The sequence below is a fragment of the Bombina bombina genome, chromosome 4, assembly GCF_027579735.1.
Source record: "Bombina bombina isolate aBomBom1 chromosome 4, aBomBom1.pri, whole genome shotgun sequence".
Taxonomy (NCBI): Eukaryota; Metazoa; Chordata; class Amphibia; order Anura; family Bombinatoridae; genus Bombina; species Bombina bombina.
Genome location: NC_069502.1, coordinates 1,107,508,941 through 1,107,632,984, shown reverse-complemented (window position 1 = coordinate 1,107,632,984; position 124,044 = coordinate 1,107,508,941). Strand labels below are relative to the sequence as shown.

The following is a 124,044-nucleotide window of genomic DNA, read 5'->3' as shown; positions in this document are numbered from 1 at the left end:
ATGTGTGCCATTCTAATGGTTTAGAATGCCATAGAAAATTAGTTCAAAGCCAGGTGTAAAACTTTAGTTACAATTACTATATCAGTTATATATTTTACAGATTTGATAAATAACAAGAATAGTAACAAAGTAACCTGTATAGGCATACCTCGTTTTATTGCGCCTTGCTTTATTGTGCTTTGCAGATATTGCTCTTTTTACAAATTGAAGGTTTGTGGCAGCCCTATTTCAAGCAAGTCTTTCAGTGCCATTTTTCCAACATATATACACATATAAACACATAAATATACATGAATACACATATATACACATATAAACACATAAATATACATGAATACACATATATACACATATAAACACATAAATATACATGAATACACATATATACACATATAAACACATAAATATACATGAATACACATATATACACATATAAACACATAAATATACATGAATACACATATATACACAAACACATAAATATACATGAATACATATATATACACATATAAACACATAAATATACATGAATACACATATATACACATAAATATACATGAATACACATATATACACATATAAACACATAAATATACATGAATACACATATATACACATATAAACACATAAATATACATGAATACACATATATACACATATAAACACATAAATATACATGAATACACATATATACACATATAAACACATAAATATACATGAATACACATATATACACATATAAACACATAAATATACATGAATACACATATATACACAAACACATAAATATACATGAATACATATATATACACATATAAACACATAAATATACATGAATACACATATATACACATAAATATATATGAATACACATATATACACATATAAACACATAAATATACATGAATACACATATATATACACATATAAACACATAAATATACATGAATACACATATATACACATATAAACACATAAATATACATGAATACACATATATACACACATATAAACACATAAATATACATGAATACACATATATACACATATAAACACATAAATATACATGAATACACATATATACACATATAAATATACATGAATACACATATATACACATATAAACACATAAATATACATGAATACACATATATACACATATAAACACATAAATATACATGAATACACATATATACACATATAAACACATAAATATACATGAATACACATATATACACATATAAACACATACATATACATGAATACACATATATACACATATAAACACATAAATATACATGAATACACATATATACACATATAAACACATAAATATACATGAATACACATATATACACATATAAACACATAAATATACATGAATACACATATATACACATATAAACACATAAATATACATGAATACACATATATACACATATAAACACATAAATATACATGAATACACATATATACACATATAAACACATAAATATACATGAATACACATATATACACAAACACATAAATATACATGAATACATATATATACACATATAAACACATAAATATACATGAATACACATATATACACATAAATATACATGAATACACATATATACACATATAAACACATAAATATACATGAATACACATATATACACATATAAACACATAAATATACATGAATACACATATATACACATATAAACACATAAATATACATGAATACACATATATACACATATAAACACATAAATATACATGAATACACATATATACACATATAAACACATAAATATACATGAATACATATATATACACAAACACATAAATATACATGAATACACATATATACACATATAAACACATAAATATACATGAATACACATATATACACATATAAACACATAAATATACATGAATACACATATATACACATATAAACACATAAATATACATGAATACACATATATACACATATAAACACATAAATATACATGAATACACATATATACACATATAAACACATAAATATACATGAATACACATATATACACATATAAACACATAAATATACATGAATACACATATATACACATATAAACACATAAATATACATGAATACACATATATACACATATAAACACATAAATATACATGAATACACATATATACACATATAAACACATAAATATACATGAATACACATATATAACAACACCAGCAAAAAGATTATGACTCACTGAAGGCTCAGACCATAGCTAGAATTTTTTTTAGCAATAAAGTATTTTTTTAAAATAATGTATGTACATTGCTTTTTAGAATTAATGCTAATGCACACTTAATTTACTATAGTAGAGTGTAAATATAACTTTTATATATAAAAAAATAGTGTGACTCACTTTATTACTATATTTGCTTTATTGCGGTGATCTTTATTGATAAAAAAATATATATTAATAAATACATAATTAAATAGCCTGTGAATATTTTTTAAAGAGTTGTCACACACTACAAAAATATTCTATCCAGGGCATTTGTCTATAATAATTTTACATATTTGCTCCTTTTTTTTTAGGTAATGCGTTTATAATCAATTACATTGTACTTTCACAGGATTATATTCCATAATGAGCTATCAAAGCTTTCACCTGGTATATTATATCCTTTTATTCAGCAACAATGTACAATGTATGTACAAAATTGCCTTGCTCTAAGATACAAATATTGTTCCTTTTATTAAGTCTGATGCTCAGTAACATATCCCGCCGGTGTTTCCCTCTATTATACTACTATCTAGTACAATGTTTCCTAGCGTGTGAAAGCACAAATCCAGTAACCAGTAAAATGAGGATTATTGTTGAAGCTTAGCTGGGGGACAGAGACTCTCACAAATGGGATAAAGAAGCTTAGAGGCATTAGATGACGTCTTGCAAAAAAAGGTTTATCATCTGAAACTTTCTGACAGATTCTTCTTTTGCAGAACAGGGTGACCGGATGTAGATGTAGTTGTGGGTCTTTTTTTTGCCAATTAACTTTAATGACTGTGCTATTAAATATTATAAGATACTTACTTGCTGTAAATTGAGGTTTTGGTGACCAGTATGGAAGAAACACACCTATCAGAGTCAATTTTGAATGACTGAATGTTGAAATGACATTGATTATCATTAATTTTTAGAATATAAGCACGTATTACTGAAATTAATATCGTCCGAAAATGGCAATGATGAAAGTAAAATTTAATATGAAGAAAAGGGTCAAGCTAGCCCAAGGGCTATGGCTCATGAACTGGTGCTGTGTGCTAGCAGGCATTGTCCTCTTCAGCATGGGAATTTTTCTTAAAATAGAATTGAGGAAAAGAAGTGAAGTGATGGATAATGCTGAGAGCCATTTTGTGCCGAATTCCTTAATATTGATTGGGGCCATGGCTTGTGCTCTCAATGGCTTGGCAGGTAAAATCTGTTACGACTCCCTAGACCCAGCTAAATTTGCAAAGTGGAAACCTATGCTAAAACCTTACTTGATCTTCTGTGTGCTCTTCAATATCTTTATGCTGTTCATTTCTGTGGTGTGTTTTGTTACAAGAGGGTCACTGGAGAGCACGTTGGCCCAGGGTTTGAAGAATGGCATGCGTTATTACAAGGACACAGATACTCCTGGGAGATGTTTTATGAAGAAAACAATTGATCTACTTCAGATTGAGTTCAAGTGCTGTGGGAACAATGGATACCGAGATTGGTTTGAGCTGCAGTGGGTTAGCAACCGGTACCTGGACTTTAGCTCCAAGGATGTGAAAGAGTAAGTCAATTGAAATATAACATTGTAATATAATCACAGACTCAAGATACAATACTATCTTATACAAGGTGATTCAATTTGTTACAGAGCTAAGACTAAAATCTATATAGAAAGTTACTGCCTTATTTGACAAGAGAATACCTTATGGTATATCAAGGCAAAAAATAAAAATATGTGTGTGTGTATATATATATAGACCTGAGTCTGTACTTTGTATAGATAATTCTATGTTAAAGGGACATTATACACTTTATTTTTCTTTGCATAAAGGTTTTGTAGATGATTCATTTATATAGCCCATCTGGGTGTGTTTTTGTAAAAAAATATAGTTTTGCTTACTTTTAACTAACATTGTGCTGATTTTCAGGCTCCTAACCAAACCCCAAAGTTTTAGATGTATACTGATGTATACCGACTTCAGACTGCTTCTTTTTGTATAATGGGTCTTTTCATATGCAGGGGAGGGGGGAAGTTCTTCAATCAGCCCCTTTCAGTGGGTGTCTCATGCTTATCTCATTAACAGTGTTAAATTGGGAGCTTCTAAGTACGTTTTTAAAAGGTTTTACACTGGATTTTTATATCGGTATCTGTACAGATAATTGTGTAATATAAATGTGATTATATACCTTGCTGTGCTGTAAATGAAGCTGATATATATAAATCAGATGTTATTATCATAAAGAAAGTGGTGGTTCTATCATGAATATAGACAGCCCTAAACTGTATATAGATTGATTGGTGTGTCATGTGTAACAATGATGGAATATTGCATATTAAAGTCATGATATATAATTTGTATAGGAAACTATACAATACATAGAGGGGATGTAAGATTTCACATTGATATTCAATACATATAAATGATCCCATAACTTATGTAAATGGATCATATCACTCTGAACAAGTATGTAATATATATATATATAAAATAAAATATTCATATTTATATGTGTGTATGTGTATAATATTACAAAGAAGAGATACTATAGTATACAATTATGGATAACTTTAGAATGTATACAAGAGATACTAGACCATACATAGAGGAGATGATATACTGTACATAAAAAGGAACCTTTGCCAGCTGTAATGTATAGTCAAGACTGAATTGGCCTACCAGGATACCAGGAGAAATCCCAGTGGACTGCAGCAGCTGGGGCTGACTAGCTACAAGTTAAGGGGGTGGTCTTGCTGTAATACCTCTACTCCTCTTAAGGTCATAAAGTATTTCCTTGTAACTTTTATTTCCTAGACGCAGCCCTCTTTTGAATGGTTTCCAGTGCCTAGTCAAGTCAAACTGTGAAACAGAGTGACACACTGTTTTGAGTGCCTGCTCCAGATCACACTATGGATAATCATTTTCACCCAGTAAAAAGTATTAATGGATTCAATTGGGTTGTAGGGTGCCTATATAACAACAATCTTTCTTTTTTTTAAATAAACATTTTTTTAATACAAATGAATATCCCTTGGCGCAGGAGCTGACGGAGGGGAGCCATTATTTCACTGTAGCGGTGTATAAACTTTAAGAAATAATTGGTCATGCCCAGAAACCTTTGTATTCCATATTTGTCTTCTGGGGCAGGCATTTGGTGTATGGCCTTAGTTTTGTCTGCGTCAGGCTTGACACCTTTATCTGTGAGAAGGTGGCCTACAAATGGCACCTCAGAGACCCTGAAGTAACATTTAGTCTGGTTAAGCTGCATATTGATGGCTCTGACATGGTCTAGTATGTATTTAAGTCGGTCATGTTCCTCAATGGAAGAGCCCCAAATCAGGATGTCAACCACAACTATTTCACATGGCTGTCCAGCAAAGAGCTGTTCCATGCATCTCTGAAAAACATCACTTCCATTCGAAATCCCATATGGCATCCATAAGAACCTGTACTTTCCGAACGGGGTCATGAAGGTTGTGAGTTTTCATGATTCCTCAACCAGAGGGATTTGCCAGAATCCACATTCTGCATCTAAAATGATAAAGACCTTTGCTCATGGCATATAAGCTCTTCCTTGCTCTACAGTCTTTAATAGATTATAAGGCCTCAGGAGAGCCTTATTAAGGTGCACAGGGTCAATGCATATGCGTACCATAACATCCTTCTTAATAACAGCAGCCATGGCAGACATACAAGGGGTAGACTTCTCCACTGGAAGAATGATGCCCAATCTGGTCATCCTTTTCAGCTCTTGAACCACTTTGTCTTTCATGGTCAGCTGCATCCTTCTGGGTGCACACACTGTACAATGCACCAATTCATCCAGGTACATATGATATGTGACTGTAAGCTTACCAACAGTGTCAGTGCGGAACAGTTCCTCATAATCAGTTATTTTAGGAGCTTGTGATTGTACAGCATGTACCTCTGGACTTTGTTGGATGAGATTTAATGTCATGCTGTCTGGTAAACCTAACAGGCTTTTAACATTTCTATCTACTATGTGGAATAGTAACTTGCCTGAAAGAGTCAGTGTAATAGCACCCAGTGTCTGATTTGTTTGACCGCCTTAAGCTATCAGATTTACTTTATTTGACTGGTCTATTTTAGCATTGGGTCAATGCACTGCAATGTGTATAAGGACATGATGTTGCATTTAGCACCAGTGTTTATTTTCAGGTTGACCAGCTTGTTCCAGGTTGTTGAAAGGGATGGTGAATATTTCTCCTCTATTTGCATATAGGTCCACACTTTCACAATGGAAATAATCTTGATGATCATCACTTTCCACTTCATTTATTCTGTGCTTGTATTGTCTTTTAGTTCCACTAGATAGCACCAGCCACTCACCTGTACTTTGAGGCTTAGATTTACAGCACTTTGCAAAATGATTCCACTTGTTGCAGAAGTTACATTGTTTGTTAAAAGCCGGGCATTTATTGCGCTCAGTAGCATGCTCACCACCACAGTTGCTGCATTAACTTTTGTTCTGCTGTACATGAAGAGGGCAAGGCACAGTGGGATATGCCATTGTGCAAACAAACGCTAGCACACTCCCCCTACTCCACCTCATTACCTCCAACCGACCGCCTATACCTAAGTTAGAGCTAACCTACACTCCCCCTGCACCGCCCAGCTAACTGCCCCTGACCGCCTACACCTACGTCACGCCTAACTTACACCCCCTGAAACACCAAGTCCCTAATACCGCCTATATTGACATAATGTGTAAACAAAACTCCCCTGTAACGCCCATCTAACTGCCTACTGTAAAAAAATAACTAAGTATAATAAACTATACTATAAGTAATAAACCTTTATATAACTATATAGCTATGTCGCTAAAGTTATCATCAGTGTTTAAATAATGTGTCATAGAGATGCACTAAAACGCCGGTGACACCGTCAAAACCTGCTCAGACTATCCGGACTTCTCATACTCAATGCCGGACCAGAATTGAGCCTCAGATCACCGCCGGAGAACAGGCAAAACCTGTTTGGCCTATCTGGGATTCTGGAACTCAGTACTGGACCGGAATTGAGCCCCAGACCAGCGGCAGTGCCAGACCAAAAACCTCCATGGCCGGTGGTCTGTGGCTCAATTCCAGTCCAGCATTGAGTTCCAGGAGCCCGTAGGCCAAGAAGGTTTTGGCCAGTCCTCCGGCGGTCAGTGTCTGGGGCTCAATTCCAGTCGCCGGCGTTTTAGTGCATCTCTGTAACAAATCAGTAAATCCCTATAGGCTTATTTGAATCAGCCAATAGAAATAACTTTTTTTTTAAATTTAAAGGGACATGAAACCCAAATGTTTTCTTTCATGATTCAGAGAGAGAATACAATTTTAACCCCTTTAGTGCTAATGATGGCTCTGAGCCGTCACAGAGTTTCCCACTCTGGTGCTAATGACGGCTCAGAGCCGTCACTAGCACTCTCCCACCTTGTGGGAGATCTGGGGGTTCCCACCTGCTCCTACCCCAGCGATCAGGCCTGCATAGGGACAGGCATCACCTGGGCAGGCATCACCAGGGCTTCACGTTATGCATGGTGATGTCACACGCATTAACGGGATGACGTCACTGCACAACTTTATTTATACTTAACAATGTTAAGTATTTGTAATGCAGCGTAATTTTGTTAAGGTATTCGTGAGACTTTGGAACACAACTGCAGATATAATATTGGGAGTTGGCAAATAATACTTTCTGTGTTGGGTATATCCCTTTAAGTGATCACCTTGTTATTTGGTTACAGGAGAGAAATTTGAGTCCTGTAATATTTTAGGAGAACTTGAGGTGGAAACTTGAGAGTAATGGGTTAATATGCCAGTATCTGATGAGGAACTGAATCCTATAAAGTAAGTACTGCTTTAAGTCTTTAAGTTGTTTAAAGTGGTTGCAGTGTAATAGTACTGACAAATGTCACTTAACTGCAGCTTTAACTGTACTCGATAGAGCTCTGCAGGTTTGAGGATGGTTACCTGGAGGTGTGGTTCAGGGCTCCAATCGGTTGCAAGATAACACTGCAGAGTTAGGCGATTCCTGAGGCCAGGCCGGGAGCGCTTGTAAGTTGCGCGTCTGACGAAACTGAAGGGGTGTGTGTGTGAGCACCAATCAGGTGCGAGAAAAGTCGGCAGCTCGGATCTGTGAAAATCCTTAACCGGAGGTTTTGTTAGTTGCGGCTGTGACCGCGGTCGATGCAGCTTAGAGTGCGGATGACTGGAATCAGTTGTATGCTGCAAGGTAGGAGTTCTGTAGAGAATGTCCGGATCTTACTGTAGTTAGGCAGTAACAAGTCTTTTACAGCAGGTAACAAGGTGGCAAGGTGGAAATAACCCCCTGCTGAGGCAGGTTATAAAAGCATATAACTTTGTGAGTAAATAGTTGGTATAATCCTTGGCGAAGCAAGATGAGTCAAACGGTGATAAGAACAAGAGAGACACTGCAGTCTTGCTACACATCAAAATTAATTGACAACTAAGCAGGGTGCATTGTGGGAACTTATAGAGTTGTCTTAAAGAGACATAGCATAGCAGAGACATAACATAGCAGAGGAAATCCCTGACAGTATTGGAGCAGGGGGCATGCTGCTTAGAAGCCTGTATCTCAGGCATCTAAGCAGCTACAGACCCCCAAGACCCACCATTGGAAAGGTAATAGCCTAAACCTTTCCAACAGTGTAAGTCTTGGGGATCTGGAAAAAAAAAGTTAAAAAAATGTTGTTCAAAAAATAAAAAAATTAAAAAAAAAATTAAAAAATCTTAGTACCCAGGTGGGAAAGTGCTTAGCACTCAAAGGGTTAAGCAACTTTCTAATTTACTTCTATTATCTAATTTGTTTAATTCTCTTGGTATCATTTGTTGAAGGAGCAGCAATGCACTAATGGTTTCTAACTGAACACATGGGTGAGCCAATCACAATCAATATATATATGCAGCCACCAATCAACAGCTAGAACCTAGGTTCTCTGCTGCTCCTAAACTTGCCTAGATAAACTTTTCAGCAAAGGATAACAAGAACATTTTTGGGTTTCATGTCCCTTTAAATTCTAATCATCCTTCTCTATTGGATGTTTAGAATTCAAATGCGGAGGTTATTGGCTAAGAGGTGTAAACGTCCCCTCATTAAAAAAAACTGAGCTGTGCTGTGGACAGCCGTAAACACTTAGGTTACCGCTGAAGCCGCGGCGAAATAAACATACCTATTGTTCAGGTTTTTTTAAACTGATAAATGAAGGTCGCCTTTATTTTTAGTGATGATAAATCCTAGCATTTTAAACGCTAGAATTGACCATTACTTTAAAGAATTAAAACAGCTAATTGATATTCCTAAACTCTCAAGACACTATCTGCTTCAGAACTTTTTGTGTCTCAAAGTTGTCAGTGTTCATTATCACTTCTTCAATAAGGCACTGGGAAGCTAGAAGTAACGTAAACCCTTGATTTCAGATCACAGATAGATTGCTTTATTTAAGTAAAAACTTAATCTCAAAACCAGATAAAAATATGTTGTTATGCATGCACTGGTATTTCTTGGCTCACCTAGCAGTACTCACCAGTACAGGGGCTCTAGGGGGGTATGAACAGAATTAATCTTTTCCATTTTATCACCCTACAAATGACTCCTCTTACTGGCTTCTTGATTCTTAGTTCTGATTGTTACAGGATGGACAGGATAAAGTCCCTTTGGTTATCAGGCACTTTGTTGTTGTTATTCTCATCTATCATGGTAGGACCCACCTTTGAATGGTCCCAAAACTTTAGCCATTAAATGATGGGCTGTCAGGATCTATGTGGATGATTTAGTTATATGGATGATTTGCAGGCTTCCTCATCAGCCTGTGGGTTTCCAAAGGACATTGCCTACTTTCTCCTGGTGAAAGGTCACGGCATGTAGATGCATGCAGAGTGTACATCAGGCCACAGGAATTATTAAAAGAACTGTGTACCCAAAATTTTTCTCCCCTTTAATTTTTCCCAACTATCCATTTTACCTGCTACTATCCATTTTACCTGCTGCAGTGTATACAATTTTTTTTTCAAATACCGAATTTACATTTATTTAGGCATTTGCAATAGTTTTTTTTGCCTGTGGTATCCTTACCTATACGCAAAGTTTCTTTATTTATGTATTGACTATAGAAAAGCTGTGCAAACATAGCCAGGAGGAGAAATTACACTCCTAGTGGGGGGTTAAGAGAGATAAGTAATACAATTTTAATTTTCAATTGATCTCTCTAAATATAGGACTTTGATATACAGACCAATAATATAAAGAAGCATGTGTGCTTACAGAAAGTGATAAAATGAAGAGATCTGATTTCCAAGCGAGCTCAACACATTTTTTTTTTTTATTATTTTATTAAAGGGACACTGAACCCACATTTTTTCTTTTGTGATTCAGATAGAGCATGCAATTTTAAGCCACTTTCTAATTTAATCCTATTATCAATTTTTCTTCATTCTCTTGCTACCTTTATTTAAAAAAGAAGACATCTAAGCTTTTTTCTTAGTTTAGAACTCTGGACAGCACTTTTTTTATTGGTGGATGAATTTATCCACCAATCAGCAAGGAACAAAAATGGGCCGGCATCTAAACTTACATTCTTGCATTTCAAATAAAGATACCAAGAGAATAAAGAAAATGTGATAATAGGAGTAAATTAGAAAGTTGCTTAAAATTTCATGCTCTATCTGAATCGCTAAAGAAACATTTTGAGTTTAGTGTCCCTTTAAACAATTTCAAATAATACAAACAGTGTACAAAAAATGATATATATAATCATTATGGATACAGCATGAACACACAACACTAAAGCAATATTTGGCTCAACACATTTTAATGGGTTTTGGTTTTAAATATCAAAACCAGCTATTCATATGCAAAAATAAACCTCAAACAATTTCTCATACGTTTTATACTCTCCGGCTGGTATAACTAGCCATTGGAAACATTAAGAGAAAAACTATTTTACAGTACACTTTCCCTTTAAGCATATCAATTGTTTGGCCAATTTCTATTTCCTCAGTTGATAGGCGTGGATGCTTTTTCTCTGATCTGGGGTTCAAATTTTTTTTCCCCTCTCCCTCCATTTCTGAATGTTCTACATTAAGGACCAATATTTCATCCCAATCCACAGAAGTTGATACTGGTGGCTTGATTGCTGAATGGTGAAAGATGCTGCAACTACACATTACAACTCCAGAAATTCAAAATTTACTTCAATGGATGATTCAGATCGATGTTTCTGCAAATAATATAAAGTTATGTGATCTTATGGTTTAGTTACATGATGGATATCTGCAATGTTTGATTTCTAGCACTCTAATAGTCTATTTCAGACATTTTAGCATTGAAATAAGATCATACCCCTCCTACAAGGAGATCAATTAAACCATCTTTGGATTTCACTTTGGTACTTGATGTAATAAAGAAAGTAAAGTCCAGCACAGAGCACAATCCAAAATGGAACAGGGTAATCCTTAGAGTGACTGCCACACTCGACAATAGTAATCCAAAAAGAAGAAAGGATGACTCCTCTGTGGTTAAAATCCAAAATGTATTAATAATACAGGATCAGACAAAAAGACCACAACGTTTCGGGGTTAGTACCCCTTAGTCATGTGATATCACATGACTAAGGGGTACTAACCCCGAAACGTTGTGGTCTTTTTGTCTGATCCTGTATTATTAATACATTTTGGATTTTAACCACAGAGGAGTCATCCTTTCTTCTTTTTGGATTACTTTGGTACTTGATGTCCTCCTAGAAGGACCCTCTGAACATATAAGGAAAGTCTCCTTTTGTTCTTCATAAGGACAAAGTAGTTGCAAACTGTTCCAGGATTTTTGTCCAAGGTTTTTTCACGTGGAAGCATTTGTGAAACGCGACCGCCTCAGGGGATCTTTTTGTTATTTTAACTGCTCAACTGTTGTTGAATTTAAAAATCATAAAAATATTTATTTAACACTGCTACCGTAATTGTTCTTCGCCGCCTGGGGTTACTTCTTAAGGGGAGGTCGGTTTTTGCTCGCACGGCACCAACTTAGTGCCGCTAGTATAAGCACTATTATAATCCTGATTACTTTAGATAATAGCCTCCAGATCTAGTTAGGCATCTTACTTTATATATATATATTCTATTGTAATAGACTCTCTATTGGCAATATATGCTCCCCACTCCTGGTATCCTAGGAATGATATACTATTACTATTACTAACAGTTCCAGGATTTCTGTACAAGGTTTTTCAGACTCTCATGCTTCAAAAAAATATAGGTCTTAATTTTCCAAAAAAATAAACAAAGTTTCCTAAGTGTTTCCTCAGATATGAACATAATGTGTCTCCTTGGAGTAAAGTTGTGTCTCCTCTTGTGTACCTTGTTTTATAAATTAGCCATTTGTGAAAAGAAGGCTGCTGAAAAACATTGTGGGCTGATTAGATTTTTTTATATATCCTACATTTTGAATAGTAAACACTGTGGTAGAATGCATTAGAAAAAGTAAATAAGTATTCTCCATTCCACTAGAGCATACTGAGGTAGGCTCTGGTGGGTGCATGTGTTTTCAGCACTACATAGCAGCTGTGTTTGTAATAAGGTTTAAAACAATGTGATATAAATTGGGATTAAAGTGACAGTCAAGTCCAAAAAAAACTTTTACTTTTATCACCAATTTTGCTTTGTTCTCTTGGTATTCTTAGTTGAAAGCTAAACCTAGGAGGTTCATATGCTAATTTCTTAGACCTTGAAGACCGCCTCTAATCTAAATGCATTTTAACAGTTTTTCATCACTAGAAGTCGTTAGTTCATGTGTTTCGTATAGATAACATTGAGCTCATGCACGTGAATGTACAGAGGAGTGAAAAGGGTAATTACAGAGGTAAAACGTGTATTATTATAACTGTGTTGGTTATGCAAAACTGGGGAATGGGAAATAAAGGGATTATCTTTTTAAACAACAAAAATGCTGGTGTTGACTGTCCCTTTAAGACATACTTGATGAGCTTAGATGTTAAAGGGACAGGAAACTGATATTTTTTTCTTTCATGATTCAGACAGAGCACGTGATTTGAAACAACTTTCCAAATGACTTCTGTTATCTAATTTGTTTTGTTCTCTTGATATCATTTGTTGAATATGATACCTAGGTAGGCTTAGGAGCTTCTGATTGATTGGATGCTTTATTGGCTCATCCAGTAGTGCATTACTCCTTCTTCAACTAAGGATAACAAGAGATTGAAACAACTTAGATAATAGAAGTAAACTGGAAAGTAGTTTAAAATGATATGCTCTATCTGAATCAATAATGAACATTTTTGGATCTCATATCCCTTTAAGGTAAACATGCAAGTACAAGGAGCAAATTATGTCAAAGAAAGTCATATTAAATATAAGACTTATGACAACAATACCTATGGCCCACGTTACTTTTACTGGTTCACAAAAATGTTTTCATTTCTTTTATATAAGAAGGATCAAAGAACGTTTTATTCTTTATCTCAAAGTAGCAGACGCACTGCAGTATTTTTACCCTTCTATCGTTCCCATTTAAAAAACAGAACATTAAATTTACCACAGTGGCTACCATTATTGGTTTTACCATTATTGGCTGATAGTAACAAACAGAGCAGTACGCATGCAGTGTTGATCTTTTCAAGGTCATACTTGTAATATATAGAGACATTAAATGTAGCTACCCCTCAAGGGACTTAAAAAACTGGACAATTGTCCAGTGCTTTTGTATAAATTTTACTGGACAGCTTGCCAAATCCAATACACTGGACTATCATTTTAAAAACTGGACACCTGGCAACCCTAAGTATATGTGTCCCAGCAGTGCTGCCACTAGAAATTTTGAGGGCCCTTACTTAACCATTGATCAGGCCCCCCCCCCTCTTTGACATGTGCAATTTTTGACCAAGTGACTAAAACGTATATGCACTTTATTCTTAAGTGTAGTCAAACTTGGAAATGTTGTAAAGGTAGTAAAACAGAAACACACACACACACACTCATACACTGAAACACACACACACACACATAAGGATTCACATATAGACACTCTAGCAGAAACGCAAAGAAACACACTCAGACCCAGACACCCAAACAGACACTCAGCACTTGTTTACATTGACCTGACAAGTAATGAGGTAGACTACAGTTTTGTCAAAAAGGGAGATTTACAAAACCAAATATGGAGTTCTGATTATCTTTTTGTCAAGGAAGATGCCAACTAAATGATGACAACAGCGTGTAGTGGCTGAAAGGAAGGACCCTGAACTGCCTAAACCAGGGGTGTCCAAACTTTGCTCTCCAGAGGTTTTGGAACTACATTTCCGATGATGCTCAGCCAGCATTTTATCTAGCTGAGCATCATGGGAAATGTAGTTCCAAAACCTTTGGAGAGCAAAGTTTGGACACCCCTGGCCTAAACAATAATTTAAAGGTTAAATAGTGGATTGGTGACTTCAGGAAAGGTCTCATTAGTCTCAAAGTCTGTAGAAAGATGTGAATAATCAGAAGTAAGGTCAAAATGTCCTAAAAAGGAACAGACAATGGACACACACACACACTCAAACACAAACTAGCACATACACCCAAGGAAACACCGACAGAGACAGCCTCAGAAAACACACAGGCATACACACACAGAGAGACAACCACATAAAACACACAAATACATACACACACACACACCCTCACTGAGACATCTACAGAAAACACACAAAGACATACACACACTGTCACAGAGACACCCACAGAAAATGCACAGACATACACACACCCTCACAGAGACACCCATAGAAAACACCCACCCTCACAGAGACATCCACAGAAAACACAGAGACATACACACCCACACTCACAGAGGCATCCAGAGAAAATACACAAAGACATACATATATACACCCTCACAGAGACACCCATAGAAAAAGCACAAAGACAAACGCACACACCCTCACAAACATCCACAGAAAATGCACAAAGACATACACACCCACCCTCACAGAGAGACCCACAGAAAAAAAATACATACACACTCATAGAGACACAAACAAAAGCACAAAGGCATAAACACAGACACCCACAGAAACACTCACAGGAGGTAATATTTCTGCACATTGCATCCCCTAAATCAACAGTGTGTGACATGCATGATAAAAAAAATTGCAGAAATTAAGAGATCACTTTTTAAAGAATCATATTTGTAAATATGCATACAAAAATAATTCTGTGAATTCAAAATTGTACACTAATGATCTGGGTAGATGGCTAGCTAAAGAAAAGTACTTTTACAAGGTTGACATATGTTTGTTTTTGTTTCCCCATTTTCCCCAACCAAGAGCACCTCTTCAAATATAGTGTACAAATGTTCCCATCTGTCAGCTGTACTTATGAATTTTGAAAATGCTGTACTCTATATGGTCTTGGTGGAACCATAAGCTGTGGTACTCATACCATTAGATCTGGTTAAATGCAGGATTTAGGTTTGTATGCATTTCAAAATTAAGTGAGCTGTAGTGTAAACTGAACAGTTTTAAGCTAACCTGTATCATTTCAAACACTGAGTAATCTTAGTCTGAGAGTATAACATTTTATGCAGATGTAAAAATCATAGATAAAATGCCTCCTTGCATCTGGAAAGTCCTTGCATAAAGGGGCAGTAAACTGGAATGTAATTTTTATTTATATATATATATATATATATATATATATATATATATATATATATATATATATATATATATATATATATATATATATATTAATTAAAAAAACTCATATCTGCCAAAAGGGCACATTGAAACATTTCTGCATGGCTTTAAATATAGAATTTCTACAGCATTGTGAAATAATCATAAATACACTGCTGCTAAAAAATGTGTTTTTGTGGATCCCTGGCCCCACCATACAACTACTATCACACTGAAGTTACAATCTGAAATTGCACAAAGAAATAAAAAACATTTACTAAGTAAGTCCTACCTTCTTTGCAAATGAAAGTGATCTGCCGTCTGACTCAGGCACATACTGTACAAAGTGCCAAGTCTGTCTCACACTGTGCATAGTTGTTTAGTGCACACTCAGAAATACTGTCAAATGCTAATACTTTACTCCTTGTAATAACATTTCCCATGCTTAATTAGCATTCTGCAGTAGTACCCACTGGTGGCTGCTAAAAAAATAATAACATTTTTTTTTAGTTGTTCTTGCCTCATGGGGTCCCCCTGGCCCATTGCCCCCCCCCCTGGCCCATTGGGCCCTTGACAGGAGTCACCCCTGTCACCCCCTGATGGCGGCCCTGTGTCCCAGACACCGGGAAAGGCAGCTACAAGTACTGTCTGACTCTTTACACAGGTTTATATACTTATTCGTATGGTCAGACCCTGATAGATAGAAAGATAGATATATAGATAGATATAATTCCACTCCTACCACTTTTTTTTAACAGCAGCAAAGAATAAGATGCCTCATTAATGTTAATCTGGTCTGAGTTAACACTTTATGTACAGAGTTCTCCTACTCACACACACTGAAATAGTTTGTTAAAAGTTTTGCCAACAGCACAAATAGAGAAATATACATTTTGCATATACACCCAATTTGGTTTGTTAGACTTTTTTATTTTTTGTAATTTTAGAATAATTTAAACTTATTTTTTTTATTTTTAAAGTAACGTTAGTTTTTTATTTTAATTGTAAATTAATGTTTTTTTAATTTAGGTAATTGGGGCTAATTTAGGGAGTGTTAGGTTAGGGGGCTTAGTCATTAAAATAGGTTCATTGTGTTGTGGGAGTTTAGGGGTTAATAGATTTATTAAGTTAATTGTGATGTGAGTTAATGGCGGTTTAGGGGTTAATAGATTTATTAGGTTAATTGCAATGTGGGGGTTTGGCAGTTTAGAGGTTAATAGATTTATTAGGTTAATTGCGATGTGGGTTAATGGCAGATTAGGGGTTAATAGTTTTATTAGTTTAATTGTGATGTGGGTGAATGGCGGTTTAGGGGTTAATACATATATTAGGGAGATTGCGATGTGGGTGAATGGCGGATTAGGGGTTAATAGTTTAATTAGGCATATTGCGTTGGGGGGGGTTGTCGGTTTATTTTTTTATTTTCTTAGGTGCCGGCAGTTTCTAAAGTGCCGTAAGTCACTGGCGACTCCAGAAATTTGTATTTACACACATTTCTGGACATCGCTAGTTTATCCGACTTACGGCACTTTATGAACTGCCGGCGGGGTTTATGTGATTCCCCGATGTGCAAGGGGAAATTACGGGCGATGCAGGTTTCAGCAGTTACGGCAACGCTGAAGCCTGTGTCGCATATGTAATCTCGACCCTAGACCCTAGACGTGATGAAGACGACTTGCTGAAGTTCAAACTGAGAATCAGAATGGGGAAGGAAGGGGATTTAAGTGACTTTGAACGTGGCATCTTAAAATCTATATATTTCTACAAAAAAATTTTTTTTAATTACATTTTCTAATCTGTTGTTGTAAAATTAACATGATGTGGGTAAGGAGCTTTATTCATTTCACACTTGCCCTTGCCTGCAGTGACGAGTGAAGGATGAAAGGCTTTTTTATATTTGAGTAGTAACTTAAATGGATAGGACAGTCAAAATTAAACTTTCTATGACTCAGATAGTGAATGCTATTTTAAGATGCTTTTAATTTCACTTCTGCTATCAAATTTGCTTTGTTCTCTTGCTATCCTTCAGTGAAAAGAATATGTATATATGCAGCTAGCTGGTGATTGGTAGCAACACTCATATGTCTCTTGACATTGGCTAGTTCCTAGTTGTGGATTGCTGCTATGGAGCTGACTATGTTTTCTTTCTTATAGGTAATAAGAGTCCACGATCCATTACTCCTGGGAATTACCTCTCCTGCCACTAGGAGGAGGCAAACATTCCCAAACCTCAGAGCTCTATTTAAACCCTCCCACCTCTATAGTGATCAGTCTTGTCTTTGCCTCTGCTAGAGGTAGGTGAAGAATGAAGATGTGCAAGATTGTTCGTTATTTTATTTTATGGTTTCCTGGTAAGGACCCTGGAGTTCCCCTCTTCAGTACTGACTTAGTCATGAGAGACATATTTGGAGTGCTAGGCATTAAGCTTATCTTGATCTTTTTTATTTAAAAGGATAAAGATATTCTTTTCTGACTTTTTTTGTGGATTTCCCTCTCCTCTGAGCTCTGTATTTACCATGGATCACACTGATTCTCTGCAAGTTGGGTCTAATTCAGATTTGGAAGCTATTTCAGATAAGCATTTTTCTATCATTTATAAATGTGTCTTATGCAAACAGGCTGAGTTTCTCCCTCTTGCTCAATTGTGTAATGCTTGTCATCAAAAATGTATGCATAGTGACCAATGTATTGCATCTTTGGCTTCTAAATAGATTGTCTCTCATTCTGTCTGTTCTTTACAGGAACAATTGGAACCCCCTTCTTATCTAAAAGAGTACATCAAGTCCACTATCACAGATCTGATAGCTGCCTTCCTCCCACCATGTAAAAGAAAAAGGTGAGTGTCTGATTTGCCTTCTACTAGTGCTGGTATTTCTGAATCTCATTGTGAATCAGTTAGTTCTGAGTGTTATCTGATGATCAGGAAATTTATCAGGCTGTTAATACTAATTCATCTACCTCTGTGTTTTTATTCAAGACTGAGTTAATCAGCTCTTTGCTTAAAGAAGTATTGCTTGCTTTGGATGTGTCAGATGATACCTCTGCTTGGGAGACTTCTAAGGATCAGCTAGATACTTATTTTAAATATCAGGATGATTTTTTATCTGTTCCTATGGCTGTCTCTAAAACTTGGGCTAAGGATTGGTATAAGCCTTTAAGTATTTTTAGTCCTCCCAGATTTAAGAAAATGTAACCTAAAATGTAACCTTTTCAGTCTGCTAAGTATGGGCACTTTGATAATGTTTCTAATGTGGATGATGCTATTTCTGCCTTAGCTATACAAAAAAAAACTACTCTTCCTATTGAAAATAGTTTTTGTTTTCTGCCTCTTTTACAAATCAAATGTTGTCATTTCTTCAGCTTCATGGTTAAAATATGCTTTTGCCAAAAAGTTCTTTAATTCCTTGGGAAAATGTGACTTTTCTGAGATTTCAAATAGATTCAGTATCCTTGAGATTGTCTCTAACAGAGTCAAGGATTTCAAAGTTAACATCTGCTTGCATGGAAGTAATAGGTTTGCTAGTGGCAAGATCAGATTTGGTGCCTCTTTTTTGGCTTTATATGAGGTTCTTCATCTTTGCATGCTAAATCATTGGAACAGGGATCACTCCCAGTTATCAGAAATTATCTTCCTGAGTTCTCTTTTAAGGCAATCTCTCTCATGGTGGTTAGTTCCCAAGCACATTTCTCAGGGAGCAAGCTTTGCTCATCCTCTGTTGACTGTAATTTTGACAGATGCATGTTTGTCTGGCTGGGCTGCAGTATGGGGTTTTGCTCAACTAGTTTGGGCACCCTGGGAGGCCAGGTTGACCATAAATATTGTGGAACTTTTTTGCCCCAGTTAAAAATAAAATACTTCCTTAAATTTCAGTCAGCCAATGATACAGCTGTGGCTTTTATCAGTCAGCAGGGGGGGAACCAGGCGTTCCTTGGTGATGAAGGAAGTTCAGAGAATTCTGGGTTGAGCAGAGATCCATCATTGTCTTATATCTGCTATTCATGTTCCAAGAGTGGACAATTGGGAAGCAAATATTTTCAGTCATCAATCAATCCAGGTGAATGGTCTCTTCATCCATATGTATTCAGTCAGATTTTAAATCTTTCGGCCCACCAGAGATAGACCTCATGGCTTGCAGGTTAAACAAAAAACGTCCTCAGTATTTCTCCAGGTCCAGGCATCCAAGGGCTCTGGAGACTATGCTCTATAAAATGCTTTGGTCGTTTCGGTTAGCTTATGTGTTTCCTCCTGTGGTTCTGTTATCCAGAGTAATAGCCAAGATCAGGCAAGATAATGCATCAGTAATTCTAATTGATCCAAAATGGGCTAGAAGATTTTGGTTTGCAGATCTGGTTCAGATGTCCAGTTATCAGCTCTGGCCTCTTCCTTTAAGAAAAGATCTTCTGTCTCAAGGTCATGTTTTCCATTGAGATCTAAAATCTCTGAGCTTGATGGCTTGGAGATTGAACGGGTAGTTCTTTGTTAGAGAGGTTTTTCTGAGTCTGTTGTTAAAGGGACAGTCTACACCAGAATTTTTATTGTTTAAAAAGATAGATAATCCCTTTATTACCCATTCCCAAGTTTCGCATAACCAACATGTTTATATTAATGTGCTTATTACCTCTGTGATAACCTTGTATCTTAGCCTTTGCAGACTGCCCCCTTTTGCTTTTGACAGACATGCAGTTTAGCCAACCAGTGCAGACTCCTAAATATCTCCACAAGAGTGAGCACGTTATCTATATTACACATGTGACACATAAAATATATGTGCACAATTGTGTTTTATGCAATTTTCATGTTTCATATTGAAAGATGTTTGTTTAATTGTATTTGTATTATATGGTGCTTGTAATAATTTTCTATGAAAATGCAACTCTCTGTTGTGAGAGTATAGGACTCCTATTTTGTAATAATTTACTATGAGAATGCAACTCTCTGTTGTGAGAGCATGGGACTCTTATTTTGACATGGACTTATGATTGTGGGAGATCATGGGTGGAGCAATGAGACCTTTTTTTTTTACCTCATAACCATTGAGGATTCTGTGAAGTACACACCCATTCTCCTTATTTCCTGTTTTAACAGGTAACATTTAATCTGCTTACTGGCCTCCTGAATGGGGTCTGTAACAGATTCTTTGGGGCTCATCCGGGATCGGCTCTTGATTGAACGCCGGTTCGCAAAATTATGATCTTCAGGACCAACAAAGTATGAATGCAGTGGCTGTATTCAAGAAACATTGTTTGTGAAAGGAGTGGCCTGGCTGGCTGGTGACAGTGATGTGAGGGATAGTGAGAAGGTTCGTTATGTCGGATAAAGTACGGAAAAGTCTGGTGTGGGACATCAGAAAGAAACTTCTTGCCTTTTCCGCTGATGAACTGTTTCAGATTACCCAGAGCATATGTCCAGTACCGGACAGGGACATTTCAGAACTAGATGCTGGAGACCAAGAGGGCTGTTATGAATATATTAACGCCTTCATGTATAGTACTGACTTATTAGAATCAGAGGACAGAGGTATGGCTAAACTGTTGAATTTGGGAGACATTGTTGACTCTGTTGAACATGTTCGTACTATGCTGCATCTGTTCATCAACATAATGAGAGTAATGTTGGTGTACAAACTTCAAGCACAACACATACATCCATTACTACTGATCATATCTTTACTACAGACACTGTTCATGCAACATCATCTGCAGCAATAGCTGACAAAGGGATTTGTGTAGTAAATGTAAACCCAGATACTAAACAGAATGTAACCCATCATTATCTTGCAGCATCCTTACAAAACCCCACATTGACACAACCCTTGACAACAGTATCACAACAAACGCACAACCATAATAATACACAGTTTAGCAACCATCCTGAATGGTCCATGCAGTTGCCGTCAGAGAAGGTAGTCTCCCTAAGGGACCTCTCCTATCTCCAGCGTGGCGAGTTTAAAATACAAGGAGGACAAATTGGCGACTACACATCAGACATCACATACACTAGTTTATGCAGGCAAATTGAAGATGGAATCAAAGAAAATTTTAGTGATACTGAATTAGTCAGGGGGACTTTACGGATAATAAAAGCAGGCAGTTTCAAGGACATGTTGATGAATAAGGAAGACATGACACTTGAGGAACTCAAAGGGTTTCTTAGGTCACATCTAGGAGACAAAAATAGCACAGAGTTATTCCAGGAATTAATGTGTGCAAAACAAAATGAGAGTGAAACGCCTCAGCAGTTCCTGTATCAAGTAATAGGTCTCAAACAGAAAATCATCTTTGCTGCAAAACAGGCTGACACTGAAGTGAGATACAGCTCGGCAACTATTCAGGATGTTTTCCTTCACACCATTTACCAGGGCCTAGGACACAAATATAAAGATATTCGTAGTGAGTTAAAACCCCTACTCTCCAACCACAACATCACAGATGAGGAAATACTGAGAAATGTAACAAAAATCACCAGCGATGAGAATGAGAGGGTCCAAAGGCTGGATCCTGTAACTCGTACTAAGCCAAACATTGCAAGTTGTACCCAGCTTAAAAGTGAACCTATGGGAGATGTGAAATAAACCCATGAGCAAGAAAACAAAAATGATCCAATCAAAGAACTAACAGCTCGAATTGATGCACTTGCCAGTATGGTAGATTCTATGAGAAATTCATCACAACAAGCACAGCTTGGGTATACCTGTCAGCGTGGTGCTACAGAAAGGGACAAAACACTGTGGTTGCTTAAAGTGTGTTGAAACTGGTCTGCAAAACTGTACTCACTGCTTTCAGTGTGGTAAAGAGGGGCACCTGGCTAGGGGATGCCTCCAGAAACGCAACCTGCAGGGAAACGGGAAACGGTCACTGCAACGGGACGACCAGTGACCAAGCCCTCCTTTTCCCAAAGTTCAAATGATGAAAGTCCAGAGGTTGAATCTGGTCCTGTGAAAAGCAAAAACACAAAAACATTTCATTGTATGACATTCAAAACTTCCAATGATAAGAAAGAACATTATCAAACTTCCATTCTCTCTGCCCCTAGGACAAAGAATGAGGCTATTGTCAACCTAATAGGAAGGAAGGCTTTGACTTAGTGTAACCTCAACGGTCTTGCAGTAAGTGCTCTGCTTGACACTGGAGCTCAAGTCAGTATCATTGATCGTGCTTGGAAAGATAAATATTTACCGGCTGTGGACATAAGACCTCTTTCTGAACTCATGGGAACTACAGAGAAGTTGGAAGTGTATGCTGTAAATGGAAATCTCATTCCATTTGATGGATGGGCTGTTATCACTGTTAATTTACAAGGAAACGATTACCCTAATCTCTCTATCAATGTTCCCTTCTTAATAAGTCATCTGCCAATTGAAAGACCACTGCTTGGGTTCAACGTAGTGGAAGAATTAATTCAGGGGCAACCCGAGGGCCTTGTACCGACTCTAGTCTCCCTGCTATCTGGAGCCATCTCTGTGTCAAATGAGAAAGCTCAAACGCTTGTAAACTTTGTCCAAACTCCTGAGCTTAACGAATAGCAGGGATGTTTGAAAGTAAAGAGAGGCATTGTCATTTCAGCAGGCCAAGTAACATGGGTAAAGTGTAAAAAACCACCCACCATGTATCAACCTGCCCCAGTCACACTGTTTGAACCAGAACAAAACAATGTATATTAAGAAAAGCTCGATATAGGGGAGGGGCTCCTAGAAGTCCAGAACCAGCAAAGCCCTTATGTTTCTGTCCCAATCGGAAACAACTCCACATGTGAAGTAACATTGCCTGGTAATACAATTCTTGGTTATATTCAGCCAATTGAAAAAGTACTGGAGGCAGAGCAACCAGAAGACATGAAGTCTGGTGTAAGGGCCCAGGGTGTAACTACTTTAGTTACTCAAGAAACCTTGACACTGTGGCACCCACCTGTAGACCTCAGCCATTTGAGTGGGAAACAGCAGGAGGTAGTAATAAAGATGCTGTATGAAGAGTCTATGTCCTTTTCTCGTGTAAAGAGCGACCTTGGTTGCACCCCAAGCTTGCAAATGTCAATTAATCTCATTTGCAGCGGTCATACTCTTCGGTACCTAAGCCTTTGTTCCAAGAAGTCAAGGACTATATTCAAGATCTCCTGGCAAAAGGCTGGATTGTGAAGTCCAAGTCCCCTTATTCTGCACCAGTAGTCTGTGTCCGAAAGAAGGATGGTTCGCTCTGCCTGTTTATAGATTATCGTCTCCTCAATAAAAAGACTGTACCAGATAGGCACCCTCTGCCGAGAATCCAAGAGTTGCTTGATACACTGGGGGGTTATGCATGGTTCAGTATTCTTGACCAAGGAAAAGCTTACCATCAGGGCTTCATAGCCGAAGGTTCCAGGCACATGACAGCTTTTATAACACCTTGGGGGCTTTATGAATGGGTAAGAATTCCATTCGGCCTGTCCAATGCACCTGCAGCGTTCCAGTGCAGCATGGAGGAAATGCTGGATTCCCTCAGGGATGAATGTTGCATACCATACCTTGATGACGTGCTATGTTATGCCAAGTCTTTTGATGAACATGTGGAAGTGATTCGCAAGGTTCTCCAAGCCCTCCAATGTCATGGGGTCAAACCTCGGCCTAAAAAATGTGAGCTCTTCCGTTGTGAAGTCAGATATGTGGGTCATTTTGTGTCTGCTAAAGGTGTGCAAATTGATCCCAAAGATCTTGAAGCAGTTCTGTCACTCAAAGATCATACTCCACAGACCATTGGTGAGGTAAGGAGGCTTCTCGGCTTCCTAAGCTACTATCACTCATTTATTCAAAATTTTTCATGTGTGGCCAAGCCTATCTACGAGCTTCTCCAGGCAAAGCCTGGGGTGGCACCAGTTCAGCCTAGTCGAAGAAAGACCAAGGGCCCACAAATGCCCTCCCGAACCCCTGTGGAGTGGAAAAGAGAACACCAGAAAACGCTTGAAGTAAACCACCAATTCTAGCCTACCCAAACTTTAATTTAACATTCACGCTGCACACTGATGCATCAGAAAGGGGCCTAGGAGCTATCCTCTACCAGCATCAGTATGGAAAGTTGAGGGTCATTGCATATGGCTCCCGGACACTCTCCCCAGCCGAAAAAAATTACTGCCTACGTAGTGGTAAACTTGAGTTTCTTGCACTTAAATGGGCAGTGTGTGAAAAATTCAGAGACTACCTGTTCTACGCTCCACACTTTACCATTTACACAGACAACAATCCCCTGACCTATATCATGAGGACTACAAAGTTAAATGGGGCTGGCCATCGCTGGGTGGGAGAATTGTCCGACTACCACTTTGATGTCAAATACCGGCCTGGTAAAGTAAATATTGACACTGATACACTGTCGTGTATCCCCCTTGACATGGAAAAGTATGCCACTGAGTGCACAGAGCACTTGTCATCTAACGTAGTGCAAGCAGTCTGGGATGGAGCTTGTGCCACCACATGGAAAAATGTGGCTTGGATTGCAGTGCTCAGTATGTCCACCATGGAAACTGACCCACCATCCCACAAAGCATTGTTGCCAAGGATAAGTAAAGACAAACTCTCCAAAGCTCAAAGGGAGGATCCAGTAATCTCCAAGATATTGAAGATGAAAGAGGATGTCAAGGCACCAGATGAGAGTCTAAAAAAAACAGCGACTGGAGCTGCCAAGAAACTCTTGCATGAATGGAGCAAGCTAATTCTAGAGGATGGATGTCTCTAAAGGAAAACAGCTCAAAACAAACAGCTTGTTCTCCCAGCTCAGTATAAACAACTTTCTTTGGAGTACTTGCATGACAAGATGGGGCATGTGGGCACAGAACGGGTACTTCATCTGATGAGACAAAGATTCTACTGGCCATTTATGAAAAAGGAAGTAGAGGAGTATGTCACAAAGAAGTGTCCCTGCATCAAGCAAAATAAACCAGTAACCCATGTCAGTGCACCCATGGGAAGAATAACATCCAGCTCACCTCTAGAACTTGTTTGCATCGACTACCTGCACTTAGAGTCAAGCCGTGGTGGGTATGAGTATATACTAGTGGTCATAGATCACTTTACTAGATTTGCTCAAGCTTATCCAACAAAAAATAAGTCTGGCCGTACGGCAGCTGAGCGTCTTTTCAATGACTAAATTCCCCGGTTTGGCTATCTTGGAAAGCTACATCATGACCAAGGCAGGGAATTTGAGAATGAGCTTTTCCAGAATCTTTGGCAACTTGCTGGAGTACGCCATTCAAGAACATCTCCTTATCACCCTCAAAGTAACCCAGCTGAGAAATTCAACTGGACTCTCCTCCAAATGCTCCGTACCCTGGCTGACAAAGAAAAGTCAAGATGGAAAGATCACCTTCCTCAGATAATACATGCATATAACTGCACATGCCATGAGTCCACTGGGTACTCCCCATTCTATTTACTGTTTGGACGCCATCCTCGCCTCCCTGTTGACGTGATATTTGGGCTGATTGAAGAGGATGAGGGGGTGACTCACAAAGGATTTGCTCAACATTGGGCTGGAAAGATGGCCGAGGGGTATCAAATAGTGAGTGAAAACAGCAGGCAAGCAAGTGCATGAGGCAAAGCTCAGTATGACTTAAAAGTCAAAGGTGGGATTCTAAAGCCTGGAGTCAGAGTCCTTGTCAGAAACTTGAGTGAGCAAGGAGGCCCAGGAAAACTCAGGCCATATTGGGAGAAGATTATTTATGTAGTGAAAAAGCAGGTAGCAGACAATCCTGTATATGTGGTGAGTCCTGAGAATGGGAACAAAAGAGGGACCAGTACCCTATACCGAAACTTACTGTTATTAGTGAACAACTTGCCTGTGGAGACACCACTACAGCCACTGAAACCTGCAAAACAGAGACAAGGTAACAGAGAGTCAAAGATAAGAGAATCTTCTTACCAGTGACACGACCTCTTCGGATGAGGACAGCTCTGGAAGATACTGGTTGAGAATCCCTGAGAGTTGGACAGAGCATAGAAGAGAAAATACTTACCGGCAAGGGAATCCTCTTGTCAAAACAGCATCATCAGCACCAGAGAGAAGAGAAAAAGAAAGAGATCAAGTCCCACTAAGGGAGAGAAACAGTTTGACAGAGAACCAATTGCCAGATTAACTGATCCTCAATCCAACATTTCCACCCGGGGCTAGTTTAGATAGTGAAAGTGAAGGTGCCCAGCCTGATGAAGTGGAAAGTCTGGCAATAGAAAACAATATTGAGCCAAGATGATCTGTAAGAGAGAGAAAGCCAAAGCAAATGTTTACATATGAAACACTGGGTCAGCCATCACTACAACCACAGACCATGCTCCACAGTATAGCAGCATATACCTTTCCTCACTTACCTGTATGGGCTACACAATATTATATGCCACCACTCTTGTATCATACACCTCACAACCCATACAATGTGGTACCATACATTCCAATAGTGACAGTATATTAAGTTAAGAAAGTTTTGTTTCAGGGTAATAAAACTGTGACTGAGTGTATATATGTTTTAGTAGCTGGAGCCATTTTATTTTGTCAGGGAGAATGTGACACATAAAATATATGTGCACAATTGTATAATGTTTTATGCAATTTTCATGTTTCATATTGAAAGATGTTTGTTTAATTGTATTTGTATTATATGAGAGCATAGGACTTGAGATCATGGGTGGAGCAATGAGACTGTTTGTTTTTGGTTTACCTCATAACCATTGATGATTCTGTGAAGTACACACCCATTCTCCTTATTTCCTGTTTTAACAGGTAACATTTAATCTTCTTACTGGCCTCCTGAATGGGGTCTGTAACACACACATGAACTAGCACTGTCTCAACAGTTTAGAAATCAGTTTGAGGCTACCTAGGTTTAGCTTTTCAAAAATACCACCAAGGAAACAAAGCAAATTTGATGATAAAAGTAAATTGGAAAGTTGTTTACAATTGCATGCCCTATCTGAATTATGAAAGTTTAATTTTGACTAGACTGTCCCTTTAATCTTATCCAGGCTAGGAAACTGGAAACTGGTTACTAGAATAATCTATTATAAGGTTTGAAAAGCCTTTATCTCTTGGTATTTCTCTTCATAATTATTCTTGGCATTCTTTTGGGATTCGTTTAATTATTGAGTTTCTTCAAGATGGCTTGCAGAAAGGTCTTTCTGACAGTTCTTTAAAGGTCAGATTTCTGCTCTCTCTGTTCTTTTTTCACTGGGAAATTGCTAATATTCCTGATATGCATAGTTTTGTTCAGGCATTATCCAGAATAAAGCCTGTAATCAAACCTATTTCTCCTCCTTGGAATCTTAATTTGGTTCTGAAGGTTTTGCAGTCTCCTCCTTTTAAACCTATGCATAGTGTGGATATTAAGCTTATTTCCTGGAAAGCTTTATTTCTTTTGGCTATTTAATCTGCTAGAAAAGTGTCGCCTTCACTTCTGATCCTCCTTATTTAATTTTTCATAAGGATAAGGCTGTTTTGAGAACTTCCTTTGATTTTCTGCCTAAAGTTGTTTCCTCTGCTCAATAGTGCCAAACAAGTCATACCTAAATACTAGAAGCAAAAGTTAGCCCCCTCCATTTCAGAATGGCGCTCCCAAGTACATTCCAAAATCTTACTAGAAAAACTACACTCAATTAATGGACCAGATGGACCTATATTATAGCATAGCTGCTATTTTACATGTCGAGCTATAAGGTCAAAGTTTTTCATTCTCAAGATATTTTTTATGAACTTAGCACCATAATACATAGATAAATTATGAACCCATCCTAAATGTGGAAGATGTCATAATGTTTATTGTCTAGTGGATGATGTTTAATTTTCTAATGTTTCATATCTTCAATAATTATTTAGCACAAGTTTTCTTTGCTAAGGAGCATATACTACTCAGAGACTGAGTATACTAAACTCACAAACTATCTGATTTTATGTATGGCCTATTATGGACTGCTACATTTAAATTGTGAGATAACCCTTAAATGGGCATAAATGTATATGTATTGCGTTTCTTACATCCTTGAATTGTATTTGAAATTGTTGAATAAAATAAAAATGATAAAAAAAGTTGTTTCCTCTGACAATATTAGTAGGGGAATTGTGGTTCCTTCCCTTTATTCTAATTCTAAGAATTCTTTTGAATGTTTTCCGGGCTTTGAAATATTATCTTGAGGTTACTAAAGATTTCAGACAGACTCCTGATTTGTTTCTTCATTTTTCAGGTAAGTGCAGGGGGCAGAAGGCATCTTCTGTTGCTGTGGCCTCTTGTATTAAGCAATTAATTTATATGGCTTATGTAGAAGCAGGTCAAACTCCTCCTAAGCATATCACAGCTCAGTGGAGGCTCCTCCATTTGTGCACTTTCGCACGTGAACCCCCAGGGGCCAGAAGGAAAAAAAAATTGAGCAAAAAAAAAAATGAGCAAAAAAAAAAAAATTTGCAAAAAAATAAATAAATTGTTTAATAAAATATAATTTTATTTTTTATTATTATTATTATCCCCAGGCATACTAGTGTGTGTGTGTTAATAATATAATAATATATACATTACTGTAGGTAAAGTTACCAGGCTCTCAGGACAGGCTGTATTTATGTCTTTAAGTAGGCAGGAGGGAGCTAGGACTGGGCAGACGCCGGACGACAGAGCCAGAGCAGAGTGAGTGCAAACTGCAGAGTAGGATTTCAGCTCAGCTGACGTCACCAGACCACACCGCGTCACTAGCTTCTCACTCCTCCTCTGAGCTCTCCCGACCCGACCAGGCACTGCGGCTGCTGTCTACTGAGCGCACACATCACCTGACCTCCCCTATCCTAACCTGATTGCACGTGCGATAGAGCCCCTATCCTGCACAGTGATCTCTATGCATCACTGTGCAGGCGTAGCTCCTCCCAGCCCGGCATTGCTAATAGAGCCTTAATCACACAGGCTGAAGTGTGCGAGTTGACTTCAGCCTGTGCTCTGCCTCCTCCCACAGTCTGCCTGAGCTCGCCTATGATACGCTGTTGCATACACGTGACGGCCCCCACAAGGCTCCTCCCCCTCAATGGCGTGAAAATCTCATTGAGGAGATAGCCGTGGAGCGGATAGGAGCCTTGTTTACAGAGCTCTGTTAGTGTTCAACTTGCCTATTGTCTCTTGTTGTTAAAAATTATTATTATATTAATATATATTCTATATTTCTACTTGCAGTTGGTTACTGCTGCCAGCCTGCCTGAGTGAGATTTGAGAATAGTAGATTGTAGATTTAGATAGAGTAGGGGTCCGAGGAAGATCTGACTTGTTGGCAGTGGGCCTAAAATTATTTTGCTGCAGGCCCGGAGCTTATTAGTTTAGTTTAGTAAAGTAGTTACAGAGTTGAGTTGACAAGTAGAGAGAGTCAGTCAGACAGAGAGATTAGTAGTAGACACCAGTGTGTGAGAAAAAAAAAAGTTTAATTTTTGTTTTTACTTAAAAAAAAAAACAGATACAGATTAAATTTAGAGTACTTAGGTAGTAGGGAGTTCTCTCTTAAAACAATTTGCTTTAGTGGAGTAATTTGGGAATAATAAAATAATATTTTTTTAGCAGATTAATTAATTAGCAGATTGCAATTAGAAGTTTTGCAAAAAAAGTAAAATTTTTTTTTTTTTTTACAAAAAGCAGTTAACTGCTGTGCTGCTGCTGATACTAGTTGTTGACCATTGATGGCTGTCATGGTTGCTTACCATTAATACATTTAAAGGGCCACTGTAAGTAAATATTTTCTATGCCTGTTACTGACTACCCCAAATACGCTTTTTATCAATAGCATTTCATTAACATATCTCTACCGTATATCAGAAATCTTGTCTGCAAATTTAATTGTTTTCCAAACCCACTCCGTGGGTATCCTTTGCTCTGTACCAATCCGTTTACAATACCTAGGTTTCAAAATGGCGCTTTAAACACAAAGTTATTGTTTTAAGTATTTTGAACATGCAGTGCTGAAAATAGTGGGCAGGATAACGTGACATCATTGGCGAATAAAAGATATAACTTTTAGAACGTTATGAAACTTCGTTTTGTAGAAAATATAGGTCAGTAGGTTTTAATTAATGTTTATTAACTTTAATATGTTAGTTGTTTAGCTTAAAAATTAGAACAGAAAGTAATCCTTTAAGTATTTTAGCAGATTAATTAATTAGCAGATTGCAATTAGAAGTTTTGCAAAAAAAGGTAAAAGTTTTTTTTTTAAAAAAAGCAGTTAACTGCTGTGCTGCTGCTGATACTAGTTGTTGACCGTTGACGGCTGTCACGGTTGCTTACCATTAATACATTTAACTATTTTAGCAGATTAATTAATTAGCAGATTGCAATTAGAAGTTTTGCAAAAAAAGGTAAAAGTTTTTTAAAAAAAAAAAAAGCAGTTAACTGCTGTGCTCCTGCTGATACTAGTTGTTGACCGTTGACGGCTGTCACGGTTGCTTACCATTAATACATTTAAGTATTTTAGCAGATTAATTAATTAGCAGATTGCAATTAGAAGTTTTGCAAAAAAAGTTAATTTTTTTTTTTTTTTTACAAAAAGCAGTTAACTGCTATGCTGCTGCTGATACTAGTTGTTGACCATTGACGGCTGTCGTGGTTGCTTACCATTAATACATTTAAGTATTTTAGCAGATTAATTAATTAGCAGATTGCAATTAGAAGTTTTGCAAAAAAAGGTAAAAGGTTTTTTTAAAAAAAAAAAAAGCAGTTAACTGCTGTGCTGCTGCTGATACTAGTTGTTGACCATTGACGGCTGTCACGGTTGCTTACCATTAATACATTTAAGTATTTTAGCAGATTAATTAATTAGCAGATTGCAATTAGAAGTTTTGCAAAAAAAGGTAAAAGTTATTTTTTTTTTTTTTTAAAAAGCAGTTAACTGCTGTGCTGCTGCTGATACTAAAATTAGGCAGGAAACCTGCATATTTAACATTTTATATTTTATCTCTAGTGAGCTATATTATTATAATTATTATAAGATATTACCTATTAGTTCTAGTTGATATTTTCTAACAGCTGCAATATATTTTATAACAACCGGCACCGCAAAACTACTTGCCTATTAGTGTTGTATATTTTCTAACAGCTGCAGAGCTACTTACCTACAAGTTATATATTAGATAAGAACCGCAAAACTATTTAACTATTACTTCTAGTTGTATATTTTCTAACAGCTGCAGAGCTACCTACCTACAAGTTATATATTAGATAAGAACCGCAAAACTATTTAACTATTACTTCTAGTTGCATATTTTCTAACAGCTGCAGAGCTACCTACCTACAAGTTATATATTAGATAATAACCGCAAAACTATTTAATTATTACTTCTAGTTGTATATTTTCTAACAGCTGCAGAGCTACTTACCTACAAGTTATATATTAGATAATAACCGCAAAACTATTTAACTATTACTTCTAGTTGTATATTTTCTAACAGCTGCAGAGCTACCTACCTACAAGTTATATATTAGATAAGAACCGCAAAACTATTTAACTATTACTTCTAGTTGCATATTTTCTAACAGCTGCAGAGTTACTTACATACAAGGTATATATATTAGATAACAACCGCACAATTACTTACCTATTAGTTCTAGTTGTATATTTTATAACAGCTGCAGAGCTACTTACCTACAAGTTATATCTTTTATAAAAGCAAAGGACTGTTCTTTGTGTGTAAACTAACAGTTAAGATGGCACTTAGTAAAATTAGTGTGTCTGAGCTAAAGCAATTACATTTTTCAACGTTGCCCATTGAAAGAAAAATTGAAATTAAAATGCTCAGGCCAACACCTATGCTTTACCTTACCCAGGTGACAAAATGTAAAACTAGAGATTACAAAAGAGAATTCAAACCCGAGGTATATGATAAATATCCATGGATTTGTGGCTGTGAATTATCTAACAGGCTCTTTTGTTTTTATTGTCTCCTGTTTGCAAAACAAAGTGGGGATTTAAGCTGGGTGAGTTATGGTGTCGCCGATTTATCACATTTAAGTCAAAAAACAAATAAACATAATTGCTCCCAATCACATTTAAACTCCACATTAGAGATTAATTTGCTAGGAAGGGTTGATATTCGGCATCAACTTGACAGTGCATATCGTTTGAATATTAAAAAACATAATGAGCAAGTAACAAAAAATCGTTATGTTCTTTCAAAAAGAATTAATTGTATTTTATTTTGCGGCGCATTTGAGCTTGCACTTCGAGGACATGACGAACGCGATGATTCATTAAATCCAGGCATTTTCAGAGGTCTTATAAACTTCTCAGCAGAGCCTGATGCATCTCTAAAAGAACATCTCGCTAGTGCCACTGTTTTTAAAGGAACGTCAAAAGAAATTCAAAACAATTTATTGGACTGTATGCTTACTGTTTGCCAGAACCAAATAAAGAAGGAAATCTCAAAAGCAAGTTTTGTAGCAGTGATAGCAGATGAAACTACTGATGTTTCATCTGCCTTCCAATTGGTTGTTGTTTTTAGATACATTATAGGTAACGGACAACCAGTTGAGAGATTCTGGGAATTCACTAATCTAGCTGGACATGATGCAGAAATTTTAGTGATGTCGTGAACCTAAAATTTTGCGTTCGTGGACGGCGGATGCGAACTTCCACAACTGTTAAACGAACGGGCGAACCAGGCGAACCGCCATAGACTTCAATAGGCAGGCGAATTTTAAAACCCACAGGGACTCTTTCTGGCCACAATAGTGATGGAAAAGTTGTTTCAAGGGTACTAACACCTGGACTGTGGCATGCCGGAGGGGGATCCATGGCAAAACTCCCATGGAAAATTATATAGTTGATGCAGTCTGGTTTTAATCCATAAAGGGCATAAATCACCTAACATTGCTAAATTGTTTGGAACAACATGCTTTAAAACATCAGGTATGATGTTGTATCGATCAGGTAGTGTAAGGGTTACGCCCGCTTCACAGTGACAGACCAAACTCCCCGTTTAAAGGGACAGTCTACATCAGAATTTTTATTGTTTTAAAAGATAGATAATCCCTTTATTACCCATTTCCCAGTTTTGCATAACTAACACATTTATAATAATATACTTTTAACCTCTGTGATTATCTTGTATCTAAGCTTCTGCAAACTGCCCCTTTTTTCAGTTCTTTTGACAGACTTGCAGTCTAGCCAATCAGTGCCTGCTCCCAGATAACTTCTCGTGCACGAGCACAGTGTTATCTATATGAAATACGTGAACTAACACCCTCTAGTGGTGAAAAACTGTTAAAATGCAATCTGAAAGAGGTGGGCTTCAAGGTCTAAGGTGACACTGTGCCCTGGCAGGGAGGCACTGAAACGCACACATGTGAAGGAAACTGACTGCTATTATTTAACACAGTCAAAAAAGTGTTTTTTTTTTTTAAATCTACACTACTGTTACACCACATATGAGTTGCACTGGGGTGACACTGTGCCCTGGCAGGCAGGCACTTAAACGCACACGTGTGAAGGAAACTGACTGCTATTATTTAACACAGTCAAAAAAGTGTTTTGTTTTTTTTAAATCTACACTACTGTTACACCAGATATGAGTTGCACTGGGGTGACACTGTGCCCTGGCAGACAGGCACTTAAACGCACACGTGTGAAGGAAACTGACTGCTATTATTTAACACAGTCAAAAAAGTGTTTTTTTTTTTTAAATCTACACTACTGTTACATCAGATATGAGTGGTGGCACTGGGCAAGTGGGCACAGTATACGCTGTGAGCCTGACACACACGCTGGTAGGCAGGCAACTGCAATTAGATTACACAGGGAAAAAAAAGCAGCCCTAAAAAGGGCTTTTTGGGGTGCTGTCCTTACAGCAGAGATCAGATGAGTCCTTCAGGACTGTAGTGGACACTGAATACACTAGCCTAGCTATAGATTTCCCTACTAAATCAGCAGCAGCTACACTGTCCCTACTCTCACTAACAATGCAGCTTCCGAATCAATCTAAAATGGATGCTGTCCAGGAGGTAGGAGGATCTGGGAGGGAGGGTCTGTTGCTGATTGGCTGGAATGTGCCTGCTGACTGTGAGGTACAGGGTCAAAGTATTACTCAATGATGACGAATAGGGGGCGGATCGAACATCGCATATGTTTGCCCGCCACGGCGAACGCGAACATGCTATGTTCGCCGGGAACTATTCGCCGGCGAACAATTCGCAACATCACTATGCAGAATCTATAGCTACGTGTATTCAAGCTACTTTGGAAAAAGTAGACAACCCAGAGAAACTGATATCCCAGAGTTACGACGGTGCAAGCGTGATGAGTGTTCAGCATGCAGGTGTTCAGGCTATAATTAAACGTTCCTACAAGAATGCACATTTTGTGCATTGCTACGCACATCAGCTCAATTTAATTGTCAGCCAAGCAAGCAGTCAGAATCAACAAGTTCAAGTATTTTTTTCAAACCTAAGTGACATTACTAACTTTTTTAGTAACTCGCCACAACGGATAGCTATTCTAGATGAAACTGTTAGAAGGATACCTCATGGTTCAGCCACCAGGTGGAATTTCAAGAGTCGAACCGTCAATACAGTTTTTGAAAACAGGGAACAGTTAATTGAATACATGGAAAAAATAGAATCAACATCGAAAAAAGAAATAGCTATAAATCAAGCAGGGGCTATTCGGCGTATGTTACAAGAGTCGGTATTTGTGTTTTGGCTTACAGTTTTTCACAATATTATGCAACATGTAGATGTGTTATACAACCAACTTCAGAAAACACTAACAGATGCGGCACTTATTCGAAAACATGTTAACACTTTCCAGCAGACAATGGAAAACGAAAGGAATAGAATGGACACAGTGACCATGACGATATCAGAAACAGAGGAAACATCTCGGAAAAGGAAGAGAGGATATATTCAAATTACTCAGACTGTGGCAGCTAAAGAGATATGCGATGTTATCACGAATCAAGTAAAAGATAGATTTTCTTTTATAACGCACTACTCGGCTGTTTCTCTCCTCCAAGCAGAAAAATTTACGGATTACAAGAAAATGTTTCCAAATCAGCTTCTTGAACAAACATCAGCGGTTTATCACACATTACAGAAAGATCGGCTGAAAACTGAACTAGGAGTAATTTACAGAAGACCAGATTTCAGAAATATGAATGGTGCCATTAGTCTTCTACAGTTTGTAATAGAAAATAACTTGGACAGTACTTTCTCAGAGATCTACAAACTGTTGCAAATTATTTCAACTATTCCTGTGACAACTGCTGAGGCTGAGAGATGTTTCTCAACTTTAAAACGAGTTAAAACATTTCTAAGGAGCACCATGACTGAGGAAAGACTGACTGCTCTAGCCATGCTCACAATTGAAAAACAATTGATAAATGACATTCCTAAATTCAACGAAAATGTTATTGATTTATTTGCCTCAAAAAGACAGGCGGATTGACTTAATTTACAAAACTTGTACTTGAGTTATCAACATTCTGTTTTAATCTTTACCGTTGAAGTTAATTATTAAGCACTAGTGTAATAGAAATAATCTTCTTTTGTAGAAAGTAAAATGTTGGTGTATTTATCGTAATGTTGCCATGGCCTTTGGCTGCATTGCCTAATATCGAACACTGGGGGCTGGGGCAACAGTAATTGAAATGTGGTTTTATTTCTCTATAAAGTGGAAGGTTCTTTAAATCCAGGAATATATATATTTTCATAAATGTACATTCAATATACTTATTATTTTGCAGCTTTAATTAATAATTTGTTTAATATATATGTTATTATATAATTTAAAGGGACAGTCTACACCAGAATTTTTATTGTTTTAAAAGATAGATAATCCCTTTATTACTCATTTCCCCGTTTTGCATAACCAACACAGTTATAATAATATACTTTTAACCTCTGTGATTATCTTGTATCTAAGCCTCTGCAAACTGACCCTTTTTTCAGTTCTTTTGACAGACTTGCAGTCTAGCCAATCAGTGCCTGCTCCCAGATAACTTCACGTGCACGAGCACAGTGTTATCTATATGAAATATGTGAACTAACACCCTCTAGTGGTGAAAAACTGTTAAAATGCAATCTGAAAGAGGTGGGCTTCAAGGTCTAAGAAATTAGCATATGAACCTCCTAGGTTAAGCTTTCAACTAAGAATACCAAGAGAACAAAGCAAAATTGGTGATAAAGGTAAATTGGAAAATTGTTTAAAATTACATGCTCTATCTGAATCATGAAAGTTTATTTTGGCCTAGACTGTCCCTTTAACTGAGAATGTATATTTTAAGACTAGACATGGGTATACTGAAGAGTATGGATTCTTGTATATTAATTTAAATATCAGACCTGGTCATAATATTAAATATTCTAAATATATATATATATATATATATATATATATATATACAGGGACGCCATCAAGGGGGTAACAGGGGTGACTCCTGCCAGGGGGGCCCCATGAGGCAAGAACTAAAAAAAAAACATAATTTATGTAAGAACTTACCTGATAAATTCATTTCTTTCATATTAGCAAGAGTCCATGAGCTAGTGACGTATGGGATATACATTCCTACCAGGAGGGGCAAAGTTTCCCAAACCTCAAAATGCCTATAAATACACCCCTCACCACACCCACAATTCAGTTTAACGAATAGCCAAGAAGTGGGGTGATAAAAAAGTGCGAAAGCATATAAAATAAGGAATTGGAATAATTGTGCTTTATACAAAATCATAACCACCACAAAAAAGGGCGGGCCTCATGGACTCTTGCTAATATGAAAGAAATTAATTTATCAGGTAAGTTCTTACATAAATTATGTTTTCTTTCATGTAATTAGCAAGAGTCCATGAGCTAGTGACGTATGGGGTAATGACTACCCAAGATGTGGATCTTTCCACACAAGAGTCACTAGAGAGGGAGGGACAAAATAAAGACAGCCAATTCCTGCTGAAAATAATCCACACCCAAAATAAAGTTTAATGAAAAACATAAGCAGAAGATTCAAACTGAAACCGCTGCCTGAAGTACTTTTCTACCAAAAACTGCTTCAGAAGAAGAAAATACATCAAAATGGTAGAATTTAGTAAAAGTATGCAAAGAGGACCAAGTTGCTGCTTTGCAAATCTGATCAACCGAAGCATCATTCCTAAACGCCCAGGAAGTAGAAACTGACCTAGTAGAATGAGCTGTAATTTTCTGAGGCGGAGTTTTACCCGACTCAACATAGGCAAGATGAATTAAAGATTTCAACCAAGATGCCAAAGAAATGGCAGAAGCTTTCTGGCCTTTTCTAGAACCGGAAAAGATAACAAATAGACTAGACGTCTTTCGGAAAGATTTAGTAGCTTCAACATAATATTTCAAAGCTCTAACAACATCCAAAGAATGCAACGATTTCTCCTTAGAATTCTTAGGATTAGGACATAATGAAGGAACCACAATTTCTCTACTAATGTTGTTGGAATTCACAACTTTAGGTAAAAATTCAAAAGAAGTTCGCAACACCGCCTTATCCTGATGAAAAATCAGAAAAGGAGACTCACAAGAAAGAGCAGATAATTCAGAAACTCTTCTGGCAGAAGAGATGGCCAAAAGGAACAAAACTTTCCAAGAAAGTAATTTAATGTCCAATGAATGCATAGGTTCAAATGGAGGAGCTTGAAGCGCCCCCAGAACCAAATTCAAACTCCAAGGAGGAGAAATTGACTTAATGACAGGCTTTATACGAACCAAAGCTTGTACAAAACAATGAATATCAGGAAGAATAGCAATCTTTCTGTGAAAAAGAACAGAAAGAGCAGAGATTTGTCCTTTCAAGGAACTTACAGACAAACCCTTATCTAAACCATCCTGAAGAAACTGTAATACTCTCGGTATTCTAAAAGAATGCCAAGAAAAATGATGAGAAAGACACCAAGAAATATAAGTCTTCCAGACTCTATAATATATCTCTCTAGATACAGATTTACGAGCCTGTAACATAGTATTAATCACAGAGTCAGAGAAACCTCTTTGACCAAGAATCAAGCGTTCAATCTCCATACCTTTAAATTTAAGGATTTCAGATCCTGATGGAAAAAAGGACCTTGTGACAGAAGGTCTGGTCTTAACGGAAGAGTCCACGGTTGGCAAGAGGCCATCCGGACAAGATCCGCATACCAAAACCTGTGAGGCCATGCCGGAGCTACCAGCAGAACAAACGAGCATTCCTTCAGAATCTTGGAGATTACTCTTGGAAGAAGAACTAGAGGCGGAAAGATATAGGCAGGATGATACTTCCAAGGAAGTGATAATGCATCCACTGCCTCCGCCTGAGGATCCCGGGATCTGGACAGATACCTGGGAAGTTTCTTGTTTAGATGGGACGCCATCAGATCTATTTCTGGAAGTTCCCACATTTGAACAATCTGAAGAAATAGCTCTGGGTGAAGAGACCATTCGCCCGGATGCAACGTTTGGCGACTGAGATAATCCGCTTCCCAATTGTCTATACCTGGGATATGAACCGCAGAGATTAGACAGGAGCTGGATTCCGCCCAAATCAAAATTCGAGATACTTATTTCATAGCCAGAGGACTGTGAGTCCCTCCTTGATGATTGATGTATGCCACAGTTGTGACATTGTCTGTCTGAAAACAAATGAACGATTCTCTCTTCAGAAGAGGCCAAAACTGAAGAGCTCTGAAAATTGCACGGAGTTCCAAAATATTGATCGGTAATCTCACCTCCTGAGATTCCCAAACTCCTTGTGCCGTCAGAGATCCCCACACAGCTCCCCAACCTGTGAGACTTGCATCTGTTGAAATTACAGTCCAGGTCGGAAGCACAAAAGAAGCCCCCTGAATTAAACGATGGTGATCTGTCCACCATGTTAGAGAGTGTCGAACAATCGGTTTTAAAGATATTAATTGAGATATCTTTGTGTAATCCTTGCACCATTGATTCAGCATACAGAGCTGAAGAGGTCGCATGTGAAAACGAGCAAAGGGGATCGCGTCCGATGCAGCAGTCATAAGACCTAGAATTTCCATGCATAAAGCTACCGAAGGGAATGATTGTGACTGAAGGTTTCGACAAGCTGCAATCAATTTTAGACGTCTCTTGTCTGTTAAAGACAGAGTCATGGACACTGAATCCATCTGGAAACCCAGAAAGGTTACCCTTGTCTGAGGAATCAATGAACTTTTTGGTAAATTGATCCTCCAACCATGATCTTGAAGAAACAACACAAGTCGATTCGTATGAGATTCTGCTAAATGTAAAGACTGAGCAAGTACCAAGATATCGTCCAAATAAGGAAATACCACAATACCCTGTTCTCTGATTACAGACAGAAGGGCACCGAGAACCTTTGTAAAAATTCTTGGAGCTGTAGCTAGGCCAAACGGCAGAGCCACAAACTGGTAATGCTTGTCCAGAAAAGAGAATCTCAGAAACTGATAATGATCTGGATGAATCGGAATATGCAGATATGCATCCTGTAAATCTATTGTGGACATATAATTCCCTTGCTGAACAAAAGGCAAGATAGTCCTTACAGTTACCATCTTGAACGTTGGTATCCTTACATAACGATTCAATATTTTTAGATCCAGAACTGGACTGAAGGAATTCTCCTTCTTTGGTACAATGAAGAGATTTGAATAAAAACCCCATCCCCTGTTCCGGAACTGGAACTGGCATAATTACTCCAGCCAACTCTAGATCTGAAACACAATTCAGAAATGCTTGAGCTTTTACTGGATTTACTGGGACACGGGAAAGAAAAAATCTCTTTGCAGGAGGTCTCATCTTGAAACCAATTCTGTACCCTTCTGAAACAATGTTCTGAATCCAAAGATTGTGAACAGAATTGATCCAAATTTCCTTGAAAAAACGTAACCTGCCCCCTACCAGCTGAGCTGGAATGAGGGCCGCACCTTCATGTGGACTTAGAAGCAGGCTTTGCCTTTCTAGCTGGCTTGGATTTATTCCAGACTGGAGATGGTTTCCAAACTGAAACTGCTCCTGAGGATGAAGGATCAGGCTTTTGTTCTTTGTTGAAACGAAAGGAACGAAAACGATTATTAGCCCTGTTTTTACCTTTAGATTTTTTATCCTGTGGTAAAAAAGTTCCTTTCCCACCAGTAACAGTTGAAATAATAGAATCCAACTGAGAACCAAATAATTTGTTACCCTGGAAAGAAATAGAAAGTAGAGTTGATTTAGAAGCCATATCAGCATTCCAAGTTTTAAGCCATAAAGCTCTTCTAGCTAAAATAGCTAGAGACATAAACCTGACATCAACTCTGATAATATCAAAAATGGCATCACAGATAAAATTATTAGCATGCTGAAGAAGAATAATAATATCATGAGAATCATGATGTGTTACTTGTTGCGCTAAAGTTTCCAACCAAAAAGTTTAAGCTGCAGCAACATCAGCCAAAGATATAGCAGGTCTAAGCAGATTACCTGAACACAGATAAGCTTTTCTTAGAAAGGATTCAATTTTCCTATCTAAAGGATCCTTAAACGAAGTACCATCTGACGTAGGAATAGTAGTACGTTTAGCAAGGGTAGAAATAGCCCCATCAACTTTAGGGATTTTGTCCCAAAATTCTAATCTGTCAGACGGCACAGGATATAATTGCTTAAAACGTTTAGAAGGAGTAAATGAATTACCCAATTTATCCCATTCTTTGGAAATTACTGCAGAAATAGCATTAGGAACAGGAAAAACTTCTGGAATAACCACAGGAGCTTTAAATACCTTATCCAAACGTTTAGAATTAGTATCAAGAGGACCATAATCCTCTATTTCTAAAGCAATTAGTACTTCTTTAAGTAAAGAACGAATAAATTCCATTTTAAATAAATATGAAGATTTATCAGCATCAACCTCTGAGACAGAATCCTCTGAACCAGAAGAGTCATCAGAATCAGAATGATGATGTTCATTTAAAAATTCATCTGTAGGGAGAGAAGTTTTAAAAGATTTTTTACGTTTAGTAGAAGGAGAAATAACAGACATAGCCTTCTTTATGGATTCAGAAACAAAATCTCTTATGTTATCAGGAACATTCTGCACCTTAGATGTTGAAGGAACTGCAACAGGCAATGGTACTTTACTAAAGGAAATATTATCTGCATTAACAAGTTTGTCATGACAATCAATACAAACAACAGCCGGAGGAATAGCTACCAAAAATTTACAGCAGATACACTTAGCTTTGGTAGATCCAGCACTAGACAGCGATTTTCCTGTAGTATCTTCTGACTCAGATGCAACGTGAGACATCTTGCAATATGTAAGAGAAAAAACAACATATAAAGCAAAATTGAACAAATTCCTTAAATGACAGTTTCAGGAATGGGAAAAAATGCCAAGAACAAGCTTCTAGCAACCAGAAGCAATAAAAAATGAGACTTAAATAATGTGGAGATAAAAGCGACGCCCATATTTTTTAGCGCCAAATCAGATGCCCAGATTATTTGGCGCCCAAATGCTTTTGGCGCCAAAATGACGCCACATCCGGAACGCCGACATCTTTGGCCAAAATAACGTCAAAAAAATTACGCAACTTCCGGCGACACGTATGACGCCGGAAACGGAAAATAATTTTTGCGCCAAAAAGTCAGCGCCAAGAATGACGCAATAAAATGAAACATTTTCAGCCCCCGCGAGCCTAACAGCCCACAGGGAAAAAAGTGTCAAATTTTTGAAGGTAAGAAAAAAATGATTAATTCAAATGCATTATCCCAGATATGAAACTGACTGTCTGAAAAATAAGGAAAGTTGAACATTCTGAGTCAAGGCAAATAAATGTTTGAATACATATATTTAGAACTTTATAAACAAAGTGCCCAACCATAGCTTAGAGTGTCACAGAAAATAAGATTTACTTACCCCAGGACACTCATCTACATGTTTGTAGAAAGCCAAACCAGTACTGAAACGAGAATCAGCAGAGGTAATGGTATATATAAGAGTATATCGTCGATCTGAAAAGGGAGGTAAGAGATGAATCTCTACGACCGATAACAGGGAACCTATGAAATAGACCCCGTAGAAGGAGATCACTGCATTCAAATAGGCAATACTCTCTTCACATCCCTCTGACATTCACTGCATGCTGAGAGGAAAACCGGGCTCCAACTTGCTGCGGAGCGCATATCAACGTAGAATCTAGCACAAACTTACTTCACCACCTCCATCGGAGGCAAAGTTTGTAAAACTGAATTGTGGGTGTGGTGAGGGGTGTATTTATAGGCATTTTGAGGTTTGGGAAACTTTGCCCCTCCTGGTAGGAATGTATATCCCATAAGTCACTAGCTCATGGACTCTTGCTAATTACATGAAAGAAACAACATTTTTTTTAATTTTTTTTTTAATTTTGGCAGCCACCAGTGGGTACTACAGCAGAGTGCTAATTGAGCATGGGAAATGTTATTACAAGGAGTAAAGTATTAGCATTTGAGAGAATTTCTAAGTGTGCACTAAACCACTATGCACAGTGTGAGACAGACTTGGCACTTTGTTTGTACAGTGTGTGCCTGAGTCAGACGGCAGATAACTTTCATTTGCAGAGGAGGTAGGACTTACTTAGCAAATGTTTTTTATTTCTTTGTGCAATTTCGGATTGTAACTTCAGTGTGGTAGTAGTTGTATGGTGGGGCCAGGGGTCCAGAAAAACAATTTTTTTTAGCAGCAGTGTATTTATGATTATTTGACAATGCTGTAGAAATTCTATATTTAAAACCATGCAGAAATGTTTTCTCCTCAATACACAAATGGTAGGTGCCCTTTTGGCAGATATGCATTGTTATATTAATTAATTACATTGCAGTTTACTGCCCCTTTATGCAAGGACTTTCCAGATGCAAGGAGGCCTTTTATCTAAGATTTTTACATCTGCATAAAATGTTATACTCTCAGACTAAGATTGCTCAGTGTATGAAATGAGACAGGTTAACTTAAAACTGTTCAGTTTACACTACAGCTGACTTAATTTTGAAAAGCATACCAACAAGCCTAAATCCTGAATTTAACCAGATCTAATGGTATGAGTACCACAGCTTATGTTTCCATCAAGACCATATAGAGTACAGCATTTTCAAAATCCATAAGTACAGCTGACAGATGGGAACATTTGTACACTATATTTGAAGTGGTGCTCTTGGTTGGGGAAAATGGGGAAAAAACAAACAAAAATATCTCAACCTTTTAAAAGTACTTTTCTTCATCTAGCCATCTACCCAGATCATTAATGTACAATTTTGAATTCACAGAATTATTTTTGTTTACACATTTACAAATATGATTCTTTAAAAAGTGATCTCTTAATTTCTGCAATTTTTTTATCATGCATGTCACACACTGTTGATTTAGGGGATGCAAGGTGCATAAATGTTTCCTCCTGTGAGTGTTTCTGTGGGTGTCTGTGTCTATGTCTTTGTGCTTTGGTTTGTTTCTCTAGGAGTGTGTATGTATTTTTTTTCTGTGGGTCTCTCTGTGAGGGTGGGTGTGTATGTCTTTGTGCATTTTCTGTGGATGTCTGTGAAGGTGTGTGCATATGTCTTTGAGCTTTTTCTATGGGTGTCTCTGCGAGGGTGTGTGTATGTTTACCTGTGTATTTTCTCTGGATGCCTCTGTGAGGGTGGGTGTGTATGTCTGTGTTTTCTGTGGATGTCTCTGTGAGGGTGTGTGTATATATGTATGTCTGTGTTTTCTATGGATGTCTCTGTGAGGGTGTGTGTTTTCTGTGGGTGTCTCTGTGAGGGTGTGTGTATGTCTTTGTTTTCTGTGGATGTCTCAGTGAGGATGTGTGTATGTATGTCTTTCTATGTTTTATGTGGTTGTCTCTCTGTGTGTGTGTATGTCTTTGTGTGTTTTCTGTGGGTGTCTCTGTGTGTGTGTGTATGTCTTTGTGTGTTTTCTGAGGCTGTCTCTGTCTGTGTTTTCTTGGGTGTATGTGCAAGTTTGTGTGTGTGTGTCCATTGTCTGTTCCTTTTTAGGACATTTTGACCTTCCTACTGATTATTCACATCTTTCTACAGACTTTGAGACTAATGATACATTTATGGAAGTCACCAATCCACCATTTAACCTTTAAATTATTGTTTAGTTAGTTCAGGGCCCATCCTTTCAGCCACTGCATGCTGTTGTCATCATTTAGTTGGCATCTTCCTTTACAAAAAGATAATCAGAACTCCATATTTTGTTTTCTAAATCTCCTTTTTTGTTTACAAAACTGTAGTCTACCTCATTACTTGTCAGGTCAATGTAATCAAGTGCTGAGTGTCTGTTTGGGTGTCTGTGTCTGAGTGTGTTTGTGTGTTTCTTTGCGTGTCTGCTAGAGTGTCTATATGTGAATCCTTATGTGAGTGTGTGTGTTTCAGTGTATGAGTGTGTCTGTGTGTTTGTATGTTACTACCTTTACAACATTTCCAAGTTTAAATAGACACTTAAGAATAAAGTGCATATACGTTTTAGTCACTTGGTAAAAAATTGCACATGTCAAAGGGGGGGGCTGATCAATGGTTAAGTCAGGGGCCCCAAAATTTCTAGTGGCGGCCCTGTGTATGTATGTATATATATATATATATATATATATATATATATATATATATATATATATATATATACACTTCCTATTGATAATATCTTAAGAGATTAACTTAATAGTCATTTTGCAAACAGGATCTTGTTTTTATTGTCTCCTGTTTGAAAAACAAAGTGGTGATTCAAGTTGGGTGAGTTATGGTGTCGCCGATTTATCACATTTAACTCCAAAAATATAAATAATTGCTACCAATCACATTTATACTCCCCATTAGAGTTTAATTTGCTATGAAGGATTGATATTCGCCAACAACTTGTCAGTGCATATTGTTTGAATGTTAAAAACACAATGATCAAGTAACCACAAATCGTTATGTTCTTTCCAACTTTCCAAAAATATGAATTGTATTCTATTTTCCGGCGCATTTGAGCTTTCACTTCGAGGACATGATGAATGCGATGATTCATTAAATATTGGGAGACTTAAAAGGATTGTAATTTAATACTTAGTATGATACTAATAATAAGCTATACTATTAACTATTTGAATTCAATTGATTAATCATTTCATATTCTGATATTACATTGCATTTAATTAGAATTCTGTACAATATTTATATTTCCTTATTATCTCACTTTAATATAAATATATTCCATATTTGAAGTCATTCCTTAATACAGTATAGGAGCATATAAAACTATATGAAAATTAGGTACAAGTCATTTTATATGAAATTTTGTCTTCTATATGCTTGCATCGATTCTGAGATAGAAAACCTTTTCAGACGTATATGTGGATTCAGACCTTCAAAAGTATTGTTAGTCCCATCATTTGTATATCATACAAGTGATAATTACTTACTTTCATGAAGATTCTAATCTGAGCATATCTGAACTAAAGTACAGAATTGTTTCTCTGTCACCCCAGAGAGGTAACATGGTTATCTTGTTTGTAGAGATCTAATCTCATTAAGCGATGAAGTAAAAAATCTTTTGAAGCTTAAACTTTAACAAATGTTCCCTTTGCATATTTTTTAGATATCCTGCCTGGGAGCTGTATTGGAGCATAGTATTTATATATATAATTGATGTTACATTTCATAAAAATATATTTCATATCTGAGTACATTACTTTAATACAGTTTGAGTGCATGAAATCATATACAGTTGTATGCAAAAGTTTAGGCACCCCTGACAATTTACATGATTTTCAGTTATAAATAATTGGCTGTTTGGATCAGTAATTTAATTTTGATCTATCAAATAAATGAAGGACACAGTAAAAATACAGTAGTGAAATGAGGTTTATTGGATTAACAGAAAATGTGCAATATGCATCAAAACAAAATTAGACAGGTGCATACATTTGGGCACCCTTGTTATTTTGTTGATTTGAATACCTGTAACTACGTAGCACTGATTAATTGGAAGACAAAATTGGTTTGGTGAGCCCATTAAGCGTTACATTTCATAGACAGGTGTATCCAATCATGAGAAAAGGTTTTAAGGTGGCCAATTGCAAGTTGTTCTCTATGACTCTCCTCTGAAGAGTGGCAACATGGGGGACTCAAAACAACTCTCAAATGACCTAAAAACAAAGATTGTTCAACATTATGGTTTAGAGGAAGGCTACAAAAAGCTATTGCATAGATTTAAGATGTCAGTGTCCACTGTGAGGAACATAGTGAGCAATGCATGGTGAGGATATGGAAGACCACAGGCACAGTTCTTGTTAAGGCCAGAAGTGGCAGGCCAAGTAAAATATCGGAGAGGCAAAGGCAAAGGATGGTGAGAACGGTCAAAAACAGCCCACAGACCACTTCCAAAGACCTGTACTGGGAATCTTGTTGAGGGTCTCATGGATTCCACTCAATATCAGCAGATACTTGAGAATAATGTTGAGGAATTAGTCACAAACTTTAGTTGAAGTTACCCCAGGGGCTGGATATTTCAAGAAGACGATGACCAAAAACACTGCTGGTTCAAATGGGTGGGGCCATTTGAGGGGCGTGACTTTCTCAAAGGGGTGTGGCTTTTTAAAAGGGCCGTGGTTTTTAAAAAGGGGTGTGTTTTTCAAAGGGGCGTGGCTTTCTCTTGGGGGCGGGGTCTTGTGCACCACCATCCAAAAAATTCACTAGCCGCCACTGGCTTTGTGTTGAGTTATTTTGAGGGGACAGCAAATTTACACTGTTATACAGGCTGTACACTCACTACTTTACATTGTAGCAAAGTGTCATTTCAGTGTTGTCACATGAAAAGATATAATAAAATATTTACAAAAATGTGAGGGGTGTACTCACTTTTGTGAGATACTGTATATGTGTGTGCATATGTATTTATGTATTTATATGTGTATATATCTATTTACAGACATATATACACATATAACACATAAATACATATGTACACACACACATATATATATATATATATATATATATATATATAGAACCAAGAGAAGGTAAAATATAGAGGCGCTTAGTGTAAGGAGCTAGTTACAGTATCTATAATAAGACACATAAAGTACAAAGAGTTACAATAATTAACTGCTGATTGATATTAGGGGAATAAAAAAGTAGAAAAAACCAGATACATATATAAAGCTATCACAATGTTTGCAGTTATATTGTTTACAATTATGTTGCTAATATCAAATACCTGCAGCTATCTGTATAATATATAGAGATACTAGTCTAGCAGATAATATTGATATTACTAGAACACCACAGATGACAAAAAGTTTCGCAGTACATACAGTTAGTACAGGCAATTTACCAAAGAAAAACCACAAGAATGTGCATGCAGTTAGAGTCCATATGTGATACTGTTGTGCAAAAAAGGAAAAAAGGTGGAAATCCCAAGGTGGCGGATCACACTGTCCCCTCAAGGGGTTCTACTTACTCTCCTTTACCTCAATCTGTATGAGGTAAGTGTCGCGTGAGGTAAGTAGAAAATCCTTCCTTGTAGTGGCAAGTATCCTATGGCTTGTTTCCTGTCTTCCAACGCTTTCACTCACATAGATGAAATGGGAAAAGCAGAAAAATAGTAATAGTGCAACCCCGTTAATAAGGATATATATGCACAATTCTGTATAGAATAGCACTCACACTAGACAACCTCAAATGGATATGAGGTATTTTATTAGCATAATTGGATAAAACCAGGTATTGGCATGAACAGTATTCGTATTTTAAAAACAGTTCAGTGCAAGACAAATATAGCACAGTTCAAAAAAACGTATAGTGACATTGAGTATAAGTATATAAAAGTCCTAACGCGTTTCGAAGGTCTACACACATACACGACCTTCTTCTTCAGAGGAAAAGTGATTACCGACTGTAAGTAAATCCGTCGGCTTTAAAGCGGAGCTGCGACACGCCCCTATGAACTCCAATTGGATCCTCAGATCACATGGCCTTCAGTAGCGAGATACAGGATGAAGTAAGGGCTGCCATGGTTGTTACTGGCATTAATGCAAAAGTATTGGCTGTTCAAATAGTCCGATGGAACAACGCTCTGGGGCTTATAATAAGTTGAGAGCTACAGTAATTTAGAAAGCCGTCCGTATAGGCGTTGTCTACACTTATGCAAATGACAAATTAGAACACCCTTGGTAGACAACCAATAGCACATGTTGCTTATAATAATTATATCGGAAACATACATTGGTACGCAAGATTAATAAATACATAAATTAAAATTCTTATAGTAAATATAGTACAATACATCTCAGTATTTCACAATTACATAACATTCCAATAAATAGTTAGTAATATTTACATAAAAACATGATGGTCATAAATAAATATATTAAGAAATTGATATCAGAAATACTACTTAATATGATATAAATATGGTATAAAAATATATATACAAATCAATTTATTAAAGGAAAAAAGACTATTTTAAAGGACCTATATTTTTTTTTTTTTTTTTTTTTTAAAATAGGGAACCTCAATACACCTGCTAAATGAATAAATATAAAGAAAAATTGTAATGGGAAAATGAATTGGAAAATTTAATGTATAAAGAATAAAAATTCAGAGATCAATGAGAGATGCATACGAACTAATATTAGTTAAAAGGTTAGAAGTGTTGTTAAAAATTTAATAAATACATATATGCACACTAAAAAGAAAAAAGATTTTTATATATATATATATATATATACACTAAAAGAGGCAAAAAGAAGAAAACCGACGCAGATTCTACAGACCAAGATGTAAAAATGAAAATTTTTAATCTTTCGAATCGTGTGCTATTACCCCATGAGCAGAATCTTTTGGAAAAGGGTCTATCTTTTGCCCCCACTAAGGGACCAAACCCCTTTCAACTTTTCGTGGACTTCAATAAATTCACAAGAAATTTGACTTTGAAACGATACTTCGAAAAACAAAAATCAGAGCAAATCCAAGGCTCTATGAATGTAGAAGAAGATACTCTTCTTACACTCGAATCTCTAGAAATGGAGAGTATACAAATGGAAAATGGAAATACAATTCAAAAGAACATACATACAAATCTAAAACCAAATTCGACTTTTTTTTCCCGTGAACGCAAAAGGCAATTTTATTCCTGTTTTTACAAAACTAGTCCAGGAGGACCTGGACAATCTTTGTAAACAATTAAGAATTAGGAAAGACAATTTGACAAAAAAAGAAAGAGATTTTATTAAAACTCTTGAACATGATGATAATGTCATAATTAGAGAAGCGGATAAAGGTGGTGGAATTGTTCTCCAAAACAGAGCGGATTATTTAAGGGAAGCTAGGAGACTACTAGACGACAAAAACACATATCAGAAACTTAAATCCAATCCAACAGATATATTTGTTACAAAATACAAACATCTTTTGGATGATGCCATAGATTTAAAAATTCTCAATGAGAATGAGTGGAAATACCTTCAAAACGATACACCAGTGGTAGCGCTATTTTATCACCTGCCTAAGGTCCACAAGAGCTTAGAACAACCTCCCGGTAGACCAATAGTATCGGGTATAGGCTCTTTAACAGCAAAACTCTCGGAGTATATAGACTTCTTTTTACAACCTCTGGTACCTAAACTAAAATCCTTTTTAAGAGATAACCCAGATACACTGGAGAAATTTAGCAATCTAAAATGGAAAGAAGGATACTTGTGGGCTACTATGGATGTTAGTGCACTATACACTAACATCCCACATGAAAAGGGTATTCAATCTATAGGCTTTTGGCTAAAAAAAGACGATAGTCTACATGAAAACCTACAATCATTTTTGCTAGATGCAATTAGATTCACTTTGGAAAAGAACTTTTTCCTCTTTGAAAAGGAATACTTTTTACAAGTCACCGGAACAGCAATGGGGACGAAATTTGCCCCAAGCTACGCGAATCTTTATCTGGGACTCTGGGAAGAAGAAGTCATTTGGCAAAACAATGTATATCTACCAAACATCGTAGCTTGGGGTAGATATATAGATGATATCATCCTAATATGGGATGGTAGTTCCACTCTCTTGGATGAATTTGTAAATAAATTAAACATCAATGATTTTAACTTATCATTTACAAGTAAGACAAACCCCCATGAGATAGACTTTTTAGATGTCATTCTTTTCCAGGAAAACAATGAGACCCATTCCAAACTCTACAAGAAGGCCACAGACAGCAATGGATATCTCCATGCTAAAAGCGGCCACTACAAGAAATGGATCCAGAATATCCCTATGGGACAGTTCCAAAGGCTGAAAAGAAACTGTTCAAAAAAACAGGATTACGATAGAGAGGCTAAGAATCTTAGTAAAAGATTCAAAGCAAGAGGATATAACACCTATAATCTATCGGAAGCAATGAAAAAAGTAAATACCATGGATAGAAAACGACTCCTCAATACAGGCAAACAAGTCCCTAAAACAACAAAACAACACGAAACAGAAAAGGAATATTCAGGAAATGTTAATTTTGTGACAACATATAATGAAGGAACATGGGAAGTAAAGAATATAATAAAAAAGCATTGGCATATTCTGAAAAAAGATTCCTTTCTTGACTCAATTACCAGGAGGGAGCCAAGACTAATCTATAGAAAAAACCAAAATCTGAAGAATATCCTGGCCCCAAGCCAGTTGAAGTTTAAGGGCCACTTAAAAACCAATTGGCTGAATAAAGAGACGACTGGCTATTTCAAATGCAATAGAAAAAACTGCATAGCCTGTACACACCATTTTTCATCAAATAAACCAACTAAGGAGTTTATATCCACGGTGACAAATAAAAAATACAAAATTGAAAGCCTTTGTAACTGCCGGACGGATTTTGTTGTATATCTACTACAATGTGGGTGTGGCCTTCAATATGTGGGTAGAACCACAAGACCCTTTAAGAAGAGGCTACTCGAACATATCAATAATATTGAAAATGGTGAGAAGAACCATAGTTTGTCGGCCCACTACAGAGAAAAACATAATCAAAAACCAACTTGCCTCAAAGGAACAATAATCGAGTGTGTACAACAGGATAAAAGAGGGGGGGACAGAGAACTTAAACTCAGAAAAAGGGAAACATACTGGATCTATACTCTAGGTTCCCTGAATCCCAAAGGTCTTAATAAGGATATCGATCTGGCGGCCTTTTTAACTTAGCATCTCAACTTAAATAAATCTCACCAGAATAAGAATAAGAATATACTCCCTCCTTTTTTTCTAACCACAAATACTATGGCCTTCCAGCCTCCCACCCCATCTGGATTTTCAATCTGGATTTTTAATTCTAATTTGGATTTTCATTGGGTTTTTGTGGCCCTGCAATCCTGGTTCCTTGGTTTACAAAACCCTCCCTCTTTTAGTGTATATATATATATATATATAAAAAAATCTTTTTTCTTTTTTCTTTTTAGTGTGCATATATGTATTTATTAAATTTTTAACAACACTTCTAACCTTTTAACTAATATTAGTTCGTATGCATCTCTCATTGATCTCTGAATTTTTATTCTTTATACATTAAATTTTCCAATTCATTTTCCCATTACAATTTTTCTTTATATTTATTCATTTAGCAGGTGTATTGAGGTTCCCTATTTAAAAAAAAAAAAAAAAAAAATATAGGTCCTTTAAAATAGTCTTTTTTCCTTTAATAAATTGATTTGTATATATATTTTTATACCATATTTATATCATATTAAGTAGTATTTCTGATATCAATTTCTTAATATATTTATTTATGACCATCATGTTTTTATGTAAATATTACTAACTATTTATTGGAATGTTATGTAATTGTGAAATACTGAGATGTATTGTACTATATTTACTATAAGAATTTTAATTTATGTATTTATTAATCTTGCGTACCAATGTATGTTTCCGATATAATTATTATAAACAACATGTGCTATTGGTTGTCTACCAAGGGTGTTCTAATTTGTCATTTGCATAAGTGTAGACAACGCCTATACGGACGGCTTTCTAAATTACTGTAGCTCTCAACTTATTATAAGCCCCAGAGCGTTGTTCCATCGGACTATTTGAACAGCCAATACTTTTGCATTAATGCCAGTAACAACCATGGCAGCCTTTACTTCATCCTGTATCTCGCTACTGAAGGCCATGTGATCTGAGGATCCAATTGGAGTTCATAGGGGCGTGTCGCAGCTCCGCTTTAAAGCCGACGGATTTACTTACAGTCGGTAATCACTTTTCCTCTGAAGAAGAAGGTCGTGTATGTGTGTAGACCTTCGAAACGTGTTAGGACTTTTATATACTTATACTCAATGTCACTATACGGTTTTTTGAACTGTGCTATATTTGTCTTGCACTAAACCGTTTTTAAAATACGAATACTGTTCATGCCAATACCTGGTTTTATCCAATTATGCTAATAAAATACCTCATATCCATTTGAGGTTGTCTAGTGTGAGTGCTATTCTATACAGAATTGTGCATATATATCCTTATTAACGGGGTTGCACTATTACTATTTTTCTGCTTTTCCCATTTCATCTATGTGAGTGAAAGTGTTGGAAGACAGGAAACAAGCCATAGGATACTTGCCACTACAAGGAAGGATTTTCTACTTACCTCACGCGACACTTACCTCATACAGATTGAGGTAAAGGAGAGTAAGTAGAACCCCTTGAGGGGACAGTGTGATCCGCCACTTTGGGATTTCCACCTTTTCCTTTTTTGCACAACAGTATCACATATGGACTCTAACTGCATGCACATTCTTGTGGTTTTTCTTTGGTAAATTGCCTGTACTAACTGTATGTACTGCGAAACTTTTTGTCATCTGTGGTGTTCTAGTAATATCAATATTATCTGCTAGACTAGTATCTCTATATATTATACAGATAGCTGCAGGTATTTGATATTAGCAACATAATTGTAAACAATATAACTGCAAACATTGTGATAGCTTTATATATGTATCTGTTTTTTTCTACTTTTTTATTCCCCTAATATCAATCAGCAGTTAATTATTGTAACTCTTTGTACTTTATGTGTCTTATTATAGATACTGTAACTAGCTCCTTACACTAAGCACCTCTATATTTTACCTTCTCTTGGTTCTATATTTTTTGGGCTCTATTGGTCTTGTGGGGTTTGGGGATCCCACTTTTCTAATAAGTAATTTTGGGGCTGCATAGTGAGCTAACTACACTTCATTTATAATTATAATATTACAATATAATAATATTTATTTTCAGGAATTTTCACTAGCATTACCTATACTTGCGCCGGTGTCACAATCTTTCTCTTTGTCCACACACACACACATATATATATATATATATATATATATATATATATATATATATATATATATATATATATAATTGGCTTACATTAGAGACCTTTGCAGTTAAGTGGATGAAAACATGTAAAATCATATTTATACAATATTCATATGTTCTGCACATAGCAGAATGTGTTCTAAGTGGTTCTAAATATATATGTATATATCAATACCTATATATAATCATGTGTATATCTATCTATCTATCTATCTATCTATCTATCTATCTATCTATCTATCTATCTATCTATCTATATATACATATATATAAATATATACTGTATATATAGATAGCAAGTAGAATCCCTGGACTTGTGCATATTACCTTTGTGCAGGAATATTTTGGTCCCCAGCAATCAATAGATCATCACACAGCTCCTTCTTTTGGAGTGTGTCGCAAACCACAGCTACAGTACCACTCAAAGAAAGAAAGTTTCTCCTTCTGGGACCCCAAGGAACGAGATTAAGGCGTTTTCTGACATCTGATGCAGTGAGGAGTGTTTGGGGAAACTATATACTTACCTCATAACGACAGAGGTTCAGTCAAGTAAGTGGACACCCAAAAGGGGAAAAAGAGTGAAATGAATAACAACAGAAAGGAATACGTGTATAGACACGGTGTATAGATACATTTTGTTTCTGCTAACGATCAGCGCTTTCCATCTATTGTGTCTTATATATATACAGTATATATATATATATATATATATATATATATATATATATATATATATATATATATATATATATATACACATATATACAGTCGTATGCAAAAGTTTAGGCACCCGTGACAATTTCCATGATTTTCATTTATAAATAATTGAGTGTTTGGATCAGCAATTTCATTTTGATCTATGAAATAACTGAAGGACACAGTAATATTTCAGTAGTGAAATTAGGTTTATTGGATTAAAATGAGCAATATGCATCAAAACGAAATTAGACAGTTGCATAAATTTGGGCACTCTTGTCATTTTGTTCATTTGAATACCTGTAACTACCTAGGACTGATTAATTGGAACACTTTAATTGGAAGCCCATTAACCCTTGAACTTCATAGACAGGTACATCCAATCATGAGAAAATGTATTTAAGGTGGCCAATTGCAAGCTGTTGTTCTCTTTGACTCTCCTCAAAACAACTTTTTAAATGACCTGAAAGCAAAGATTGTTCAACATTATGGTTTAGGGGAAGGCTACAAAAAGCTATTGCAGAGATTTAAGCTGTCAGTGTCCACTGTGAGGAACATAGTGAGGAAATGGAAGACCACAGGCCCAGTTCTTTTTAAGGCCAGAAGTGGCAGGCCAAGTAAAATATCGGAAAGGCCAAGGCAATGGATGGTGAGAACGGTCAAAAACAGCCCACAGACCACCTCTAAAGACCTACAAAATCATCTCGCTGCAGGTGGTGTCACTGTGCATCGTTCAACAATTCAGCGCACTTTGCACAAGGAGAAGCTGTATGGGAGAGTGATGCGGAAGAAGCCTTTTCTGCACACACGCCACAAACACACAATTGGACAAGCCAGCTTCATTTTGAAAGAAGGTGCTATGGACTGATGAAACAAAGATTGAGTTATTTGGTCATAACAAGGGGCATAATGCATGGCGGCAAAAAAACACAACGTTCCAAGACAAACACTTGCTACCCACAGTAAAATTTGGTGGATATTCCATCATGCTGTGGGGCTGTGTGGCCAGTGCCGGTACTGGGAATCTTGTTAAAGTTGAGGGTCGCATGGATTCCACTCAATATCAGCAGATACTTGAGAATAATGTTGAGAAATCAGTCACAAAGTTGAAGTTACGCCAAGGCTGGATATTTTAACAAGACAACGACACAAATCTACTCTGGCATTTATGCAGAGGAACAAGTACAATGTTCTGGAATTGCCATCCCAGTCCCCAGACCTTAATATCATTGAAAATCTGTAGGGTGATTTGAAGCGGGCTGTCCATGCTCGGCAACCACCAAACCTAACTGAACTGGAGATGTTTTGCAAGGAGGAATGGTCCAAAATACCTTCATCCAGAATCCAGACACTCATTACAGGCTATAGGAAGTGTCTAGAGGCTGTTATTTCTGCTAAAGGAGGCTCTACTAAATATTGATGTGATATTTCTGTTGGGTGTGCCCAAATGTATGCACCTGTCTAATTTCGTTTTGATGCATATTGCACATTTTCTGCTAATCCAATAAACCTCATTTCACTACTGAAATATTACTGTGTCCTTCAGTTATTTGAAAGATCAAAATGAAATTGCTGATCCAAACACCCAATTATTTATAAATGAAAATCATGGAAATTGTCAAGGGTGCCTAAACTTCTGCATACGACTGTATTTATAGGTTTGAATACATATTTGTGCAAAAATACACATCAGCTATACATAGAAATATGTATTTATGAATAAATAGAACATATTCTTCTATTTGAAGAATGGGTTAGCGTGCTTGAGAATATGCAATCGGGTTTGAGCAATATTGTAAGTTCAGCTTTTTACGCTGATCGGGTTAGTGCACGAGAGATAACTTTTTACTTTCAACTTGTAATACAAGCACAACCCGATGCACGCAAAAAGATTACTTCTAGTGCAGGTAACACCGAGTGAAATGGGCTGGGAAAGCAGGAAGAGCAGACATTACCCCCCTCTCCACTCCACTGCATATGAAAGGACAGATAACACAAACAGGAGCAAGCAGGAATCTGTAGTTTTCAGTCTACGTGTTTCTAGACAGCAACCATGGCAGGTTGAAATATCAGGAGCTCTGCATATGATGCCAATAATCCGCTGATTATTATTTCAGTTTCACACGTCCTGAGATTCAATTATTAGTTTTTGCTTCTACATGCGACTACCAGTCGATAGATACCAGGAGAGCTATATGCATGACTACTGGACCCTGATCTGGACAGCTGGGGCCTCGGGCGATGGCCTAACCACGAGATCTCAGTACCCCCTCCCCCCGAGTATATCAGTGTCACTTACGGACTGCTGATGCTATAACTTTACACAGCCTGAAAAAGTGATTTTGCTCTTGGGAGACATTATCCTGTGATCTAACTGGAACGCTTATATTTTCTGCTAAAGGCGCTAACATGGTAGCACTGAACGCATGGGAACACTGTATACAGTCTCTCCTAGATCACCACTTCCAGGAACTGAAACGGAGCCTATAAGCTGTACTGCACCCAATAATCCAGGATTCAGTAGGGGAGAAAGAACCTATTAAACTAGCACCCCAAAAGAATGAAAGCGGTTTTGATTCTGAGCATCAGTCAACTATGGATGAACCTTCTCTCTACTATGCAGCAGGATTGCATGTATCTCCTGAGCTGAAATGCGTTGGTCACCTTCTCCATGATCACACGGCTGCAAACATATGCGACTCTGAGAGAGCTGTTAATTCCATCTTGGATATGACCAACCTCAGCTACCTACAAACACAACGGGAGAACTTGCACTTAAGGAACCTAGTGGAATCCTCAAATTGTGAGATGTTTTCACGCAAGAGTAACATTGCCACGGGATGCCAGTTGCAACCAGCTGCTGATGCTTTTAAAACTGCACCAATGGAGGTAATTTTTCACATGGCGACAAGTACATTCCTGCAAGTCGTACTCTTAAGCGTCTGAGAAAAGGACTAATGATTTTGAGCTCTCTACTTGTAGGAGTGAGCTAGAGACACATTACTTTTGATATCTGTTAACAGCCATAGTTAGTATACAGGGAGTGCAGAATTATTAGGCAAATGAGTATTTTGACCACATCATCCTCTTTATGCATGTTGTCTTACTCCAAGCTGTATAGGCTCGAAAGCCTACTACCAATTAAGCATATTAGGTGATGTGCATCTCTGTAATGAGAAGGGGTGTGGTCTAATGACATCAACACCCTATATCAGGTGTGCATAATTATTAGGCAACTTCCTTTCCTTTGGCAAAATGGGTCAAAAGAAGGACTTGACAGGCTCAGAAAAGTCAAAAATAGTGAGATATCTTGCAGAGGGATGCAGCACTCTTAAAATTGCAAAGCTTCTGAAGCGTGATCATCGAACAATCAAGCGTTTCATTCAAAATAGTCAACAGGGTCGCAAGAAGCGTGTGGAAAAACCAAGGTGCAAAATAACTGCCCATGAACTGAGAAAAGTCAAGCGTGCAGCTGCCAAGATGCCACTTGCCACCAGTTTGGCCATATTTCAGAGCTGCAACATCACTGGAGTGCCCAAAAGCACAAGGTGTGCAATACTCAGAGACATGGCCAAGGTAAGAAAGGCTGAAAGACGACCACCACTGAACAAGACACACAAGCTGAAACGTCAAGACTGGGCCAAGAAATATCTCAAGACTGATTTTTCTAAGGTTTTATGGACTGATGAAATGAGAGGGAGTCTTGATGGGCCAGATGGATGGGCCCGTGGCTGGATTGGTAAAGGGCAGAGAGCTCCAGTCCGACTCAGACGCAAGCAAGGTGGAGGTGGAGTACTGGTTTGGGCTGGTATCATCAAAGATGAGCTTGTGGGGCCTTTTCGGGTTGAGGATAGAGTCAAGCTCAACTCCCAGTCCTACTGCCAGTTTCTGTAAAACACCTTCTTCAAGGAGTGGTACAGGAAGAAGTCTGCATCCTTCAAGAAAAACATGATTTTCATGCAGGACAATGCTCCATCACACGCGTCCAAGTACTCCACAGCGTGGCTGGCAAGAAAGGGTATAAAAGAAGAAAATCTAATGACATGGCCTCCTTGTTCACCTGATCTGAACCACATTGAGAACCTGTGGTCCATCATCAAATGTGAGATTTACAAGGAGGGAAAACAGTACACCTCTCTGAACAGTGTCTGAGAGGCTGTGGTTGCTGCTGCACGCAATGTTGATGGTGAACAGATCAAAACACTGACAGAATCCATGGATGGCAGGCTTTTGAGTGTCCTTGCAAAGAAAGGTGGCTATATTGGTCACTGATTTGTTTTTGTTTTGTTTTTGAATGCCAGAAATGTATATTTGTGAATGTTGAGATGTTATATTGGTTTCACTGGTAAAAATAAATAATTGAAATGGGTATATATTTGTTTTTTGTTAAGTTGCCTAATAATTATGCACAGTAATAGTTACCTGCACACACAGATATCCCCCTAAAATAGCTAAAACTAAAAACAAACTAAAAACTACTTCCAAAAATATTCAGCTTTGATATTAATGAGTTTTTTGGGTTCATTGAGAACATGGTTGTTGTTCAATAATAAAATTAATCCTCAAAAATACAACTTGCCTAATAATTCTGCACTCCCTGTATACTTATGTTTATTCTAGGTCACCTTAGAAGTTTTATGAGTGAGTTTACTGTTTCTGTTGAAAAAGTTAAAATACAATATTTTTGGAGGCAGCGCACATGACTGTCACTAGCTGGAGCGCCTAACGGACACACTTACTCAAGTATGGGGACATATCTTCCTCTAACTTAAGCTCAGTATGGGAAAGACATATCTTTCTGAACTCTTAGGTTTGAAAATGATCATTATGTCTCTCAGCTGACTTCTGAAAAAAATATCTCAGGGTTTACAGTTCCATGGACTGCCTATTACAGTTGGTCATATCTACAAGTCTACTAAGAGATGTGTATTTGTGTTTGTTAGGTCTTTTATTATAGAGCAAGTCCTCCAGAACTAATTTTTACAGTTACATATTCACAGCCCAACCTAACACAGTTTATGCACCATTTCTTCTTCCTTAGTTTATCATTACTCTGTATGAATGGAGATGCAGAACTATAACATAGAAAAGTTATATAGCAGACCAATGTGCTTTTTTGCTTATATTGTTTGCTCCCATAATGTACTATATTGGTATAGCAAATATGCCTCACCAATAGAGCCTTACTATCAGTATTTAATTATATCCTACTGGACTGTGCTGTACTGTCCATACTGGACAGTATGCTGTCTGCGGCCGAGACAGCATTTTGTGTATACGATATAAAGCACAGACAAACTTTATCTTCAGACTAATTTTCCCTGACATTGTAGATCTAGATCCCAGGCACAAGTACCCAGCTAAGTATTTTAGGACTAAGCAAACCTACAGGCTATAGAATCTCAAATAGTCACTGTTAGTCGCCTTTTATAACATACAGCCGATGACCCTTACTCTTCTTAATGGGGCTGGCTAATTTTATTTATCTCTACCCCTGGTAATGGTAACTATTAATTATACATATAGTAGGTTGTGACTATCACTCATTAGTGCTCCAAAATTGTATCTCCCTATGATTAAATATTATTCAGGTTCTATAGTATTTTAAGGTCTGTGAGTGACTCTTGTAATCTATGTGCTAATCTATTCTCATTTTACGAACTACAACTCACCCATTTCATACACTATGGTCCAAATGTGACCACGACCAATCTTAGACTCCTGTTTATAACTTTGTGAAATAATATGTGGTCCAAGCGTGGCCCCATAATATCAGCAGGAGTTGTCTATCTAGAAAAAGAGGTTCCAATTTTGTAAATCACACGTGTTTATACAATACTGATATATTTGTTTCTGGCATTGGATTGAATATGCAACTCTGTGATATCACTGCTTATATAGGTTGCCTTTTTATACCTGTTTTGTAAACTTTAAAACCTCAAGACAAGAGCCTGCTATATATCTTATAAAATGAGAAAATTAAGCTTCTCCATTTGAGACCCAAGAGTGGTCTCCTATGGTTTCTGGTTGACTTCTTGAGCGTTATCATTTTTCTATAGCAATGAGAAGTCCAAGAGTGGCCTCATAGGATATTTAGAAGGCTTATAGTCAAATGATGTCTCCTGAGCATACAAATGTCTCATAACTATGCTATGTTTCTCTTAAGTTTTTATTAGGTGGAAATGTCTTCTTTGTATAACCTGAAATGACATTTATGCTTTGTATGCTTCAAATTGAATCTCAATTAAAAGAAATATTTAAAAAATGATTTAAAAAAAATAAATAAATAAGCAAAACTATACATTTATACGAAAACACTCCCAGATGGACTATATAAATGTATAATCTACAAAGCATTTATGCAAATAACATCTAGTGTACAATGTCCCTTTAAGTACTACAACCCTACATATACACTCTGACCCAGAAACACCAGATCCGTGCACAGAAAACAGAACCGAACCAGTTTCAGAGCTGAGTTGTATTAGTATAGGAAGGAGTTGTGGATGATAGCACTAGAGGACCACATAGTCTCTCCTGGCCTTAGACTGGAAAATGCTGAATCCGTCAGAAAGTGTGATATCTCCTCTCTCTAACTCTTTGCTTTCTTTATGTTTCTTTCAGCCGCATTAAGAGCAATGTAGATGGAAAATTCTTAATAGATGGGGTCCCGTTCAGCTGCTGTAACCCAAGCTCCCCACGGCCCTGCATCCAGCTGCAAGTGACAAATAACTCTGCACACTACAGCTATGAACACCAGAAGGAGGAACTGAACCTGTGGAACAGGGGCTGCAAGGAAGCACTGCTGAATTATTACACCAACATGATGAGTTCTATGGGAGCTCTGGTGTTCTTGGCCTGGATCTTAGAGGTAATGAAAGTCACTCTGCATGCACATAGGAAAGGACTACACTGATTGTTTTATGTACCCAGCACAAATAAACAGAGTTTAAAGAAACATAAACAATGACAAGGAAAATGCATTTATGTTAGCGTTAGATCATCTTATTACTGCAGTTTTTTTTATATATAAATATATATATATAGCTAAGTATTTAACGTCTGCAAGGGGATTAAACACATAGATAAAGTCAACTCCAGAGCAGATATGCACTACTGTGAGACAGCTGAACACATCATGTGACTCAATGACAATAGGCATATGTGTGTACCCAACAATCACCAGTTAAAATGGAATGGGGAGTCTGAATCATTAGAGTTTACTTTCATATACATATCAAGGAGCATGAAACCCAATTGTTTCTTTCATGACTGAGCTATAACATACAATTTTAACTAACTTTCCAATGTACTTCTATTGTCTAATTTGCATCATTCTTTAGGTATTCTTTGTTGAAAAGCATAGCTAGGAAGGCTCAGGAGCAGCAATGCATTACTTAGAGCTAGCTGCTGATTGGTGGTTGCATATGACCTCTTAGCTCACCTATGTGTTCAGCTAGCTCCCAGCAGCACAATGTTGCCTCTTCAATGAAGGATACCAATAGAATTAAGCAAAGTTAATAATATAAGTAAATTGTATGCTCTTTCTAAATCATAAAAGAAACATTTTGGGTTTAATGTCCCTTTAAGCAAACTTGATAATATAAGTAAATTGGAAAGTTGTTTAAAATGGTAAGCTCTAACTAGATAAATAAAGAAAAAGATGAGCATTTTATATATGTTGTCTCATTTAGAATGTCCCATCACTTCAAATGTCTCTTAACATACTGCAACATTTGAAATGTGTTAGATTATTGTTAAGCCTTTGGCTTTTCAAGTAATTAACGGCATTAACAGTGCTTAAGCCTATCCTATCTTGGGCTAGATAATTAATCAGCCATTACAAGTGTCTGGTTATTACTTCCGCAAGCTCGCGGTAGCAATTAGTGCTTATAAAATTAACCAGCGATCAGATCTCTGGTTAATTTTATAATTCTGCCCCAAATGGCCCCAAATTACTGTCTAGTCTAGCGTAGTTTATTAAAAAAATAATGATGGCAGCATATTTATTTTTTAATAAATTTACTGCACTAGGCAGTATTTTGGGGTTAAAGTTGGTGGGTGTGGGGTGTTAGAAAAAAACGGCATTGAAAAGTGCCTTTACATTGTGGTCTATGGGAACTGTGTGTTCCCAGTAAATATATATGTATATGCTTACATACATATATATTTATGCGTTAATATGTGTATGTGCGCGACTTACCCCCTTCGCTGGCGCTGAAATTCTAATGCTGTCTCTGATGGCATCAGAACGAGGCTCCCATAGGAGCATATGGAAGAGCGCTCTCGTGTGCGCAATGTTTCCCAGCGATGTGAACGCGAGGTTGTGTTCGCATTGTTATGAACTTGTAATACCAGAGCACATTAGTGTGCGCTGGTATTACACGATGGAGCCCAAATATTGTTTTCCTTAAAGTGATATTTAGAGCTCCACTTGTAATCTTACTCCTTGGGGTCGATTTATTAACTGTCGAACAAACATACACTTTCTACATTTAACATTGCACAAGCATTTCTAGTGAAATGCTTGTGCAATGCCGCCCCCTGCACATTTGTGGGCAATCAGCCCCTAGCAGGTGGTGTCAATCTGATCGGGATGATTGCTGTCTGTCGCGTCAGAGGTGGTGACGAGTTAAGGAGCAGTGGTCTTATGACCGCTGCTTCTTAACTTATGTTTCCAGTTATCTGGAAACTGCGGGGTAGATTGCAGCTTCCGCTGCTTGTTAAAGGGACAGTCAACACCAGAATATTTGTTGTTTTAAAAGATAGATAATCCCTTAATTACCCATTCCCCAGTTTTGCATAACCAACAGTTATATTAATACACTTTTTATCTCTGTGATTACCTTGTATCTAAGCCTCTGCAGACTGCCCCCTTATTTCAGTTATTTTGACAGACTTGCATTTTAGCCAATCAGTGCTATCTCCTCTGAAAATTCACGTGCATGAGCTCAATGTTATCTATATAAAACACATGAACTAATGCCCTCTAGTGGTGAAAAACTGTCAAAATGCATTTAGATTCGTGGCGGCCTTCAAGGTCTAAGAAATTAGCATATGAACCTCCTAGGTATAGCTTTCAACTAAGAATACAAAAAGAACTAAGAAAAATTGGTAATAAAAGTAAATTGGAAAGTTGTTTAAAATTGCATGACCTACTTAAAATCATGAAAGATTTTTTTTGGACTTGACTGTCCCTTTAAATCTACCCCTAAATCTCTTAACAATTCAGTAAAACACAGCAATAACATTTTTTGCCAGATGTGAATGCAACACTGTGTATTAAGATGTTTCATTTGTGATACATCAATAGGAAACCAATACAGAGGAGATATTGCAAAAGTAAAAGTGCGTATTTTATCAGTTGCAAACCCTGAAAGAAAAATATCTGGCAAACATATAGACCCAGGATCTTTAACGAAAATGATGTACTTTAGAAGCCAACACATTAAAAACCCATATAATATATTTTTTAAATAATCTTTTTTACTGAGATTCAAGACACATGCAGAGTAAAAAGCATCAGTTGAAATAAAAAAGTACTATATTTTGTTGCTATTTCTCAGGAAATTAATAAACATTATGCATGTTACAAGGATATAGCAATAACAAATGAAAGGAAACCACACTGTCTCAAATAAGTCAAATTCAAATACTGTAAAATGGTAAATGAATAACTTTCTCACATTTTGATCTTGGTCAATTTATATATATATATTAAAGAGCACCAAAGTGATTCCAAGGTATGGCTATAATTTTACATATTGACTCCCTACCACACCCCCCACTTAAAAAAGGGATAACCTGGATACTGAATACACATATCTATGAGTATACCCTTGTTTTGATCAAATTCCATTTAAAGTTATCTGAGAGCATTTTGACAGATTAAGCTGCCAAAAAGAATGATTCTGAGTAACCACAGAAAAATGATAAGCTGCCTGTTCTGCTGAATATGCTTTTATTAAGTGTCTGTCAAGATAAAGGTTTGCGTAAATCACTTTATCTTTGTCAAAGAGAAAGCAATGATTTTGGTAAAAACCCTTGGAGAATTAGATAGGCCAAAAACCACAGAATAAAAAAAAATCCAAACTGTGGGCAGAGCCAACTACCAAAGTTACACGACAAATCTTTGAGGAGCTCCTGTTGCTAGCTTGAATAGAATGAGTTTATATATATTAAAGGCTGACCCCTATCACACTGAACTGTGCATCAAAGGAGTCTGGGAAGCCATACAAGAATCATATTACTTTCCTAATGTTCCGCCAGGAATACGAGCATGACAAGTAGGTTATTTAGAACCAAGAATAGCCTGGTTCATAGATGTTTGTTCCATTAACACAATTGCTTAACCAGAATTATATAAAATATATAAAGTAAAACCGTGTAGAAATCACTAATAAAGGGAACAAGAAAATAGTGATAAAAAGCACTTGAATAAGGATATACGGTACAAGGGTCTTCTATAGGAATATTCTTTAAAAAATAGAAATATGCAATAGTGAAGATCTGTGATAATAAAAAGCAGGGTACAATTAGAGCTGTACTCACACAGATCAGAGCTATAACTTAGATTTCTCTTGTTAGAATGCCCATGTAAATAATTCTGCAATTAAAGTTGGACACATGGAACGCCAACACAAATCATTCAGGTACAATTAAGAGACTGTATGTGAAAGAATCATTGACCAAATATCAAACAGCCATTTGTACGGCTAAAACAGTGAGTGGATTTTCAGATCAACACAAGTCCCAACCCTTCTTGTGATGTCAGAGTTCCAGGTCCAATCAATCCATCCAACATAAGTTTTGGCAGTGAGCTACTGACTTTTTCAAGGAATCCTTGAATCTGATATTTTCTTCTTACGCCCCTATCTAACATGACTGAAATTGATAAATGTGAAAGTCAGGTGAGTCAACTTCTTCAACAGCACTTACAAGAGCTACATTTCAGTTCTGTCAAGTTCTAGTCCCAGTATTTGCTTCTGATGTAGCCGGGCTAGAGCCTGACCTGATTGCAAGATGAAGAGTTATTCAGTGCAGATAGGTCTAATGGTGGGGAGAAAAGGATTTATGTCAAACTAGCCAATTCCCTTGCTGTTTCTGTAGGAATCCAGGAGACATCTATCATATTACAGGACCCTCTGAGACCAGGGATGAACATTTCTTCTCACTAACACCTCTCAGCTGAGAGGATGGCTAGCAATTTAAAGACCCTATTTCCATGGCCTTTAAAAAAACGTCTCTTGAAAAGGACTGTTAATCCAAGCTATAATATTTAGGATATGGCTGAAGGCAAAGATAGAGAATTTGCTGCTTATTTACCCCTTACAGATTAGAGTTGGTGCTGCAGCTTCCCTGGAGACTGGACTTTGTGATCTGTATGTGTCGAAGGTTGGTGTGGGTTGGAGAAGCCTTTGACTTATAGAAGCTACCTGGAGCTCTATCATCTGATGTTTGAGTGCACAGTTAATTTAGAAAAGATTTTGTAATGTAGATGTTGTCTTGTTGATATGGATTGCATATGAGCTGTTGTTTGCCTTTCTTCTTATATATGTTTGTGTGTATGTACATATATATGTGTGTGTGTGTATAAATTCTATTACTCGTATCTGTTGGGGTAAGAAGGAAAAACAAAAGAGAAAGGGAAGAAGAAGGAAAAGGGAAGGAAAGAGAAAAGAAAGGGGAAGGAAAAAAATATAAAAAAAAAAAATAAGAACCTGGGCCACTGCTATTTATATTCTCTTAGTTGTTTAGTTTCTACTAGATATTAGTTACCTTATAGTGTAGCAATACCTATATGAGTTGAATATTATTATATGTAGTGTGCTTTATTATAGACCTCACAACACTGAGACTCTGCTATATTTGTAGATGGTTCTCCTCAGATTTAAACACGCTTTAACTAGTGCCTGTCATGCTATTTATAATCCCTGCTGTCTTTGGGTGGGACAGTAGGTAGCTGCTTTTACTTCCTTTTTACTCTTCCCCCTGTTTCTAAGCAGGCACTGGGTCATAGTTAGGGATGGGCGAATGTGTTTATATTCAAATTCGAATGTTAGAACAAATGTTATTGAAGAAAAATTCTATTTACATAATAGAATGTTGATAAGAACGAATATTCTTAAAAATTCTATTATCGAATGTTATTTACAATTTTTGAATGTCACATTGGAATGTCACATTCGAATTGGAATAATACATTGATAAAACACAATTGTAGACTAGAAATACTATTTCGAATTTGAATGTCCCATTCAAATTCAAATATTACATTTATAAAACTCAGTATTAGACTAGAAATAATATTTTTAAATTGGAATGTTACATTCAAATTTGAATGTAGCATTCAAATTCGAATATTACATTTATTAAACTCAGTTGTAGACTAGAAATACTATTTCGAATTTGAATCTTACATTCAAATTCAAATGTCACTTTCGAATTGTAATATTACATTTTGAAATTGAATGAATACATAGCTAAACATTCTATTATTCGAACAAATATTTTCGAATTTTATTGAAAAATTAAAAAACGAAAATTTGAAAATAGAATGTTAGAATGTTATATAAACATTCGAAATTCGATTCGAATGAACAAGTGTATCAAATTTTTTTAGAAACATTCGCCCATCCCTAGTCATAGTATTGCCTGCTATTCTTAATCCATTAATATATATAGTAAGCTCTGCTGTATAGCAACACTATTTGTCTGATACCTAGTAACCACTTAAGAGACTTAGGTTAATAAGATTTTTATAACTACTTGAATAGCCTGTTAGGCCCCTGCCAGTACTTAGTTAAGTATTTTTCAAGAAGACTAACAGTTTTTCTTCATTTTTTTCATTAGAAAGGATATACTAACAATTTTGGGTAAAGCTCTGTTGTTTTAAAACTTAAAGTGGTTAGTGTTAGCCTAAAGTTTATAATGTTATATGTGCTTTACTGGCTGTGTTGTACAGTATTCCTCTAGTACTATTATGTGACTGTTTTACTTTACATTTTGCAGTCATTAAGTAAGGTCTGAGATGTCTGCCCTAAGATTTAGGTTTCCCTTTCCAAACCCCTCTGGTATGGTCCTAATGATATTTTGACCTATTAGACCAATATGCTACTTATTTTAAATTGATAACTATTGTAGCGACTTCTAATCTTATCAATATGTTATCTATATGTTACATAATCTCCCCCAAATGACAACCCTAATATAATGGACTTTAATCCAACCTCAACACTACCATTGAAGAGATAAATATTGCAAATAGTTGCTTATGTTGAAACCGTATTTTATATTATCATAGGGTACTATTATCTATTTAACATGCTATCCAGTGGGTATTGAAAAAAATCACCCCCTTGAAAATAATCACATTTTGTTGCTTTGCAGCCTGAAATAAAGACAGACACAGTTTTTGTTTATACAGTTGTAATTATTCAGTGGAACTTATAACATCCAAGTGAAAGATATAACACCAACATGTCAGGCAAAAATACAGACAATTCAAAAACAGAATCACTAAATTGGAAAAAGGATCACCCCCTTGTGTCAGCATTTTGTTGAACCACCATTTTTTTTAATTACAGCCTTTAGTCTGTTGGGATATGTCTCTACTAACTTTGTACATCTACACTGTGCAATATTTGCCCACTCTTCTTTACAGAACTGCTCCAGTTCTGTTACATTTGATGTTGACCTTTTGTGGACTGCAGTCTTCAAGTCATGCCACAGATATTCAATGGAGTTTAAGTCTGTGCTCTGACTAGGCCATGCAAGGACATTCACCTTTTTCTCCTGTGTGGTCATTTTTGCTGTGTGCTTTGGGTCATTGTCATGTTGAAAGGTAAACCTTCTTCCTATTGGCAACTTCCTGGAAGAGGGCAGCAGATTTTCCTCAAGAATTTGACGATATTTTGCCCCATCCATTATTCATTCTATCCTGACAAGTACTCCAGTGCCTGCTGCAGAGAAACACCCCCATAACAGGATACTACCACCTCCATGCTTTACTGTAGGTTAGGGGTTATTTGGATTTCCTCCAGATATATAGTTTGGCCAAATAATTAATTTTTTTTTTTTTAAATCTTGTTTTATTGAGGTTTTGCAAAAAATATAATACACAATGGATGCCATAAAACCGTAAACATAACAATTCAATTAATTGTAAACACAGATCTAAGTAAAACATGTAATGGATTACAAGGTATAGGCTTCAGAAACCTCCATTTTACTTTAACAATATCTATTCTGTAGGACTATTTGGTTGGTCCCTTATGTACCACTTGGGGATACATGATGAGGAGTATATGATAGTCCATCTATGGCCACGCCAGGGCCTTATGAGAGAATGTATCAGCAGGTAAACACTGCTTGTGATAGTGTAATGAAGGTATAAGTGGCAGCTAATAGCTTAATAGTAAAAAAGGTTTTCTTAATGGGGAGGAATATTTATGTGTTGAGAACTTAACGTTTAAAGACTTATAATGTACACTGAGTGGGAATCTGTGGGATTATTATATAGATTGGACAATAAGACAAAGTAAAGGTAGAGCCAGGTATTGATGCCGTTATTAGAGGACATAGGTGTAAGTACTTTGTCCAAATACAAAAAACTCAGTATGTTATACTCAGGTACTAAGGAAATTGAATATTGGCAGGAGCCACTTGTAAGGGATTAGAAATTTAAGCTTGATAATGAAGATACAGTGGCGTCACTAGGGGGGGGCGGGCCGCACCCGGGTGACACCCTCCAGGGGGTGACACCAAAAAAAAAAATTTTTTTTTTTTTTTAATTTTATTGAAATTCAAAGAAATACAATGTTGAGATGCATAGATTTTTTTTTATTAGAGGGGCTGGCATTTGTGAACATTGGTGGGACTGGAGAAGTTGTAGACACACAATTTTTTTGCCCCTTGAGCCAGTGCTGCAATTTCAACAAATAGTTTTCCCGGCTGCTTTTGCTTGTTTGTACTTTGCTTCTCCCCTGCCCAATTTCGCTATGAATGTTGTGGGCATGCCGTGGGGCTTGCAAAGTTGCGCTGCTAGCCTAAACCTGCCTGCCTATCTGTGCTCACTGCTCAGTGACATGTGGAGCAGTGGAGTCACTCACTGCTGTGCTGCCTCTCTAAACAGGAACTGGCAAATCATGAGGGGATGCCTGGCACCTGACCGCATGACTGTTTGACACTGTCTTTAAAGTGAAGGAGCCACGTATGATGCCCACCAGACCATTACGGTTACGGTACACTAAGTGCACACTGAACAGGTAGGAGGGCGGGCGGGGGTCTGGGGGTGGGCAGAGTGCAGAGGTGATTGGCCATAAGAAGCGGTAGGCACGTGGCCCGGCGCTGTGCACTGACAGGCTTGGAACAGAGTCAGAGAGCAGAATTTTCATAGTTTGCGCCTAAACCTTTTCTTTAGTGATTTATTTGTTTATCTTTCATTTGATGCTCTGCTGAGCCAGGGAGCAGCTCTAGGCATGAGCTTCATAATTAATGCAGTGTAGTTTACATATTTTGTAAGTGAGTGTCTGAGTTTTTGTGTGTGTGTGTGTGTCAGTGTTTTTGTGTGTGTGTGCCTGAGTGTGTTTCCGAGTGTTTGTGTGTGCATCTGAGTATGTTTTTAAGTGTGTCTGAGTGTGTGCTTGTGTTTTTGTGTGTGTCTGCTTTCTGGGGGGGGGGGGTGACACCATAACTTACCGCACCGGGTGACACCATAACTTACCGCACCGGGTGACACCAACCCTAGTGACGCCACTGTGAAGATAATAAGAGTTGAGTTAACTCAGGTAGAGAGGGCTTATTATAAGTATATGAGGAGCTCAGACTGAAGTATACAGAGTACATATAAGAGACCTGCATGGTGATCTATGACTAGCCCAAATGAGTAGAGGTAAAAACAAGGATTTTGCCGAGTACTGTGAAATATCACATAGCCAACACAAGACTCTAGATCTATCTATGTGGCAAAAGTCTCCCTTATCCTTATTTTAAGAGTTAAATAAAATTGTATGTAAAAGTCCGAAGACTAGACATACAAGTTTTCAAAAGATACAGTCACAGTTATATTAACTGCAGATGTGATTAAACATAAGGAAAAAGTTGAGCATACTATATACATTCAGAATCTACCACAATCTCCTATATTTCTGACAAAAGAGTTAGGCAATATTTAAACAGTTAACCTACTATAGTCCATCTAAAAAATTTGCTTTCCAATGATAGTATTGTAAACTTTAAAAAAACAAAAAAAAACGTAAGGGGTTATTGTGAATGTTCTAAAAAAAAAAAAGAAGATCTATTTGTGAGAAAAAAAGAAAAAACATTCATAGATGGTAGGCAAATTCAACATAGTAACATCCCTAAAGCACCTCCCAACAGTATAGGGTCTAATAATTTTCATTTATCGCCATTAAAAGTCCAATATTTAACTTAAAGGAAGTCCCTAATTTTCACCTGTAACAAATGCCTAATAAAACTATACCAAACTCCTCTAGCTCTGAATATATGGCAAACATTAAAAGGGAAAGAAGAAATAAATTAGATCTCCAGATGGTGCAAGACTGGTGGTAGCATTCAAGTAGTCCCAGACTCGTGGTGACCCTCACTAATGAGTATCTGGCCATGCTGGAGCAGCTAATCAGGGAAGTACTAGTGGTCAACCTATTCCAGATCTGAGCAGGTATTGCGATCTATGATACACATCCAGTGCGTTGTATGGAGCACGATGAGGACCACACTCCTGACAGCCAGGAAGGCTCTTATTAGGGAACAATTGCAAAGTCTCTATTTTCCTTTTCTGAAGCTCAAATATCACAGGAGCTGTGATTGAGGGGATGAGATGTAGAAGCCCCGGTACTTGACCACGGAAGTCGGCCGTACCTTCCTAATGCGAGACCTGAGGCTGGCTGCTGCCTCTATGCTTCAGTATGGAGAATGACTGCGGGAGGTGGCGGTTGCAATGCCAGGGTTGGCAAGGTGAGTTGTGCCTCCCTACTGCAGCTTAAGGGGTGCTCCACTCATTCCGGTTCTATCTCAAAACAAGCCAAAGAGGGTGGGCCTACAGAAGTACATGGTGTTGTATCTATGTTTTCAGCCACCTCATTAAGACTGAGATGTCTTCTTAGTTTCTCAAATTGGGTTTCTAAGGGCTTTATCTTGTTGAGTCGGAAATTAGTTAGGGCTTTAGTGGTAGGCCCAAAGTTAACGTGATGTGTGTAGTCAGTCATATTGTCACCTTTGATAGATGTAGTCAGGTCATTGTACAGATTATCCATCTGGCATTCAAAGCTTACTAATAAGCCATGTATTTACTTATTGATCTCTTCCATCTTCATCTGTAGCTATGCGTACCTTCTTACCCCGGAAAGCAGGGGGGGGGGTTAGAGTTGAAGTGGTAAGGCCGCCGCCACACTTAGCAAATCATTTGATCTAGGGTTCCTATACTTGCGATCTCCTCATAAGCAGGATCATTAGAGTCCTTAGCGTTTCACCAGGTGATGCTAAAGTGATTTAACAGTGGATTATTGATAGTTGCTTAGATAATCAGTAGATTGTCTTGGTAATATTAGGAGCTCCTAGATTTTATGTCCAGACATGGCCGCCATCAGAACATACCCCCAAATAATTAAATTTTAGTCTCAACTGACCATAACACCTTTTTCCATGTGGCCTCAGAATCTCCTAGGTGTGTTATGGCAAAGCTCAGTCGTGACTGCATGTGGCCTTTCTTGAGGAGTGGCTTTTTTCTTGCAACCCTCCCATACAAGCCACATTTGTGGAGAATTTGTGATATTGTTGTCAAATGCACACAATGACCACTCTGTCATAAATTCCTGCAACTGATTCAGAGTTACTGTGCGCCTCTTGGTAGCCTCTCTGACCAGTCTCCTCCTGGTTCTTTCATCCAGTTGGAGCGACGTCCTGACCCAGAGAGGGTCTGTGTTGTACCAAATACCTTCCCCTTCTTAATAATAGACATCACTGGGCTTTTATGCATTGGTAAAGCCTTTGATATTTTCTTGTATCCATCTCCTGACTTGTGCCTGTCCACAATATTATCCCGGAGATCTTTTGACAGTGCCTTGCCACCCATAGTTGATTGTTTGCTTCAGTTGCACTACCAGGGACTGAGATGCTCCAGGAAATACTGAGCTAATCAATATGCCCACAGCTGGACACAGTTGAAGGTCAAATGGCTTTGTGTGTGCGGTTGAGAAGGTGATTAGCTACACCTGATTGAGTTTACAAATAATTTTAGGAGGGGTTGATCCTTTTTCCAACTCAATGATTCTGTTTTTTAATTGTCTTTATTTTTGCCTGACATGTTTGTAGTATATATTTCACTTGGATGTTATAAGTTGCACTGAGTAATTACAACTGGATAAACAAAAACTGTGTATGTCTTTATTTCAGGCTGCAAAGCAACAAAATGTTATTTTTTTCAAGGGGGGGTGATTCTTTTCAATACCCACTGTATGAAGACTCTATTAAGACACATGCACATGTCAAGATTGATGGCACCTATTTCATCACAGATAAAATACAATTATTTGTTGTACAAACTCTTCATCTTATGAATATTTTACACAGATTGCGGTCACAGTTGGGCTCCGGTATTTGCACACATGTCTGGAGAACAACGCAAACCCTGAGGACCCTGAATCTGAGAGTGAGGGATGGCTACTAGAGAAAAGTGTGAAAGAAACCGTCAAAACGTTATGGGATTTTGTAAAAAGTCTGGGAAAGATTAACCAAGTGGAAAGTTCTGAAGCTGAAGGAGGGGACAAAGCCCCAGCAGTAACCACTGTGAGCTGAACATAAGGAACTGATATTATTACATATCAAAAATTTAAAAAATCCTACAAATTAAAGTGTATATATATATTTTACTTTTATCAGTTACACAGTTGATAACTACTAAAGCTCTTCTATATTAAAACAGATAAAACAGTTGTATGCCAACTTATTTTCATTTCAAATAATATCTGTTTTTAATATTTAACTTTGTTTTTCTCAAAAAAGCAGAGCACAAACATCTACCTGTATGGTACAGATATCTCTTTTCATTCAAATGTGCAATATAAAAGTATTCATTGTTGTACTGGACCTGGAGAAATTATACACAAGCTTTAAAATTCAAAGTGATTAAACACTTAAAGGAATAGTATTGTCAACATTTACATTCATCTTTCAGAAATAGCATGTAATTTTAAACAACTTTCCAATTTACTTCTTTTATCTTATTTGATTTGTTCTCTTGGTATCCTTTGTTGAAAAACATACCTAGGTAGGCTCGGGAGCAGCAATGTATTACTGGAAGCTAGCTTCTCACTGGAGGCTGTACACATAAACCTCTAGTCATTGGCTCACCCAATGTATTTGGCTAGCCCCTAATAGTACATTACTGTTCTTTCAACAATGGATACTGAGAATGAAACAAACTGAATAATAGAAGTAAATGAGAAATTTGTTTAAAATTGTATGTTCTATCTGAATCATGCATTATAATTTAAAGGGACATAATACTTGTATGCTAAATTACTTGAAAGTGATGCAGTATAACTGTAAAAAGCTGGCATGAAAATATCACCTGAGCATCTCTATGTAAAAAGGAAGATATTTTACCTCAAAATGTATTCAGCTCACCAGAGTAAGTGCTGTGTAAACAGTTTTATGTCAGCTGCTGTCCAGCTGCAAGTAAAAAAAAAACAAAACTAAAAAAACAATAGCCAATCAACATCATCAGTGCTGAGGTAATGCTTTGCCTTTTATTCAATAGAACTAGCTTAAACTGAATAGGAAAATAACATGACTGCGCCTGCACATGACAGATGCACACTCCCTAGGTTGTCCTGGGACTAGCATTCTGACTGGCTTGACTAAAGTCTCTTTACAGTGGGGTGAAAATACTTAGGAAATTTGAGCAAAATATCTTCCTTTTTTACATAGAGATGTTCAGGTGATATTTTCTAGTCAGCTTTTTACAGCTATGTTACATCACTTTCATGTGCTTCAACATTTGGGTATCATGTTCCTTTAATGAAAAATGCACTTGTTCTTTTAAGGCTGCTACCTATCTTTGCTTAAAAGCATCAAAGGCATATTCACACCCTTATCAGCTCTGTATTGGTTGGGAACATTTTTACAGCCAATCCAGAGCTCATATGAGAGTAATGTATATGCACGTGAAAAGCACTGGAGGCTGCAATACCTTTGGTGCTTTAAAAGAAAGAGAGGGAGCAGTATTTAGGAAAATAAGCACGCCATTTTTCATTTAAAAGATTATCATTGAAAAAAGTGCTTAATAAAGTCTATAGGGAATTGTATATCCCCCTTAAAAAGGGTAAAATATAGCAACTTTACAACTAATCTATAATGGGACAGAATATGCTGATATGTGTGTGTATAAAATGCTTTTGTAAATACATTTTGTATTTTTTTTGTCGACTATTTTGTTTGAAACACCATTAGGAACTCTCCTTGTAGGTGACAGTTTGTGATTTTGCACACCCATGTTACCCTGGTCAGCAGTTTTAAAAGGAGGGTTCGTTTAGGAGAGATCTATGTATATTTGAAGAACATAAACAGCAGAATTGAGAGGCAGAAATATAAAATGGAATATCCTTGCATAGGCAATATGAGCGACAAACATCAAGTGCACTAGCATAGTCATAAAGTAGCTGGAGGGATCCCGCGCATAGAATGTTACGGACCATCTAATGGCAGGTATAGGACAGTTATAGAACATGCCCAGATGCTGAGCCAGGAACATCAGAGACTAATCTTGATAGTGTAATATTTCTGTATTTATAGGAAATTTTGAATGATAATAATTCCATAAAAAGTAAGAAACACTAAACAAAGATGCGTTTATAAATAGTATATAACTACAGCAAAAGAAAAACATACGTAATTAAATTGTTTTTCCATTTTTTTTTTTACAATTAATTTTACTGGTCACTTAATTTGTTGATTGAAATATTCTCTGCTTAATCTGTTATGAACATCTTCATGAAATATTTCATTAACAAATTAAAATTTAAAGTTACAAATTAATATTATGTTTTCAAGTTTGTAGTCAATAAGGTTTTGCTTCAACATTTTTATGTAAAACCCCCCCAAAAAGTAATATTTTTAGTGCAGCATAAGATACAGTTTTTATCACATTGTCCAGACGGAGCCAAAAAAGTGGTTTCTCTATTTCTTTTTGTTATTAGGCACATCATTCTTACTAAACTAGTTAACCTATAAAAATCAGTTTTGATTCCAATTTGCCTTGGTTAATGAAAACAAAATATATAGATACTTAATAAAATACTTCTGAACATAATCAATGGAGTGGTCAATATCCTTATATTTATAATAAGATACATTATTAGTTTTATAAATGCAAGTTATTGATACTCCAGTTCTCTAAGTGCTGCATTGCATAATGGTCTTCAAAACATAGTGCCCCATATTATAATGAATAGGTGGAGTTATTTCCTTTTAGCATGAAGAAATTCAGCTGTATATCCACTGATACTAACCTTTACTGTTTAAAAAAACCTAATTGAACTGTATATCCTTAAAATATTTGCTGTAAAATTAAGGCTTAGCAATATTTTCAGAACAGAATGTGAGACATTTCAATATACAATTCTATTGGGCTGTAATACAAGAAAACTGTAAAATATTTGTCCATCTGGAGCCAAAAATATCATCATTTGTATTACTGTAAATGCTGTTTATTATACACTGTTTATTTTTTAGGTCCAGATTAAAAATCTATTGCAAGATATTACCGATAAAGGAACATTTTTATATTCGTCATGTTGTTTATCTGTTGTATTCTTTCTTATTTTTGCGGTGCCTATGAGCAAACGCTTCTATATTTTGATACAACTCATTGCATCAGAATTTCTAGGCAGCAGGAGGGTATGTGTGTGTTAAACTAATGATAAAGGGAACACAATCTTGCTTGGTACATAGATCTTTAAACAGAAAAGTGAGTTTGGGTTTATAAAAAGGCTTATGTAAAGGATAGGACTTTAAATGGATATTAAACCCAATTTTTTTCTTTCATAATTCAGATAGAGGATGCAATTTTAAGCAACTTTCTAATTTACTTCCGTTCTCTTGCTATCTTTATTTAAAAAGCAGTAATGTAAAGCTTAGGAGCCAGCACATTTTAGGTGCAGCCCTCTGGATAGTGATTGCTTATTGGTGACTGCATTCAGCCAACCAATAAGCAAGCACAACCCAGGTTCTGAACAAAAAACGGGCCAGCTCCTAAGCTTTACATTACTGCTTTTTAAATAAAGATAGCAAGAGAACAAAGACAAAAATGACAATAGGAGTAAATTAGAAAGTTGCTTAAAATTGCATGCTCTATCTGAACCATGAAAGAAAAATGTTGGATTTAGTGTCTCTTTAGACATTCTATAGATTTTTTTTTAAAATCATAGTAAAGAAATGCTGGCCTCAGTGTGTCAGATCAAACAGAATATACTGAAGCATTGAAGGCTCATGTACATTTATACTTGGAGTTGTGTGCAACAGAATTGTTATTAGTGTGCTGCTGTTAATCCTTTACAGGTGCCAGTTGGTAATGTTCTGGTTGCCGCCATCTTGCAGCTCACATATTCTTGTACTCTGTGACTGAAGTAGTGAATATTCACAGAACAATGTTGTTTGCTATTTTGTAACACACTTTTTCTTTTTATGTTTACTTTAAAAAAGAAATAAAAAAAACATACTAAGGGAGCACTGTTTCAAACGATTTTAACTTAGAGACACACTGATGCAGTAAAAGTGTAACTTCAATTTAATAGCAATGTACTATTTTAAAGGGACCGTATACACCAATTTTCATTTAACTGCATGTAATAGACACTACTATAAAGAATAATATTCACAGATACTGATATAAAAATCCAGTATAAAAAGGTAGCTGGAACACCCACTGCAAGTGAGAAATAGCAGACACTCCCCCTCCCCCTTCCTTTGCATATGAAAAGACTCTTTACACAAACAGGAGCAAGCTGGAGTAGGAATACATCAGTATTCTCCTAAAACTTTGGGGGATTGGTTAGGAGTCTGAAAATCAGCGCAATGATATTTAAAAATAAGCAAAACTATACCTTTTTAAAAACAAACAAACTGTATGGGCTATAGACATGGATCATCTACAAAACATTTATGCAAAGAAAAATCTAGTGTAATGTTTATTTAAGCCGTACATTCTAACATTAGGATGAGTATCCATTTCACCAGCAGGCATTTACTAACACAAGAACCAGATGCCATTTGCAAGTATTTATTTTACATAGTACTTAAGTGGCACGCTGCTATCTAGTGATAACATGAAGACTTCTACAGCATGAGAAAGCTTCTCTGTGAGAACCAGCCTCATCTCAGCATAATAAAACAGAATAATTGTCATGCTGCTGCCTAAGCACTTCCCAGAGGTTATCAACTGTTGACCTAATCTAAGAGTGTGTGATATAACATAATTTATGCAAGAACTTACCTGATAAATTCATTTCTTTCATATTGGCAAGAGTCCATGAGCTAGTGACGTATGGGATATACAATCCTACCAGGAGGGGCAAAGTTTCCCAAACCTCAAAATGCCTATAAATACACCCCTCACCACACCCACAATTCAGTTTAACGAATAGCCAAGTAGTGGGGTGATAGAAAAAGGAGTAAAAAGCATCAAAAAAAGGAACTGGAAATAATTGTGCTTTATACAAAAAATCATAACCACCATAAAAAGGGTGGGCCTCACGGACTCTTGCCAATATGAAAGAAATGAATTTATCAGGTAAGTTCTTACATAAATGATGTTTTCTTTCATGTAATTGACAATAGTCCATGAGCTAGTGACGTATGGGATAATAATACTCAAGATGTGGAACTCCACAGAAGAGTCACTAGAGGGAGGGATAAAAAATAATAACAGCCATTTTCCACTGAAAAAATTAAATCCACAACCCAAAAAAAAGTTTCTCTCATAATTGAAAAGAAAAAAACTTAAAACAAAAGCAGAGGAAACAAACAGCTGCCTGAAGAATTTTTCTACCAAAAACTGCTTTCGAAGAGGCAAATACATCAAAACGGTAGAATTTAGTAAATGTATGCAAAGACCACCAAGTTGCTGCTTTGCAAATCTGATCAACTGAAGCTTCATTCTTTAAAGTCCACGAAGTGGAGACTGATCTAGTAGAATGAGCTGTAATTCTCTGAGGCAGGGCCTGACCCGACTCCAAATAAGCCTGATGAATCAAAAGCTTTAACCAAGATGCCAAGGAAATGGCAGAAGCTTTCTGACATTTCCTAGAACCATAAAAGACTAGAAGTCTTCCTGAAATCTTTAGTAGCTTCAACATAATAATAGGGTAAAAAGAAAGGCGGACCCTATTCTTAGGGCACCACAGCCTGCAAAATCTTTCTCCGAAAAGCTGCTTCAGCTGAAGCAAAAACGTCAAACTTGTAAAATTTTGAAAAGGTATGCAAGGAAGACCAGGTAGGCGCCCTACAAATCTGATCCATAGAGGCCTCATTCTTGAAGGCCCAAGAGGAAGCCACAGCTCTAGTTGAATGAGCCTTAATCCTCTGAGGAGGCTTATGTCCCGCTGTCTCATAAGCTAAGCGAATAATGCTACTCAGCCAAAAGGACAAGGAAGTGGACAAGGCTTTCTGCCCCCTACGCTTCCCAGAATAGACAACAAACAAGGAAGAAGTTTGTCTAAACTCCTTCGTAGCCTGAAGATAGAACTTCAAGGCCCGAATCACATCCAAATTAAGAAGTAACCACTCCTTTGAAGGAGGAGGATTAGGACACAGAGAAGGAACCACAATCTCCTGATTGATGTTGCGATCTGAAACAAACTTAGGAAGAAAACCTTAGCCAGTACGAAGAACAGCCTTATCAGCATGGAATAATAGGTAAGGGGGCTCACATGGCAAGGCAGCCATCTCAGATATTCTGCGCGTCGAGCCAATAGCCAGTAGAAAAAGAACCTTCCAAGACAGTAATTTAATGTCAAATACATGCATAGGCTTAAACAGAGCCTTCTGCAAAACTTCAAGTACAAGATTTAAACTCCAAGGAGGAGCACTAGTTCTAAACACAGACCTTATTCTAGTCAGAGCCTGAACAAAAGACTGGACATCTGGAAGCTCAGCGAGCCTCTTGTGCAGTAAAACTGATAGGGCCGAAATCTGTCCCTTAAGGGAGCTAGCAGAAAGGCCCTTCTCCAGACTATTTTGGAGAAAGAATCCAGGAAAACCCTGACCTTATGCCAGGGGAATCCCCACTCTTCACACCAGAAGCAGTAGGTCCACCACACCTTATAATAGATGCGACGAGTAACCGGCTTATGAGCTTGAATGAGAGTATCAATAACTCTTTCAGAGAAACCTCTCATGGCTAGGACTAAGGATTTCAATCTCCACGCAGTCAGCCTCAGAGAATCTAGATTTTGATGAACAAAAGGACCTTGCACCAGCAGATCCCTGCGACAAGGTAACCTCCATGGAGGAGATGAGGACATCCCCACCAGGTCCGCAAACCACATCCTCCGCAGCCATGATGGAGCTATTAGAATCACTGATGCTTGCTCCTGCTTGATGTGGGCCAATACACGAGGGAGAAGTGGTAACGGTGGATAAATGTAGATCAGACTGAACTTCCAAGGCACTGCTAATGCATCTATTAGCTCCGCCTGAGGATCCCTGGACCGCGACCCATATATGGGTAGCTTGGAATTGAGCCGGGACGTCATGAGATCTATCTTTGGAGTCCCCCATCTGTTGCAAATCTCCACAAACACCTCGGGATGGAGAGACCATTCCCCCGGGTGAAAGGATTGTCTGCTGAGAAAATCCGCTTCCCAGTTGTCCACACCCGGAATGTGGATCGCTGACAACGAGTGGGCCTCCACACATTCCAGAATCCGAGATACTTCTCTCATAGCTAGGGAACTCCTCGTTCCCCCCTGATGGTTGATGTAAGCCACCGAGTTTATATTGTTCGATTGGAATCTGATAAACTGGGCCGATCCCAGAAGAGGCCAAGCTTTCAGAGCATTGAAGAACACTCAAAGTTCCAAGATGTTGATCGAGAGGAGGGATTCCTTTCGAGTCCACAGGCCCTGTGCCTTCCTTGCACCCCAAACAGGTCCCCATCCTGTGAGACTCGCGTCCGTAGTCACAATCTCCCAGGATGGTCTCAAGAAGGTGATCTGGACAGAGCCACTAGGAGAGCGATTCTCTCGGCCGGTTGTCCAGAGAAATCTGTTGAGACAGATCTGAATGATTGCCGTTCCACTGTCTCAGCATGCATAGTAGAAGAGGCCTGATATGGAATCTGGCAAAAGGAATGATGTCCATGCAGGACACCATGAGACCAATTACCTCCATACACCGAGCCACAGAGGGCCTTAAGGAGGTCTGGAGGGCAAGACAATTGGAAGTTAGCTTGCAACGTCTCTGGTCTGTAAGAAATATCCTCATGGATATGGAGTCTATTATCGTACCCAGGAATTCCACCCTGGTACTGGGAATAAGAGAACTCTTTTCTAAGTTTATCTTCCTTCCATGAGATCGAAGAAGAGTAAGAAGGGTTTTCGAATGGTCTTCTACCAGACGACAGGATGGTGCCTGTACTAGAATATCGTCTAAGTATGGTGCCACTGCTATCCCTCTGGTTCTGGCCACTGCGAGCAGAGCCCCTAGAACCTTCATAAAAAACTTTTGGAGCAGTAGCTAGACCAAACGGAAGTGCAATAAACTGGAAGTGCTCGTTCAGGAACGCAAATCTTAGGAACCTGAAGTGTTCATTGTGTATAGGGACATGAAGGTAGGCATCCTTCAGGTCTATCATGGTCATGAATTGTCCTTCCTGTACTAAAGGAAGAATGGACCTTATTGTCTCCATTTTGAACGTGACAGACAGGAATTTGTTTAAACACTTTAGGTCCAGAATTGGACTAAAAGTACCCACCTTCTGTGGGACCACAAACAGGTTTGAGTAGTACCCCAGACCCCTCTCTGTTGGAGTTACCAGTACAATGACCCTCAGGGCAGAGAGATCCCTCACACACCCTAGAAAAGTCTCTCTTTTCTGGACCTGAAGACAGGTTTGATAAGAGGAATCTGCCCCTGGGAGGATGAGACTTGAAACCTATCCTGTATCCTTGAGCAATGACCTCCAGTAACCACGGGTCTTGCACGTCCCCAAACCAAGCTTCTGAAAAGAGTGACAGTCTGCTCCCTACCAGATCCAAAACCGTATCGGGGCTGCCCCTTCAAGCCGACTTTGACTTGGCGGGCTTCTTAATCTGCTTCAACTTATTCCAGGACTGAGGAGGTTTCCAAGTTCCCTTGGACTGTTCCGGCTTTGCAGAGGGCTGCTGACGTTGGGATTTGTCCGAACGAAAATTAGGACCTTGTCCCTTAGGTTTGTTCTTCTTATCCTGCAGTAAAAAGGCACCCTTGCCTCCAGTAACTGTGGATGTGATTGAGTCCAGGCCTGGACCAAAACGAAACTTTCCCTTAAATGGGAGGGAAAGAAGTCTAGACTTTGAAGTCATGTTCGCAGACCAAGACTTCAGCCAGAGTGCCCTACGGGCTAACACAGAAAAACCTGAAACCTTGGCATTCAGGAGAATAATCTGCATATTTGCATCACAAAAAAAAGAATAAGCTACCCTTAAGGGCTTAATTCTTTTCTTGATCGTGTCGAAGGTACCTTGATCAACTCAGATAAGGAGTCGCACCAGTAGGTAGCCGCTCCTGCAACCGCAGCAACAGCCGCTGCCGGTTGAAACAAATATCCTGTATGCTGAAACATCCTTAATAGCTTCTTATCCATGGGCTTCTTAAATGATAAACTATCCTTAAGTGGGATAGTAGTGCGCTTAGGAAGCGTGGAGATAGCACTGTCTACTTTAGGGACGCAACCCCACAACTCCAACTGAGAGTCCAGAACTGGGAACAATTTCTTAAAGGAAGAAGAAGGGGAAAAAGAAGAACCTAGTCTTTCCCATTCATTCTTAATAATGTTCACCATCTTTAAGGGAACCGGGAAAGTCTGTGGTACAACCCTGTCCTCGTAGACCTTATCTAATTCAGGAATACAAGGTTCCTCAGGTAATTTAGGTTCTGGAACCTCTAAAGTAGCCAAAACTTCCTTTAGCAGAAAGCGTATGTGTTCAATCCTAAATCTATAGTCTGGTTCCTCCGCAGCTGGAGGCTTAGAGGCAGCAGATCCTGACTCAGAAAGAGCATCCTCTGAAGTATCAGAGGCATCTTCATCATCAGATAATATATCAGATAAATCCAACACGCTAGTAGATGACCCGTGGGAAGAATAGCAATATTTAACCTTTCGCTTGCACTTAGCAGGGCGAGGTAAAGCACTAAAGGCCGCAGACACTGCGGTCTATAACTGTTCAGTAAAGTCTGGCGGTAAAAGGGCCCCTCCAGATGGAGGAATAGGAGTGCTACGGGAAGCTGCATGTGTATTAGGAGATGAATGTATGGTGCGCACCTCACGGGACGGAGACTCCTCAGAGGTAGAAGGCTCAGTAGTACTAAACATATTAGCTGTCTTTGATATCATTTTTTTATCAAGGCATGTAGAACATAACTAAGCAGGCTGGTATACAGTGGCCTCCTCACAATATAGAAAGGCATTAGATTTAGGTAAAGAGGGAGTACCCTATAACGTATGAGAGTCATCTATAGCTTGCGCTTATAAATAGGACCACAGACAAAAATAAATGGCACCTTTATACCCCCAATGGCTGGGGCACTCACCACCTCCTATGACCCAGGCCCAAGAGAGAAACCACTTTGTCTCCAGACAACCCCACGGTCAGGAAGAGAATCAATGTGACCACACCCGGTCACGTGGTGCGCCATGCAGGACCGCCCCTGCACCACTAAAAAGCGTGCCAAGCCTAAAAGGCTGTGCAGCTCTCCAAAATGAAAGTAAAACCTATACGTTCCAACATCTGCCTGAGCCTCATCTCACACATGTCACAGCATAAACACAATATTTAAAATATGTGATTAATCCTCCCCTCTTCCATAATCCCTTTCCGGAGACATTAACCCCTGATTCCATTCATATAAAAGGAGTCACTGTGACCTTGTCTTCTTGCGTTATCAAATGTGTATAAAAAAATTAAACAATCTTACCGGAATCTATGCCATGGAACTGAAACACAGCTTCTCAAGTTTGACAGTCTTGTAGCATCGCTCCTGACATAGACTTAAGCAGGCAGTGAAACTGATTGCTTAGGAGATGTTAATACGAGTCTGGATGGGTTCGCAGAAAGACTCTCCCTGCATCTCTAGACTCTAACATTCGTCAATGCTCTCACTGAGAGGCTGACAATACTACTTAAAACTCCAGTCCCATTCCAAAGAGTACTACCCTCCATAAGGAACTACTCTGTATCTTCTGACGCTTCTCTGCCAACCTCCTGTGACGAAAGGCAGAGAATGACTGGGGGATGAGGGAAGTGGGGGAGGTATTTAAGCCTTTGGCTGGGGTGTCTTTACCTCCTCCTGGTGGCCAGGTTCAGTATTTCCCACAAGTAAGGAAAGAAGCCGTGGTGGACTCTCCTCATATTAAGAAGGAAAATGTATTACGTATAAGGAAAAATGTTGCTGTCATTATTTTGCCTGCTTTGATGTAAAATACCTCTGAAAATTTTTCTTGTTCCATTGCCCTCAGAGAGTAAAATTTGTCCTAAATAAAGTACGTAGAAGGTTGTAGTGCCGGCTACATTTGCATCTGTCCCTTTGGCCACATCAAAGGTTACCAGGTACACGAATTGCACCAGAATGTTCATAGGGTGTATTCTATGAACTGTTCTTATTTTGCTAAACCTTATAAATTGTACTTACAAAATGTTAAATGACTTCTGAATACACATATATGTAGCGCTTATTTATAATATTATTTTTTTAATGGCACTAGAACACTGCAGTCAGTGCACTGGGCCTAAGGTATTACTATCATATGTGCTCTAAATTCTTGAACAAATAAACTATGGCCTTGAAATGCCTGTGTTTAAAATATTTATTAAAAGTTTACCCTGTAATCTGTAAACTGATGAGCAAGCTTTCTTAAATTGTAGCACAGTGACCTGCCAGTTATTAACACTAATATGATAATCATCTTTACAATTTAGTATGGAAACTGCAGATGCTGCACTTGCAAGTATTTTCATAATCCTAAGCTTAATAGTGACATATCTGAGTCTCAGCCAAAGACAAACATGTCTACATCAGCCAAACGTATGATATCCTTAAAGCCAAAGGAACAAAAGAACAATACTGGAGACAGCTAAAGCATTTATTTGGGATAAGTTGTATATTTTTTTTTATACATATGTTACATTCAAATATTACAAGTTTCATGTATATTATAGACAAAGTAAAATTCTTTCAAATAGAATTCCATTCATACATTTTTACATTGACATTTCTACAATGAACATAAATACATGCTAAGAAAAAGAGGAACATTATAGAAAATTAATCATGTAATAAAGAAAGCCTGTCTAATGAAAGATCAGGAGAGTTCTATAATAAATGGATAATTTTGCATCCAGAGGAACTTTAAAAGTACGCAGCTGGGAGCAAGAGGTTTAAGAAAAGCTTAATTTATTAAACAAATGGAGATTTTATCCTGTTGGTCTACAACGTAGTCACATCACCATACATCTGAATACGCATCATCCAAAACATATAAAGCTACTTTACAAAAATTGCTTTAGAGGAATTGGAGGAAAACATACGAAACAGATATTAATAGCTAAGGGATGAAATGCACACTCAAAAAAAAATAAATGTTCATATAAAAAGTAGACAAGATTGCTGCAATTTCTACAGCAGGTATTTTCAATATGGCGGCAACCCTGTTTAAATTGTGATGAAAGTGAATATATGGAGACTACCTGGTAGTCAATGCTATAAACCATATCATTAAGGTCTGCCTGATTTATAAAGGTTAGACATGACGTCTCAGTCTGCTAATGCCTTTTACTTAAATGTCAATCCTAAGAAGTTGTCGAAAAAAGCAGGAAAAAAAAGTTTGAAGAAATAAAGTGTTGTAATTAAATGAGAACAGAACATTCTTCCTAAAGACAGACCATTGAGACTGTTGCAGTCCTCGATCTATACCAAAATTAAATATTTTACTTATTTGTTCCATGAAATCTAGCACACTTTGTAAAGATGTTGTGGGTTACCTAACACAAATGATGCAATTTTATCTAAAGACAAAGCATTACAAAGGCAGCCATTGCTGCGGCTAGTTTGGCTCTGAGCACTAATGGGTGCTATTACTTACAAGGTCTTATGATCTACCTACTAATTCATAACTTGTCTTCATATTGTGTACTTTACAGTTGACAGTTAAACACTGGAAACAAAAAAATAAGCAAGATCTGAACTGCTGATGTGCTATTTGCATATCATATTGTGACTTATTAAAGGTGCAAAAATACAGGTCTATATCAATCTCAACAAACGCAAATTATTTGCATGCCTTACTGAAACAAATCTGCCATAAAGAGGGTGATCTGTGGAGTGTTTGTTCCATTTAGTAATAATTGAAAAAGTCAACATTATGTGAGTGTGTTTGTATGTATGTGTATATATATATATATATATACACACAAACACAAATATATATATATATATATATATATATATATATATATATATATATATATATATATATATATATATATCTCAATCATGAAACACAACATGATATAGACCTTAAAATCAAATTAAATTTGTGAAGAATTATTTAAAAAGACTTATTATTGAGCTGTTTATTTAGAACTCAGCACCTCAGGTCTCAAATAAATATCATACAAATGTAAAGGAAACAGAACTTGGTCTTGTGCAAAAAAAGTTGGCAAGCAAGGAGATTCTTAATTGCACATAAGCATTAAACGCTGAATTGCTAAACAATATAAGGATGGCTAGTAACAGCACTAAGCAATAAAGTATTGGTGGTAAAAGTGTAATAGATAGCAAAGTGTTCAGAATAATACAAGCCCTGTAGGTGTAATCAGCATTAAATAAGTGTGCAACATCCTTGTATACCCAGCATGTGTAAGTAGGCAAAATTCACCATTAAATCTTTCCAGACTCTACAGATTCACAAGCTCATGTTATGCTATAGAGCTTATTCACTACAGTTTACTGAGAGAACCAGCATCATAGAATAAAATAAATGAATCTTGAAAGGCCATACTTAGTGAAATTTCACTGTGTCTAGCATTGTTAACTCCATTATTTATCCCTTAGCTATAGACTATTCCTCACTGCATACCCCATGTATGTTATTGTGTGGCACCTCTCATCACTGACATGATAGATCTTTATTCTATATATAGTCTAGGGGCTTCTCTACCAGTGATACAAAGTTGCAAAAATGAAGAGGCTGATTTGATCCACAGCAAAGTATTGCTTTTCTTAATAACTTTAAATGAAAAGCCGTACCCCTCCTTCGATCCATGCTGAAAACACACCTCATGTCACATTCCTAGATTAGAATCTCAAACCTTATGTATCTTACACAATGTGTAGGAAGCACGATAAAATGCTCAGAAATCCAACTTGCAAGATGAAGTTTGGAGCTCTGCTAGGAAAACCACTTTTATTCAATAAGCTAAAAAATAAAATATAAATTAAAGAATTGCGCTGTTTGCACAATAAGCTGTTCTTAGTCACAGTTTTTTTTTTTAAAAGTAAGAACTGCTAAAACTAAATCTGTATTATAAATGTTGCCATTCAATGCCAGTAAGAGTCTGATTTGCTTCTTGCGCACGTCCAATTTCTTCTGTAATACTGTGCTGTTGCCAGAGCTTTTGGATTTTTTTGAAGCGCTCTTTGCAGAGATGCAGAGGATTGCCACGTCTAAACAAAAATAGGGCAGAAAATAGCATATTAGAGATTTTTCTGAATTTTTCTCAATGAAGATCTGAACATTTTTTTTAACATAAATCTAGAATTTGCAGAAATATTAAATAGACAATAAAAATGTTGGTATTTTTATATACCTGAGTCCTTGATCGGTCTCTCCATAATCGTCAAGGTATGGTGGCGCATAGAAGCAGCCCTTTGTTTTGCCAGCCAAGAACAGAACTTGGCATTCTCTGACTCTGTAAAGCAAATAATATTTATGATACAGTAAGGATGGTTGTCTTGTCAGAAATAATGGAAATTTGGTGAAATATGTGGGACTGTTATGACACCACTATATTTTTATGAAAACATTCTGAAACTAAATGGTCTACTGGTGTGGGGTTGTGTCAGGAAAATAGTAGGAATCTGCCTATACACAGCAACATAGCATCCAAATCCATGAAAAAAATCACAAGCACAATGCTAGCAGTCTTAGTGCGAAAGTGGTGTCTACGTAACAATTTATATATAGATGGTAAGGTATCAGGTAATTACCAATAGGGGCTGCAAAACCTATATAGGCTTCCTGCTTATATACTTTCTGATACAACATTACAAGACTATGAAAAACATCAATAAGAATGCATACTGACAATTCAGAAATGTACATATTTAGTTCACTAGGTACTCATTCAATTAATGGAACTGATCTCGGTCGAGAAAAACCTGGAAATTATTGTATACATAAATGACTAGTGTAAAGCATGAATAATAAAACAGGTCAGGGATTAGTCTGTCCATAAACAAAGAACAACAAAAAAATAATAATTCCAGCTTTTTAACTAAACATCCTTATAGAGACATTGAAATAAGCATAAAAGAACTCAATGGATAAGACATAAAATAGAAACATAATTACAAAATGTGTATACCACATCGTAATGAAACAAAAATATAAAATATATATATTATCAAATTCAAATATTAATAATTCATCATTCTCTAAAGTTAATCATTGTTTGGAAAGCACAATAAATAGAATACGTAGTATTAGATGTTCTACGTAGGGCAGAAGTGTTTTAATGGATAAGACATAAAAAAAGTAACATTAAAAAAACAAAATGTATGCTTACCTGATACATTTCTTTCTTTCCAGATATGGTGAGTCCACAATGTCATCAATTACTAGTGGGAATATCACTCCTGGCCAGCAGGAGGAGGCAAAGAGCACCACAGCAAAGCTGTTAAAGGGATACTAAACCCAATTTTTTTTCTTTCATGATTCAGATAGAGCATGAGATTTTAAGCATCTTTCTAATTTACTCCTATTATCATTTTTTCTTTGTTCTCATGCTATCTTGATTTGAAAAAGCAGTACTGTAGGCTTTAGAGCCAGACCATTTTTTGTTCAGCACATGGGTAGCACTTGCTGATTTGTGGCTAAATGTAGCAAACCAATCAGCAGCTCTACTAAGGTGCTGAACTAAAAAATGGGCCGGCTCCTAACCTTTTATTACTGCTTTTTCAAATCAAGATAACATGAGAACAAAGAAAAATTAATAATAAGAGTAAATTAGAAAGTTGCTTAAAATTGCATGCTCTATCTGAATCATGAAAGAAAAAACGTGGGGTTAGTATCCCTTTAAGTGTCACTCCCCTACCCACAATCCCCAGTCATTCAACTGAAAGGAAAATGGAAATAAGAAATACTCTTTCCTAAGATATGGCGAGTCCACAATGTCATCAATTACTAGTGGGAACCAACACCCAAGCTAGAGGACACAGATGACTAGGGAGGGATAACAAGACAGGCAGACCTAAACAGAAGGCACCACCGCTTGAAGAACCTTTCTCCCAAAAGAAGCCTTGGCCGAGACAAAAGTATCAAATTTGGAAAAAGTATGCAGAGAGGACCAAGTTGCAGCCTTGCAAATCTGTTCCACAGAAGCTTCATTTTGAAAGCCCAAGAAGAGGAGACAGCCCTCGTGGAATGAGCCGTAATTCTCTCTGAAGGCTGCTGACCAGCAGTCTCATAAGCGTAACAAATTATGCTTCTCAACCAGAGAGGAAGAGAAGTAGCAGTGGCTTTCTGGCCCTTACGCTTTCCAGAGAAACAAACAAACAGGGCAGAAGACTGGCGAAAGTCCTTAGTCGCCTGTAGATAGAATTTTAGAGCACGCACAACATCCAGGTTGTGCAACAGATGTTCTTTAACAGGAGGAGGATTAGGACATAGGGAATAAACAACAATTTCCTGATTAATATTTCTGTCTGAAACAACTTTGGGAAGAAAACCCAACTTAGTATAAAGAACCGCCTTATCAGCATAAAAAATAATATAAGGTGAATCACACTGCAGGGCCAAGAGTTCAGAAACTCTCTGAGCAGAAGAGATAGCAAAAAGAAACAAAACCTTCCAAGATAACGTAGTATCTATGGAATACATTGGCTCAAACGGAGCCTGTTGCAAAACTGTAAGAACAAGTTTAAGACTCCAAGGAGGAGCAACAGACTTAAACACAGGCCTGATTCTGACCAGGGCCTGACAAAAAGATTGAACATCTGGTACATCCGCCAGACACTTATGTAACAGAATAGATAATGCAGAAATCTGACCTTTCAGAGTACCGACTGACAAACCCTTCTCCAGACCTTCCTGGAGAAAAGACAAAATCCTAGGAATCCTGACCCTACTCCAAGAGTAGCCCTTGGTTTAACACCAATAAAGGTATTTACGCCATACCTTATGGTAAATCATTCTAGTAACAGGCTTACGAGCCTTAATCATAGTCTCAACGACCAACTCAGAAAAACCATGCTTAGACAGAACAAATCTTTCAATATCCAAGCAGTCAGCTTCAGAGAAACGAGATTTGGGTGAAGGAATGGACCCTGAGTAAGAAGGTCCTCCCTCAGAGGCAACCTCCAAGGTGGAAGAGATGACATCTTCACTAGATCTGCATACCAGATCCTGCGAGGCCATGCAGGGGCTATTAGAATTACCGATACTCTCTTATGTTTGATACGAGCAATGACTCGTGGAAGGAGAGCAAACGGAGGAAACAGGTATGCTAGACTGAAATCCCAAGGAACCGCCAGAGCATCTATTAGGGCGGCTTGCAGATCTCTTGACCTTGAACCGTACCTTGGAATCTTGGCGTTCTGCCGAGACATCATCAGATCCAACTCCAGCACCCCCCATTTGAGGGTTAACTTGGAGAACACCTCCGGATGGAGAGCCCACTCCCCGGGATTAAATGTCTGTCTGCTCAGGAAATCCACTTCACAGTTGTCCACTCCTGGAATGTGGATGGCAGATAGACAGCAATTGTGAGCTTCCGCACACTGAACAATCCGAGCCACCTCCTTCATGGCTAAGGAACTCCGAGTTCCTCCCTGGTGGTTGATGTACGCCACTGAGGTTATATTGTCCAACTGGAACCTGATAAACCGGGTTAAGGACAACTGAGGCCAAGCCATCAGAGCATTGAAAATTGCTCTCAACTCCAAGATGTTTATGTGGAGAGCAGACTCCTCCCGAGTCCATAGTCCTTGCGCCTTTAACGAGTCCCAGACTGCTCCCCAGCCCAGCAGGCTGGCGTCCGTGGTCACAATCACCCAGGAAGGTCTCCAGAACCATGTGCCCTGAGATAGATGCTCCTGAGAAAGCCACCACGGAAGAGTCTCTTGTTGACTGATCTAGATCTATCCTCAGAGAGATCCGAATGGTCCCCATTCCATTGCCTGAGCATGCATAACTGCAGAGCTCTCAAATGGAATTGAGTAAAGGGAATGATGTCCATGGAAGCGACCATCAGACCAATTACCTCCATACATTGAGCCACTGATGGCCGAACAGACTGCAGAGAGGCGCAAGAGGAAAGAATCTTTGATTTTTTTTACCTCCGTCAGAAATATTTTCATAGCTAGGGAATGTATTATGGTCCCTAAAAAAACTACCCTTGTAGCTTGAACAAGGGGACTCTTTTCCAGATTCACTTTCCATCCGTGGGAAAGTAGAAAAGACAACAAGATCTCTGTATGAGAGTTTGCTTGTTGAAAAGATGGCGCCTGAACCAATATGTCGTCCAGGTACGGCGCTACAGCAATTCCCCGAGACCTAATCACTACCAAGAGAGCCCCCAGAACCTTTGAGAAAATTCTGGGAGCTGTGGCAAGGCCAAACGGAAGAGTCACAAAGAGAATCTCAGGAACTTGTGATGATCCCTGTGAATGGGAACATGAAGATACACATCCTTCAGGTCTATGGTTGTCATGAACTGATCCTCTTGGACTAAAGGAAGAATGGAACTAATAGTTTCCATCTTGAAGGACGGTACTCTGAGAAACTTGTTGAGACACTTCAGGTCTAGAATAGGTCGGAAAGTTCCCTCTTCTTTGGGAACCACAAACAGATTGGATTATAAACCTAGGCCCTGTTCCTGGACAGGAACTGGAACTATCACTCCCGGGGAGGAAAGATCCTAAACACATTTCAAGAACGCCTCTCTTTTTATCTGGTCTACAGATAATCTTGAGAGGTGGAACCTGCCCCTGGGAGGAAAGGTCTTGAGTGCTTTTCTGTAACCCTGAGATTCTATGTCCACAGCCCAAGGATCTGGGACATCTCATATCCATGCTTGATAAAACAGAGAAAGTCTGCCCCCCACTTGATCCAATCCCGAATCGGGGGCGAACCCTTCATGTTGATTTAGACTCGGCTGCGGGTTTCTTTGATTGCTTCCCCTTGTTCCAAGACTGATTGGGTTTCCAAGAAGACTTGGACTGTTCCTGCCTGGAAAGAGGAAGAATTTCCTTTGAAGTTACAATTTCCTTTGAAGTTACAAAAGGAACGAAAATTACTCCGACGTCCTTCAGGTCTATTCTTCTTATCTTGTGGTAGAAAAGACCCTTTTCCACCCGTGATATCTGCCAGACCAGGACCAAACAAGGTCTTACCCTTGTAGGGAATCGCCAGAAGTTTGGACTTAGAGGTAACATCAGCAGACCAAGATTTCAGCCACAATGCCCTTCAGGCTAGCACAGCGAAGCCAGATATATTTCAGTTAAATAACCTGCAAGGTGGCATCAGAAATAAAGGAATTGGCTAACTTAAGAGCCTTAATCCTGTCTTGGATCTCCTCCAAGGGAGTCTCTACCTGAAGAGAATCACACAAGGCGTTGAATCAATAGGATGCCGCACTTGACACAGTGGCAATACATACTGCAGGTTGCCATTGGAGCTCTTGATGAACATACATCCTTTTCAAATAAGCCTCCAGCTTTTTGTCCATTGGATCCTTAAAGGAGCAGCTATCCTCTATAAGTATTGTAGTTCTCTTAGCCAAAGTAGAAATGGCCCCTTCTACTTTAGGCACCATGTGCCATGATTCTCTAATGGAGTAAGCGACAGGAAATATCTTTTTAAAGACAGGAGACAGGGAAAAAGGTATCCCTGGCTTCTCCCATTCCTGTGTAATAATCTCTGTAGCACGGTCTGGAACAGGAAACACATCCGCAGAGGAAGGAACATCAAAGTATCTATTAAGTTTACTAGATTTCTTAGGGTTGACAACGACAGGAGTATCAGAGTCGTCCAGGGTAGCCAAAACTTCCTTTAACAGTACACAAAGGTGTTCAAGCTTAAATCTGAAGGATACAACTTCAGCATCAGATGAAGGAATTATACTGTACGAATCTGAGATTTCACCCTCAGAGGTTACCGATGTATCTTCCTCATCAGACTTATGAGAGAGGGCAACTTGGTTAGCCAAAGCTGGAGCAGAAACCTTATTATCTGAATCTTTAATTTTTCTCTTGCGTTTTCCCTTTAGCATAGGAAAGGCAGCTAATGCCACAGAAGATACCTGGGCAGCAATTTCTGCTTGCAAATAAACTCCTCCAGGAGGTTAAGAGGAACTGCAGGGCACTGCATGTGATGCAATAGAGGCTTGGGACGTTTGTGGAGAAAGCTGTAGCATTGCCTGAACAGCATCATCCTGAGAGACTGTTGGCTCAGAAACAAAGAGTTTATCTTTATGTTTTAAAGTCCTCTCTATACATGAGGAACAAAATTGCAATGGTGGCACAACTTGATTCTCCAAACAAAGGAGACACCTGTCCATAATAACAGAATCCTGCTCCATGATTTATATTAGATTGTTTTTATTTATTACTGCTGCTTTAAATAACTACAAAGTCGCTTTAGACTTAAGATAAAACCTCATACTGTGTCTCACTGCTTACTGTGTATGACTCCCAATAGACTGTAATTAATACTTTGGGTAACAAAAAAATATAAGGACACCTCTACACCTCAGTCTGTTGACTGAGGTGCCTACCTGTCCCTTTGAAAGCAAACAAGAGTTCAGAAAACTGGACTCCACCTAATGCAGCCGCAGAAGAACACGCCGATTAGTCTCTAGGAGCGGAGTTAGAAGTCACATGACCAGCAATTGAAGCTACGCCAGAAATGAAAGTGCACGCTTAAAGCCGGAAGAGCCATAGCGGAAAAGCCGCTGCCTGACAGAGAATACGTCAGAGGCGGCAAGAGAGAGCCACCTATTGATAAACAAATAAAACTCATGAGTTGAAATAACTCCTCCACAAAGATGATTAACCCCAGTCTCCATGTCACATAGCAAAAGTGTCTGCTCACTGCCAGAATTAATCCTACACCCAGGATTCTAGTCCCATAATTGATGCAGACACATTGGGCAGCAATTTCTCAGTTTAACCCCTTCAGTGCCAGCCTCCTAGCACCAGAAGACAAAAGGCACTTACCTGCACATCTATTTGTCCGGAAGGAGGACAGCACACACTGTGTAAAAGGACGCCACGCCTTACAGAGACCAGTGGAACAAGAGAAAGACAGAGCAAATCTACTCTGGCTTTCTAAACTAGGGCAGCAACATGTTAGGAAAATGCAGTGAGACCCACCTCACAAGTTCCTAACTGCTTTAAAGCCCCCACTACCCTACTGAAGGGATTAACGTGGACTACGGCTAGACCCAATTTTTTTTGCTTGTAGTGAAAGAAATCCAATTTTCTTTAGACACCAAAACTTCACCTCCTCCATTTACAGAGGCAAAGAGAATGACGGGATTGTGGGTAGGGGAGTGACACTAAACCCACATTGTTTCTTTCATGATTCAGACAGAGCATGCAATTTTAAGCAACTTTCTAATTTACTCCTAATATCAATTTTTCTTCGTTCTCTTACTATCTTTATTTGATAAAGAAGGCATCTATGCTAAGGGGTCAGCCAATTTTGGTTTAGACCCTGGACAGCACTTGTTTATTGGTGCTGTCCAATCAGCAAGGACAACCCAGGTTGTGAACCAAAAAACATAATTTATGTAAGAACTTACCTGATAAATTCATTTCTTTCATATTAGCAAGAGTCCATGAGCTAGTGACGTATGGGATATACATTCCTACCAGGAGGGGCAAAGTTTCCTAAACCTCAAAATGCCTACAAATACACCCCTCACCACACCCACAAATCAGTTTAACGAATAGCCAAGAAGTGGGGTGATAAGAAAAAGGTGCGAAGCATAAATATAAGGAATTGGAATAATTGTGCTTTATACAAAAAAATCATAACCACCACAAAAAAGGGTGGGCCTCATGGACTCTTGCTAATATGAAAGAAATGAATTTATCAGGTAAGTTCTTACATAAATTATGTTTTCTTTCATGTAATTAGCAAGAGTCCATGAGCTAGTGACGTATGGGATAATGACTACCCAAGATGTGGATCTTTCCACGCAAGAGTCACTAGAGAGGGAGGGATAAAATAAAGACAGCCAATTCCGCTGAAAATAATCCACACCCAAAATAAAGTTCAAATCTTATAATGAAAAAAACTGAAATTATAAGCAGAAGAATCAAACTGAAACAGCTGCCTGAAGTACTTTTCTACCAAAAACTGCTTCAGAAGAAGAAAACACATCAAAATGGTAGAATTTAGTGAAAGTATGCAAAGAAGACCAAGTTGCTGCTTTGCAAATCTGATCAACCGAAGCTTCATTCCTAAACGGCCAGGAAGTAGAAACTGACCTAGTAGAATGAGCTGTAATCCTTTGAGGCAGAGTTTTACCCGACTCGACATAAGCATGATGAAGTAAAGATTTCAACCAAGATGCCAAAGAAATGGCAGAGGCCTTCTGACCTTTCCTAGAACTGGAAAAGATAACAAATAGACTAGAAGTCTTTCGGAAATGCTTAGTAGCTTCAACATAATATTTCAAAGCTCTAAATACATCCAAAGAATGCAATGATTTCTCCTTAGAATTCTTAGGATTAGGACATAATGAAGGAACCACAATTTCTCTACTAATGTTGTTAGAATTCACAACCTTAGGTAAAAATTTAAAAGAAGTTCGCAACACCGCCTTATCCTGGTGAAAAATCAGAAAAGGAGACTCACAAGAAAGAGCAGATAATTCAGAAACTCTTCTGGCAGAAGAGATGGCCAAAAGGAACAAAACTTTCCAAGAAAGTAATTTAATGTCCAATGAATGCATAGGTTCAAACGGAGGAGCTTGAAGAGCCCCCAGAACCAAATTCAAACTCCAAGGAGGAGAAATTGACTTAATGACAGGTTTTATACGAACCAAAGCTTGTACAAAACAATGAATATCAGGAAGATTAGCAATCTTTCTGTGAAAAAGAACAGAAAGAGCAGAGATTTGTCATTTCAAGGAACTTGCAGACAAACCTTTATCTAAACCATCCTGAAGAAACTGTAAAATTCTCGGAATTCTAAAAGAATGCCAGGAAAAATGATGAGAAAGACACCAAGAAATATAAGTCTTCCAGACTCTATAATATATCTCCCTAGATACAGATTTACGAGCCTGTAACATAGTATTAATCACAGAGTCAGAGAAACCTCTTTGACTAAGAATCAAGCGTTCAATCTCCATACCTTTAAATTTAAGGATTTGAGATCCTGATGGAAAAAAGGACCTTGCGACAGAAGGTCTGATCTTAACGGAAGAGTCCACGGTTGGCAAGAGGCCATCCGAACACGATCCGCATACCAAAACCTGTGAGGCCATGCTGGAGCTACTAGCAGAACAAACGAGCATTCCTTCAGAATCTTGGAGATTACTCTTGGAAGAAGAACTAGAGGCGGAAAGATATAGGCAGGATGATACTTCCAAGGAAGTGACAATGCATCCACTGCTTCCGCTTGAGGATCCCTGGATCTGGACAGATACCTGGGAAGTTTCTTGTTTAGATGAGAGGCCATCAGATCTATTTCTGGAAGTCCCCACATTTGAACAATCTGAAGAAATACCTCTGGGTGAAGAGACCATTCGCCCGGATGTAACGTTTGGCGACTGAGATAATCCGCTTCCCAATTGTCTATACCTGGGATATGAACCGCAGAAACTAGACAGGAGCTGGATTCCGCCCATACCAGAATTCAAGATACTTCTTTCATAGCCAGAGGACTGTGAGTCCCTCCTTGATGATTGATGTATGCCACAGTTGTGACATTGTCTGTCTGAAAACAAATGAACGATTCTCTCTTTAGAAGAGGCCATGACTGAAGAGCTCTGAAAATTGCACGGAGTTCCAAAATATTGATCGGTAATCTCACCTCCTGAGATTCCCAAACCCCTTGTGCTGTCAGAGACCCCCACACAGCTCCCCAACCTGTAAGACTTGCATCTGTTGAAATTACAGTCCAGGTCGGAAGAACAAAAGAAGCCCCCTGAACTAAACGATGGTGATCTGTCCACCACGTCAGAGAGTGTCATACAATCGGATTTAAATATATTAATTGAGATATCTTTGTGTAATCCCTGCACCACTGGTTCAGCATACAAAGCTGAAGAGGTCGCATGTGAAAACGAGCAAAGGGGATCGCGTCCGATGCAGCAGTCATAAGACCTAGAATTTCCATGCATAAGGCTACCGAAGGGAATGATTGTAACTGAAGGTTTCGACAAGCTGATATCAATTTTAGACGTCTCTTGTCTGTCAAAGACAGAGTCATGGACACTGAATCTATCTGGAAACCTAAAAAGGTTACCCTTGTCTGAGGAATCAATGAACTTTTTGGTAAATTGATCCTCCAACCATGATCTTGAAGAAACAACACAAGTCGATTCGTATGAGATTCTGCTAAATGTGAAGACTGAGCAAGTACCAAGATATCGTCCAAATAAGGAAATACCACAATACCCTGTTCTCTGATTACAGACAGAAGGGCACCGAGAACCTTTGAAAAAATTCTTGGAGCTGTTGCTAGGCCAAACGGTAGAGCCACAAACTGGTAATGCTTGTCTAGGAAAGAGAATCTCAGAAACTGATAGTGATCTGGATGAATTGGAATATGCAGATATGCATCCTGTAAATCTATTGTAGACATATAATGCCCTTGCTGAACAAAAGGCAGGATAGTCCTTACAGTTACCATTTTGAATGTTGGTATCCTTACATAACGAATCAATATTTTTAGATCCAGAACTGGTCTGAAGGAATTCTCCTTCTTTGGTACAATGAAGAGATTTGAATAAAATCCCAGCCCCTGTTCCAGAACTGGAACTGGCATAATTACTCCAGCCAACTCTAGATCTGAAACACATTTCAGAAATGCTCGAGCCTTCGCTGGGTTTACTGGGACACAGGAAAGAAAAAATCTCTTTGCAGGAGGCCTTATCTTGAAGCCAATTCTGTACCCTTCTGAAACAATGTTCTGAATCCAAAGATTGTGAATGGAATTGATCCAAATTTCTTTGAAAAAACGTAATCTGCCCCCTACCAGCTGAGCTGGAATGAGGGCCGCACCTTCATGTGGACTTAGGAGCTGGCTTTGGTTTTCTAAAAGGCTTGGATTTATTCCAGACTGGAGATGGTTTCCAAACTGATACCGCTCCTGAGGATGAAGGATCAGGCTTTTGTTCTTTGTTGTGACGAAAGGAACGAAAACGATTATTCGACCTAAATTTACCTTTAGATTTTTTATCCTGTGGTAAAAAAGTTCCTTTCCCTCCAGTAACAGTTGAGATAATAGAATCCAACTGAGAACCAAATAATTTATTACCCTGGAAAGAAAGGGAAAGCAGAGTAGACTTAGAAGACATATCAGCATTCCAAGTTTTAAGCCATAAAGCTCTTCTAGCTAAAATAGCTAGAGACATATACCTGACATCAACTCTAATGATATCAAAGATGGCATCACAAATAAAATTATTAGCATGTTGAAGAAGATTAATAATGCTATGAGAATTATGATGTTACTTGTTGCGCTAAAGTTTCTAACCAAAAAGTTGAAGTTGCAGCAACATCCGCTAAAGATATAGCAGGTCTAAGAAGATTACCTGAACACAAGTAAGCTTTTCTTAGAAAGGATTCAATCTTCCTATCTAAAGGATCCTTAAAGGAAGTACTATCTGCCGTAGGAATAGTAGTACGCTTAGCAAGAGTAGAGACAGCCTCATCAACCTTAGGGATTTTGTCCCAAAACTCTAATCTGTCAGATGGCACAGGATATAATTGCTTAAAACGTTTAGAAGGAGTAAATGAATTACCCAAATTATTCCATTCCCTGGAAATTACTTCAGAAATAGCATCAGGGACAGGAAAAACTTCTGGAATAACTACAGGAGATTTAAAAACCTTATTTAAACGTTTAGATTTAGTATCAAGAGGACCAGAATCCTCTATTTCTAATGCAATTAGGACTTCTTTAAGTAAAGAACGAATAAATTCCATTTTAAATAAATATGAAGATTTATCAGCATCAACCTCTGAGACAGAATCCTCTGAACCAGAAGAACCATTATCAGAATCAGAATGATGATGTTCATTTAAAAATTCATCTGAAAAATGAGAAGTTTTAAAAGACTTTTTACGTTTACTAGAAGGAGGAATAACAGACATAGCCTTCTTAATGGATTTAGAAACAAAATCTCTTATGTTATCAGGAACACTCTGAATATTAGATGTTGACGGAACAGCAACAGGTAATGTAACAGTACTAAAGGAAATATTATCTGCATTAACAAGTTTGTCATGACAATCAGTACAAACAACAGCTGGAGGAACAGATACCACAAGTTTACAGCAGATACACTTAGCTTTGGTAGATCCAGCACCAGGCAGCGATTTTCCAGAAGTATCTTCTGACTCAGTGTCAACGTGGGACATCTTGCAATATGTAATAGAAAAAACAACATATAAAGCAAAATTGATCAAATTCCTTAAATGACAGTTTCAGGAATGGGAAAAAATGCCAGTGAACAAGCTTCTAGCAACCAGAAGCAATAAATAATGAGACTTAAATAATGTGGAGACAATAGTGACGCCCATATATTTTTAGCGCCAAGAAAGACGCCCACATTATTTGGCGCCTAAATGCTTTTGGCGCCAAAAATGACGCCACATCCGGAATGCCGACACTTTTGGGGCAAAAAAACGTAAAAAATGACGCAACTTCCGGCGACACGTATGACGCCGGTAACAGAAATTTTTTTGCGCCAAAAAAGTCAGCGCCAAGAATGACGCAATAAAATGAAGCATTTTCAGCCCCCGCGAGCCTAACAGCCCACAGGGAAAAAAGTCAAATTTTAAGGTAAGAAAAAATTGATTTAATCATATGCATTATCCCAAATATGAAACTGACTGTCTGAAATAAGGAACGTTGAACATCCTGAGTCAAGGCAAATAAATGTTTGAATACATATATTTAGAACTTTATAAAAAAGTGCCCAACCATAGCTTAGAGTGTCACAGAAAATAAGACTTACTTACCCCAGGACACTCATCTACATGTTGTAGAAAGCCAAACCAGTACTGAAACGAAAATCAGTAGAGGTAATGGTATATATAAGAGTATATCGTCGATCTGAAAAGGGAGGTAAGAGATGAATCTCTACGACCGATAACAGAGAACCTATGAAATAGACCCCGTAGAAGGAGATCATTGAATTCAAATAGGCAATACTCTCCTCACATCCCTCTGACATTCACTGCACGCTGAGAGGAAAACCGGGCTCCAACCTGCTGCGGAGCGCATATCAACGTAGAATCTAGCACAAACTTACTTCACCACCTCCATAGGAGGCAAAGTTTGTAAAAACTGATTTGTGGGTGTGGTGAGGGGTGTATTTGTAGGCATTTTGAGGTTTGGGAAACTTTGCCCCTCCTGGTAGGAATGTATATCCCATACGTCACTAGCTCATGGACTCTTGCTAATTACATGAAAGAAATAGGCCGGCTTCTAAATGTAGATTCTTGCTTTTCAAATAAAGATAGCAAGAGAATGAAGAAAAAGGAAATTTATGCTTACCTGATAAATTGATTTCTTCTATGATACGATGAGTCCACGGATTCATCCTTTACTTGTGGGATATTATCCTCCTGCTAACAGTAAGTGGCAAAGAGCACCACAGCATAGCTGTCTATATAGCTCCTCCCTTGACTACACCCCTTAGTCATTCGACCGAAGGTATAGGAAGAAAAAGGAGAAACTAAAAGGTGCAGAGGTGACTGAAGTTTTAAACCAAAAAATATAATCTGTCTTAAATTGACAGGGCGGGCCGTGGACTCGTCGTATCATAGAATAAATCAATTTATCAGGTAAGCATAAATTTCCTTTTCTTCTATAAGATACGACGAGTCCACGGATTCATCCTTTACTTGTGGGATACAATACCAAAGCTACAGGACACGGATGAACGGGAGGGATAAGACAGACACCTAAACAGAAGGCACCACTGCTTGAAGAACCTTTCTCCCAAAAATAGCCTCAGAAGAAGCAAAAGTATCAAATTTGTAAAATTTGGAAAAGGTATGAAGGGAAGACCAAGTCGCAGCCTTACAAATCTGTTCAACAGAAGCATCGTTTTTAAAAGCCCATGTGGAAGCCACCGCTCTAGTAGAATGAGCTGTAATTCTTTCGGGAGGCTGCTGTCCATCAGTCTCGTATGCCAAACGGATGATGCTTTTCAGCCAAAAAGAAAGAGAAGTAGCCGTAGCTTTTTGACCTCTACGCTTTCCAGAATAGACAACAAACAGAGAAGATGTTTGACGGAAATCCTTGATCGCTTGCAAGTAAAACTTCAAAGCACGAACCACGTCCAAGTTATGTAACAGACGCTCCTTCTTAGAAGAAGTGTTAGGACACAGAGAAGGAACAACAATTTCCTGATTAATATTCTTATTTGAAACAACCTTAGAGAGGAATCCAGGTTTAGTACACAAAACCACCATCAGAATGGAATATAAGATAAGGCGAGTCGCATTGTAACACAGATAGCTCAGAAACTCTTCGAGCAGAAGAGATAGCAACTAAAAACAGAACTTTCCAAGATAGAAGTTTAATATCTATGGAATGCATGGGTTCAAACGGAACCCCTTGAAGAACATTAAGAACTAAATTCAAACTCCCTGGCGGAGCAACAGGTTTAAAAACAGGCTTAATTCTAACCAAAGCCTGACAAAACGACTGAACGTCTGGGACATCTGCCAGACGCTTGTGTAGTAAGATTGACAAAGCAGAAATCTGTCCCTTTAAGGAACTAGCTGATAACCCCTTCTCCAATCCTTCTTGGAGAAAGGACAAAATCTTAGGAATCCTGATCTTACTCCATGAGTAGCCTTTGGATTCGCACCAATAAAGATATTTACTCCATATCTTATGATAAATTTTCCTAGTGACAGGCATCCGAGCCTGAACCAAGGTATCAATGACAGACTCAGAGAATCCCCGCTTAGACAGAATCAAGCGTTCAATCTCCAGGCAGTCAGCTGCAGAGAAACTAGAGTTGGATGTTGGAACGGACCCTGAATGAGAAGGTCCTGTCTCAGTGGCAGTTTCCACGGTGGCAGAGATGACATTTCCACCAGGTCTGCATACCAAGTCCTGTGTGGCCACGCAGGCGCTATCAATATTACCGAAGCCCTCTCCTGTTTGATTCTTGCAATCAGACGAGGTAGAAGAGGAAAAGGAGGAAACACATAAGCCAGGTTGAACGACCACGGTACTGCTAGAGCATCTATCAGTACTGCATGAGGATCCCTTGATCTGGACCCGTAACAAGGACGTTTGGCATTCTGACGAGATGCCATCAGATCCAATTCCGGTGTGCCCCATTGATGAATCAATTTTGCAAACACCTCCGGATTGAGTTCCCACTCCCCCGGATGAAAAGTCTGACGACTTAGAAAATCCGCTTCCCAGTTCTCCACTCCTGGGATATATATTGTTGATAGATGGCAAGAGTGAGTCTCTGCCCATTTAATTATTTTGGAAACCTCTATCATCGCTAGAGAACTCCTCCCTTGATGATTGATATATGCTACAGTCGTGATATTGTCCGACTGGAATCTTATGAATTTGGCCGAAGCCAGCTGAGGCCACGCTTGAAGAGTGTTGAATATCGATCTCAGTTCCAGAATATTTATTGGTAGCAAGGACTCCTCCTGAGTCCACACACCCTGAGCCTATAGGGAACTCCAGACTGCACCCCAGCCCAAGAGGCTGGCGTCTGTCATCACTATGACCCATGCTGGCCTGCAGAAGCACATTCCCTGGGACAGATGATCCTGTGACAACCACCAGAGAAGAGAGTCTCTGGTCTCTAGATCCAGATTTATCCGCGGAGATAAATCCACATAATCCCCATTCCACTGTTTGAGCATGCACAGCTGCAGTGGTGTGAGATGTAAGCGAGCAAACGGAACTATGTCCATTGCCGCTACCATTAGTCCAATTACCTCCATACACTGAGCCACTGATGGCCGAGGAATGGAATGAAGTGCTCGGCAAGTGGTTAAGATCTTTGATTTTCTGACCTCCATCAGAAAAATCTTCATGTCTACCGAGTCTATCAGAGTTCCTAGGAATGGAACTCTTGTCAGAGGAACTAGTGAACTCTTTTTTATGTTCACCTTCCACCCGTGAGTTCTTAGAAAAGCGAACACGATGTCCGTGTGAGATTTGGCTAGATGGTAAGTTGACGCCTGAATCAAAATATCGTCCAGATAGGGCGCCACTGCTATGCCCCGCGGCCTTAGAACTGCCAGAAGGGACCCTAGCACCTTTGTGAAAATTCTGGGAGCTGTGGTCAACCCGAAAGGAAGGGCTACAAACTGGTAATGTTTGTCCAGGAAGGCGAACCTGAGGAACTGGTGATGATCTTTGTGGATATGAATGTGAAGATACGCATCCTTCAAATCCACGGTGGTCATATATTGACCCTCCTGGATCATTGGTAAAATGGTTCGTATAGTCTCCATCTTGAACAATGGGACTCTGAGAAATTTGTTTAGAGTTTTGAGATCTAAAATAGGTCTGAAGGTTCCCTCTTTTTTGGGAACCACAAACAGATTGGAGTAAAACCCCTGCCCTTGTTCCACTTTTGGAACTGGGCAGATTACACCCATGGTATATAGGTCTTCTACACAGCGTAAGAACGCCTCTCTTTTTGTCTGGTTTACAGACAAACGTGAAAGATGAAATGTCCCCCTTGGGAGAGAATCTTTGAATTCTAGACGATACCTCTGGGTCACAATTTCTAATGCCCAGGAATCCTGAACATCTCTTGCCCAAGCCTGAGAAGAGAGAAAGTCTGCACCTACTAGATCCGGTTCCGGATCGGGGGCTGCCCCTTCATGCTGTCTTGGTAGCAGCAGCGGGCTTCTTGGCCTGTTTACCTTTATTCCAGGTCTGGTTAGGTCTCCAGACTGACTTGGATTGAGCAAAGTTCCCCTCCTGCTTGGAGGCGGATGAAGAAGTAGGGTCTTACCCTTAAAGGGAATAGCTAAAAGCTTGGATTTAGATGACACATCAGCAGATCACGACTTAAGCCATAACACTCTACACGTTAAAATGGCAAAGCCTGCATTCTTAGCCGCTAATTTAGCCATTTGGAAAGCGGTATCTGTAATAAAAGAATTTGCTAGCTTGAGAGCCTTAATTCTATCCAAAATATCATCTAATGGGGTCTCAACCTTAAGAGACTCCTCTAGAGCCTCAAACCAAAAAGCTGCTGCAGTAGTTACTGGAACAATGCACGCTATAGGTTGCAGAAGAAAACCCTGATGAATAAACAACTTCTTTAGAAGCCCTTCTAATTTTTTATCCATAGGATCTTTGAAAGCACAACTGTCCTCGATAGTTATAGTTGTACGCTTAGCCAGGGTTGAAATAGCTCCCTCCACCTTAGGGACCGTCTGCCATGAATCCCGAATGGTGCCAGATATGGGAAACATTTTCTTAAAAGTAGGAGGGGGAGAGAACGGAATGCCTGGTCTATCCCATTCCTTAGTAACAATGTCCGAAATTCTTCTAGGGACTGGAAAAACATTAGTGTAAGTAGAGACCTCTAGATATTTATCCATTTTACACAATTTCTCTGGCGGGATGACAATAGGGTCACAATCATCCAGAGTCGCTAAAACCTCCCTGAGTAACAAGCGGAGGTGTTCAAGCTTAAACTTAAAGGCCGTCACATCTGAGTCTGTTTGAGGGAACATCTTTCCTGAATCAGAAAGCTCTCCCTCAGACAGCAATTCCCCCACCCCCAATCAGAACACTGTGAGGGTACATCGGAGATGGCCAATAAAGCATCAGAGGGCTCAGCATTTACTCTAATACCGGACCTACTGCGCTTACCCTGTAAACCAAGCAGTTTAGATAATACCTCTGTAAGGGTAGTAGACATAACTGCAGCCATATCTTGCAGGGTGAAATAATTAAGATGCATTAGAAGTACTTGGCGTTGCTTGGGCGGGCGTTAAAGGTTGTGACACTTGGGGAGAAGTAGATGGCATAACCTGATTCTCTTCTGACTGAGAATCATCCTGAGACATATTTGTATCAGCTAATATATGTTCTTTGCAATGTAAGGCCCTTTCAGTACATGAGGGACACATTTGAAGTGGGGGTTCCACAATGGCTTCCAAACACATAGAACATTGGCTTTCCTCAATGTCAGACATGTTAAAACAGGCTAGTAATGACCACAAACAGGCTTGAAAACATTTTGTGAAAAAAATATTTAATCTGGAAAAACGGTACTGCGCCTTTAAGAAAATAAAAAAAGCATACAATTTTTCCAAAACTGCTTTAAAACGATAAAATTATCTCAATTTTGTGATAAATGTATCCCAACTTGTCAGCTAAGATTGCCCCACAAGAAAAGGAATACTTAACCCTTAAGAACCAAAAACGTTATTTCCAAAAAACGTTATAGATAAACAAAAACACCGCCTGCACCTCGCCACAGCCCTGCTGTGGCGCCTACCTGCCCTCAGGGGTGTGCAAAATCGGATTAACCCTTCGATTAGGCCCAAACTTTCCTGAAAGGCCCACCGGAGTTGGAGCTTGCTGCTTGCCTGGGAAATACAAATGCGCAACTGAGGCGCGAAAATAGGCCCCGCCCATCTAACTCAATATCTCACAGCCTTAACAATAACCGCACCAGAGTGGTCTAAAACCTAGCCCTGTGGGTTCATATACCCATCTAAATGAAGCCATGTGTACCCTCCATTGTTAAAATAAATTGAAAACATTTGCACAAAAAAACGTTATATTAACTCCCAACATAGAATCGTTTGCTCCACAAACATGTCATCAGTGTCAACCATTTTTTACAGCCCAACATAAAGGTCCAGTAATACCCCTCTCTATACATTAGGATTACTGCTTACCCTTTCCCTCATGGGAATACTGTCAGCCAATTCTGAAATAACACAATCTCTCCAGAAAAAAATGACTGAACATACCTCAATACTTGTAGCATGAAAAACGTTCCTCACACTGAAGTTTCTTAAAGGGACATTAAACACTGAATACATGCTAGATAGAATGATGCATTCAAAGAAAAGATTGGTCCATGCCTAACATATAGATGTATGTTTTAAAGTTTCATTAAAAAGTGACAAAATAAGTGTAAAGTTTTAGTGTCTATAAAACACTGGGAGCTGCCATGTTGTAACTTGTGTTACCTTCTCTGCTGTGGCCAATTAGGGTCAGTTATAAATAGGTCACTACAGAGTGCAGCCAATGGTTGTGCTGGATTTAACAGTGTTCTGCACTTCCATTTCTAAGAGGAACTGAAAAGCTCACAATTTCAGAATGGAATTACAGGCAAAGAGGACAAAATAAATAATGAAAGTATATTGCAGACTTGTTTTATTATATACAATTTATCATTTTATATTACCATCTCAAAGTGTTTAGTGTCCCTTTAAGTACTCCTCAGCCATTCTGTGGGAACTACTCTAGATCTTAGTAACAACTGCTAAGATCATCAGTCTCCAGGCAGAAATCTTCATCCATCTGCTGCCTGGGAAGAAATAGCACTCACCGGTACCATTTAAAATAAAAAAGTCTTACTTGAAGAAAATAAAAACTAACATTTTATCACCTCTTTCACTTTACCCTTCCTATTACTTAGAGTAGGCAAAGAGAATGACTGGGGGTGGAGTCAAGGGAGGAGCTATATAGACAGTGTTACAAACTGCTGTTTGTAACTGGCCCTTTAAATGGAAAATTGCCCTGCTTCCCTGGATTTTGGAGAAGCCTATTTGCCAGCCTCCTTCCACATGACTATGGCCCCTGGAAGATTGTGCCCCTGAAAACATATTAACTTTTATTGGGTGTGTATGGCCCTTTAAGAACCATCTGGGGACATATTGTGACTTTGGTGAACAATGCCCCTTTAAGACTATGTCCCCAGACCTGTGAAATGACTTGTCCCTGGCTTTCTCCCACTTGGTTCAGTTTCATTGTGTGCCATTAAGTGCTATGTGACAGACCCTTCGGTCAGAACTACAGAGATAACTTTGTTCAGCTTCAAGAAGCATTCTAAATACAAGTTTGCTGGGATCAGCTCTAATTAAGTTTAGTGATAAACTGTCCCATTGTCTAATCAGACTTCTAGTAGTGATAAGGTGGACTGCATTGTTTTATTGTGTGTAAAATGTTATCTGCTGAAGTAATGTTGTGGCCTGTCAAATGGAGTGTCTCTCTATCTAATATCAAATGTGTGATGGGGGATTTTATGCCTCCCCCTGAGAGTGTCCTGTTTGCATGTAACCTCAATAAAAAGCAGGCTGTGTGCTCCAGCACATCAGACCTATGTTGACCCTCTAACTTGAAGCTTTGACTCATGTTTGTAGGATACAGCTTATAATCACTACAGGGATTGCTATGCTCTTCATACTCCCTTAGCTACAGGGATTGCTACAGAAGGAAGAGGTTCACCTACTGGAGCCTGGTCGTAGGTCCAGGGCGCAGAGCAGACAGCGAGATACCAGCCCAGCAGCGGTGGTTCGTGGAGTCTGCGTTACTTATGGTGGCTACGCAGCAGTTAGAGTGACTACGGTGCTGCTGCTCCTTTGGTGAGCGCTAGGAGCATCATTTTCTACGGTCCAACTTCCAGCCAGCCTGGAGGCAACCGTAACAGACAGCTCTGCTGTGGTGCTCTTTGCCTCTTCCTGTTAGCAGGAGGATAATATCCCACAAGTAAAGGATGAATCCGTGGACTCGTCGTATCTTATAGAAGAAATTTGATAATAGGAGTAAATTAGAAAGTTGCTTAAAATTGCATGCTCTATATCTGAATCATGAAAGAAAAAATGTAGGTTCAGTGTCCATTTAACAGCTTTGCTGTGGTGCTCTTTGCCTCCTCCTGCTGGCCAGGAGTGATATTCCCACTAGTAAAGGATGACGTTGTGGACTCACCATATCGATGGAAAACTTAAATTATGCTTACTTGATAATTTTCTTTTCTTCAGGTGAAAAGAGTCCACAGCTGCATTCATTACTGTTGGGAATTCAGAACCTGGCCACCAGGAGGAGGCAAAGACAGCCCAGCCAAAAGCCTTAAATACTCCTCCCACTTCCCCCCCAGTCATTCTGCCGAGGAACAAGGAACAGTAGAAGAAAACATAATTTATGCTTACCTGATAAATTTATTTCTCTTGTGGTGTATCCAGTCCACGGATCATCCATTACTTGTGGGATATTCTCCTTCCCAACAGGAAGTTGCAAGAGAATCACCCACAGCAGAGCAGCTATATAGCTCCTCCCCTAACTGCCATATACAGTCATTCGACCGAAAACAAGCAGAGAAAGGAGAAACCATAGGGTGCAGTGGTGACTGTAGTTTAAAATTTAAAAAATACCTGCCTTAAAATGACAGGGCGGGCCGTGGACTGGATACACCACAAGAGAATTAAATTTATCAGGTAAGCATAAATTATCTTTTCTCTTGTAAGGTGTATCCAGTCCACGGATCATCCATTACTTGTGGGATACCAATACCAAAGCTAAAGTACACGGATGAAGGGAGGGACAAGGCAGGTACTTAAACGGAAGGTACCACTGCCTGTAAAACCTTTCTCCCAAAAATAGCCTCCGAAGAAGCAAAAGTATCAAATTTATAGAATTTTGAAAAGGTATGCAGCGAAGACCAAGTCGCCGCCTTGCAAATCTGTTCAACAGAAGCCTCATTTTTAAAGGCCCATGTGGAAGCCACAGCTCTAGTAGAATGAGCTGTAATCCTTTCAGGAGGCTGCTGGCCAGCAGTCTCATAAGCTAAGCGGATTATACTTCTTAGCCAAAACAAAAGAGAGATTGCTGAAGCCTTTTGGCCTCTCCTCTGTCCAGAGTAGAAAACAAACAAAGCAGATGTTTGACGAAAATCTTTAGTAGCTTGTAAATAATACTTTAAAGCACGAACCACGTCAAGATTGTGTAATAGACGTTCCTTCTTTGAAGAAGGATTAGGACACAATGATGGAACAACAATCTCCTGATTGATATTCTTATTAGATACCACCTTAGGTAAAAACCCAGGTTTGGTATGCAGAACTACCTTATCTGCATGGAAGATCAGATAAGGAGAATCACATTGTAAGGCAGATAACTCGGAAACTCTACGAGCCGAGGAAATAGCTACAAAAAAAAACAACTTTCCAAGATAAAAGTTTGATATCTATGGAATGAAGAGGTTCAAACGGAACCCCCTGAAGAACTTTAAGAACCAAATTTAAGCTCCAAGGTGGAGCAACAGGTTTAAACACAGACTTGATTCTAACCAAAGCCTGACAAAATGCCTGAACGTCTGGAACATCCGCCAGACGCTTGTGCAAAAGAATAGATAGCGCAGAAATCTGTCCCTTTAAGGAACTAGCTGACAATCCTTTCTCCAATCCTTCTTGGAGAAAGGATAATATCCTGGGAATCCTGACCTTACTCCATGAGTAGCCCCTGGATTCACACCAATAAAGATATTTACACCATATCTTATGATAGATTTTCCTGGTGACAGGCTTTCGTGCCTGAATTAAGGTATCAATGACTGACTTGGAGAAACCACGCTTTGATAAAATCAAGCGTTCAATCTCCAGGCAGTCAGCCTTAGAGAAATTAGATTTGGATGGTTGAAAGGACCTTGAAGTAGAAGGTCCTGCCTCAGCGGCAGAGTCCATGGTGGAAAGGATGACATGTCCACCAGATCTGCATACCAAGTCCTGCGTGGCCACGCAGGCGCTATCAAGATCACCGATGCTCTCTCCTGCTTGATTTTGGCAATCAGACGAGGGAGCAGAGGAAACGGTGGAAACACATAAGCCAGGTTGAAGGACCAAGGCGCTGCTAGAGCATCTATCAGCGTTGCCTTGGGGTCCCTGGACCTGGATCCGTAACAAGGAAGCTTGGTGTTCTGGTGAGACACCATGAGATCCAGTTCTGGTTTGCCCCAATGATGAATCAATTGTGCAAACACCTCCGGATGGAGTTCACACTCCCCCGGATGAAAAGTCTGTCGACTTAGAAAATCCGCCTCCCAGTTCTCTACACCTGGGATATGGATAGCTGATAGGTGGCAAGAGTGAAACTCCACCCAGCGAATTATCTTTGAGACTTCTAACATCGCTAGGGAACTCCTTGTTCCCCCTTGATGGTTGACGTAAGCCACAGTCGTGATGTTGTCTGACTGAAATCTGATGAACCTCATTGTCACTAGCTGAGGCCAAGCCTGAAGAGCATTGAATATCGCTCTTAGTTCCAGAATATTTATAGGAAGGAGTGACTCCTGAGTCCACGATCCCTGAGCCTTCAGGGAGTTCCAGACTGCACCCCAACCTAGAAGGCTGGCATCTGTTGTTACAATTGTCCAATCTGGCCTGCGAAAGGTCATACCTTTGGACAGATGGACCCGAGATAGCCACCAGAGAAGAGAATCCCTGATCTCTTGATCCAGATTTAGTAGAGGGGACAAATCTGTGTAATCCCCATTCCACTGACTGAGCATGCAGAGTTGCAGCGGTCTGAGATGTAGGTGTGCAAACGGCACTATGTCCATTGCCGCTACCATTAAGCCGATTACTTCCATGCACTGAGCCACCGAAGGGCGAGGAATGGAATAAAGAACACGGCAGGAATTTAGAAGTTTTGATAACCTGGACTCCGTCAGGTAAATTTTCATTTCTACAGAATCTATCAGAATCCCTAGGAAGGAAACTCTTGTGAGGGGGGATAGAGAACTCTTTTCCTCGTTCACCTTCCCCCCATGCAACCTCAGAAATGCCAACACTATGTCCGTATGAGACTTGGCAATTTGGAAGTTTGACGCCTGAATCAGGATGTCGTCTAAATAAGGGGCCACTGCTATGCCCCGCGGCCTTAGGACCGCCAGAAGCGACCCCAGAACCTTCGTAAAAATTCTTGGGGCTGTAGCTAACCCAAAGGGAAGAGCTACTAACTGGTAATGCCTGTCTAGGAAGGCAAACCTGAGAAACCGATGATGATCTTTGTGTATCGGAATGTGAAGATAAGCATCCTTTAAATCCACTGTAGTCATGTATTGACCCTCCTGGATCATAGGTAGGATGGTACGAATAGTCTCCATCTTGAATGATGGAACTCTGAGGATTTTGTTTAAGATCTTTAGATCCAAAATTGGTCTGAAGGTTCCCTCTTTTTTGGGAACCACAAACAGATTTGAGTAAAATCCCTGTCCCTGTTCCTCCTTTGGAACTGGATGGATCACTCCCATAACTAGGTGGTCTTGTACACAGTGTAAGAATGCCTCTCTCTTTATCTGGTTTGCAGATAATTGTGAAAGGTGAAATCTCCCTTTTGGGGGGGGAAGCCTTGAAGTCCAGAAGATATCCCTGGGATATAATTTCCAACGCCCAAGGATCCTGGACATCTCTTGCCCACGCCTGGGTGAAGAGCGAAAGTCTGCCCCCTACTAGATCCGTTAACGGATAGGGGGCCGTTCCTTCATGCTGTCTTAGAGGCAGCAGCAGGCTTTTTGGTTAGGTCTCCAGACCGTCTTGGACTGAGCAAAAGTTCCCTCTTTTTTTGCATTAGAGGAAGTTGATGCTGCACTTGCCTTGAAGTTTCGAAAGGCACGAAAATTAGACTGTTTGGCCCTTGATTTGGACCTATCCTGAGGAAGGGCATGACCTTTTCCTCCAGTGATATCAGCAATAATCTCCTTCAAACCACGCCCGAATAGGGTCTGCCCCTTGAAGGGAATGTTAAGCAGCTTAGACTTTGAAGTAACGTCAGCTGACCATGATTTAAGCCATAGCGCTCTGCGCGCCTGGATAGCAAAACCAGAATTCTTAGCCGTTAGTTTAGTCAAATGAACAATGGCATCAGAAACAAAAGAATTGGCTAGCTTAAGTGCTCTGAGCTTGTCAAGTATGTCATCCAATGGAGTCGCTACCTGTAAAGCCTCTTCCAGAGACTCAAACCAGAACGCCGCAGCAGCAGTGACAGGAGCAATGCATGCAAGGGGCTGTAGGATAAAACCTTGTTGAATAAACATTTTCTTAAGGTAACCCTCTAACTTTTTATCCATTGGATCTAAGAAAGCTCAACTGTCCTCGACAGGGATAGTAGTACGCTTTGCTAGAGTAGAAACTGCTCCCTCCACCTTAGGAACTGTCTGCCATAAGTCCCGTGTGGTGGCGTCTATTGGAAACATTTTTCTAAAATAGGAGGGGGAGAGAACGGCACACCTGGTCTATCCCATTCCTTAGTAATAATTTCTGTAAACCTTTTAGGTATTGGAAAAACATCAGTGCACACGGGCACTGCATAGTATTTATCCATCTACACAATTTCTCTGGCACTGCAATTGTATCACAGTCATTCAGAGCAGCTAAAACCTCCCTGAGTAACACGCGGAGGTGTTCAAGCTTAAATTTAAATGTAGAGATATCAGAATCAGGCTGCATCATCTTCCCTGAGTCAGAAACATCACCCACAGAAAGAAGCTCTCCTTCTTCAGCTTCTGCATATTGTGAGGCAGTATCAGACATAGCTCTTAAAGCATCAGTATGCTCTGTATTTCGTCTAACTCCAGAGCTATCTCGCTTTCCTCTAAATTCAGGTAGTCTGGCTAATACCGCTGACAGTGTATTATCCATGACTGCCGCCATGTCTTGTAAAGTAAACGCTATGGGCGCCCTAGATGTACTTGGCGCCATTTGAGCGTGAGTCCCTTGAGCGTGAGTCAAAGGATCTGACACGTGGGGAGAGTTAGTCGGCATAACTTCCCCCTCGTCAGATTCCTTTGGTGATAAATTTTTTAAAGACAGAATATGATCTTTATTGCTTAAAGTGAAATCAGTACATTTGGTACACATTCTAAGAGGGGGTTCCACCATGGCTTTTAAACATAATGAACAAGGAGTTTCCTCTATGTCAGACATGTTTGTACAGACTAGCAATGAGACTAGCAAGCTTGGAAACACTTTAAATCAAGTTAACAAGCAAATATAAGAAACGGTACTGTGCCTTTAAAAGAAACAAATTTTGTCAGAATTTGAAAAACAGTGAAAAAAGGCAGTAAATCAAACGAAATTTTTACAGTGTGTATAATAAGCTAACAGAGCATTGCACCCACTTGCAAATGGATGATTAACCCCTTAGTTCAAAAAACGGATAAAAAAAACGATATAGACGTTTTTTAACAGTCACACCAAACTGCCACAGCCTTGCTGTGGGTCTACCTTCCCCAACAAACGATTTTGGAAAGCCTAAGAGCCCTTTAGAGATGTCCTATAGCATTCAGGGGACTCCTGGAGGAAGCTGGATGTCTCAGTCTGTAAAAGTTACTGCGCAAAAAAATCGCTAAATTAGGCCCCTCCCACTCATAGTAACACAGTGGAAAGCCTCAGGAAACTGTTTCTAGGCAAATTTAAGCCAGCCATGTGGAAAAAACTAGGCCCCAATAAAGATTTATCACCAAAGTATATATAAAAACGTTTAAACATGCCAGCAAATGTTTTATATTGTAAATATAAAAGGGGAATTACCTCAGAAAGTAAGCATGATACCAGTCGCTATTAAATCACTGTATTCAGGCTTACCTTACATAAATTTGGTATCAGCAGCATTTTCTAGCATTCACATCTTCTAGAAAAATCTTAACTGCACATACCTCATAGCAGGATAACCTGCACGCCATTCCCCCGCTGAAGTTATCTCTCTCTTCAGTCATGTGTGAGAACAGCCATGGATCTTAGTTACACAGGCAGATTCTTCTATTTTTCTGCCTGGAACAAAATAGTACAACTCCGGTACCATTTAAAAATAATAAACTTTTGATTGAAGCAAAATAACAGCTACATTTCACCACTTCTCTCTTACTACCTCCATGCTTGTTGAGAGTTGCAAGAGAATAACTGGGTATGGCAGTTAGGGGAGGAGCTATATAGCAGCTCTGCTGTGGGTGATCCTCTTGCAACTTCCTGTTGGGAAGGAGAATATCCCACAAGTAATGGATGATCCGTGGACTGGATACACCTTACAAGAGAAATATCAGGGTGAAAAAGGTGCAAGAAGAACAAAATTATGGCCGCCTCACATAAAAACACGGGCGGGGAGCTGAGGACTCTTTACACCTGAAGAAAAGAAAATGATCAGGTAAGCATAATTTATGTCCACAGCTGCTTTTATTACTTTTGGGAAAACAATACCCAAGCTAGAGGATACTGAATGCTAAAACGGCAGGGTACAACAGGCAGCCCATTCTGAAGTCACCAAGCCTGAAACCACAACCCAACAAAAATCCCACTTCGTCCGAAGCCAAGAAACCATTGAAAAGGAAAAAGGCCCCAAGGACACCGACTAGCAGATAGACCACAGCCTTGATAGAAACCTCAGAAGACAGCCTCAACTGAGCCAACACTCCTCCAAGGGACCCATCGCCCCAAGGTCGGTCCACAACCGTACCCCCCTACAAGAGAAAGGGGAACAACGGACCGCTCTCCTTACAGGATAAACCACCTCTTCCAACCACCTTCCCACAGGACAGGACCACCACCCTCCAGAGAGAGGGAAACCCCATCTCTTTAAGAAAGTCAAAACAACCCCCCCCCAAAGGAAGGGCAAAGACAAATAAACAGCGCACACACTGACAAGGCGAAAGCCATTATGTGAGCTGAATGAAAACCATCCAGGTGCCACTGACGACTACGAAAAGGAAACTCCCCAAGAAGGGAAGTACATACCGTTCAAGAACAAGGCAGGCCATGGGGAGCCTAAGTACACAGCACTCCTGGCCAAGCTGCTAGTAGCTAAACTGGCGAGACCATAAGTTACAGCCTATGTTCCCTGGAGAACTGGAGCTCCCAAACCAGTCAGAGGATCATATAAATCCAGAAAAATACCAGATAACGCCATGAAGAAAAAGGAGCTAGGGCACGATAGGGCTGCTAAAATTCTAAGCCCAACAAGATGTACCCCAAACTTCCAGGACCAAGGGGAAACATTGGGGACAAAGTCACCCGAAGAGCGAGGTAACAAAGGCTAGTCTCTATAATCTCCTCAGAGTAAAAAACCAGAGGACTACACCCAAGGAAAAAGAATGCATAGCATTCCAAACCCCGGAAACAGCCCCTAGATGGAGCCAGGATAAGGAGACATAGCCTATTATTCCTAATATGGAGCGACTAACCCTCAGAGTAGGAAAAGACCGCAAGGTCAACCTCTAAGGAGAAACGGACGAAGTCCAGAGATCTCGACCCGAAGAAGAGTCCTCAAAAAGGAACAAGTCCAAAAGGACAATTCCAATAGCCCTAGAAGGGCAAGACTGCCCATAATGCAGCAATGAGGCCCTAAAACCTCCAAATCTTTAACCCCCGTGGGGGAAGGAAACACCTAAATCCCGACAATATCGGAAACAACTGAGTGTGACACACTAGAACTCCACCAAGTCCCAAACGACAAGCTCAAAGACTGCTGAGGACTGAACCAGTCCCCCATGACCCACGGACCCTCAGGTCCTCTCAGAATGCTTAGCTGACACTTGTAAAAACAAGCTAAGAAAAACACAAATAATAAAGCATCACTCAGCGCCCTAACCGGACCAGCCAGGCAGAACAGGAGCCATTACTGTTAAGGCCGCAATATTCACCCCCAGGGAAGGAGAAATAAATGACAGACAACACATTTGACTAAATGTGTCCTCAGAACAACTTCCGTAGAAGTAAACAGTGCAATCAAGAAATCGCGAGTATTGATTCCAGAAGGAAAACTCCCAAAAGAATATGAAACCAAACATGAGCTTTTAATCAAATAAAAGTCATCCTAACCAGATTAAATTAAAGAAAAGGCAACCCGTAGGTTTTCGCCTAAAAGGAACAGACACACCCGCAGGACCAGCCTAACTGAACCCTGCTCATCCCAGCTCAGATTGGAAAGGATACTCATAACCAGACTATAAAAAGATTACTTCATTCCCTTATATTTTATTCTGTGAGCTATTCGAAGAATATTGAAAACCCATATATCCATTAAGGATGGGATCGTCCAACAACGTCAAAACGTGCCGTAACAGAACACGAAGGCGCGCCAGCCTATAACGAAAAGCACAGCACACTTCCACGGAGCCTCAGGAACAGACGCTCCTCCTGAAGAGCTGAGCGGGCCGCCCCGGGTTGACTGGACACGAACATAACCTTAAAGTGAATGTAAATTTTGATGCTGAAGTGCCTGTTTTTTAAACATTTGATTAAATACAGGGGCACTTTAATTCATCAAAATTTACATTTCACTCGTGTTGTGAAAAAATACCTTTTAAACTTGACAGCTGCTCCAGCTTCCTCCACCTGTTGCAAAGCCTCTTCCTGGGTCTAAAATGAGGAATCCAGCTTCCTCCAATCACGGCATTGAATCAGACACTGATTCCCCGGGGGGGGGGGGGGGGGAAACGGTGATTGGAGAATGACCGATCCATCATTTCTGACGTCAGAAATGGCTTGCAACGACTGGGGGAAGAAGCTGGAGTAGCTGTCAAGTTTAAAAGGTAAGTATTTTTTCACAACAAGTGAAATGTAAATTTTTATGAATTAAAGTGCCCCTGTTTTTAATCAAATTTTTAAAAAACGGGCACTTTAGCATCAAAATTTACATTCACTTTAAGCAGACATCTGGAAGCTGCAGATGCGCCATCGCCATCAGGATTTGAATACGGAAACGTGCCACAACTTCCAGAGGGAACAAACCCCCATCCAGAGAAGGAAAAGCATAATCTGGGTCACCTGCACGTGTAGCAACAGTAAGTGGTAGGGAACTCGTCACTCGAGGGATAGCACCCCCAGAGACGGATGGCTCAGCGGCCCCTAGATTCCCTGATCCCGAGGAATTGAGCCCTCTAGCACGGCATATGGAACATAATTGACTGTCATGTGTCATCTGGGCCGATTCGCATTCACTACAATAAGTAGAATCTGAATCAGAGACCACTTCAATCTCAACATCAGAATCCTCCATAGCTGGGATATGAATACAAAAAATGGACCAAGTTTTTTAAACAAATCTTAAACGGCATCTTACACCCAACAATGGCTGGGGCACTCACCACCTCCTATGCACCAGACACCAGCGTACCAGAATTCCTCCGTTGCCACAAGGTCAGGAATGCGGAACTGGAGAGTCAAAAACGTGACCACGCCCGGTCACAAGGTAGGTCAAAAGGTAGGCCGTACAGTCCATGAAAAGAGTGCCTGACCGCAAAAGCTGCGTCACTTCCAAGGCCGTTATGTTCCACAAAACCATGAACCTAAGTAACACTACACATAAGCAGGTCAAATCACATAGCGAACATGATTAAAACCCCCCCTGTTCATATAACTCCCCTTAGGAGATATTAACCCTTGATTCCAAAATACAAAAGGAGACTCACTGAGACCCTGATTACTCTAGTTGGTCCCGCAAGGTGGTATCCTCTCGGGAAAACATTTGTAAAACAAACCAATCATGCGAAAAGTAAAATGAAACTATCTTACCGGAATCTACACTGTGGAACAGGAACACGGCCCTTAAAGTGTGACAGATAGTAGCCTCGCCTCTTCCATGGACTTGAGAGAAGAAACTCGTCAACGCCTATTGCTTATGGAGCTGTTAAAAATGAGTCGGGATGGTTTTGCAGAAAGACTCTCCCTGCATCTCTGGACTCTAACTTTCATTCAAGCTCTCACTGAGAGGCTGACAGGATTATCGAAAACTCCAGTCCTATGCCGAAGATTACTACCCTCCATAAGAGACAAAACCTAAATTTCTTACACTTCTCTGCCAACCTCCTGGGACGAAAGGCAAAGAATGACTGGGGGATGAGGGAAGTGGGAGGAGTATTTAAGCCTTTGGCTGGGGTGCCTTTGCCTCCTCCTGGTGGCCAGGTTCTAAATTCCCAAAAGTAATGAATGCAGCTGTTGACTCTTTCCATTTATGAAGAAAAGAAATGTGTATACCACATCGTAAATTAAACAAAAATAAAAAACATAAATTATGCTTACCTGATAATTTTTCTTTTCTTCAGATGGAAAGAGTCCACAGCTGCATTCATTACTTTTGGGAAAACAATACTCAAGCTACAGAGGACGCTTAATGCCAAGACGGGAGGGTACAAGAGGCGGCCTATTCTGAGGGCACCAGGCCTGAAACCGTTACCCAAAAAAACCCAGCTTCGACCGAAGCGGAGAAGCTAGAAGGAAAGGGCCCCAAGGACACTGACCCGCAGATAGTCCGGAAGCCTAGCTAGAGACCGCAAAATCAGACTCAACTGAGCCAACAGTCCTCCAGTAGACACCGTCGCCCAGCGGTCGGCCCCCAGCCACACACCCCTTTCTAGCGAAGGGAACACCAGCCCAAAACTCCCAAAAGGAAAGGGCAAGGAAAAACCAAAGGAACCCGAAAGACACCACAAAATTCCATAAAGGAAAAAACAAGCCCTAAGAAAAAGGGGCCATTGAAGGCAGAGCACCTACCCACGGAACACAAGGCCACAGGCTGAACAGGAGAACAATCTCCAACGCAAATGAACTTGGAAGGAATACCCTCAGATTTAGGAGACAGACAGGGTGCAATAGCTGCATAGGTTACCCTGTAACCCGTCGCCTGCAGAACCGCTAAGCCATCAGGTTACGGCAGCAAACCATCCAAGGGAAACAGTTCAGTAAAGCGTAGGCAAGCCCAATGTGCAGCGGCACTCAGGAATCTGGCCAACCATGACCAGATCCACTAGCCAGACCAAAGGTCATAGCCCAAGTTGCCTGAAACAGGAAAACCCCAATTGTTTAAAACAAACAATTTCCCAGAAACTCAACCCCACCCGTCTGATATAAAAAACAGACCCACAGGGAGATATCAATGCAATATCCCGGAGAACGAGAACACCTCGCAAGTCCCGATCCAAGGAAGAGACCACCACCTGCCTGAAGTTCAACGTTCCAAAGGAGCTAAGGCATCTCAAACGCAGATACTAGAGCCCATAGGCATTCGAACAGCCGCAAGACGTCCAAGGCAAGGGAATACCTCAAGGACAAGGTCACTCGAGCAAAGGCTAGTCTCCATACCACCGCCATACGAGACAGAGGAGCCGAAAACAAGGATGCGGAACATCCCCAGATCCGGGAAAAACCCTAAGCAGAGCCCAAAGGAAACTCTTTCAAAGGGAAAACCAGGTCCCCAAAGGAGACCCTACCCAAATGGAGGAACGGACAAATCCAAAGGGTCTCAAGAAGAGAGAAACCATCTCCCGAAGGGAAACCCCAGCCCCCTAAGGAGACCTAACCCACAGGGAGAAACAGACAAGTCCAAGGGTCTCACTGACAGAAATGCGGAAGGAACAAGTCTAAAAGGACAGCTCCTAGAACCTCAGAAAAGCCAAACCGCCCTAAACCAGCGTTAAGGAGGCGCTAAACCCCTAATCCTCCCACGTGAAGAAGAATACTCTAGGTCCTGTGCGAATCGGAAACAAAAGGAGTGACGCAGCGGAACGCCCAGACCCAGTCAACCAGTCTGAGGGCTACATAAGGACTGAAACAATCCTTCCAGCCCCACGGACCCAAAAGTCCTCTTTAGAATGTGGAGCTGAAACTTGTGAAAAAGAAAACAAGAAACACAAATCATAACGTGAGCACTCGGCACCTCAATCGGACCAGCCAGGCAGAACAGGCGCCACGTGTCTGAACAAGCCACGAGACAGAAGAGCTGAACCCAAGCAGGACCAGCCTGCAGACAGGGCCATAACTGTCAAGCAGCCTAAATCATCCCTCAGACGGGAAGAGAATAACAGACAAAACATTGGACTAACCGGGAAAAAAATATAAGGCAACCCGTAGGTAAACACCCAAGAAGGACCAGCCAATCCTGATCTTCCAACAAAAACTTGGAAGGATCTAAAAAAAACGACAATCAGGAGATTACGTCATCCCCTCATGTCTAATGAGGTGAGCCATTTGAAGCGAATACTGCGGATATTCTGGGTTACTCGCATGTGTAGTAGTAGGGAGCGGTAGGGAACTCGCCTCTTTGAGGACAGAACCCCCTCGGGAGATATTAACCCTTGATTCCAAGATACGAAAGGAGCCTTACTGGGGCCCTATATATATATATATATATATATATATATATATATATATATATATATACTTAAGTCCCGCAAGGTAGCACCTTACAGGAAACAAATAAGTTACGATACATTCTGATGAAGTAAAATGAAACGATCTTACCAGAATCTACGCCCTGGAACAGGAACACGACCCTTCAAGTGTGACGAATAGTAGAAGCCTCCGCCATGGACTTGAGAGAAGAAAGCAGGCAGCGAAGCAAAGTTTGGCAACGCCGATTGCCTGTGGAGCTGTTTATATGAGTCGGGATGGTTTTGCAGGCGACTCTCCCTGCATCTCCGGACTCTTTCATCTAAGCCCTCACTGAGAGATTGATAGGATTCCTTAAAACTCCCGTCCCATGTTGAAGAGTAATACCCTCCATAAGAGACAAAACAAATTTCTGGCACTTCTCTACCAACCTCCTGGGACAAAAGGCAAAGAATGACTGGGGGATGAGAGAGTGGGAGGAGTATTTAAGCCTTTGGCTGGGGTGTCTTTGCCTCCTCCTGGTGGCCAGGTTCTTATTTCCCAAAAGTAATGAATGCAGCTGTGGACTCTTTCCATTTATGAAGAAAATAAAAAATATAGAATATGTAGCATAGTATTAGATGTTCTACATAGGGCAGAAGTGTTTTACTGCAGACTTAAATGTAATTAGTTCAACCAACATATTACATAAGATAGACATTTTTATCTCTATGGTCATGTGTATTGTAATCTGGGTAGGCACACAGGGGGTCCTAGGTCCAACCTGTAAAAAACCCTTTTTCTATTATTATGGTATTCAATACTATAATTAAATCCAAAAAGAACTCATAAAAGTCATGGTACAGTTTAAAAAGTATATGTATCCTTAAGACGATAAGGAGGATTATTTGTAATCTTGGAAAAGGTATGGATAGATTGAGGAATTTGTATTTCTTTATTTAGTAAATAAATCTACATCTATTATTTTGTTCATACCATCTGGAAATCTGGTTTGTAATGTTACTATCCAAAAGATTTCCTTCCTAAGAAGTCTTTTTTCTCTATCGTCCCCCCCCCCCCAGGATGTTTTTTTATGGTGTTGATCCCAATAAATGAGAAATGTCTAGTGCCTGGACCATGCATTCTATCCTTGAGGAGGCTGTTCGTAATACCAACATACTGTTGGGAGCAGAATAGATAATTAACCAAATAAATGACATATTGTGAGGTACAAATAATTCTCTCTCTGATATGAAATGTTTGACCTGTAGTATGAGATGTAAACATATTGGTTACTGTGGTATAATTACTACTTTTGCAGGGGACATTGCCACATTTGAAGCATCCTGTTTTGGAATTTTACCAATTGGTTTTAGAAGAAGGCTTGCCAGCAAAGTTTTTTCTGGCGATGTCTCCTAAAGTGGGAGCCATCCTAGCTATACATTTGACTCCATTAGAAATTATTTCGGTCACTATGTCATCTCCCTTAAGAATTGCTACATTTCTCCTAATTATATTACAGAATTGTTGGTACTGTCTGCTAAACTGCATAATAAATAGAATGTTATTCGCTAGGTAATTGGCTTTGGTATTATTAGATACGGTCTTATTTATTCTTTCAATAAGTCATGTTTGTCTGTTTGAGCAATTTGTGTTTCTATTTTTTTGAGAGATGCTAAATGGTACCCTCTCTCAACCAGCCTAGAGATTAGTTCCTGAGCTTGTTCATGATACTTTGTTATTTTGGTATAATTTCTACGTAACCGTAAATATTGTGCTTTTGGGATTGCCTTCTTCAGATGTGGTATATGACATGAATCAGCTCTTAAAATGGTGTTACGTGCTAGTGGCTTACAGTAAGTAGATGTCATTATTCTGTTGTCCTTGGCTTCAAGTTTTAGATGTAAAAAATCTATGGTCGTAGTGTTATTTATGTTGGGCTGTGAAATTTAAATTGTATTCGTTATCATTCATAAAGTCAATGAATGATTCAACCTTATGTATGTCATCTCTTTGCCAGATAATAATTAGGTCGTCGATAAAACGCCCATATACAATCATATTTTTCCTGTAGGGAAAATCATCTGCAAAGATGCGGTTGAGTTCTAACCACCCCATTGCCGTACCGCATCTTTGCAGAAAATACTGTCCTTGATACATGAAAAAATTATGATGTAACAGAAACTCAGTGACTTGAATAATGAACAGAATATAGTCATCACTATAATTGGAATGTCTATGTAACATATGGATAATGGTTTCACGGCCTAGTCTGTGTGGAATGTAAGAGTATAATGCTGTTACATTGATTGTGACCCAAGTATAGGTGTCCATCCAAGTGATATCTTTGAGTTGTGTGATTAAGTGGGCACTATCTCTGATGTATCCTGGTAGTGCAAGCATGATAGGTTGCAATATGTGGTTGAGCCAACCCCCCCAGTCTCTCACACAGTGAGCCATTACTAGCCACTATGGGCCGGCCTGGTGGTTCTGTTAGGCCTTTGAGGAATTTCGGCACTATGCGAAAGTATGGGGTAGTGGGCTCTTCCACATTAAGGTAATCAGCCAATTCTTTGTCAAAGAAATGATGTTCAACTGCGAAATCCAAGAGATGTGTAAGTTTATTCTTGAACTTTAGTCACTTTAGGAGACATCACCAGAAAAAACTTTGCTTGAAAGCCTTCTTCTAAAACCAATTTGGTTAAATTCCAAAACAGGCTGCTTCAAATGTGGCCATGTCCCCTGCAAAAGTTGTAATTACACCACAGTAAAGAATATGTTTACATCTCATACTACAGGTCAAACGTTTCCTATCAGAGATAGAATTGATTGTACCTCACAATATGTCATTTATTTGGTTAATTGTCTATTCTGCTCCCAACAGTATATTGGTATTACGACCCGCCTCCTCAAGGATAGAATTCGTGAACATTTATTATCCCTAGATGAGAAAGACCCTAGGTCTCCAGTTGCAAAACACTTCAGAATGCATGGTCCAGGCACTAGACATTTCTCATTTATTGGGATCGACACCATAAAAAAAACACCCGGGGTGGGGGTGGGGGGCGATAGAGAAAAAAAAAGACTTCTTAGGAAGGAAATCTTTTGGATAGTAAAATTACAAACCAGATTTCCAGATGGTATGAACAAAAGAATGGATGTAGATGTATTTACTGAATAAAGAAAAACAAATTCCTCAACCAGTTCATACCTTTTTCAAGATTACAAATAGTCCTCCTTATCGTCTTAAGGATACATATACTTTTTAAGCTGTACCATGACTTTTATGAGTTTTTTTTAAATTTAATTCTAGTATTGAATAGCATAATAATAGAAAAAAGGGCTTTTTACAGGTTGGAC

The 124,044-nt window shown here is 38.8% G+C and overlaps 2 protein-coding genes across 2 annotated transcripts in view; one reads left to right on the top strand and one right to left on the bottom strand.

The window, feature by feature from the left end:
• The first annotated feature begins 3,223 nt into the window (after positions 1–3,223).
• On the top strand, positions 3,224–73,716 carry PRPH2 (peripherin 2). Its single transcript, XM_053712366.1, has 3 exons — positions 3,224–3,804; positions 61,525–61,771; positions 73,492–73,716. The coding sequence occupies exons 1-3, from the start codon at positions 3,224–3,226 to the stop codon at positions 73,714–73,716; spliced, it is 1,053 nt and encodes a 350-aa protein (XP_053568341.1).
• Positions 73,717–85,244: 11,528 nt separating this feature from the next.
• UBR2 (ubiquitin protein ligase E3 component n-recognin 2) overlaps positions 85,245–124,044 on the bottom strand; it is a 689,885-nt gene continuing 651,085 nt past the window's right edge. The window contains 2 exon segments of the mRNA XM_053712365.1: positions 85,245–87,840; positions 87,984–88,085. Coding sequence (XP_053568340.1) covers positions 87,699–87,840; positions 87,984–88,085 — 244 coding nt within the window. The 3' untranslated portion in view covers positions 85,245–87,698.

Coding starts and splice junctions, on each gene's coding strand:
- PRPH2 (XM_053712366.1), top strand. CDS start 3,224: ATGGCAATGATGAAAGTAAAATTTAATATGAAGAAAAGGGTCAAGCTA. Junction 3,805..61,524: donor AGCTCCAAGGATGTGAAAGA/GTAAGTCAATTG, acceptor TGTTTCTTTCAG/CCGCATTAAGAGCAATGTAG. Junction 61,772..73,491: donor TCTTGGCCTGGATCTTAGAG/GTAATGAAAGTC, acceptor TATTTTACACAG/ATTGCGGTCACAGTTGGGCT.